The sequence below is a fragment of the Rutilus rutilus genome, assembly GCF_951802725.1.
Source record: "Rutilus rutilus genome assembly, chromosome: 12".
Taxonomy (NCBI): Eukaryota; Metazoa; Chordata; class Actinopteri; order Cypriniformes; family Leuciscidae; genus Rutilus; species Rutilus rutilus.
This window is the reverse complement of record NC_140217.1, coordinates 33,415,047-33,559,225: the sequence shown is the minus strand read 5'-3', so window position 1 is coordinate 33,559,225 and position 144,179 is coordinate 33,415,047. Positions and strand designations below refer to the sequence as shown.

At 37.0% G+C, this 144,179-nt stretch overlaps 1 protein-coding gene across 1 annotated transcript; it reads left to right on the top strand.

Annotated features, from left to right (window-relative positions):
* The first annotated feature begins 46,886 nt into the window (after nt 1–46,886).
* cntn3b (contactin 3b) lies at nt 46,887–113,597 on the top strand. The gene is made up of 23 exons (XM_084426318.1): nt 46,887–47,266; nt 60,109–60,246; nt 62,717–62,861; nt 70,931–71,106; nt 74,560–74,655; nt 80,958–81,161; nt 83,337–83,439; nt 84,994–85,178; nt 88,008–88,144; nt 89,415–89,544; nt 89,985–90,135; nt 90,236–90,363; nt 92,731–92,906; nt 96,878–96,995; nt 97,650–97,808; nt 98,353–98,502; nt 98,843–98,913; nt 100,160–100,394; nt 101,870–101,979; nt 104,173–104,359; nt 106,073–106,185; nt 107,130–107,295; nt 108,313–113,597. The coding sequence occupies exons 2-23, from the start codon at nt 60,192–60,194 to the stop codon at nt 108,405–108,407; spliced, it is 3,090 nt and encodes a 1,029-aa protein (XP_084282444.1). The 5' UTR covers nt 46,887–47,266; nt 60,109–60,191; the 3' UTR covers nt 108,408–113,597.
* The last annotated feature ends 30,582 nt before the right edge of the window (nt 113,598–144,179 follow it).

Genomic DNA, 144,179 nt, shown 5'->3' with positions numbered 1-144,179 from the left:
TAATATGCCAATCAGTGACTATGAATTACTCAGAGGTCTTATGGGTATTTGTAGGGTACTGAATCACTATGTAATGTTCCCCTTTCATCATTTTTGTTTATTTGGTTATAGGTCGAATAGATAATAAATATATATATATATATATATATATATTTTTTTTTTTTTTATTAAATCAAATGGCCATAAAACATGACTTTATGTTCCCTTAAAAAAAAGTCAAACAAACAAGGATGTTCAAAACAAGATGGTTTTGTGGTCTGAGCTGGTTGGCTGTTTTAGAGGGGTTTGGAGCACTTTTCAGAGTAGGAAACCTGCAGCTAGACCAGCTGGGAGACCAGCTTAAACCAGCTGAGTCAAAATAGTGTTATGTTAATGCTGAGGACTTGGGTAAAATATTTGGCCCCTGCTGTGTTTTCAGCACCTTAGACAGCAGCACAATTGGTGGCTTCTGGCTTATGTGTAGTGTGTCCTAACATTTACAGGCACTACATTGTCATGGAAATATAGACCAGTGTGCTATTATGGTTAGTAGTGACCATAGATTTGAGCTCGTATACAGTGAAGAAAGCACCAAAAAAGAACAATTAGAAAGCTAAATTGAATTTGCATTACATACAATATCAAACCAAATGCAATTATATCTATCTATATATATATATATATATATATATATATATATATATATATACACATCACTAGTGTGGACAGCTTTTGTCAGTTATACTCCTAGTTATCAATTTGAACCCATTTAGTTGAGTTTATTTATTATAGCCAACACATCAGAATTAACAGTGGAAATTCATACCTGCTAAACTGGTAAACGCATTCTAGTGGATCCCCTCAAAGACAGCAAATGACCAGCGAAAATCCAAACTAATCTAATTTGGGCCCATCTAATCTAATTGAGAGGCTTACAAGATCATAGATTCACCCAGCACAAAATGTAATTGGATCTTTTTATGAGGCCCACTGCATCTCAGTAGGTGCTCTCTTAAATCCAAATTGATTTATTGTCAGCCGGCGGACACCTGTCACATCTAAGTGTCTACTGCAGGGGCAGGAAAGTGCTTGCACTACACCAATCTATAGTGATGAGTATCAGACATGTGATGACTAAAAGGTTAGGGGAGTAGCACTGAGTTATGGGTAGTGTAGCAGAACATGTTGCTCAGCTGGATGCAGATTGGTAACACTATCTCAGTAGGATTTCTGTTAGCTAAGCTTGATTGCTGTGTGAAAATCACTGGGTGTGTAGATAACCTGCAATTTTTTTCAGATTAAAATACTTAATATCATATATACGTATACACTTGTACACACACACACACACACACACACACACACACACACATATTTCAGACTAAAATACTTAATGTCATATATACATATTTATATATAATGTTTTAATTTCGTAATTAATATAGTAGAATATTTTATAGTAAACTTTAAATGTTTGCTATATATATATATATATATATATATATATATATATATATATATATATATATATATATATATATATATATATATATATAGCAAACATTTAAAGTAAAAAATAAATGAAAAAATCTAATATTCTAATATTAATTGTTTTTCTTCAGAGACACTTGCACTTCTTCAGTTTACCAGAGACAAATGGAGGAATGAATAGCATAATTTGGTTAGCAACTAGTTACAACCTCTTTCAAAAGTGTCAGAGTTCACCAGTTCAACCTGAATACAATAATACCTTTTATCCTGACTCTCTCTCTTTCTCCCTCACTCTCTCACGCACTGGTGTATCAATGGAGCAGAAATGACTCCATTGACATCCCGAGGACTGTGTAATGAGAATAAATGATGTGGAAATAAATATGCAGCCTGTTTGCGGTCTGCTGACCGTATGTCTGAATATGAGTTTCCCTGTGAGGTAAAGAAAACGCTGGACTTTAAAGATGGTTATATATTTTTGCCCCTTGAGGTAGAAGGCATTAAATGCCTTCTTCCTCAAGGGGCAAAAATATATAACCATCTTTAAAGTCCAGCGGTTTAATTCTTTTCTTTTTTTTTTGTGGGAAGCAAGACCATTTACATTTAACAAGGGAGTAAATCCTAAATCCAACAAACAACAAACCAGAGATTCAGATTTAGCCTTGGCTAAACATATTTTTCCGGAAAGTTAGAATAATTTATACTAAATAAAAGCGAAATTCATTAGTCTTAATAAATACTTAAGCAATGATTTAAGTAATTAAGTTTTGCAATTAATTATTCATTTCACCTTATTCAAGATATAGTAGCCTACAGAGTTAATGTCATTACTGTTTGGTACTTATTACCTTTAACATGCACACATATACATACACACAGACAGATGGATCTCCAGTCTCTATAAATCCAATAATCCAAAAACACAGGACTGAATGTTATGTTTTTCCAAATATAATTAACATAATATCTTTGGCTGTTAATCGGCAGCACTTATTTGCGAAAGGGATTAGTCTGTTGTCTTCATCCGCTATTAGGAACCTTTGAAGGGTTTTAAGTAGACCTATGGTCTCTTTCTCTCATTCCCTCTGAGTATGTGGTACATCAAGGGTGGATTTTTGATTCATTAGGCTAAAAGCATGTTGGTTTCCAGAGTGGATGTAAAATCTTCTTATTACCTGTGGAGACACACACACACACAAAAAAAATCTTTTATCTTTAAAAAATACACATACTGTCAAACATTCTACCTCAAAGTACATTACCATGTTTACTGAAAATGAAAGTTTACACACCAATAAGACAATTTTTATTCCACATAATCATCTCACATTATCTTCCTGTTGAAACAGCATGTAATGTCCTTTTGCTCCAGCACAGGCTACTCATCTGATTATGAGATTATGAGATTCTCATGTGGCAAGCCATTGACTAGAGGTTTCCTTAATAACCACATAATACCTTTATCACGATTTCATATGTTGCTTCCTGTAATCCTCCCCCCTCCGAAACCCAAGCAAATGTCACTGGGAGATGTGGATTTTGTCAGCCCGAGTCCTATTGGGCGAGCTCATCATTGAGCTGAAGCAGAGGCCATAACTGGTGGTGAGCATGTAATTAAAATGTGCGGATAGCAACGTGGAAAGGCATTTTCCAATTCCATAGTGGACAAAGGATATGCAGACCCTGGAGAGATCCATGGTGTTGATGAAGAACTTAATTATATGCTTTCAAAGAATCATTAAATGGTAATGAAGCAATGAAGAGGATCAGGCGGGCAGCTTGAGAGATGGAAAATGTCTCAGAAAATATGACTTTGATAAGTCGTATAAAAGTACTCCTGTTGTATAATATAATGCAGGATTTTTCTTTACAGCTCATGCAAGCATAACATTTGAAGTTGTCTCCTGTGCTCTCCACCGCTGCTCTGCGAGAATTAAACGTGGCATAATTACATTTCTCAGTGGATGATTGCTGCACAATGACAGTGTGTTCATGCAAATAATGACTTTCATTTCTTACCCTGATGCGCCGAAGAGAGGCTTGCATCTCCATATCTGATGTCGGCGGAACACAAAAGAGGCTACATGCTTCGAAAAAGGAAAACCTCCCAGATTGATCTTGTACATCTGAACTTATTGTTGGGTGAATGTAACCACAGCAAATGAACACTGGGATGCTGTTGCTATTCTTCAAAAGAGGTCTCGCTTCATCAAAAATTCAACACGGCCCCTCAGGCATTTCATTGACATGTTTGCTCAATTCCCCTGATGAAATTCAGAGATGAGAAAACACAACAGTTTTGCTGTTTGGCCCCTAAATCCCACTGGTGACTCAAAACATGGTAATAGATTTTTTCTCCCGAGGGATGAGATTTTGCCACATCTCAGTCGAGAGCTCGCTCCACCTATCAGACAGAATCATAGCAGTTAGTAAGCCAAGGGCTTGGGAGAGGGAAAAGTTGTTTTAGGGGAAAGTACATGCAATCAATACGGTTAGACCACGGGGCAGATGAAATCACAATTTAATTGCACAGCTAATTAAAGAAAAGAGACAAAAATCAATAAGAATGGTCCCCAGTATATTGTCTCTACATGTTATGCCCACGCAGTGATTTGTAATTGGATATTAAAGGTGAGACCGATGGTTTACGGGTTTAGTTTGGGGGGTAGTGATGTAAAAGAAGTGAGGAAAGCACAAAAAAGGCTGATTTCTGAAGAAAATGTTAGCACTTGCCCATGTACAACACAGCACCATAACGTTAGGGTGTTAAGAATGGTTGCTAGGTTGTTACCATGCAATTCCTGTGGTGTTCTGAGTGTTTTTAGTATGTTGTTATGTGGTTACTTTGATGTAACTTGGCGTAAGTCTCTGATATATATCAACTCAGATCCAAAAGATTTTCCCTCTATTTTATTGTCTATCTGATTGCTAAGGTAGAAACTTATTTTCAACAAGTTACACAATAAAAAACATGGGCCAGAAAATCCCCTAAATTAACACTGAAGGAGTGGCTTGTGAAATATCAGCGCACCAGAATATTATAAAGAATTTTTATTTTATTTTTTTCAGTAAGCAACTCCCCAGAACATCTTAGCAACCACAACACCAATAGCCTAGCAACATTTTGCATCATTGTAGCACATGTAAACACCACAAATTTTTTTATTTTAAAGCATAAAAAGCAGTAAGCATCCATCTAGCAACCACCCAGAACACCCTAGCAACTGCATTGCAAATACCTGCAAAATGCTACTCACAACACCATTATGATGTGTAGTGAATGGGCAAGCAGTACTCAGTATTCACAGTTAGTGATTGTTACTACAAAGTTCTGTCATGAAACTCTAGATGGCACTGGCTGATAGGTCCTTAAAGGAGAACTCCGGTCAATTTTAACATTGAGCTCAATTTTTTGTACATTTGGAGTGCTGTCAGTACAGAGAACAACGACAAAAATCTGTGTTGCCTACACCGAGTTATCCTCTTTTTAAAATTTGCACCCTGTTGACTTCAATGGGGCATGTTTTAAACCTGCTTTTAGCCTCTTAACATCCTTGCACAGGTCATGTGAGTGATTCCTTCGGAGTGAACGCGGGTGAATCTGACAGCAGTAGATGTGAAAGATATTAATAAAAATGATGTTTATTCAGCCAGCGCACATACCTGTATTTACATCCTGTTTTCGGTCGAAGTCCACAGTAGTCGATTGTCGAGTTCACGCGCATAGGTTTAGTACCTATGATCACGCGTGTGAACTCGACAATCTTACACATCTACTGCAGTCAGATTCACCCGCGTTCACTCCGAAGGAATCACTCACATGACCTGTGCACTTGTAATGACACATCAAGGATGTTAAGAGCCTAAAAGCAGGTTTAAAACATGCCCCATTGAAGTCAACAGGGTGCAAATTTTAAAAAGAGGATAACTCGGTGTAGGCAACACCGATTTTTGTCGTTGTTCTCTGTACTGACAGCACTCCAAATGTACAAAAAAATGACCTCAATGTTAAAATTGACCGGAGTTCTCCTTTAATCTGTTTGTAATCAAATCATTCTTTGTAGGGCACAGCTGATTGGTCCTTAATTTGCTTGTAATCAAAGTCTTTTTGTTGGGCACAGCTGATTGGTTCCTGCTGTATCAGTAGCCAATGAGCTCGCTGCTCAACCTTTAAATACTGGTCAGTATTTTCTGTTAGCAGTTGCAGCACGCTTTCAGAAACCCTCCACCTTCCCCAGCTCCACCTGTATAGATCTGCTAAGGTTAATTCATGTATGCTATATTGTACAGCAGCAGCATGTCTGACTTGCTCACAGCAGTGTGTCGTGTGTGTTTCGGCAATACCAATTACCGTTTTACCTGCAGCAGTAGTGTAGCAGATCTCTTATTACCAGATATCCTTTACCATGCCAAACACTCAGAGAGTTGTCATGACAGAAATAAGTTTAAGTTGGAGTAGGTTACTAAAATTACTAAAACATAAAAATAAATCTAATAAATAAATACATAAATAACCTAACTTTTTTTTTTTTTAAAGCACATAACAAAATGACTAAACCTTGAACTAAATTTAAGATCTAAAAAATACAAAAATGAAAATTCAAAATATTAAGATGCACTAAAATAACACTGTTAGTGACAAACAAAACCAAGTAGTAGTGACAGTGAAATATGGATGGAAAAACAGAGAAGGTCCCCCTCTCCAATTATGTTCTGTCTTTTATAGTACACAGAAAATAACAAGAGTATTCAGCGTCTCAATTGAGTGACAAGCACTGAAGTCTGACCTGGTGTTTTCACCCAATTTTCTGTAGCCTGCAGTCACCGGTCGTCTCACTCTCTGTATTTTGCACCTGAGTCATTTACACTCGGTGACAGACAGCCATCAAATATAGCCTGTGGTGTACGCTGTAGCGTCTCATAAGAATTTCCTGACATTTATAAAGTGACATGCAAGTAGTTCTTTTAATGGGTTTTAAGTGATATCGGTCTTATCAGCAAGTGCTTGGACATGCAGTGCCAGAATGCTTTGCAACTCAAGCGGATGGGTGAGGCGTTAAAGAAATATCATGAAATATACTCTACATTTCTACATCAGCAAAAAAGGTTCATGAATGACTGGTTCATATAAAGACAAGACACAGATATATGTGAAGAATAGAACCCACAGATCAGTGTGTGAATCAGTGAACGGTCATCCTTATGGGAAATGAGATTGGTCAGACATGGCTAGATGGTGATATAATGACATTTGTTTCCGACGAGAACATACGACACCCACAGGTCAGAGTCAATGGACTTACGCATCCCCCCCCCTTTTCTCTCTCTCCCTTCCTGTTTTTTTTCTCTACACAATGGCTGCCACTGTTTCTGCATCCAGACAGAAGATCTGATAGGTCTCTCTTTGTGAGTGTCTATGGAAACCACAAAGCCCTCCCCCCCAAAAAAACCTAAGTGTGGGCTTGTTAAGATTTTAAGTTTTCAAAAGAAGTCTCACATGCTCACCAAGGATGCATTTATTTGATCAAAAATACAGTAACTTTTCACGTGAAGATCGAGAGATGATTGACAGGAATATGTCAGATTTTTTTTGTGTGCAACAGATCATGACCCAGATAGCATGTAATCAATGAAACAATGTTTTTTTTTTTTTTTTTTTTTTATATATAATTCAATTTTTTTTATTGTTCAACAGTCAAAACTTCAGAGTACATCGCCACATTATTCAGTAATCACCTTTGCAATTACACATTCAGCCACTAGTCACCATCAGTGAAATACAATCAAAACAAAAGCACATGGAATTAATTGTTAAGCAGTCCTATTCATTTACACCATTTTTCTATGCTGTCAAAAATGATCCCATGTTTTTTTCATTTCTTCCTCACTATGCAGTCTCCCCAACATGCTCTCATATGAAGCAATTTCAATCATCCCATCAACCCAGTCTTTCAAGTCCAATTGCGTAAAATCATCCTGGCAGCTGTAATACAACCACTCATAAGGGTAAATGTATTATTTGCTATGTTGGGTATCACTGATTTATCTCCAAGAAGGCATAGTCGTGGTTCCACAGGTAAATTAGACCCCATCCACTCTTCAAGTACTACCAGAATTTTACACCAGAATGGGTGAACTAAAGAACATTCCCAAATCATATGTAAATAAGTACCCTCTTCTCCATTACATTTCCAGCATAGATTATTTCCAGCTATCCCCATCCTGTAAAGCCTAGATGGTGTATAATAATATCTATGTACTATTTTGTACTGAATGAATTTCCCCCTAGCGTCCCGTATGTTCTTACCCACATTAGATAGGATGTACCGCCAGTCATTATCATGGATATTAATCCCCAAATCCTTCTGCCATATTGTTTTCAGGTTATTACAGGTATCTGCAGTTACACTAAGCATTGATTTGTAACACATAGAAGGAGTCTGAGCTTCTCGTGGCAACTGAAGATAGGCATAAACAGGGTTATCACTATCAAGATACTTCCAAAAATGTCCTTGGCCCCCAATATTATATTTTTTCACCAATACAGAGTATGATATAAAATTTCCGTTCTCAATGCGGATCCAACACACTTTAAACATTGAAATGTCAATCTCAACCAAAATGATTTCAAAATCTTTTCTTGTAAAATGTGAGGTCATACCGCCACTCCCTAAACACAGACTATACATGATCGCGAATTTGATAATCAAAATTGAGCGCACATTCAAAAACTATTTCAATTCCCTGCTTATTGATAGCGGCTCACTGATACCCTCAAATTACATACAATATAATTACCCAACTATATAATAGCGAGAAAACGCATAACCATTGTAATAAAGGACCAGAAACTTGCCGACCACCATGTCCCTTTAAGGGCTCTGTATGGAATGTATAATTTCCTTTCTAAACAATTTAATATAACTGTTTCCTGATTTAATATATTTGAAAAAGTAATTTATTCCTATGGTGACAAAGCTGAATTTTCAGCAACCAATACTCCAGTCTTCAGTGTCACATGACCCTTCAGAAATCATTCTAAAATGCTGATTTGGTGCTCAAATTTTTTTTTTTTTTTTAATCACAGTTGAAGACTGTGTTTACTTGACATAGAATTTTGGTATATTGAGTTATGCACCAAAGTTTAATACGTTAGGGTTAGGGGTCTTTGAAAACCCCTATGATCAAAAGTAATAGTGATCCTTGCATTAGCAACGACCACAAATAATAAGCATTACTGTTCCACTTTTGCCAGCTCTCAAGGCTAACGCTTAGCAGTAGCCTGTTGCCTGTGGATAAATGGGAGATTAGTACACAAGACTACATCAAGGTAAATTAAATTCAAAGTTGGGCTAAAAGAAAAACTTAATATTTTTATTATTATCACAGTTGAAGACTGTGTTTACTTGACATAGAATTTTGGTATATTGGTTGGGTCCCTCCTTCAAGTGATTTTTCACCCATTCTATTCACCCATCCACCAGGAGAAAAATATAAATCAAATCACTTAGTAATAGCAGAAGTAATAGCAGATCTGTCCTCAAACATTTACACAATTTGAGGTATACAACTGTGCGGAATGAGTTATGCACCAAAGTTTAATACGTTAGGGTTAGGGGTCTTTGAAAACTCCTATGATCAAAAGTAATAGTGATCCTTGCATTAGCAACGACCACAAATAATAAGCATTACTGTTCCACTTTTGCCAGCTCTCAAGGCTAACGCTTAGCAGTAGCCTGTTGCCTGTGGATAAATGGGAGATTAGTACACAAGACTACATCAAAGTAAATTAAATTCAAAGTTGGGCTAAAAGAAAAACTTAATTTTTGTTATTATTATCACAGTTGAAGACTGTGTTTACTTGACATAGAATTTTGGTATATTGGTTGGGTCCCTCCTTCAAGTGATTTTTCACCCATTCTATTCACCCATCCACCAGGAGAAAAATATAAATCAAATCACTTAGTAATAGCAGAAGTAATAGCAGATCTGTCCTCAAACATTTACACAATTTGAGGTATACAACTGTGCGGAATGAGTTATGCACCAAAGTTTAATACGTTAGGGTTAGGGGTCTTTGAAAACCCCTATGATCAAAAGTAATAGTGATCCTTGCATTAGCAACGACCACAAATAATAAGCATTACTGTTCCACTTTTGCCAGCTCTCAAGGCTAACGCTTAGCAGTAGCCTGTTGCCTGTGGATAAATGGGAGATTAGTACACAAGACTACATCAAAGTAAATTAAATTCAAAGTTGGGCTAAAAGAAAAACTTAATCTTCGTTTATAGGTCTTGAAGAGGGGATGTGAAGTTGTTCATCTTCTTCCACTTCCTCTTTTTTGTATCTTCCTCCCCCAGCTACTGCCACGGCTGCTTTAAAAGCACACAGCGGTTGCTATAGAAATGCAATCTAGGTGGCACGCAGGAAGTTCATTAGCTATCCAAGCGCATATCATTAGAGGCTGCGTACTATTCGGTTGAGAGGGTGATGAATATAGGATTTATTTTTCAGCAAAGCCCTTGCTTTTAACACATTCATCAACTGCTTTGTTTTTATGGTGCATTCCCTTTATAATCACATGCAAACCATATGCATCTGCACCATGCCACTCTGGAGGGGTCTTTAGATTCGGGGGGCCTTTCAAAGCTCTTATATATTGCTTTATGTGTTTATTTCAGGTTTAAGCGTAAGGATCCACAACGGAGTAAAACAAGCACACAAAAGGGCGACTGATAAATCTGTCAGGGTGGAGAAAGTGCCCTGCCCCTTGAGCTCAAAGATGTCTGCTCGCACACACAAAGCCAGGCAGTGTTGCGTGAAATTTGCATGTGCCTCTTCGCAAGAAGCCTGGCAGCGACACGGAAGCCAGACGCTTCGTCTCACAACTACTTTCAAATCAAAACAGCACAGCATGTGACACATTAAACAACATCCTAATCGTGGATCCATTATCCACAAACACTTCGTAAATAAACCGAAGATAAATGTTCACATGTAAATGTCGAATGCATTTTCGCAAGAAAGGTTCTGAAGAAGTCGATATCACGAACGGTTGCCATGGCTTTTACATTGTTATTTAACAAATCTATAATATATATTAAAAAATAACTTGAGCACCCAAATCAGCATAGAATGATTTCTGATGGATCATGTGACTTTAAACAGTGGAGTAAGTGGAGCTGCTGAAAATTCAGCTTTGCCATTATGCTTACAAGAATAAATGTCAATTGACATGTTTTGATTTGTGGAACAATTCATGCCTGTAGAACAAATGGTGCAGGATGAATTTCACACTACAGTTTATTTTCGATGTATTCTTAAGTATGCGCTATATGGATGCTTCACTTAGCAAGCACACTGATAAATGCTGTCCGTTTTGCTAGGAATGCATTTGTATAACATTTAATCTACGCAGCCATAAGCAAACACCTTATCGTAGGTTTAAATCATGGATAGGATAGAAAAGTAAGCGAGCATGGAGCAAATTCTACCTCTATATAATATGTTGGCCTGACAAACTGCATCATGATGAGATTTGAGCTAAGTGTGGCTTGTGGCAGCTGCAGAGATAGGCAGACGTCTGATGACATCAGCTTGCCCCCGAGAGCAGAGGAGACGTGGCATTTCCTCCTCATCAAGACAAATAAAGCAGCACTTTGATGGTATCATCCAGAGACGAGACCCTCGCTCTCTGACACTGTCAGTCACACCAAACAGTGGAATCACATTTCCCACTAATCAGGTTCCTGCCTGCGCAGTGTGTGTTATGTGTGTGTGTGTGTGTGTGTGTGTGTGAACGCATCTGTTTGTATGTGACAGACATGGAGGTCTAGACTATCTGATGAATAAACTATGCTCTAGAGGATCCTCATTCAAACAAAAAAATTGTGTTTTTGACTGCTTTCTGCATGTTCCGGATACTATGGACCGTGCAGAACTGTTATGTAAGTTCATGCTTGTTTCGTTTCAGTCTCTGCATTGTTTATTGCAACAGCAACAAGTCAGTAATGTGATGGAAGCACAACTGAACAGATGTTTTCAATTGAACAGATGTTACGGGAACGTCTGCATGGCGGTAAGTAATAGTAATGAGTTTTGTTTTGTAATACTACAATACATCAGTATGGATACTACTACTACTACTACTACTACTAATGTATTATTATTAATATTTGCAATAAAATAAATGTATTAATACTAGCCAACTACTACTGATATTATTGTTATTGTAGTTATATTAGCATGCCAGCGAAACAGAGGAGATATGACATTTCCCCGTTTAATAATTATATTGATTATAATATATATAAATAACTATTATTATTATTATTATATCCTTCATTGTGTGATGATTTTCCACAATCCCCTGTTTGTGGTTCGGCAGTTGGTTGAAAGAATATAAATTGTCTAATGGAGTGGTTGAAAGGAATAAATGAATAAATAAATGTGATAATTACATTGTTGTATTCAAATTACGATTCCCTTTTAGTGGGAAATGGTTTTTAGATCATTAGAAGCTTGTCTGAAACCTCCATTTAAATTAAATACATGTATATATGCCATTCTGAATTCAGCCTCCGTGTTAAAAGTAGGCATGTGCTGCCCTCCTCTGTCTAGCACTAATAAAGCTGGTCCTCACTGCATTTTCACAAACTTTAAAGCATTTTTAAATATATGACGCCCCCTATTGTTGGAAAAAGTAAAGTGCCATGAGCTTCCTGAATATTTTTTTTTCAGAAAGCATCATAGAGGCCATATGGGCTAATTATTTGCACGGTGAATCACTAGCCCAAAGCCCACTAGATATATTATCACACACCCGTACTATTAACACTTTCACTATGCACAAGGACCCTATAGTTAACGTGCACGTTTGATCAATTCAAAGCTTTAAATTTATACAAATGTATGATATACTTAAAAAGTACATTTAGAAACAATCGATCAAATAAATAATTAAACATGCCAATGATCAACCATTACTTCACTCAAACATTATACATCCATTGACTTTCAATGTCCCCTTGCTAGGGTGCCTCACCATGCTCACTACCCCTTTTTGTTCTTAAATTTATAATTAAGACCCATTTGTGTGTGTGTCAGCAAGGGGTTCTCTGGAGAAGCAATGGCCTGCTGCCTTAATGGTGCTGCATTTGGTCTCTAGAGGACTGTTTATTGTGCCCTTCAGCAAAGACCCTGTCCTTAATTACTTCAGCATGGGTTCTGTCACACCAATGTGACCCAGCATGGGTTTACACTGTAATACATTGCTTTGGCTGCAGTTGATTTTAAATAGAGCTCCTCACCAGCAACATAAAAAAAAAAAAAAAAAAAAAATTTAAATTACTTGTGGACTCTAGCCACAGCTCTTTAGCATTATCAAGGGCTGTTATACATATGAGCTTTTTCACATTTCAAATAATTAATTGAATGTGTACTTGCTTATGAATTACATTACAGACAATCTCTAAATGTAGCTGTTGCTCATAGAGGCACATGCTTACACAGATATTTAACAAGAAAATGTTCTGTTAAATAAACCTTGTTGTTAATCTTCTATCTTGGAATGACTTGCGCTGTTTATTTATCTATAAAATCAACTTTGGACCTCAGAATATGCAAAAACATGCTGCAGGTCACACTCATACATAAAATTAGCCATTTGGTGCACTGACCACTGAAGCACTTTTACACAGCATGTGGCCTAATTTTCGCCCTTCATGCATACAGCCTCCACAACCCCCCTTATTTGAACATTTATGCATCATAACGCATTTGATGTCACTGGTAATTTAGAAAAAGTAGGAAATATAGAGGAGGCCATCTCCCTATCAAATATCAATGATACCACCTGTCAACGTTTGGGTAGTCTCATGCCAAGCACCATCTGCTAGCAATTTGCCAAATTTAGAAGCCATTGTTCTTGAGGGAAAATATTTAATTATGTGGAGTTCATTAAGCACATACAGAATGGGTATTGTCTACATATACACTGCATAAAATCCTACTCTTAATGAGTATCTAATTTTAAAGTTCAAATTTACTTCAAGAAGAAAATGTACTTGTCAAGACTAATTAAATATGTATTGAGAAGGCTATCTGTTTTTTTTGTTTGTTTTTTTTTGAACATTTCTATTAGCTTTTTATTGGATTTTTACACCTAAAACACCACATATGTTGTTTTAGTGGAACCAATGTTGTTTCAACAGCTTTGCAATGTCACAAACTTTAAAAGGGACAGTCCACTCAAAAATGGCAATTCTGCCATCATCTACTGCCCGCCAAGTTGTTTAAAGTTCTTTATCTGTATTTGAGTGAAAATCTGCTAAGGTGTAATAATGGAACAACAGCTTTACAAAGGGATTTTTTGTACTATTATTTACAACAGGATCTGCATTTTCATGGGTTTAAATAAAAGATGTGTGTTATAAGAGACAAAAAACAAACAACAACAACAAAAAATACTTTGTGCATCAAAACCACTCCTTTTCTAGTAAAAAAAGAATATATGAACTTGTTTTTTAATTGGCAAAAGCTGAGTGTAACATTTTTAACAAGATAATCATGTCAGTCTCTGAATAACAAATCTTTTTTTAAGCCACGAAATAAACTTCAATAACACTTTACAGGTGATTGTTATAAAATATAGTTTGATTTTTATCCTTTAAAAGATTAAGGCAATTATCAAAGTTTGATAAAATGTTGTTTCATTTTCCAATAAAGGATGATAAACTTTTACATGATTTGTTACATTTAATTACCCCTAAGCAGATTTTGACTCATATTTCTTTCTTCTATGAAAGAGTTGAAAGATATAATTTGCCCACTAATCATTTTTGCCAACTTTGCCCCCACTAAATGTTGTTTTGGACCCCATTGACGTTTTATAGAGAAATATCAAAATGAGCCCAATGTAAATTCATACTCCATTTGATTTTTATACAGATTAACAAAGAAAATTTTCATTCAGGCTAATTTGCGGAGTGAATTTTAACCAGCAAAAGCTATTTAGTTCTGTTCTAAAGATCACCAATTATTAAATGTGTCAATATCATCTATAAAGTAGTTCAGCAGAAAACAGTGTCATCATCCAGCTCATTTCTACCAGAAAGACTCGGGAGGCAAATTGATGGCGTCAGCAGCATCTGCAAACTCAAACATGTGAAAGTACCGATCTTCTATACTGCAAGTATTAGAACACGATTGGTTAGATGTGAAGGTAATAAGTGACGTAACAATTGAGTCTTCCTGGCAGAACTTACGCTAAAGCTTTCATTTCAGTTCTCATCCAATAGTGTCAGTGCCATCAAATCAATAATTTTGTTGAATGTGACAAGGAACCCAAACTCCATCAGGTGACAGAATGGAGAGGCAATGAACAAACATGGTGTGAAAAGAGATGCTATACTTCCCTCTAAAACTTTATCCGTTGCTGTAAGACAGTTTTACTTTAGAAAAAGAAATGGTTTAAACGCTTTTTGATTTCTTATGTTGTAATATTCATTTGCCTCCTCATGGAAAATGGCCATGCTGAGAATGCATCTTGGCCCACTTTAGCAGTCCTTAAAGGACCATCCATGATGCCAGTGACAACAGTAATGGGTCCAAAATTGGTCTTGTTTTGAACAGGGTGAAAATGAGAGTGCATTTGAGGGTAGTTCAGAGGGCATTTGATTAATCTGTGAAGTCAGTGTGAATGGCAGGCAAGGCCTACGGGGAATTGGGATCCATTGGGGAGCGAGAAGGAGAAGGAAACAGAACGAATCAGGGAGTGAGGCTTGGCTAGGGAGCAAGAGAAGCGACTGTTGACAGTCCCTCTCCTCATTATAGGGGCAGTGGCAGGGCTTGGCGGTGCATTCTGCTGGAATATGTCTCTTCTGCAGCCCTTGAAGCTCTCTGAAGCCTGCTGGCGCACTGCGACCATGTCAGGCTCAAAATGAAGCCAATGGTGCCCCATACCACTGCACTGTTTTGACATTAATTATCAACACTGACAAAAGTTTGCGCAAAACTTTGGTATTTCCATTTTTATGCCGCATGACACTTTATCCTTCTCTTGCTACGACCCCCCTAGAGTTTTAGTTTATTGACTGCAGCGAGGACATAAAAATAAAAGTAGAAGCGAGTGTCGGGAGTTGACGACAGAAACTGTGGGATTAAGGGAGATGCATCAAAAGTCACAAAAAAACTAACCAAAACGAGTGGAAAAAATCTAAAAGTGTCCAAGTAAGAGGTTGCGAATGTCCAGGGGGGGTCTAACAAAAGAGGATGCAGTTATTTTGTGATCCTACAAGGCGAGGGTTTTCCCGATTCACTCTCCATGGGAGCTCAGCGGCGGGTTTGTGCAGGGAATCGTAGGATTGATGGTGGAGTATACAGCAAACAGTGAGAATGCCAAAAAGTTGAGAAACGCTGATTTTCATGCAGATGATAGGCATAAAATGCCAGAAGGCATCCAATCGCTTTGAGGTACAAGCCAAGGTCACCATAAGCGACCTTGTCAGTCATAAGCATTTCAGAATCTGTTGCTTTGAGCATGCCAAAGCATGGTGGTGGTTGAAGAGAGACTCCTGATATGATTGTAAAACGCTTTGGATGTAAAGTACTGTAGTACATAGTAAAGCGTGCTACAAATGCCTTATTTCATTTCAAAGAAACATTGCATTTTTGCTCTATAACTATGCATAAATGATGATTTTCATGGCCATGTAATGAAATTAATCATGGACCACGCTAAGCACAACTACTTCCTGTACATGTCACAAACACGCCACCATAGCAACAGACTCTGGCCTTTTTGGGTTAGTTTTAAAGGGATAGTTCAGCCAAAAAATAATATGCTATCATCATTTAGTCACCCTAATGTCATTCCAAATCTGTATACTGTATCTGACTTGAAAATAAGATATTGTGAGAAATGTCCTTTCTGTTTATACAATAAATGTTAATGGGGTCCAAGGTTTTTTTTTTTTTTTCACAGATGAAAGAAAGTCATAGAGGTTTGGATTGCCATGATGGTGAGTTTCATTTTTGGATGAACTATTCCTGGATCCGGATCTTGAGGACATATTGTATACGAATGTAAGGAACCTGGTTAGTTTGTGACGACGCTGATGCAACGAAGACCAGACCGATGCTGACTGAATGGAAAAGGGAAGGAAAGAAAGGATAGGATATATAGATGTGTAGAAGTAGGATGAGGGCATGTGAGAGAGACATAGCAAAAATAGATAAATAGTATACAGCATATAAGGATTAAAAACCAGCCTGCGGATACAAAAAAAAACAAAAAACTATTTGCTACTGCATATAAATGAATACATATCAGAATCGGGGGGTGTTTTTTTATTATTATTTTTTTATTTCACTGGAACGGAGAGCAGACGTGTTTGACCTCTCAAGACAATGGTTATGCTCAGAACAGCATATTACCATACTCTTATATTTGCTGCTGTATCCAATATGTATACTGTGCTGAGTATGAAAAAAATTAAAATTCAACAAGAACATGCTGAAATTTTACACTCCATCAGTAGGTTCAATTTCTATAAAATAAATATAAATGAATCTAAAACTACAAATATCCTACTAACTGTCACTAATTTAGCAGACTGTTTTAATGAAGCTTATAACATTTTTAAATAAAAACACACCGAATAAACGGCAATTTGTATCAATTTTGTGCGAGACATTATATTTGATTTATAGATCAGACTGCAGCTCAGATCTTATTTGTGATCAAAATGACAGTGCCCATTTGCTGCCCATGGGCACTGATTGCATCAACTGATTATTGATTAAAATAAAACCACAGCAATATTGCCCACAAGTCTGGTTTATTAAGACTTTATTAGGTACATTTATAGGGCCTGTAATCAGCTAAATAAATGCATACCCAAGCATATCCTGCCAATCTCTTGTGCACAAGCTTGTCAAGTGGTGCCACTTTCTGTGCCGCCTCCGTTCTGCCACCTGCAGCCTTCTGGTTCCTGGGAGCAGCTTTGAGACTGCTTCATTCACAGGCAGCACTGAAAAAAAAAAAAAAAAAAAAAAAAAACACACACATGGGATAGATTCACGGATTAATAACAAGCAGTTAAGAGAGAATGCACGTTTGGAGGAAAGGCACTCCAAACTGTAATGTAAATGTTAATGATAAAATGAAATGTACCTGTATAACCAGGAAAAAAGTTTTTAAAGCATCTAAAAACTGGACATTTTGAACATTCCAGAGAACTAGTAGAACTATTGATTCCACTTAACAGACGTTTTTCAGCCCTTTTCATTTGCTTCGATGCCAAGAGAACAGTATAGAAGGGTTTACATTGTTTCCTCACAAGGCCTCAATTTAGAACAAAAAAAGTTAGATTAGTGTAGTCTCATATTGAGAGCATTTAGACTACGTGATTGTGCTTCTTTGCAACAATACTCTACATATGCACTACGACAAGGTCCTCTAATGTTCTATATTGAGTTCTGGCAGATGTCAAGGGCCTCAGAATCAAATATGGCTATGGTTTGTTGTGATCATCCAGTAATTTTATCATTCGAACGTCTCTTGAAGCAGACTACCCTGTTAATTGGCTTTTCCAGTACAGTCATACTGCACCTGCGTCCTGTTACACAGGGAGCACTGCTGGTTTGAAGGGTGCTTCACTGGCTGGTTGAGAGCTTTAAATAGTCTGATGTTCCTTCTTAGAGCTGAGTGAAGAGACCGGTGCCGGCTCATAGATCTAGGATGCTATGCTGCCGAATCAGCCATTATTGAAAAGGAAAACAGCCACATAAGAGTCACTCATATGGCTCTATACAAGCTGCGCTCATAGCAGATGTGTCTCAAGTAGTCATCAATCATAATGCAGACGTATTACATTTGAATATTAGTGTTTAAAGACTTTTTCATTGAAAGGTTCAAAGCTTCTTGTATATGATTAATGGTGAACTAAGACTTTTACTTTCTTAATTTGCAAATGTGATTGATACATTTTGGCGGTCTGTTACATGGTGCATTCTCCTGCTGGATAGCCATCAGAAGCTGGGTACACTGTGGTCATAAATGGATGGACATGGTCAGCAACAATACTCAGGTAGGCTGTGGCATTTAAACAATGCTCTGTTTTTACCCAAAGTATACCAAGAAAATATCCCCCACACCATTACACCACCACCACCAGCCTGAACCATTGATACAAGGCAGGATGGATCATGCTTTAATGTTGTTTACGCCAAATTCCGACCCTACCATCTGAATGTCGCAGCAGAAATCAAGACTCCTCAGACGGGGCTATATGTTTTCCAATCTTCTATTGTCTAATTTTAATGAGCCTGTGCAAATTGTAGCCTCGGTTTCCTGTTCTTATCTGACAGGAGTGGCACCCGGCGTGATCTTCTGCTGCTGTAGCCCTTCTGCTTCTAGATTCTTCGACATGTTGTGCATTCAGAGATGCTCTTCTGCAGACCTCGGTTGTAACAAGTGCTTAGAGTAACTGTTGCATTTACATCAGCTTTAACCAATCGCCTCTGACCTATGGCATCAACAAGGAATATTTTACCCACAGAACTGCCGCTCACTGAATTTTTTCTTTTAACCATTCTCTGTAAACCCTAGTGATGGTTATGCATGAAACTCCCAGTAGATCAGCGGTTTCTGAAATACTCAGACAAGCCCGGCTGGCCGCAACAACCATGCCACATTCAAAGTAACTTAAATGACCTTTCTTCCTCATTATGATACTCAGTTTGAACTTCAGCAGATCGTCTTGATCATGTCTACATGCCTAAATGCATTTAGTGCTGCCATGTGATTTGCTGATTAGATGTTTGCATTGACCAGTAAGTGTATATTATGCCATACAGGGGATAGTAAAAAAGTCAAATAAATAAATAAATAAATAAATAAAAAGTCATACAGGTTTGGAATGGCATGAGGGGTGAATAAATGACATACTTTTTAGTTTTTGCCAAACTATTCCTTTAACTGCACTTTAAATCGCAACAAAAATTTCAAATGGGTCCTTATCTATTCTGTTCCAGTTTTAACACAAGACAGATACCTCAGCAGGTTCAGGCTTGCTTTGGATTTGGGCATCTCAGGTGAACCCACTGATGTCCATTTCCAGAGTCTCAAGCTACTGCAGCTGCAGTCTAAAACACAAAGAGAATATGGAAGCAGAAGCAAGGTCTTACATGTGAGCAGTATTGCTTACTGGTGCTGCGGATTGTTTGAAGATTTTGCTAGACTCAGGCAAGGTACAATGAGGTTAACTGTTAAACAAGTAATTTTCTGACTTTCCTGAACCTGGTATAATGTCGAAACTATTATTATATAAAAATGTCACATAATTAAAGTGAGTCATAATAAAGACAAGTGACATACATGACATGCTCCGCACATCATCAGTGGGGCTTTGAACTATTCAAAAAAACATCAAGAAAGTGTAGGGATTTCAACTTTGCCAGAGCTCCAAACCTGCAGACATGAAAGTTATCACTGACACCGTAGCCATGGCAACTATGAACAATACAATGCTGAGCATTGAAACCCACAGGAAAGCAGTGAGATCTCCTATTTTTTCTCCTAATAACAAAAGAGAAGAAGAAGATTTCAAATATCAAAAGCGTTTCTCAGAAATTGCTTACTGCACCTTTAATGAAACAAAACTTCATTAAAGGGGTGGTATAATGCCCTTTTCACAAGATGTAAAATAAGGCTTTGATGTCCCCAGAGTGTGTATGTGACGTTTTAGCTTAAAATACCCTACAGATATTTTTATATAGCATGTTTAAATTGTCCATTTTTGAGGGTGAGCAAAAACGCACAGTTTTGTGTCTGTCCCTTTAAATGCAAATGAGCTGCTGCTCCCGGCACAGAGGGCGGAGCTTCAACAGCTTGCACTCACACAGACATGCACTGAAAATTTAAAAAAAAATTAGCCTTTTATGTTCAAACCAGATTCAGACAATGATGGAGAGACTCAAGAAGAAGTGACAACATGTAGAATGCAACAGGGCATTTCTGAATGGTTAGTTGACGAATTTATGTAGCTTATGTGTAGTTATCTTCTAGTCATTGATTAGCATATTCTGTTTTGATCATCTATAAATCGTGTTCCAGGGGCGGGGTTTATGTAAATTCTAGGGTTGGTGATGTCCCGGGAGGAATGTCGTGTAGTCCCTACCATCCGTTTGTTGTAGTCCTTAAAAAACGATTTCTTTAAAAGCAAATATCTCCCTTTGCTTTGAACTTTGAGCAATGCAACTTTGCAGATGCTGTTTATGCTCAAACAGCAACATTACACACTTACTAAAGTTAGAAAAGTGAAATCATAATCACCCACCTCTTTAATATTCCTGAGCTACAAAGAAATTACTTCTGAGCGGTATTCTTCGCTGAAGACGAAAACAAAATGCATTTTCCTACACGGTTTGTGATGCCACATGCAGAAAATAAAATCTGTGAAATTGCAGTGTGTGTATCCGTCTAATCTGAAATGTAGGAGGCAGTCGCATCCCTTGATATTCTTTTATTAAGGGTTTCCTGTCACCTCATGTTATTTTATGACAATGTTTGGAGACCGGTGTAAGTTGCAGCCTCACTCAATCAAATCTGGCTTCTATCCACCCACAGTGCTGTGGAAATGATTTAGCAGCTGTTTCACCACTTCAGTAGAGAATAATAACAGTTTGCCATCAACCACCAAAGAATTATTTCACTTAAACAAGCCTAGACCTGTGTGAGAAGAAAAACATTACTGTGATTTAAAAAAAATAAAAAAATAAATGTGTGTCGCCTGGATAGATGGATTGCTTTTATGTAATGCTTTTGTATAATGATTGGTATGCCATCACTTTTCAGAGATGTGGAAATTTTTGGAGCTGTATAAATGAACTTGAGTGGCAATAATTGCCCCCGCAGGACCATTTTTTTTTTTCAACCACATCCTAACCTGTCAAGATATTTACCAACAAAATTCGTCATTCAAGACATCTACAAAAAGGGGAAACTTTATATAATGCTATTTGAATAGAAGTTGCTTGTGATGGGCTTCGGAAATAAGCAGGAAATTCTCATCTTTGGGTATTTTTAGTCCAATGAAAATTAATTTTCCAATTTAATTCGATGTGTACTCTGTTGCCATTCACCCAATAAATTAGAGTATATATACACTGATCCTGATTTGATTTAGTCTGGAAATAATTATATTGGTGGAGCAAAAATAGACAACGTAACTGGCAATATTGTGCATTAAATGCAAGTTGCTTTTGTTTAAAAGCAATATCACACTCGCAATCGTGCTATTCTGACAATCTATATAAATATTAATAATATTATACAATAAAGAAGGTGTAATAATAGTATGTTAATATGTATATGAACATACTGTTTATTAAAACCAAGTCACATGAATATCAAGGGTTTTTTTTATTTTATTTTTATTTAATCTATTATTATTATTAATAGTACCTCACTTTCTGATGAGATCATTAGTCAACAAATCCTCATGTGATAATCACAGGCATATGGAGGTGCAGATTTAATACTGGTGAGTGGTCACTAAAAAAAGCTCACACACAGTTCAGCATTTAAAAAAAAAATGTAACATTCATTTATATAACAAATGATACTGAATGTGATGGTTACTTTCATTTGAAGCTGCCTCCCTTGGTCCTTTTGAATAAACCATTGCATGCATCTACTCACACATATATGCACTCAGCCAGCTGGCTATTTCCCATGATGAATTGTAGGGTTATTTTCAGCCCTTTCTTTTGGCAGAAACACCTGGCACTGATTAAGGATCAGGTCACATTGGCACCCTAGATCAACTCATGAAGCAGGAGTCCGGGTGAGACTGGGTGCTCTGGCACTGGGCAGGCTGCTAAGGGTGCTTGTCTAGGACACCAGATGGAGAGATCTGCATATTTCTAGCACAAGTGACTGTTTGGAAACTGAGAATGGACCAATAGCTTGGCCAATAGCCAATGGACCGCTCAACTGATCATTGATGTGAAAGGGTTTTGTTTTTTTTATTATATATATTTTTATATTATATACATACCCACAAGCTCTTATCCTCACCAAGGCTACACTTATTTGATTAAAAATACAGTAAAAACAGCAATATTGAGAAATATGATATAAAATATATCAAATATACGTTTTAAATATATTTAAATAGTACTGTCAATCGATTAAAATCAACTAATTAATCGCACACTGATTTTTTTAAATAGATTTTTCTATAGTAATAATTTCACATTTAATTTCCAAATTAATGTAGAAGCAACAAAGACAGAAGCCTATATTTTAAATATTTGTTTAATGGCATCTTTTAATGAAAGAAGGCCAATATCACCATACTTACATATACCATACATAGATACCAATACTGCTGATGAGGCATCTATAAAATAGAAAAAAAAAATTCTCAATTTTAGACATTAATTATAGCCATTCAACATTACAGTATAACTGAAAGCTATAATATTTTAACATTTATAGGCTTTAATTTAAGTGAACTTAAAACAATCTTCACATAAGCCCTTTATAATAATGTCACATTTACCTGCTGTAATGATGCAGGATTGAATCAAAGGAGGAAGCAGGATCCACGTGCAGCAGCTTTATTAGATAAACTCAAAACTAGACAGACAGACTTAGATTAGATTAGATAACAGGGAACAGGACTCAGGAACAGAACAAACAACATTACAAAGTCTGAACCCACAAACACTGAAACAAGACACAGGGTTTAAATACAGAAAAACTACAAGGGACTACAAAACATGGTACAGGACAGGAAATGACAAAATTCCACACAAGACAAGGGGAACATAAGACAGGAATCATAACAGAGCCCCCCACTTATGGAACGGATTCCAGACGCTCCTCAGGAAACAGTCAAGGAGGGTGGTGGAGCGGAGGCGGACCCGGGGGCGGGATGGAGGGCCAGGCCCGTGGAGTGGAAGAGGGCCTGGAGACTGCAGCAGGACGGGAGGCCAGGGCGGAGCAGGCAGTTCAGGTGGCCAGGGCGGAGCAGGCAGTTCAGGTGGCCATGGCGGACCAGGCAGTGCAGGTGGCCAGGGCGGAGCAGGCTGTGCAGGCGGCCAGGGTGGAGCAGGCAGTTCAGGTGGCCAGGGCGGAGCTGGCAGTTGAGGTGGTCAGGGCAGACCAGACAGTGCAGGTGGCCAGGGCGGACCAAGCAGTTCGGGTGGCCAGGGCGGAGACGACAGTTCAGGGGACCCACTGCCCCCTCCCAAAATTTTCTTGAGGGCAGCTATGGGGTTATGCTCAGGAACAGACACCAGCTCAGAAACAGGAACAGACACCAGCTCAGGAACAAGAATCTTGTCCGGAGACACCGGCTTAGCGGCGGCCATCTTGTCCGGAGTCTCTGGATCGGCAGACGTGACGTGAACAGCCTCTGGATCGGCAGACGCGACGTGAACAGTCTCTGGATCGGCAGACATGACGTGAACAGTCTCCGGATCGGCAGGCATGACGTGAAGAAGCTCAGGTTCAGGAACAGGCTCAGACTCAGGAACAGACGCGGTCTCAGGAACAGGCTCAGACTCAGGAACAGACGCGGTCTCAGGAACAGGCTCAGACTCAGGAACAGACGCGGTCTCAGGAACAGAAAGAGGCTCAGGAAGCGTGGAGGTGGCCATCTCTGCTGAGGGCTCAAATTCAGGCATGGCAGCGGCCATCTTTGCCGTAGACGATCTCTCAGGCGTGGCGGCGGCCATCTTGGCCGGAGGCAAACTCTCAGGCGACATGGCGGCGGCCATCCTGGGAACCAGAATCAGGCGTGGCCGCCTTCTTGGCTGGAGACTTCCCAAAGCTGCTGCTAGATCCATTTGTGTTGGTGTGTTCTTCTGTAATGATGCAGGATTGAATCAAAGGAGGAAGCAGGATCCACGTGCAGCAGCTTTATTAGATAAACTCAAAACCAGACAGACAGACAGACAAACTTAGATTAGATAACAGGGAACAGGACTCAGGAACAGAACAAACATTACAAAGTCTAATTACAAAAAGGTTTAAATACAGAGACTAACAAGCTAAACAAGATAGGGGGCGTGGCTAATCACAAAACATGGTACAGGACAGGAAATGACAAAAGTCCACACAAGACAAGGGGAACATAAGACAGGAATCATAACACCTGCCCTTCAATATATCAGGGCTATTTTTTTCTGTTGGCCCAGTCAGAACAGTTCATTTTTTGCTTGCCCAGTCAAAATGCACACAAAATTATTGTTTTCATTGTTTTTTACCCACGTAACCTTGTAAACAGTGCTTTAAGATTTTCAGGTAGGTCTAACAGGTAGGACACGGAAATTTTATTAAGTTATCAAACACTTCACAGTCTTCACAGCATAAAAATATAGATTAATCCTTATTAAAGCTACAAATGTTTTTCAGTCAAGAGAAAGATTTTCTCTTTTTCTTTTGTTCTTTGATTATCTTTAAATGACAGACAGCAGCAGATTTATTAGTCTGCTGTCACTTTAAGACCTGCCACACATATTCTCAACTCTTTGGGCCCTATTTTAACGATCTGAGCGCATGATCTCAGGTCTTGCACTTAGGGCGTGTCCGAATCCACTTTTGCTAGTTTAAAGGGACACTTCACCCATTTGCATTAAGCTTTGTATTGTTAGAAACCCAGTCATATATTATAATAAATGTGGATTTTTCATCCATTTTTCCCTGAGATGGGAGAAATAAGGATTTAAGTGTTTTACTTCCTGCTTATTATGACGTAAAAATCATCATTTTGCGTCATAATAAGCAGGAAGTCACATTTCATTGAAAAGTGTAGAGACTACAGACACTCGTTCCTCATCTTTCCCAGGGGGCGGGAACCGCTCACGCTACAGGCCTATTACAGATCAGTGGGTGGGACTTGACTTTCTGAAAACTAAAAGCAATATCCTCCATCTTGTTTGGAAGCTAAGCTAACAGGCGCTGTGGAGACAGATGTAAAGTTATGACAATAGCGGAGGAGAGTGCTCAATATGATATAGAGGAAGAGGATTTCAGAAGTCTGATGCTTGAATCAGGTGTTTGTGGCTACCTTTACAAGCCGCATTATAGCGAATAGCAGCCGAGGCAGAAGACCTGCCTGCCGCGGACGAGGAGCCCGGACTGGCTCGGGTTAGGGCGGACTGGTGGCGCCGGTGATCTCACTATGCAACTACGAACCGCTACGAACACAGAGATAGAGTCCGACTGTGGCAAAGAATTTCAACAATGACAACTTCTCCTGGATGAAATCTCTGAATCAGACGAGGACACGGACGTTTGTGTTGTGAACTATCCTAGTTTCGCACCGCATCTGACTGAACATCCAGGTAACGTTACAATGCAATAATTCACCACTTCGAAAGAAATACAAATGAAGAGTAATTCACTAATGAGTTCGCCAACTAACTAGACATTTTGTGTGAAATTAATTTCAAGCTCTGGTGGTAGCTAGCCTTGTAGACGGAAGAGTTATTTCTCTTGGCAGATATGCGCTTTCTGGATTAGTGGGAGTGGCTTGCGCAGCTGTGCAATGTGGTGCATTGTGGGAGTTGGTGTCTTTCATACAAATGCGTCCTGAAGTTACTTTCTTTCTTTCCTCGGCCAAGAAGGCACCAAATTCAAAATTAATTTTACATTTCGACTACATATATGACCCACTTTCAATAAAGATCAATGTTCCCATGGGTGAAGTGTCCCTTTAACGACGGGAAAAATGGTCGTCGTGCCCAGCGCATGGTCTAAAAGGGTTGTCCCTATTCTCTTAATGAGTAATGGGCCCGTAATGAGTATGAGTAATGAGTGTTTTGGGCGTAACGTGAAATAAACCAGTCTCATCTCCCAATCTTTTACATTGTAATCCTTTTATTTTTAATATTTGGCATGTGTGTGTGCTGCTGCGCATCCCTGTGTGTGTAATAAGCAGAGTGTACGCGCGTTGTGGACCCACCTATAGGGTCTCTTTTGAGCCAGTAAGCAACTACCAAAACACCTAAGAAGCTACATAGCAAAACCCTGGCAACATGGCAGCGAGTTTGGGCATACAACACTCACATTTCCTTAAAAAAAGAAAAGTAAAATCTAGTTATAGGCTAATTACAAGACCAATCACAACCCTACACATTTTCAGCATTTTTCTGTGTAACAGGGTTATAGATTTTCAGACATTTTATACCCTAAGAATAGCAAAATCACACACAATCGTCTGGCAGCTTTAAATTCTGCTACCAGCTTATATAGTGTATAATTTAACACCCACCAAAGTGTGTGCTTGTATGTGTGTGTGGCCACACATGTGAGTGTGAAGTGTTCCTGACAGTGCGCCCACTTTTAATGAGAAACACCTGGCCCTCATTCATAATGGAGGGCGGATTTCAAATTAATTTGGTGGCACTTCTGTCTGTCCTGGGTGATGTTCAACAGCTGTACAACTCCACTCTCAACTGCATAATGAATCACGCTTCCCTCTCGTTTGAACCCAGAGACGGGCTTTTCATTGTTCATCTTCTCTGGGTATTGAGGGCCGCCACCTCTATAATGCTGCACATTATTGTCAGAAAAGTTGCTAAACTTGGAGTCTGATTTTAGCCATGATGTCTGGAATAAATTATGTATGTCTGTGGAAATCTGTCAATATAGAGTGAAAATTGCAAAAACCTGTCAAGGAATGAAGATGATGAAGAAGGAGAAGGAGAAGGAGAAGGAGAAGATCATCATAATTTGCTTTAACAAAATGTGTAACACTACAATATGTTTCAAAATCAGTTATTTATAATTAGTTAAAATTATATATAGGTATATATCTTTTTTTTTCTTTTTCTTTCTTTGGTCAGTGTTCCCAAAAACAAACAAAAGAAAAAGGTAATCTACTATTAGGACACTTTTTGTGTTATTTTAAGGACAAATTAGTAGCCAACATTTATGCAATCAGTTCTCAATATTTTTTTTCAATTATGATTTTCATTAATGTAATATAATTTTTTCTTTTTATCAATTAAAATATGATAAAAAGCAGTACACCAAATCTCTTTATGATGCAGAATTATTTCAAATGTATATATGAATAATTTTATTCTACTATAGTAGGAATAAGATTCCATATTTTGAATTACAGTAAAGATAATTGAGGGGAAAATGTCCTAAAAAAAATAAAATAAATAAATAAATTCTAATAGGACTTTTCCATTATGCAAAATGTATTTAAATATGTATATTTATACATAAAAATATTTCAATTTTTTAGGAGGTTAAATTGTGACCTGCACACCTGCACACCGCCTGGAATCAGTCTTTAACATCTAGAGCATGACATCTTATTCAGCAAGCTTCTGTTTTTTAACAAATGATAAATAAAAATAAAAAAATAAAAAAAATCTACTCCAATATACTGCAACACTTCCTTGCACTTGTCCTTTCCTTGTCCTAATAGAAATTCTTCACAGTCGATGTTCCCTGATTGTAAGGAACTACATGGGATGATTAATGAAACGCGAACGCTGCTGATGTTACATGGCGTTTCCATCAAACGCCTGTCACCTAAGACTTCACAACTGTCTTTCAGTATGTGCATGACAATTAAGTCAGAAATAAGTAAAACAGCTGCTGTGCCTCTGCCCTGGTGTGTCCTTGTTCTCTGAAATACAGTTTCATCAAGAACTCAAATCTTGTGTTTAATTTAAGACTGCACACATTCACAAATTCCTACCCAAATTCTCATCAAAGCAACTGAGAGTAAAACTTAAGTTAAAAAATAAATACGTGACTAATAGCATTCCACAGGGCACCATAATGTTTTATCCGACTGTGAAGATGATTCATAAGAACAAGGATTGTGTCAAAATCCTGTCCTTCATTTTAGTATCAGTACACCCACCTATCCACACTCAGTCACATACACATACATAGCTGCTTGTCAAGTGCTGGATTTTTCATATAGAAATATTTCTGTGGATATGGATTGCAATTCCACTTCAACTACCCGAATCGTATACCCTCTCTGATCTTCCTAAGCAGCTTGCTTTTAATTGTCACAATGGTTATAGGTTTAAGGAGCAGGATGTCACATCTCCTTTGAGGATTTTGATGTGCTCTTTTTATCTGCTCTGCATATGTGCATCCAATCTTTTACTGGTAATGGAAGATGTGTCATGTCCTGATGATGCATTCTGATCATGTGATCCAACAAGTGCGTATTTCTTTGAATTAGGAGGGGGTCAAGGTTTGGCTGGTTAGCATGGCTGAGTTAGTTGCTGGAAGATGTTGTAATTATTGTATAACATCTGACTGCTAAAGCATTTGCCCATAACCCATTGCCTGGACTTATTGTGTTTGATTACTTCCACCTGTGTCTCATTAACTTGTTAATGCCTACCTATTTAAGCCCCGTGTTTTCACTCATTCTTTGCGAAGTCTTGTATAATTATAAATATATTAATATAAGTCTATAATATATAATATTGGGGCAGTCGTGGCCTATTAGTTAGAGAGTCAGACTGGTAACCCGAAGATTGCGTGTGTGTGTGTGTGTGTGTGTGTGTGTGTGTGTGTGTGTGTTCACTGCTCACTACTCACTATTCCTAATGTGTGTGCACTAACTTAGATGGGTTAAATGCAGAGGACAATTTCTGAGTATGGGTTACCATACTTGGCCTTCACTTCACAATTAAAATGAAATAGCTTTACTTGTTTGTTTGTTTTAATGCCATGCCAGCTTTGTTGGCTATTTTTATTTTGGAAACCTTTTTTTTTTGGAGTTATTAATATTTAAAAAATAGATATTAAGATATTTAAGACCCATTTTCCTAAAACTTCTAAGACTAAACTTGATTAAAAACCTTTTTAATGTTATCAACATAAACAATTGTATCAAAGGAGTAGACATTTTACAATCCAATAAAATATTTAGACAATGAGCTCTGACATGATGTACATCATGATGGGTTTCCTTCTGTGTGTCTTATTGTGTTTCCTGTCTTACTGAAAATACTTTTAAAAATAGTATTTTGATGGAATAAAATGTATTGTAAGCACCATATTAATCACAAACATTTCATTACGAAATAGTAGATGTTTTGCCAGTGCTTGCTCTTTTGAAGTATAAAATAGATTTTTATCAATTAGGCTATGCGAAAAACTATGCTTTGGAAAAATGTTTTATGTCTAGGGACTATATTATCACAGAGACTTGGAGGTGGTTCTTTTGACTTAGGACAGTAAAGAAGAATAACCTAGCAACTACATAGAAACACCCTAGCAGCCACACAGAACACCCTGGCAACCACTTAGCAACACCCTGGGAGCCACTCGGAGCACCCTAGCAACACACTAGCCACTCAGAACAACTTCATACCAATGTGCTAAACCACTGAGAACACCTTATAGAAACCACATAGAAAAGCAAGAACATTTTCTTTACAAGTATTGTTATCTTCGTTTAATTATTTTTACTGGAAAAAAATCTTGTACAAATACATCAACAGAGTGTCACCGTCTCTGAAACGTATTATTGGCGGATAAATACTGGTCAACAAGAAACAAATGTTTTTATTTTTTAACACAATGGTCTATGTCAACCTTAGTCATTATGGAGACATTGGCCCTGTTTACACCTGTTATTAAGATGCATTAGCTTTCGTAGACCACGCCCCATCTGAACGCTGTGAGTGTGTGTTTAGCACTTATATTTAGCATTGTCTACTTGTGATCCGATTGACTAAAACGCATTTTTAAACAGTAAAATTACTTTTCATACCTTAATGTAACGTCCCTTCTGGCTTCATGTTTGAGAAATATCTCATATGATCTGCATATTTTTATACAACTTTATTAATTGTACAATTGTAAACAATTGTATCAAAGGAGTAGACATTTTACAATCTACAAACTGCTTTCCTGTAGCTCAAACAGTAGAGCGTTGGTGCTTGCAACGCCAAGGTCATGGGTTCAATTCCCAGGGAAAGCAAGAACTGATAAGAATATAAAATGTGTACCATGAAATGCAATGTAAGTCACTTTGGATAAAAGTGTCTGCCAAATGCGTAAATATAAATTAATGCAGGTGCATTGTGCCCCTCATGACCACTGTAGTTTAGATGTCTGAGTCACAGAGATTTGTAGACCAAAGCCTTGATGTCAGAAGTCTTATTCTGAATATCAATATTCTAGGATGTAAACAGGATATTATAAACATTTGCCAGAATTTTGAAACCAATGCAATCACAGATGGGCAAAGAACATACAGACTGAGTTAACAGATCTTTCTATGAAGCCAGATCCATCTGCACACTGCATTTCAGAATAGGCAAAACTGGCTATGGATTGAACAGTGTTTTACTTCATATGCCAAATTCTATGAGCCCCTTCCTTATCCTTTTATCTGCCTATAACTTATATGCCTATAATTTTTCACCGAAAAATAATAGCATTCTGTCATCAATTATTCACCCTCATGTCATTACAAAACCGAATGCATTTCCTTCATCTGTGGAATACAAAAGGAGACATTTTGAAGAATTGTACTGGTCGCTCTTGTACATGCATTTAAATAAAAGGGACTGAGGCTTTCAAGCTTAAAGCCTTAGACAATTTAAAAACAAATTCAACATATTTAAAGCTAAGACGTAAAATGATTGATACTACGATTGTACTAATGACAGTGTATTTGCTCACGGGTGATATTTTGTATATTGTAGACCTTTTAAAATTCCTATAAAGTGCAAATGGCTTTACCTTTCCTAAACATCCTACCTGGATTTCATTTAAATAAATTTGCTTGTGAAAGATACACAAGCTCAGGTGTCTTATTAAAGAGAGAGGAAGCTGATTGGTGTTTCATGGGGGTTTTATTTTGTGTTTGGCCACTTCTGAGGATTTTCTTTTCCCATAAATGCTAGTTGTAATTGTTATTGCACTTGCTGACTTTGTTCACACAGTGTCTAACTTCCCAGAAATCAGGCTTTTTTTCTCTACCACCTTCTTACACTTGTGGTGTTCCCAGTCAAAAAGGACTAGCCTACAACAACAACAAAAAAAAAAAACTTGTAAATCTCTCGTTTATTTCTGAAGTTTATTTCACGTTACGCCCAAAACACGTTATGCTGTTATTGCCAAACAGGCTATTGGATTTGATATATTTTTATTAACTTGTTTTCTTTCAACTAGCACAGGTTTTGTATTTCTTTTTGGAAATGATCGATCGTAGGACTCATCGATCTGATCTTACGCCTCACCTTTTTTAGGTGAATAAGCTTGAGTGAACTTTAGCATAGAGTAAAGGATTTTCAACACAGCACAAGGGTTAACACCAACTTCATGATAATAGCATTAATGCTAATTCAGTTCAAAAGAACACAAACCTGGGTAGCTGTCGATAAAGGGGTATTTAAGCCATACTGATGGAGTTCTGGGGGTAAACAAGACACAAGTATAATGAATATAATGTTGATTTTTCTCATGAAAGCTTATTAAAGCTTAAAGCTTTGATTTTCAGTGCCATAGCAGACATACTTTGCAATGCTTTCTGTGTAACTCTCTGTGATTAAATGGCCACATTGAAGGTTAACACAGCATTAACTGTTAACTGAAGTTATTGCACACAATCATTTCCAGGTCACATGTGCCTTTCTCAACAACCACCCACCCCACCCCACATTGCTCATAAAATAACAATTTCAAACCATTTCTTCATGTTCACAATGGTTATTTATCCAGTATGTCTTAGAAATGACCTCCCCAATTCAGCCGCTAGTACCTCCAAAACAAAATGTCCACCTGTTGGCCTGAGATACCAATCAGAGCTTTGTTCCTTTGTTGTTATTTCAGCTAGCAGAGTGCAGTAATCCCCAACACAACTCAAAAAGGCTGTAATGACAGCAAAAACGTCATTCCGTAAATTCCTCAAAATCCTGGTTTTGTGATGAAATGACTTTGTGAAAGTACTTACAAGAAGCTTACACCAAGCAAAGCATCAGTGAAGCACTAAACACAACTCCTTTGTCTCTATAAAGGATTACACAAGCCAGTGATCTCAGCCCAGAATGTTCCTGAGATGCCTGAAGAGGCTCTGGGTAACTGCTGCTTTCCTGAGTCTCTATATGGGAGCATCAATGTTCATGTTACACCCACTACAGATGTTTGAAGCCTGCTGTTTTACTGTCTGAAAATGTGCTAAAATGCCTATAGCCAAGTTCAGTGTTGCCTAGTGGTGTAATACTACAAAATATAGCCATTTTATTTAGTTTGATTTGACATTTCTCCTTTAATAAAACTACTGTGCATCTAAGATTTCTGAAATTGTGTGGGATGCAAACAGGTAAGGTGTTGAGCATAGCCACTTTTATACATTTAATTTTGGAATATTGATATTAATCAAAATAGAAAATCAAGAAATAAAAATAGATATTTATGGAACATATCTCTCAGTCCTTAAAGGGATAGTTCACCCAAAAATGAAAATTGTGTTATCATTTACCCACCCTCAAGTTGTTCCAAACCTGTATGACTTTCTTTCTTCTACTGAACACAGAAGAAGATACTTTGAAGAATGTTGGTAGCCAAACCATTTTGGTTACAGTTGACTTCCACTGTATGGGCAAAAACAGTGAGACGTTTCTTAAAATATCTTCTTTTTGAAAAGTCACTGTGAACATGGATGTCATGGAGACTATCTTTTAAATTCAAATTTAACGTCTGAATTTTAAATGAATTTGAACTGAGGTAGCAAAAAGCAAAATAATAACAATATGCATACAAAGTGCATGGCCTAAAAAGGTTTGAGAACCACTAGCCTAGTTAGAAAATAAACAGCATGTGCATTTTACCAAAGTCGTCGCTGAGTGTTCTGACTTTCCTAAAAGTACTTTGGTTTGTTTCATGGCTACACATGCAATATTTAAATGCTAATGGTTATACTTTTGAAAAAGTGTAACAACTGCCGTGACAAATATTTCAGTTACGGTCAGACCTTCGTTGCAGACTAAAATTCATTGCAAAGGTAATTAACTGTGTGAACAATCTAAGTGAATTAAGCATGATTTTTGCAACAAGAAACCTTTACGATGACTGAAATTGTGTGCACGAGATTTTTGAGTTTCCATACATACCACTATACACAGCCACACTAATTGAATTGCTCACACCTTTGTTGGATTACTCCATCAAGCAATACATTCTCCATCAGAGATAATCAATATCAGATTGAGAAATTATGTGATTAATTGCAACATGAAAGTAATTTACTTTACTTAATAATTTACAAGGATGGTGAGAGGGTTTATTCGGATTCCCACATGCAGCAAAGCAGATTAATACAGATGAAGGACAAGAACAATGTGTTTGTGCTTGTTATAGAGAGCAGACGTCATTTCTTAGCTTTTAGCAGCTCGTAAGAGCATGTATTGAAGAATTTGCACACTATCTTGATCAATCAGAGAAATGAAGAAATGACTGCAGCTAATTACAATCCTCCTATTCCTTTCATTTGCACAATGGCTTTACTTAAGGTAAATGCATTGCAGAATAGCACAAACATGAATGCAGAATACTAAACAACAACTTCACAGTACAAGTCAATACAGCATAGCAATTCTTCAGCAGCTTTAATGTATGCAGGGCTTGTCATAATGCAGTCCAAGGCATTAACCAACCTTTTAGTCATAGTCACGAGCACATTTTATGGATTCTGTGGGGAAGTGTTCACAGAACAACACATATGCATTTTTTTCTAAGCTTTTAAGCAAGTGTTGAACTTCATGATCAATTTTAAATGAGAGCTTTTGAAAAAGTTCGAAGCAGTGGAGTGCTGGCAGAAAAAACCTTTCTCATTTGCCTCTGGTATATATTGCATTATATTCTGTTTTTAAAGGTGAGTAGGTGTGTGATGCTGAGGATGCTTAACATGTTTTAGGAGAAACTTTCTGTCCCTCTGGTCGTATTCAACCCAGAAAGAAATTCAATTCTGCAAAGGCTATTCTGCATACATCTAAAACAAGACAACTGCTTTGGAGAGTCTGAACCAAATTTCATTTGAGAGAGAGGTGTGGAGAAATCTGCTTAAATTGACTGGCCTTGGTGATGCTAGCACTTCCTCAAACACAGAAATACAATTAAGAACTCTATAGACTCCACACAACTCTCAGGCTACAGAGAGCCTTGAAGGCATAAACACACAACACTGCTTCAATTTCATGTTTCATGGATTTTAGGTTTAAATCAATGTGCTACTGTAGATAAATACATAGTGACACACCATATCACAGAATGGAAAATAGTATAATATTAGTCACTATAGTCACCACTGCATTTAAATGGAAACAACAATAAAAATACACCAGATAGGTTTCCACTGTCAGACTTATGCTACCTAATTCACATGCCATCCATGGATATATAACTACATAATTGCACTAAAATAATCTCTTAAATTGACAACTCTAATAATATATTTAATAAAAGAAATAAAAAAACATTTTTAAATTGCACAAAAAATATTACAATTTAAAAAAAAAAGTTTTCTATTTCAATATACAAATATGATTTTTCAATAGCCATTACTCCAGTCTTCAGTGTCACGTGATCCTTCAGAAATCATTCTATTATGTTGTGCCCAAGAAATATTTCTTATTATAATCAGTTGAAAACAGTTGTGCTGCTTATTATTTTTGTGGAAGCCGTGATACATTTCTTTTCATGTCTTCACTGTCACTTTTGATCAATTTAATGCTTCTTTGCAGAATAAAAGTATACATTTATTTATTTATTTTAAACTTACTTACCACAAACCTTTGAAGAGTATAAATTTCACAGTAAATTATTGTAAATTAATGTGATTAAAACTAAAAGGAAAGGCCCATTTGATAGTGATTACAGTATCATCATTAAAGGGATAGTTCAGCCAAAAATGATATTTAACCCATGATTTACTCACCCTTGAGCCGTTCGAGATGCATAAGTCAATCTTTTTTCAGACGAACACATTTTCAGTTATTTTAGAAAATGTCTTAGATCTTTCAGTGGTTATAATGTGAAGCTATGGGGTCCACCTCCTCCAAGTCCCAAAATGTGCATGCATCCTTCACAAAAGTAATCCATCCGGCTCCACAATTTATATGTAAATGAATTCAAGTTAAGCCTCATGGGTGCAGATGTATTGCTGATTATACCTTACATCTTATGTTCATTTGGGAATGAGGGCTGACACACTGTTTAAGCATGAACGTCACAAGATTTATTTAAAGACTTGAAAAAAAAAAAAAAAAAAATAAATATGCGTACAACCTCTGGGTTACAAGTGACCCAGCAGCAACGCTTTACTAATCGGGATAATTTCCACAAGATTCCATTGAAAACTAACCAAACACACAGGACTTTCAAAGACTTCCTTTAAAAAAGATCAAAAACTTTATTTGGTATTAGGTATCTGGTATGTCTGGTATTAGTGCGGATGGCCACAGTTGCTAAGGAAGGACTGGCGATTAATGTTGCCAGGCGGCAGCAAAATGCATGCTAGGCAGAAAAGCACTAGTGACAGAGATTAAACAAATAATAGGCCAAGAGAGAAAAGAAACAAATCGACAACATTCTTTGCGATCATAGCTAACTTTTACAGTCAAGACTATAATGAAGTCCCCCCGCGCCGTGTTACCGCACTGCTGTGGGGACGGATTGTGCCTCGGTCCTGTAGCATCTTTTCCATTCAAAAGATGCATCATCTTTTGTAGGCAAAACACAATTCCTCTCTGTGGCGAGACTTTCTACTGTCTGTTCTTCGATCCCCATGTGCACTTGCAACCCTAGACCTCCGATTTTCTGCATTGCCTCCAGTCTTCATGCTAGCAGTTATCTCTGCACAGTTGTAGCTACGTTCTGTACCCTTTGTAAATTCAAAAGCCATCACCCGAACCCTGGCTAAGCTTTGCTATTCACAGCTGCGATGTGGATAAAGCCCTCCTCCGAGCTTCTCTCAGCAGCCTGTGGGCTGCATAATGAGCAAAATACAGTGACTGATTGCTGTTTGGATGCCAACGGCTATTTGGCTAACCACAAGGCTTTTTCTAGTGTGAAAACGATGTGTAGACGTTAACATCATCCACACAGTGAATTTGTGTAATGCAGTGCAAACTGCTTTCTTATCTACACTCATTTCAGGTTGTTACCATAGCATAAATCTTTCGCCAATCATCTATAGATGTGCAACAATATCTAGAGCAAAATAAAATATGCAGAGGAAGTTGCATCCATGTGCTCAGTAACTTGATGATGGTAACAAATGCCACCTTTCAGCCAGTAAATCTGGTATAAAAACGCAGCATGTGCCATATTATTCATTCTCAATAGCCTTTTACCATGATGCACAATGATGATGAGCCAGTCAGAAGATGCAGAGGGGATGTTGGGATCAGTCCTGGGTCTGAGTGTGAAGTGTATATGACCTGATTGATTGTGTTGTTATTGTTAAGGACTGGATTCTCCCTCGCTATTCATCCACTCGTCTGTTTGCTCTGGCTCACATAAATTTCACAGGCAGAGCCGAGCTCTGCTGGGAGCTTAAACAATTGCCTTATTGATGGATGCCCACGTATGAGTGGAGAGAGAATCTTTACAGGAGCTGCTCCTTGAGGTCTTGTGGATTTTCTAGTTTGCAGGCTATACACACCCTTGATATATGTTCATTTTGAATATATGTTTTAAAAAGGATGGAATGTTTTATAGTGAGACAGACCAACTCAAACACCACAGAAATTATAAAAACCATTGCTGATATTTATCGAGCTTTGATTAGCTGCTTTCCCTCCAAAACTATGTGTGAGTGAAAAGGTTGACTGTCATTGATTTTCAGTATATGCGAGCGTTTGAATGCACGCTTATAATTGTTTCAATAATGAAGCGATATCAGACCTAAATGCTCCTCTCCTGAATGTCTCACCTCAGCAATGCCCTGCTTGTTGTGTTCCTTTTTTCAAGAACAAATACTGCTATAACATGTTTAATTCTTGCATGCATCAGCTCGAGGCACACAGTGAGTCAGTGGGGGAGCTGGCGAAATGGAGTGCTGAAATATTTATCAAGGCGTTGCATATTCAGCCTGAGGTCCTTTGTGAGTGCTCTTGTGATCTTCCGCAACACGTTCGCAAATTAAATATTGATGGCGTTTAAATAAATAGGCGAATGGCGCGCCCCGGCTCGAAAGGATGCCATGCTGAATAAGTGAAGATATCGGTGGTGTCTGGGGTGCTTTTTTTCATGAGGCACATGAGTGATAAGGGGATATTTCGCCATGGCCTGTCCTCCCTCTTCACATTGAGTAAAAGTATCAGTTCGGAGATAATGTTCACAAGTGATTTGATCGAATATGGTCATGACAAATAAAAATGAAAAGGTCAACTGTCCGTAGGTTAGACTCGTGTTTAAATTTGGCGGAAGAAAATGAGGCTGTGCGGAATTGATGTCTGCTCAATAGGTTGTAATGTTGTGATCACAGCAAGGCCGTAACCATGGGTGCTTCTCGTTTCTTATTTGTGCATCCTCGTTTCCTTTCCTCGTGTCTTAGCTCCACCGCGTTAGGATACACCTGTGTATCCTTGCTCATGACTCCTCAGGAAGCTTCCTCGCTCCTTATTCCTCGCTGTGCAATTAGAGAACTGAGATGTCCTTCAAGATGGCTGAGTTCGATAGGTTTCAGGGCTACGGACTGGAGAACAGAGGAGTGAGGAAACGAGGAAGCATCAATTTGAATCTCATCTATCTTGAAGGACATCTCATGATGCTAGAGTGTTGTAGGTGGTTACCACCTTAAGTACATATGGTTATTAGGGTCGTTAGTGGTTGGTTGCTTATGGACAAAGTAAAAAAAAAATGTATTTGTGATATATTGTTGCTCTATGGTTGCTAGGGTGTCTCTATAATATCCTGCTCCCTGTATGATTTGGGTCCCTCATTTAATGTATGTCTATTAGAGTTTGTTTGCCTCTTTTACTGTCCAACAGGCAAAACTGCAAGTGGTCAAATGCATTTTATTGATCTGACATATGTAATTGAACATTTTAAATAAATAAATACGGCCATATGCATAAATGCTACAGAGCAACCAACTGTAATTTCACTAGAACGTATCACCTACATGGATGAGTAGCAAATTCAAAGTTATGTTAAATAAAAATGCTAATTAGAACTGCCATCAGAGATAGAAAGAAAGTGAGAAAAGAGAAATAAAATCCTGCATCCTTTTTCTTCCATGTTTGGAGGACAGCCAAAAGTTGCACACATACAATTGCGCATAAATTTGGTGGTTCCATATTGTATTCCCTTTCAAAGGCGTAAACAAAAGACATGCCACACTATAATATGTACTGGTTCAGACAATTCTCTGTGAATCACACACACCACCTGGGCCTCACACTTATTCTAACCTACATTGAGAAAGATAAGCAAGAAAACATCAGAAGCTCACTCAATTCCTGTTTTCCATAGAACAGCAGCACCATGGGAATACAGCATCATTTATAACACTTCATATTTACAAACAGAGCAGGATAAGGAGATGAATTCAAACTGCTAGTTTGCATTAAGGTCTTGCCTTTCTGGCTTCTATGTGCATATGATTTGTTGTTGAGCATATAAATGTAGTGATCTTTAGCTGTCAGATGCAGGCTAGCAGGGGTCTCCTGGGGTATGATCCAGTTTTAAAGATCCCCTTAGGAAACTCAGAATCCCTAGTGATGATACATGCTATAAATAAGCATGTGTCAAAATATGTAGAATACTGTACACTTATATTTGACAGTTATTTTTTACCAATCCAGAAAAAGAGACTGAAAAAGGCAAGCTGTTTATTTGCACAGTGTTTCAACAATATTTGAATAATGAAAAATGAATAGTGGTTATCCTCAGCTCTTAAGGAATAGGCCCATTACTCTCCAATAATCAGTTTAGTGAGGGATAAGCCAGCTAGTCAATATCACATATATCACAAAATAATAGCTCTACTCAAATAAATGAAATGAATCACACCCCTACTCATATGGAATATTAAAATAATCATATTCTCTTAAAACATGTAAAACAGATGTAAAACTTATCTCTGAATGCCACGAAGGACCAATTAGAATCAGAATTCCAAGTGTGTCCCAAGTGTTTTGATACACTTTTTTTGGTATTGTTATGGGATATATGGATATAAATCATCTTACCTGCAACAGTATCATTCACAAGATACACTTGGCACAAAATTGACAAGTTTTGTTTTCAGTTTGTTTTCAATAGACTGTAAATCCAGCATCATAAAAAGTAGGCTATCCGTCATTATTTCGGTGTGAGAAATCAGTGTCAGAATGAATCAAACTGAATCACAAACGATTTTAGACATTTTTGCAAACCTGTTTGACCATTTAAATCAGGGGTGGGCAACTCAGGCCCTCAAGCTCCATTTTTTCTGTTTAGTTCCGTTTAGTTAGGGATTACTAGACAGCCAGGTGAGTTTGATCAAGGTTGGAGATAAACTTCGAGGCCAGATCTCGAGGGACAGTGTTGGCCATCTACGAATGTGGTATCACAGCTGGTTAAACACACATGTATATTTCTGAAATATTACCAAGGACAATGATTCTCAGGTCAGTATAGGTTCATCTCCATCATCAGACAAGGATTGATTATCAGTAATATTTTACCAGGGTACAGCTGTATGGCACTAAATGACATATTGCTGAAGTATTTCAGTAAAAAAGGGTTTAGCAATTGTTTTATCTCAAGATGAAGTGAGAAGTGAGAAGTGGCACTGGGTTTTTGAATGTAGCAAACATGCTCAGTCAAGGGGAAAATTCTTCTATCTGCCAAAAGAACCAAACACAGACACTAAACAAGCTCAGACTGTGCAGAGATAAGATTGATATTGACAAATGCGACACTCAAAAAGGCACAATAGATATTTCATATCTAAAGAACTCAACAGACATTTTATGTGGCTTTGCTTATTGAGAGTCTGAGCCTATTTATTTAATTTGTTTGTATTTATGTAATAATCCACCCAAATTAATGTTCTGTCATCATTTACTCACCATTGTGTTTCAAGCCCGTATGGCTTTCTTTGTTCTGAGGAACATATTCACAGTTTTATTCTTGAGAATACACTGGAATAGTGTATTTTTATTATTTTAGCACTCGAGTCCATACTACGTGTTCTAGTCCGGGTCTGATGAGTCAGATGACGCTGTCGGAAGGTAAACAAATAATTTCGATGTTCCATACTGGCTTTCACGGGACTAATGAATGAAACAAGTACGAATTTTCTTTTTTCTGTTAATCTTTTTGCTGAAATATTGCACATGTATGGCTACTGTGAAATAAGTCACTCTTTAAAAAAAAAAAAAAGAGTCATATAAAACATTTGTTAATAAAAGAATCATTCATCAATGACCAATCAATCAGTAAAAGCTTGAAAGATTCAGTTCTTATTCATTTTAATTGCATGCAAAAGAGCGACAATCTTTAGAATTTCTCCTTTTGTCTTAAACAGAAAAAAAGTCAAGTATGGAAGCTTGTTTCTGCCGCAGAATAAACTCACATTTGAGAGTTATAAAGTCCAAATTCCGAGATATAAAGTCGCAATTGTGTGGGAATTTTTTTTTGCTTTTTTAATTGCAAGTTTATAACTCAAAATTCTTTTTCACAGAACTGAGATATAAAGTCGCAATTCAGAGAATAAAAGATGGAATTGTGAGATAAAAAGTCACAATTACTTTTTTTGTTTTATTCCATGGTGGAAATTTGGAACAAAATATTGAATATTAAACAACTCAGCAAGACTTTATTGGGGTAGAGTGTAAGACATTTCAAGAGAGTCCACAGCCCTGCATTGTGTTAGGAATAAAGTGGAGTCATGACCACAGCCGTGCTATAATTTACAACCTCAAATCATCATTCGGAAAACCATGTTGCCAAAAAGCCTTAGCGGGAGAGACTTAGGAGGGCACCTAATTGGGAGCAATGTCTGTCGTGGGTCAGAGCTGAGTGGTACAGATCTCCCTCTCTTTTTAATTAATACCAGTGGGCTGTCACAGCCTCTGAATGAGAAATCATAAAAATGAGTGTGCAGTCAACCATGCAGCCATTGAAAAAAAAAAAAAAAAGGCACTACGTGTGTTTGTATTGATGCCTCGTTCGTTTTCTGTTTTTCTTTCTCTGTTCACTGTTGTGGATCAAACAATTTAGTCAATAGGGCTTTTTGGTGAGCTGGACACGTTCAGAAATGTTCCAGCAGCCCGTAGTTATGACATATACAATAACACAAGCAACGTGGGTCAGTATTGAACCATAACCAAACATTGAAAAAATCATGTCACTTCTTCATCATACCTGCGTCATTAAAGATCAGTACATAACAGCAAAACACAAAGGGTTAACGTTTGATCACAATATGAAACCCCAGCTCGAATTTTGGTTCACATTGTGTCAATGAATGAATATTCATATATGTAAATATGCACTACTTTAACAACAAGGCAAGGCGAAGTAGCGGTTAAGGAAAAAAACTAATAAAGGATACCAGCCACAGCAGCAATCGTTCTCCCCTCCGCCATGCATGTTTAAGATTTGTGGCCCGCCCATCTCAGGAACTTGGGTATCAAAATTATCCCCGAACTTCCCAGTGGTAAATATGACTTGAGAGGGAGTTCATGTCCAATGTTTAACTAGGAAACTTGTATTTACGATAATTCTGATTACGTGAAGGCAGCATAAGAACCTGATTAGCTGGTTAAGCTGTTTAAACAGCTGATTGCCTGTTTATAGGGTTGAAGCTGAACAGGACAGTGGCCCTCCAGTCACAGGATTGGACACCCCTGACCCACAGTATGATATACACTGAACAAAATTATAAACGCAACACTTTTGTTTTTGCCCCTATTTTTCATGAGCTGAACTCAAAGATCTAAGACTTTTTCTATGTACACAAAAGGCCTATTTCTCTTAAATATTGTTCACAAATCTGTCTAAATCTGTGTTAGTGAGCACTTCTCCTTTGCCGAGATAACCCATCCACCTCACAGGTGTGGCATGCACAGGTGTGCCTTAGGCTGGCCACAATAAAAGGCCACTCTAAAATGTGCAGTTTTATCACACAGCACAATGCCACAGATGTTGCAAGTTTTGAGGGAGCGTGCAATTGGCATGCTGACTGCAGGAATGTCCACCAGAGCTGTTGCCCGTGAATTTAATGTTCATTTCTCTACCATAAGCCGTTTACAATGGCATTTCAGAGGATTTGGCAGTACATCCAACCTGCCTCACAACCACAGACCACGTGTAACCACACCAGCCCAGGACCTCCACATCCAGTATGGGGTTATGGTATGGGCAGGCGTATGTTATGGACAACGAACACAGGTGCATTTTATTGATGGCATTTTGAATGCACAGAGATACCGTGACGAGATCCTGAGGCCCATTGTTGTCATTCATCCTTGACCATTACCTCATGTTGCAGCATGATAATGCACGGCCCCGTGTTTCAAGGATCTGTGCACAATTCCTGGAAGCTGAAAACATCCCAGTTTTGTGCATGGCCAGCATACTCACCGGACATGTCACCCATTGAGCATGCATGAGATGCTCTGGATCGGTGTATACGTCAGCGTGTTCCAGGTCCTGCCAATATCCAGAAACTTCGCACAGCGATTGAAGAGGAGTGGACCAACATTCCACAGGCCACAATCAACAACCTGATCAACTCTATGCGAAGGAGATGTGTTGCACTGCGTGAAATGGTGGTCACACCAGATAATGACTGGTTTTCGGACTGGATTTTGTCTGGAGTAGAGTTTGTTCAGTGTAGTTTGATGGAAGCATGAATAGGTACACAGCACTCTGGAATTCAATGTCATTTACTTCAGTCGCCGCAGCCAACGTGTGACACACTAATGATTACGTTTTTTGCTGATATTTTCACTGTATTTCATCAAATTTACCCTGCAAGAAAATTTGTGGTTGATGATGAAGGTCGTAGGCGAAAATGTGAAAACCATATATGAAATGGTTAAGACAAAACGGCATTTTACAGCTTTTAAATAATTTTAGCAAATGCTAATTTTTACAATATATTTTTGAAAAATATATTTTTTAAACTAACCAAATAAATAAATAAATATATAGGTCAAGAATTCAGTTTAATTAAGTTTCCCTCAACAGTTTGATTATGATTGATGCTTATGAAATTCATGATTGATGACAAGTCATTAAAAGTTTCCCCAACTATTTGGTTATGATTAATGATGAGCCATGATTGACAGGTCATTCAGGAGTTCCATTACTAAATATATGTTAACATTTTTTTGAAATAACGATTTTCTTGGAATTCAGGGCATTGTAAAATGGCACTGCAAACAAATTAGCAGATGGAGATTAATGGATCCATCAATAAATAACACCAAACCTAGCACCCCTCTTCTGACAAGACTTGCTTTGATTTGGGACTTGATTTACCTCATTTAAACCCAATCCATTCATATGTGCTTTAAGAATATGCAATTTTAAAATCAACATCAACTGCGTTTGGAAACAATGTATTCTAACAGTATCCGTGTAGATTGAGCTGTGGATACCAGAAGAGAAATTAGAGAAAACATATCTCAAGATATAACAGCTCATCTGTGTCTCAAGAATGCCCAAGTAAGACATGCTGCACTGTCTAGAGAATACAATGAAAAAAACGTCATGCTGAATAAGCAGTGAGGTGCCCTTGATTTACTCAAAGCCTATAGGGGAACCAGATGGATCTGTGTCACCTGCCCAGCTTTGAAGTTCACAAACCCCTGCAGGATATCCACCAAATGAGGGATCAAATTCTGTTTGATGCCATTTTTCCCTCTGTATTGGAAGATGAAATAACGTGAGAAGACTTGTCTTTATTGCACATAGCTAGTGTCTTATCATCAAGCTTGGATAATGAAATATGAGGTTAGGGCTGCATTTCATAATACTGTTAGCTTAGACCTTTAGATTGCTGATTCATTTGAGCCAACCTGAAGTTACTATTAAAGACTAAATTGAATAAATAGTTCAGGGTGACAGTAATATTAATTCACTACATGTACTTATAGAGTTAAGGTTAGTGTTTGGTTTAGGGTTAGTTACTTATAATTATGCATAATCTTTGTTTACTTTTTACTTTGTTTAACTTTTTTACAGTGTAGAGCTCCAAAAAGGACAAAAAAGCATCATAAAAGTATGTGACCAGTAGACAATATTCCAAACCATTTGATAACTTTGTAAGGAATAGTCTTTGTTCAATGATAATAGCACCATTTGAAATGAGAAATGCTTACATAATCCATTGAAAATGACGTGACATGAGGTTGGGTGAGTTAAACAGAATTTTCATTATGGGTGAATTATTCCTTTAATGTTTATGTGCTGTAAAATATCAGCTCATGCTCACCTCAAGCTAAATGTCGCGAGTGACATGCTATAACACTAGCCGATGCAGTCGACCATTCGGCTTCACTGACTGTTTCACAAAGCAGCGGGTCATGCGGTTGTCAACTGAACATGTTTGGAGCTCCTCAGGGTCCAGTGCACATAATTAAATGAAAAACTGTGCTATTATTTACCAGACGTTTCTCAAAGACCTTTTGCTCCATCTCTCATCACGGTCTCCTCTATTTTTCTTTGATTCTTAGAAACTACACTGACCTTTGACAAAGGGTCAAAGAAAAACTACACCTTTGTGCCACAATACCATGCCATGAATTCAATCTTCAGATACCTCATGCTTTACTGATTGACACTGTTAAGTGTTTGGTTCACTCTGCAAAATTATATGGAGGTATTTTCAGTTAAATATTTTTTTTTGCAAATATAAGAGCAGTACTTGGTTGAATTATAACAGTAAATTGATTTGCTGAAAAATAACACCTTAAACCAGCCTTGGACCAAATTGCAGAAAAAAAAAAAAAAAAAAAAAAAATTCAAGTCTGGACAAGACCGGACTCGGACGCAAGTCCATCTCAAGTCCATATTTCAGGAGCGTTTAGACTCGAATAAACTGGTTTGATATTCACAAAAAAATAAGGCCTTGTACTCTGAACTTAATTCTATGTCTGGACTTGTTCAAACTCAAGTAATAACACTGTTTAGTTGGTTTTCAGTCTGGATTAAGTTTGGTTAGCTGGTCTCTCAGCCTGACAAGGTGGCCAAAACCTTCAAACCAGACTGGACAGCAGAAATTAGCCAGCTTGAACCAGATAACCACCTTAGGCTGGATTAAGCTATTTTTTTCCCAGTGGTGTACATCACTGAAGGACAAAGGTTGTGTAAGGTTCAGAAGAGGAAAAGTGACTGTGTTATGGTGGCATTCAGCAGTAGGGTGTGCTGTTTTGTAGCTGAATTCCAACTGACCCTGAATAGTAGGGTTTTCTGACATTCACTAGTTTCCTAGTCAGTTTAAATCATGGGAGACTGGGGCTAATTGTCACACATGGAGGGTCGCAAGGGCTATATGTCAGTAGCTATGAGGTTCTGAGGCAAAAGTCCAATTGCATATTTTCTCTATAGCTGTGGATTTTTATGTTGGTTACAAAACAATCTTACAGTAAATAATAATAATTAAAGAATTACGTCCTCCAAACAAAAATTTCAATATCATCTTATTTCAATAGTTGAACAGCTTAAAGTAGGTTTTAATTTTATTGAAGTTGTCACGTATGTTTTACATATGTAAATTATCTTTATTAATTAAAATACTTTAAATGTTTTCTTTTTCATAATTTTGCTGTTTCATGAATTTTGTTATAATGTGACAACATGCCCCATTGGGTTGATTGATGTGTGTTCAATGAACTGTTTAACTGCCTTTTTTTTTTTTTTTTTTGCAACCAAGACTTTAAGGTTTGTGCCTATAATTGATTTTCAAAAATAAACCTGCCCTGCGAAATATTCACAGGAGTAAAACGTGTGACAACTAGCACCCATCTCATTCGAGCTGTGAACTGAAAATGCTACAGGGAGGAAGCTTTCGTGGAACAAATGAATCTCCTTACATTTTAGGTTTATCCTGAGCTGCCCTTGCCATATCTGAGCATAGCACACATAGATAAGCTTTATGCAAATTCAAGTGGAATTAAAGCAGAGCCATTATGCTATTACAGTTCTAATATTGCAAATGAAATTCTTGAGGGTCTAGTCTATGACATTCCAATTTTGAATTACAATATCACAAACCACAAATGGCACTGAGAGGTCAGGCGTTAGACAAGTGATGCAAATGATCACTATCACATACAAATCTTCCCTTTGAGGCACTTTGCTCACTGAATTTGGGGCGTGCTTACAGAGACACTCTGTTGTATGTTAGGTACCACAACTGCGCATTTCATCCACTGAGAGACTGGAGGAGGGGATACGCATCATATATACCCAACCAACCGTCTTGTGGATCACTCTGCTGGTCGAAACCGATCTCGGGGCACGCGTGTGCGGTGAATACGCCAGAGCGCTGTGATTCGTGGACTAATTGCGGGGCGCTTGCGGGAATACGAGGAGCATCTCTGTGCGCGAGAGGGAATAAATCTCGTTCTCCTGACCGTCTCCACACAGTCTTCGATTTAGAGGGCATTTATTTTGTACTAAAAGTGAGAGAACGATATCAGGAAAGATGTTGCCGACGACATTATGGGGTTAGAGGTGCCAAGTTTCATCCCATCACTGAATATGGAGTAAATTCCCAGTCTTCTCTCATTTTGACTCGGAATACAGTGAACAGGAGCGCATCACGGTGACTCGGTGAGTTGATTCATTAGCTAGTATGCACTGCAAGATTATTCAAAGTTAAACTGTTAGCCCAAGTTTTATTCGAGATGCCAAATAATCTAAATGATACATTATCGATATAATGAATAATAAATGATTAAATACGAAAATCAAGAGCAGTTTTACACATGGAAACCTGGCAACGACCCCTATGATTTCTAGAATGCAATAAACTGATAATTAATGGGAAGGAATTCAACGTTTCTGAGTCTGACGAATCTTAACGATTCCACTTGCAATCTTTAAGTCTACTTTAAGGAAGGCATATGAGGAAATAACAAGAAATGCCATTCTTAATGAATTTAGCCTACTATACTCGGCAGTCGATGCGATCATTGATTTCAAAAGAACAGATCGTACTATTTAAACAGAATTCTTTCAAAAGGCGTTTAAACAGACTTTTTTTTAGAGTATCAATAGCAAATAAAAAAACACACAATGTTGCATTCCATTCATTCAGTCATTTGATACACAAGAACATAACTCATATCGTTCATGTGTAGCCTATCAACGCTGACATTTGAGTCTCAAGAGCTGTACAACATAGACTTTCCTGGTTTGTTTAGCGAACATAAAACGAATAACTTGCGATTCAGGGATAAGTTCAACTCACAACAAAAGAATCAGATCATTAGAGTCGTTCATCGTTGGGGAATCGGGCTATACCCTCCTGCATTTTATTCACTGAAAAGAATCGGATCACAAAAAATTAATCGTTTTTTTTTTTTTTTTTTTTTACTATAAAAAGAGAATCAGGAATCGTACTAAGATCATCGCAGGTTTTTGATTCGCTAATCATAAACGCATCGTTCGAGAATCAATCAGACTAAACTGATCTAAACAAACTGATTGTGCGTAGAAAAGCCGGGGAATAGTATGGAAAATCTATCTCCGAAACCTCGTAGGCCTACTTTCAAAGCACTGAATTTAAGTGAGGACTTACTTCTTGATCGATGATGGACGTTATTCAGGTATGCAGGTGTGTGGTAGCGATAGCCCGTGAGTACTAGCTACATCCGCCATCTTGACATGATGATGACCCTTAATTATGTTCTTTGACCTATGATATATCAAAAACAGTGCAAAACAATTTAATCAGCTGTTGTTAAACAAATTTAAACAGCTTTCTTTGGGGGAAAGTAAACAAAGCATATTTTGCGGCCATTTTTAATTTTTGAATTATCTGTGAATTCTGACAGCGCCTTATGCTTTTGTAGCAGCTGCACATGTGATTTATTAGGTGAACTGCATACTGATCTCAGTCATGTAGGGCAGAAGATCACATGGGGCACACACATCACTCTTACTGCAGATAACCTCACATTTCCTCAGACTCAAGAGACAATGTATATGGGATAAAAATAAAAACTGGCAGGTGCTGTTCTTCAGCATCTCCATTCTGATAGTCACCCGTAACACAATTCTCTTATAATGCATCCCACACAATAGAAGCTACATGTATATGGAATTCCATGAAGAGAAATGTCAAGGAATACTTCCATGCCCAGCCCATTTACTCTGTTCTAAATATGTAATTGGTTAGATATTGTTCTTTAAAAAAAAAAAAAAAATAGAATACCGGTATTACTTGTCTGCATGGAAAATCATTCTCTCTTTTGATGGTCCTGTTGGAGCCAATTGTACACTAGTTGTTTAATCTAATTCCATACAGTAACCAGGAATGTCTGGAAACACCATGGAAATGAATTTGTCAAAAAATCTGAGAACCCCACAATTGTCAGTGAGAGGGTAAAACACATACTTGTGTAATACTTTTATGATAGTGATCTGATCTGGGTTGGTTGCTTTTGAAGTAAACCCTCAAACAAGTGTTAGGTGGATCAATAAACTATCAGCCTCTCCTCAGATCAGCCAACACTCCTTCTATCGCCTGGTTTATAATCTCACAAAGGTGTGACTAAGCTTTGAGAACTTTAGTGCCATTATGTATTGCAGGAGTGAGACAGAGAGAGGAAGGACTCACAGGAGAAAATACATTCGGCTCTCTATCCGCACCACATCTGCTATTCAAATAGGAATGGGATCCTTCTCTCGTGTGTTCATGTTTATTTATGGATGCATCTGGGATGCATGTCTCATCTCATTTTGTTGCTAACAAGCACAGCCAAATTAGAGGTGAGAACACTGGGAAACAGCAATGTGCAGAATTCAGTCGAACCACTCCACAGCACAGCTTGGCTTCCTCCGAGACTATTTATTTATCTCATTGTGGCGTATAAAGTTTATTTAAAGACAGACTAAAGATAAATTTGAACATGTGGGAGGAATTCATTAGAGATGAAAGTAATGTTAGTTTATATAACAGAGTTTTTTTTTTCCCCCTCTTTCTTAATATCCATCTTTAGAATTCGCTTTTTGCAGTCTGGATCACAAACTTTTTTTCTCTCTTGTTATCTTTGTGCGTTTTCCCTATCTTTTTATTTTTTAAATCTTTCATTGAGGCCTAAAGGAAAAGTTCACCTCAAAATGAAAAATTTGTCATCATGTTCTCTAAACCCATTACTTCCATACACTTCTTTGGGAGAGAAACAGAGAAGAAAGTCCATGGAGGAATTTACTTGGTGACGCTGTATTTTAAGTCTTCTGAATTCAAGTTGGTCATTTTTCACCAATAATCTTCCCCTCCAGTCAACTGTTAACTGTTCAAATCATTGAGTTAGGTAGTTGATCTTGAGAACCGGATCAGTCTGATTCATAAATGAATCTTTCTGAGTGATTTAATGTAACAGATCAAGCAATTAACTGACCATTTGCCTCAAAAGAGCAATATGTTCACAATTTCACATGAATGCATATCGGTATACCAAATCAGCCAATATTAGATTTTTTTAAATTATAATTATCAGTATTGTTGGTGTTGTAATTGTTCATTTACAAACTCAGTTTTTACAATTAGATTACCTCTGCCATTATCTAATGCTCACCTAAGGTTAATCTTTAAAAACACTAATGATTTAATAACACTGTTAATCTTTTGCCAACACAGTAATCTGTAGCCAATCTCAAAATAAATGTTTCACACTGTACATTATAAGGTTGTGATGCTTAAATTCACATGATTTAAATTTTTAGTGTTTTATTTTTAATGTACTTTAACAAAATAGTAAATAATTGTAATATCAGCATTTGTATTCAGCCATAAAATAAAAATAATAATTTAGCATCCTTTTTGAAGCTTGAAAGTTTGAGTTACACAAAAAGAGAGGGATGGATCGCTGGCTGCCATCTTACTGTTAAGTGCACTTCCTCTCCTTGCCCCTCAACACTAGTGGTGGAAAGAGTAATGAAATTTTTTACTTAAGTAAAAGCATTGCTACTTAAGAAACAATTCACTTGTTTCATGACTCATGACTCAAGTAAGAGTAAATAAGTAGTATGTTAAATAGCTACTCAAGTTACTACATTATAGTACCTAATGTGATTTTAAAGTGAAAGAAGAATTGAAAGGGAATTCAATTTGGCACTTGTGCGCTTTTTTTTGTGCTGTGCACACATCCAAAGCGAGTACAGAGAGACGGCTCTCATATAGTGCACAAATGCTGAATTGATCATAAATATGCACAAAATTATGTCAAAATATCCTTGTATACACAGTCAGTTTTGTCTTAAGTGAAGGTGAACAGTTGGGAAAGAAAACACGTGTGTACCAGTATACTGGATCCGTGCATTTGGCTTGAAATTACAGCAGTCTAGTCTATTTATAAATGAAAACTATGCAGTTATTTGACATATTTTGATTACGTTTGATTTCAGTTTCTGTACCTGAACTTTGTTCAGTAGCATTTATTTGTGCTATTGATAATTTTTTATTTGTTCTTATTTTATTACTGTTTACTTGTCTTTATGTTTAGTGTAGTTGTATTTTTCTGGGTAGTTTTGGTAAAACCATAGGCAAAAGTTCCTCATGAAAGTGTTCTGAAGGCTGCTGTTTTGTGTTCATGGTATTCAGCTGCAACAAAATGTTTTACAAAAAAACACATGATAAAAATGTTTGATATCTAAACAGCATGCTGTGTTTTGGAATTGCCTGAAGTAAAATCTACAGAAAACAACCTTATCAATGAATCTCAAACTTATTTAATACAAATGTATCTTCAGGTTTAGTGAAAGAAAATATTGAGAATCTCAATGATGTACTGTACTGTAGACTGTTATAACAGAACCATGAAAAAGATCAGCATGGTACAGATAGCCCCACAAAATGTATTATACATAAAACATATTAGATACAATAGTAACTTGAACATATTTAAAAATTGGTTTTGTTAGTTATTCAAAGAATAAAGATTAAGACCGCCCCCACTTAGCCCGTCCCAACAAAAAACACCAAAGTGATACATTGAACAACTGTTTAGAGTGAATGTTAAAAGAAAATGTGAGCAACATGCATGATGATGGTACAAGCAGTACCTGAAGTGCTGTCGGGTTATCCTTCCTCTTTCAATGATTTGGGTGTCAGATGTCCACAAAGTCTTGAATCTTGACAAAAGGATGGGAGCTGCGATAAGCTCAGGGTCGTCCATCATTTTCCCAAAACTCTTTTGGAGTCATTCTTGTAATGCTTGCATCAGTGACAAACATAATTTACTGGAGGCCTCCATTCTCCTCAGTTTTGCCCTTAGTGGAACACAGCAAACATCCCATGTGGATGTTGCTCCCAGACTGTAAGACAGTGAGTGCTAATGTAACAGGCTTCATCACTGCTACATACTCAGCCAGAAATGCAATCTCAGCTGGATTCAACCTACAAGATATTATATATTTATATGCCAACCAAGCTTTAGTAATAACCTTGATTTACAAATGCAAAATATTCAGTTAAATAACTAAGAGAGCAGTTACATGTTTACTTTGAAGGCTCCACACACATTCCGCATCGCCTCCTCAACATGGTCTTTAATTATATGGACCACCCTTTCGACAGCCAGGTGTAGTGAACACCACCGAGTTTGGTTTGTCTTATAAACTGCAGGTGGCACTCAGCGTCTACTACCTCAGAAGCTGCTGAAGATCTTGCAGTTTTGTTCCACATAGCATTGCACTTAGAAAAAGCAGAGCATTATGCTTTCTGTAGATCACATTCTGAGTTTCAGCTGCAGAAGCATTGCTATTGCCACTAGGTTTAACAGTTGGCATGCACATTGCTGGTGTTTTGGAAGATGATATTCTAAAACAGAATCAGCTGCCAAAATGATACTCTACTTCCTCTTCATGTTCAGTGTCATCATCAGTGTCATCATCAACCTCAGTGTCAGCTACTGTCACGTCAGTCTCTTCAAAAAATTAGACCCACTGTCTGTAGTTGTTGTCACGTATGTGAGATTGGCTGTGGATATAATCAAAGGTAGATGCAAGTACATCGAATGTGTGGCTCCCTCTGAGACGTTTGCAAGCTAAAGCTGCAGATCTCCGGTCTACTGTCTCATCAATCCAGTGAGCAGTGACCCTGATGTAGCTTCTCTGCCTCACACTCCGACAGTCTGTTGTTGTTGACACAATCTCCTCGTTTCTAAGCTTAGCTGTTATGGCTTTTCTGACATGCAAGCTTCTTGAATTCTCAAACGCACCAGTTAACCAGGGTCTTGAAGGCAGGTTGTTCAACTACTGAGAATGACTGAAGGCCTTCACAAATAAAGCTGATGACCAGCTTATCTAGCGTGGTCCGATAATAAAACGATCTGGTCAATTCTGCATTGCTTGCTTGAAGATGTAGAAGATGGAGTCTCTTTTTTTTTCTTTTAATTCGCTGAGCAATGCAGTTTTGATAACCTTTCATTTTCTGTGGGTGCTTTCTCTGTAATGACACATTTAACTTCATTAAATATTATTATGTACATTTTATAGCATTTTTCTCAATGAAACTGAAAATTTACATTTAAAATCTAGCCTACTTGTTGAAAGTTTTATTCCTCTGATTGATTACTAATACAAGTGCAGGATAGGCAGTTGCTTAAACTATGCTAGCTATGTAGTTTTTTCAAGGCTTTTTTCATGATGATGAAATGTAATTAAAAAGCCCTATTTCAGCTTTCACAAAATTAGTACTTTAGAGTAATGCATGCCCTGTTTCATTTTGCCCTACAGGCTCTAGGTGAAGTGGCACATACTGTAAAGTAAGCGCGGCGAAGTCGCACTAAGTCATGTTGGATTTGTCAATGTCATGTTTCACTGCAGGACAACCCCTGACAAAAAGTGTTTATAAGCAATTAACAAATAAACGGGTTCGGATCTACCAATTTTACAAATATAATTTGCATATGATCAAATTAATTCAATTCATTTTGGCAGTTACTAACTTATTCGGCATATTTAACTTTAGCTTGCCCGTTTGCCTCAATGGTTTGCGCAATTTCAGAGAGGAGTTGTAAAAGGCTGATATTTCCACATGCTTCGGCAGACAGAGTTTGCAGCTCATGAGAAAGCTTTTATCCTTACTACCTCGGAAACTGAATAGCGGAGAAAGATGTGGCCAGGGATGCTTATCATCATCATAGGATCTGTTGGTCTCCTCTGCAGACATAGTCACTTCGCTGTATCTTTTTTCTCATTTTGTTTTTTTTTACCAAGCCATACCTTATCGTTGGCTAGTGCCATGATTGGCTCATGAATCTTACAAACTTTACTGTTTCACTGAGTAGGATTAGAACAATGAGGGATGTTTTTTTTGTTGTTTTTTTTTACTTTGTACTTTTGGTGAGAAATAAATGTGGCAAAGTTGAATACTTAGCTAGATTATTTCATGTTCATAGTCATGTTCATAGGTGTGCTAATTTAAAAAAAAAAAAAAATTATATTAATGGGAATATACTTCAGAGATATTTTACTCATAAACAATTCTAGGGGTGCCAATAATTGTGGCCAACGAGTTTTGGAGATCCCATTTTATTTCAAAGAAAGGTTCGATTTTTGCGAATTTTTTGAATGGAAGATTAAAAGGATAAACAATGCAAATTTATTCTTACAGCCATCTTTGATCATATTTATCAGGGGTGCCAATAATTGACCTATCAGTAAGCCCCTCCCCTCGAATGCAGATGAGCCAATGGCAGTTGAATATCAGTTGCACAGGGACCGAAACTCGGACATCTTTAGGTTTCAGCGCCATAGAGAAACATTGGAAGATCCGATGCTCTTATCATTTTGATGGTATTTATGCTACAAAAATGGTAAAACGATGTGCCTGGGACTTGTAACACTGATTCCAGGTATCCTGAGAGGATGGGCATGGGTATTCATGTTTTTAATCACCGTTCTGTGCGCGCGTTCACCAGCGCGTTTCAAAAGTCTAAAAGGCTACATCTCCGCAATGCTTTATTCAGACCAAAATTGGGGTGTGTTATGACAACTTGCCTATGCCCTGATGATACCTGCACAGTTTCGGCACGGTGCCTCTTAGCGGTGAGGAGAAAACCAGAAACTGGTCTCTTTAGATTCGGTGCAGCATGCCAAGTCAAACAATACCCAATTTTATTTCGAATTTTTTTTGTAAAATGCTATCTGTTACGAGCGCATGAACGTATCATTACTGAGTGTCTCAAAATGAACGTGCTTAAATGGTTTCGAGACCCCCATCTCGTCATCAAAAATTATAATGAAATTTAAATACAAATAGCTTTTCATTAATTTTGGCTTTTGTAATGAAACTGGTCTTAATAGATTCATTTGGTCATGCTGAGAACACAGATACCAAGGATTCCTGTCCACCATTTTGATTTTCTTTAAAAAAATATACTTTTACAAACTCTTCCTAGACCATTTGTCCAATTTTCACCAAATTCGAGTCAGATCATCTTCAAACCATGCTGGAAGCAGATGGTCTTTCTACCTTGAATTGCTATGGTTTGATGCATGGAACATGATTTATTACCATTGGCTAAAAGACAATACAGTCAACTTCAGCACATTGTTACAAAAGCTGATGATTTATAGCAGGAGTATGAAACCAGCTCCTACACCAAATGTTAATACCAAGCAGTTGATCTACAGTAATTATGATTAAAAGTAAACATAATGCTAAGGTTCAACTGACACTTTTTCCCAAAGCATCTTAAAGCACACTTATTAAAGAGAAAATCCCCCTGGAGTAACCTAGGGTTAAGTGGCTTGCTCAAGAGCATGGCGGGAATGGTTTAGGGGCTGTTCCCTCTAGAACTTCAGCTTGTCAAGAGATGACTGAGTTTGCCAAGTAGGACGTGTTCATTAATCAACATTAGTTTTTGGTTTTGGAACAACAATCCAGCCAAAAAACATTGTTTTTCAGGGCTGTCAGGATGGCAACTCAACAGATGAGAACCACTAGCCTACACCTAACCCTAAAATCTAATTGACTAAAAATAATTTAGTTTATAAAAAATATGATGTTGATCTAGGAACACATTAGGGCTTGCATAGACTAGTTGGGTAGTCGATTAGTTCAACCACTAGTCAGCGCTGTCGGAAGTCATTGAGTTCTTGAGCACGCAATGACCATTCTGCATCCTTGACATGTTGACAAGCTTGTTTTTCTTAATGCAAACCAATGAGCCATGACTACGACCTAAGAGAGTATGTGGCAGGAGGACGATGACAGCAATTAGACTACATGGATTTTGTCTTATTCTATTATGAACTATTTCGAACCGGTTGAGTGAAGATCTGATGAGAGTACAGATCCATTATTCTTTTTATACTGAAGACCTGTGAAATGTTATATGACGAGGCTAATGTTACATAATAGGCTAACTGTTAAAATTTTAATAAGGTATGCACATACTGTTCAACAAAAAAACGCGGATGTTAAGGTTATAATGTTGCACAATTTTACAAACCCGTTATGTTTTTACAATACATGAAAGAGAAATAATTGGGGCAAATATTGGGCTGACAATTAATAAACACTTGTTGACACAAACTATTACTTTTTATGTCTTTTTTAAACTCTAACATAAACCATTAGTACTGGGGTATTGTTTTGATAAGTAATCTACTAACTGAGGAATCAGTAGACGGGATTTATTGCATAACCAACCACAAAATCACCATCTATCATGGAATCTATTTCATAGCTTAAAGTGGGAGATTTACTCAATGATTGGCTCAATATATAATTTTCATCATCAACCAGTGGGCTGCTGGCCTATCATGCACCATAATGAGACCAACAGTGCTTGGCATGTTGATCATCTATGTAATACATTGTGTTAGTGGATTATAATTACATGTAGACCTCATGTTGCATGTTGGTCCAGTCCTCAGATCTTGACATGTATGTATGAAATCAGCATGAATTCAAAGGCAAAACATATGCCTTTAACCACTTCTTATATTAAATAGATATGCCAAAACAATGTTCATGCTAACCAAGTAGTGATCTCATTTACTGGTGCAATAGAAGGATGCAATGGTAGCACTGTTGCTGAGGTGATGCCGCATTGCCTCATTATATTTGCCAGTCAAATGCTCATAATTTTGCTTAATAAGTTGGTTGGAAGCTGGTGGAAAAATCACACCCCAGCTCAGTTTTTTTGGAGGATCATGAGAGATTAATTGTAATTGCAATTCATGCCCTGTCTCTCGTGTTGCTGGATGTGACATGCAAGCTATTTGAAAACTACATCTATTTTTGTTAACCCACATTTTTTCAACAGAAATCTGCCCTTGAAAACCTTGCTGTGGGGTGTGAGCTGTCCTTTATTTTGTTGATGTGCCTGTCAGTGTATTTTTTGGGGGTTGCATGCAGGCATAAGTGTAATTTGCGGTTTGGACACCCCACCACTTTTTTTGCCATGGGTTGACATTGTCCCAACCACATTTTTCAAACATCTCGCAGCACTGAAGTACATAATACAAAATAAACATCTCTAGTTGATTAGCAATTTGTTCGTTAGTGTTAAATAATAGGCGCTCTGGCGGTGGAATGTGTTGTTTTCGAAATCATGCTGAGTGCTTGTTGCCGCTGTTATCAGTGGCGGAAGGCAACAGTGTTCTCTTGGCACTCATGAAATGCGTGTCTTCACACAGACGAGCGCTTCAATATATCGCTTAACTCTCTATTCATTCCGGTGAAATCACAAAACAAAATGCACAAAACGTGATGAACATCTTTGGTTTTAATGTGAACAAATGTGACCCCAGAACCTCTGGCACTCTTAACAAAAATGCAACCACCAGTCCATTTGGACAAACAAATCTATAATCTACATATTCACTAATGTAAATACTCTCGAGACTAACAATATATTGTATTATAGTAGTAGATGTAAGGATGAAACTATGACATTAAACATGGGTTTTATGTCAATAAATTAAACTGACTGTACTACTGAAATTGAGTTTAATTTATTGACATGGAAAAAATCCCCCCCTCCGCACACACACACTCCTGTCCCACCGACTTTTTAAAACAAAGTTACGCCACTGCATTCAGGTTACATACAGAGGTCACAATGAAAAACAATGACAACTGAAATGCTTTTCATGGGAGGACTGTAACTACAGTTCCTCTTCCCTCTTGTGCTGTGTAAAAAGCCGAGCTGTGTAATCCAATCTGACAGAGTTTCCTGCGGCATAATGCTTCCCCAAACTTAAAAGACGCCAGGCAAATCCTCCCAGAGACCCCCTGTCCCTGCAATTATGACAGACACCCAGCAGTTATCCCCACTAGGATACATCGCTAAACAAGGGGCTCCTCTGAAGATTATGCAATTATAATGCAAAGATTGCAGATTACCCTTCCTCTAAGCCTTCATGCGTTTATTGATTTAAAGGGCCAGTATACCAGAAATGAGTAAGCTTTATGAATCTGAACTGAGAAAAGGGTGTATACAAATGGTTTTAAACCTCAGGGTGTTTAAAAAAGGCTGACTAACTGGCTCTGTAGACAGGGGAAAAAAAATCATATTGCCTCAGGCCATAGAGCTGGAACTGTGACAGTTAGGGATTTTCAAAGCAAAATACTAACAGGAGCGAGCTCCTCATGAAATGTTATAAAAAAAAATCCCAAAGTGCATTCCAGTCTGTCAAGAAAACATCTGAGTATTAATTAAATACAGTAGCTTTTTGATCCAGATGCCTATAAAAGAGCAACATATAAAGCATCGCTACTATATAGTGAATAATAAGTGAAATAGATGATCTATTATCAATATACATTCTTAAATATAAAGGTTCTTTAGGCATCTATGGTTCCATATAGAACCTTTAACATCCTGGAACCTTTCCATTTTACAGAGAGATCTTTATAGAGGAAAAAGGTTATTTTCTTTAGATATTAAAATGTTCTTCACACTAAGAAAAAATGGTTCTAAGAGCTGTTCACTGAAAGGTTATTTGGGGAACCAAAAATGGTTCTTCTATGGCATTGCTGTGAAAACTGATAATTCACTAAGGCTCTGTTATTAGGCCCTGGTATTAAGATGCGTTTTGGTCGATCAGATCACAAGTGTATGAAGCTAAATACAGGTGTAAATGGGGTCTAAAATGCTTTGAGCTTGTCCACTTTCGACCACTTTCAGAGGTAGTCGAAAACGCGGATTGCTTTCGTAGTGTAAAAGCTTGCGTGGTCAAAAGCGTTCGAATAGCCACAAAAGACTAATGCGAGGAACATTATGGGAAGCTCTCTAGCCAGATGGGATTTAAACTTGGGGCTCAAGCTGAAGACCCAAATTTGGTTTGACAAAAAACATACCAAGCACAATGTTCTCTCACCATTCCTGATTTCTAACACACACTCACAGCGTTCTTCATGGTCTTGAGGCTATCAGAGCAGAAACAAAACCTGATGCCCTCAATATGTTTTTCCATCGTCCCTGGGCTCGTTCATATGTAATTTGCACAAGCTTATTATGTCCATTAGATCGAAAGATCTGGGGGAAAAAACATAAATTTACCCACCCATAGACCCTCCTAGAAGAAATGAGGACAGATGAAAAGAGACGGATTAAAAAAACAGGTGAAAATGGGTATTTTGAGGATGTGTTAAGTTTAAAGTATTTCAAAACTTTAAGGCCCCATTTCGAATGCAAGAATATTTCCTGCAAGATGGCATCACTTTGTAATTGAAATATGCATAAACCTCATATGTAAATGGCTGCATTTCTGGTAATCAAAATGAAAGGTCCTCCGAGAAGTCATTGCGAATTATTGTGTCAGATTCAACCCTACGCAGGGCCTCCGAAGATGTCATTTTGTCTGTATATGTGGGTGGAATTCTATGTGCTAGTGAAAGCGACTAACAGTATTTAGGTTGGCTTCTAGCTCCTATTAATAGTCAAGAGAAAGTAGCTTTTGAGGTCAACAAATTCCAGCCCCCTGAATTCTCTGATGTTGCAGGTTTCTGTTTGTTTCTTTGGTATTGTGAATAATAATGCATAATTTAGACTGCATCAGGCTTCACAACAAAAGCAGAAATTCTCAAAAGCAGTTGTTACTTTCTTTTAAATGTGCAATGAATATTTTTAAGGAGTTAACAGTTGGGGGATTCTAGCTGTCTGCTTTCTTGTTTTATTCTTCCATCGAAGCGACACTTCCATCTGTCATTTACACTCAAAATATCATTGCATTGATTGCACATTTTTGACTCAGGGCTTTTGTTTGCAGTGCTTTAATATTTTAGTTGCCGTCACATTGAAAACAACTCATTTGTTAACTTTCTCTTTGATCCAACAACATTTCACCAGCATTTGTCCCTACAGTCAAGGGGATCACTTTTAAACAGGAGTGTAATCTTTCAGATATGTCAATAGAAGCAGCGTGTCTGTCATATATGATTCAAAATGTCTTATTTTAATTATTTCTGTAATTACTTTCCCCCACAGATTATACTTCTCACATTCAAGGGAGAAATCATTCCATTCACAAGCAATTGGATGAGAGTCGTACTTGCCCTTGGCAACTAAAGATGACGTTACTATGGAAACGACTTGTGGTGCTATCAATCATTGGCTGCCTCACAGGTAAATTATTGTCCTGCTGTTTTTTCTTTTCTTTTTCTTTTTTCTGAATGTGTTGCAATGGACTGTCATGCAAGAAACAATTTCATTATGATCTTAAGCCTTCGATTCATTCAGTCCTCGGTGGAGGTTTGAGACAAGGTGTGCTGAGTTTATACACGCATTCATCTTGAGAATATTGTTGTTTTGAATATCGTTGAATTGAAATATCATATTATATCCTGAAAATAAATATAAATATATTGAGGAAGTAATCCTTTATTTTCAAGTATACTAAACTTTAACAGGAAATCACCACTCACACACAATATAAATAAATAACACCTAACCCTAATTTTGAGCCTCAAGTTATTTTTCATTTATATATATATATATATATATATATATATATAAAATATATATATATATATATATAGAGAGAGAGAGAGAGAGAGAGAGAGAGAGAGAGAGAGAGAGAGAGAGAGACAGAAATTCAACGAGGAAGAAGACGAAATAAACTTGCGTTCTAAACTACTTAGAACACTATCTAAGGCTGCATCGAAAGGTAACTTCGTGTCTGCTGCCATGTTGGATCCATAGATATAAACAAACTGCTTCGGTGTGTCGCATAGACATCGTCATCGTCTTGCTGCTCCCTCCCCGTTCTGTGATTGGTTCCCTTTTTGAGGGGAAAATCTGGTCCATGGTGTCCAAGGCAGCATGGGGAAACCCAGGCTAAGTGATAACAGTAATATTGAGAAATTTTTTTACCACTTAAAGTCGCTGTTTTTTTTTTAATACTGTCGTTTTTTTTTTTTTTATACTGTAATGAGGAGTCAGAGGAGTGAGAATCCGTCTGCAGCTTTATTTTGGTCAGAGTCAAACAATACCGGGTCGAGACACAGCAGGGGCAATGCAGAAGGCAATACAGAATCGTAAACAGGGACAGGCTTAGGTCGAGGCAGGCAGAAAACATACATATTTCAAAAGGACAGGCAAGAGGTCTGGGCAGGAGGCTGACAATCACAATCCAAAAGACAGGCAATGATTGAGGCCGGACAGCAGAGAATCTAACACAGAATAACAGGACCCTTTTAATTTCTTTCAAAAAGCGAAAATCTTACTGAACCCAAACATGTGAACAGTAGGTTATATATAATATATATTTTTCTTTATCCAGTCCTTTTATACATCCATTTATGGTTGATCTCCACAAAGGCAGGTAGGCTGTGGCCCAATACCCGTGTTTGTCAAAGATGATTATGGGGTGGGATGGAGGCTTGTCTGTATCTTATTATAAACTACTGCCTCTTCCTGCCTCTCTGGATGCAATGGATTACAAATGGAACACAGAGGCCACTTATTTTTGTTCATTGTTGGCAGTATTTATAACAGAAGTAACATTTGATTAATGAGAGTGCAGATGCTATTGTGTGGAGAAATAAAGACTTAATCATTTTCTTTTCATCTTGTATTCATGAAACCAAAACACAGAACAATTATAACCAGTACATGCATCAAATAACGTATAGTAATGGTGTGTAATTTCAGAAATGAAACACACAACTTTTATCTGTTGATATTTCCACAACAGCAGCTGACACAGGAGTGTATTTTCCTGTAGTGTGGGGTTTCAGTATGTTTGCAGAATTCTCTGGCTGTCTCACAAATATGGCTGCAGGTGTATCCCTGTATAATGTTAATGAATACAGAGAAAATAATGGCTGCATGTGTTTGGAATTTATTTAGATAAAATTCTTACAAATGGAGCTGCAAAAGATGTGTAAATAATGGCATTTACTGTAGTTCTGGATATGTTCAACTTTCTCAAATGAAAGCAGCTGTCAAAGCATGCAAAATATAATCAAACAATATTGGCGTTTTGCATCAGTTACATTTTTTATACATCTATTATAGTACTATATTTTATAATACAAGCACCATACTCTTTTGTAATATATTATAATGCTTTGATCCTTGTTTTGCCTTTGTGGTTAAAGACTTATCGCAACAATCACCAGATTTGGATATTGAATGGATCTTTGAGATACATTTATGCATCCAATCCTTTGAGTTTCCTTAAAGGGATAGTTCACCCAAAAATGAAAGTCTGTCATAATTTACTCACCCTAATGTTGTTTCAAACCTGTACTAATGTCCTTCTTCTGTGGAACGCAAAAAGAAGATATTTTGAATAAAATGGGTAACCAAAATTTGATGGGCCCCATTGACTTCCATAGTATGGAAAAAATACTATGGAAGTCAATGGGGCCCATCAACTGTTTGGTTACCCATATTCTTGAAAATATCTTCTTTTGTGTTCAGCAGAATAAAGAAAGTCTTACAGGTTTGGAACAACTTGAAGGTGAGTAAATTATGACTATCCCTAACTATCCCTATAGATGTATAAATAATACAAAATAATAAACTTTGTAATAAACAATAAAGTTCGACAATGGGTTCTAAAAATAGTTTTTTACTTCCTCTGTCTCAGTCTCATCAGCACAAGCCGAAGACACAAAGTTTATTGGTCCAAGCTGGAAAACGGAACCGGAGGACCTGATACTGCCCATCCATTCCCCTGAGCAGGAGGCTGTTTTAACCTGTGAGGCATCTGGAGTCCCTTCCCCTCAGTACAGGTAGGAATGCTAGCAGTTTATGCATCCTTTCATTGCTATTACAAACCATTTAAGCAGTTGGTTTTGGCAAATTGGCAGCTTACTCCCATAAGGATCAACTTGAAGAGGATTGGCACTGATTGCTATTGATTTCCAGGTGAGAGGCAATTTATCTGTCCTTCGGGTTTGCCATTGCATAAATCCAGTAAACTACTGTATTCCTAGCAGCCTATATCCCAATGGTATTGACTGTGACCCATTTTCATTTGCTTTCCAGAGTTTCACCAGTGTCAACAATTTTAAATGTGCATCAGCTAGCTTCGCTAAAGACTGATCTAAAAAAATTACAAAAAGGCAATTTAGCCTACTTCCGAAGATATGTTCAACAATCCATTACTCTGTGTACACATCTCAGCAAGAGCTTTAGGGATTAGCATTCCAAATTTATCTTTCTGAGAGGGGTATGCATGCTACTGTAAGGACGGAAATTGGCTTTGAAATTGGGAGGGATCTAAATGACTAATTTGTGCTAGAGATTCTAAGATACTGTCCCGCATATTCCCCGGTGAGGCGTCTGCTCTGAAAATAGCAGTGTGCTCTAGCTCTGTGGTATATTGTGTTTCGTAGCTTGGGTCAGCATCATGTAAATGCTCAGGCAAGCACTAGGGAGGGAAATAATAACCTTGTGAGTGACATTCGATTTAAACGCTTACATTTCCTTTTAGTGCAATCTTTGTGGAAAACACCAATTTAACTGAACATTACGAGAGTATCAATGTTCAAAAAGAAGAAGAGCACACTGACAGTTTAAGTCATGATGCTACCTTTACTTTTGAACAAACAATACAGCTAGAGTCTCCAAGGTCGAATAAGTTCGACCCAGATCAGATTTTTTTTTTTTATGCAGATATGTAACCATAAATAAACTCTGGTGGAAAGGAAATGAAGAGGCTTATGCATATATTCAACAACATGCAAAATAGTCATTTCCAGCTTTGTCACACTGAAATACACTGCACTTCCTTAATTCTTTAATTCCCTTCTCACAGATATTAGGTATATTTGGTTTTGGACTGTCATAAAAATCATTTTCCTGAACCAGCTGAGTGTGTGATTGCTTTTAAACATTTTGTACATATAACTGTTTCATTTTTGTACAGTAAAAGAGAGGAAACTGTCTATCAAGCATGAAACAGCTAAAAGTAGTGGCACTGCTAACTACATTTGTCAGTAGCATGACAGTAGTTCAGTTGTCGAATGAGTAATAATGTTGCATGACCAAACAGCCCTTTCTGATGGAAAATTCGATTTATTTGAAAATTCAAAGTATTGGAAAGTTGTAATGAATTAGTTAGTACAGTTCTTGTAAATGAACAAAAAAATAATCACAGATTTTCTGTGCACAATTTTAATTCTTTAATTCTTCATTTAATTAATTATTTAAGATTTTTTTATAAAAATGTAAATGCATTTTCGTAATAAATCCTCAATATAATTATTTATAATTGTGTACATTGCTATATTTTTAACTCTCTCTTTTTAGTTGAATCTGTTCAAGTTTCACATTTAAAAAAAATCTGTACTTAGAGTAAATGTATCTGTTCAAGTTTAACGTGTCACCCTAATTGACATTTTTTGGTGCCATGTTTTGATAATATCATAAATTGTCGTTTGATAGTTATATATTTTTAGTAGTTTGTATAACTGATATATAAAATAAAAAAAACATGTTACTATACTTCAACTACTGTACTTATTATGAAAATGTACTCTATTAATAATTTGGTAAGCTACAGTTTCAAAGAAGTTTCCCCAACATGTATTCCCCAGCTGTGTATTGTCTTGCTTTCTGGGGACATTTTCTCTTTCTGTGTCTGATAAAAACCTACACCATTCATTCAATGAACTTTACAACAATACATCCAGACACTGATAAGATTGAAGACACTATAAAGATAATATCTTCGCAATGGTGGTGAGAAATTTTGCAAAAGAAATTTGCTGAGTTCTCTCTGACATTAAATTCTTCAAGGCTTGTCTTATAACATCCAATCTGGTCAAGAGGCACCCGAAAAGTTCAGTCCTCCCCAGCAGTCATTTCAAGTGTGTTAGCAAAGAACAGTTGAGCCAGCTAATGTTGTCTGAAGGTTGGCCAATTCTGCTTCAAAACAGTAAGAGGAAGAAGAGTCTCCAATGAGAATCCCGCTACTTTCTTTGTCAAAAGAAATAGTCAGTGTTCCAACAGAGACTGGTGGTATTTCAGTGTCTGCAGGGGCCGGTGTGAACTTTGAGAACACAACGCGCCAGGCTATTTTGCATCTCAGTTTCAGATTCCATAGAAAAGTAACTCAGAGCTGAGTCAGAGAAGTGCACTTGGCTGGCTTCGGCTCTTATCTCAAGAAAGCTTTTTAAAGAAAATTGAGTTGCTGTAGTCTTTTGCACTTATAGGATTATATAAAAACCAAGAAATTATATACCTTTTTTTTTTTTTTTTTTAAGAATGCCTTTATGCTCACTAAGGTTGCATTTATTTGATCAAAAATCCAGTAAAAAAATAAGTAATAATGTAAAATATTATTAAAAAAAAAAAAAAAAAAAATTCAGCATCTTGAATTTTCAGCATCATTACTCCAGTCTTCAGTGTCATACTAATCAGTAATCATTCTAATATGCTTAGATGCTCTAGAAACATTTATTATTATTATTATTATCAATATTTAATTGATAAAAAGCAGTTGTGCTGCTTAATATGTTTGTGTAAACCAATTTGGGATTCTTTGATGACTAGAAAGAACAGCATTTATTTGAAATAAAAAAGTTTGTAACAATGTAAAAGTCTTCACTGTCACTTTTGATAATTTTATAGCTTAATAAGTAAGTATTGATTTATTTAAAAAAAATCTTACCGAACCCAAAGTTTTGTACGGTAGTGTATATTAGTGTATGTTAATTAAGTTAAATCTAGTTCCGATTGACTGCACCCTTGACCACAACTGACTTTTCTTCTAATGAAAAGCCTTAATTTCTGTTGGTGTTTCTCTACTTTTTGTCAATGCTGTTTGCTAAGGCTGTCTAGCTGTTTATGGTGTTTAGCAGAGTTGTTTGACTTCCCCAGTAACGCTTTAAATATAAAAAGTTTAGTTTCCTGTGATGTGTTTCTAAAGCGATAATATTTTAGCATATCTACAGAACATGCTGCTGTGCTTTATGCGACCCTTGCATGCAACAAGGCTTCATTCGCCCCACTTAGATAATTGGTCCGCTCTATGAAGAACATTTAGCGCTTATCATATAAAAGCACAGAGCAAAAGCATGCCAACATTTAGCCGAAAATGTACAATGCAGTAAAAACCCTGACCTTTGTATCTCTCTAGTATTTTGTGGTTTGTTCTTTTTGGTCCAGCAAAAGTGAAGTTGCATTAATGTGGTAGTGTGGGTCCACAGGGAGGGATAACAGGGAGGGATAAGGCAAGCTGTGAGGCAAATTGAGGCCATAGGACAGCCATGACTCCATGACACAATCCTTTGTGTGCTCTTGTGGTTGACAAGCACTCATACAGAAAGTATTTACATATAAGTTTTACATTAGTTTTAACTACTTGCATTCAGGCTATATTCCTAGGGAATCAAACCCATGACCTTGGCGTTGTTAGTGAGGAAAAGTTCTGTTTTACTCACTTTAATCCTCCCTTCGGTGCTGTTTTAAATCCTTTGAAAAAGCCAAGAATCTGTTTTCCCAACCTACACTTAACCTGACAGCTTTTTCAACCTGCCTAGCATGCTTTTGAGATTGTAAGGATATGAAACCTGGTCCATGGAGCAGGCAGTCATCAGAGACGAGAATGTGAAGGAGAGCTGGTTAAAATGCAGAGATTACACTGAGCAAGTCAGAGGTGCTCCTGTGTCGGCCCTCATTAGCTCGGCTCTACCGTGATCTTTGTTGAATGCTGGTTGCTTTCCCGGTTGTAAGAAGAAGTGCGGAGCATTCTTTTGGAAAGATAATTGGAGCTGACTGTTTTTTTTTTTTGCACTTTTCACATCCATTTTTCGTGATACTTTTATGTATTTCTAATGACCAGGGGGCCTCATTTATAACCGTTGCGTACGCACAAAACAAGCCCTGAAAGAGGCGTAGCCTACGCCACTTCCGACGCATAAGTTGTGATTTATAACAATTTCTTGTGCACCTGCACGCAAACTCTGACCCATGCGTACGAACATTTTGGAGACGGAGCAGTTTGGCGACACCGATGGTGAACTGGAGTTAATGGCTTTTTGTTCACTTTTAGACAGAAAATGTAAAGAAAATTATACATATACAGTAAGATAATACAAATATAATTTCACTCACCAAGCCTATCACATGAAGCAAACATCCATCCCTTCTTAAATGTCCGCGCTAGCAAGCGCGTTGGGCCGTTTAGTGAAACTGACTGCATGTAGCATAGCCTATATATCTAACTGCAGATGAAGGAAAACCGTAAATCTTCATTATGAGTCCTAATCATAAATACAGTGCATGTTCACAATAAATAAAATAATGTTTAAACTATGTTTTACATCTGATATAAACATTTAAATTAAATATTCCATTCTCATTAATGGAGTTAACACTTAAATTACATGAAATCATTACTGAGAAGTTACAAAAAATATATATATTCTAATAAATATAAATATTTGTAGTAGATGCAATGCTTTCGAACACTTTTCCTGTGGCACGCTGTGTTTTAATGTTTAACTACAGAGAGAATTTCTTATCATGTTAATAGCAGATTGTCCGAGAAAATATTTTCGTGCAAACAATGCACAATAAGGCCTATCTAAAAATATAAAGCTATTAAAAATACTATTTGGCCAGTGGAAAAGATTGAGAAAAACTTTCTCTGAAATGTATTTTGGATTTATTTATTCAAAAACAAGGCAAGGATAGGCTACTAAATAATTTTTAGCAATGTAATGTGACAGCACATCCATATCTCATATTTTCCTAATGTTTTGTACCGTTAAACATGATATCACATGGATGAATATGCATATGCAAATGATATGCAGATGAGGATATGCATAGCAAGACCAGGCGTTGCAAGCTCCATATATGTTTTTTTCAGGGAGGAGACTCATGTGTGCACAATCTTCCGCTGACTGGGATTTATAAAGGGAATTCAGCACAGGTTCTGGCGTACGCACGGTTTTATAAATCTGAATATTTTTTATCGTATGCCATTTTTGGCTTTCGGGCGTACGTACGCTTTTAGTAAGGATCCTACGCACAGTTTTATAAATGAGACCCCAGGTGTAGGCTTTGTCTCTGGGCAGTTTGTTAATGTAGTCTGAAATAACAGAGATTATAATGATAATTATGATGAGGTGACGTTAATAGTGACAGTAATAATAGCTGTGAGGATCATAACGACAGTGATGCTGATGGAGGCTTGGACAGTCTGCTGTGCGGGGGCAGCATAATTGTCCATTAAACTTCTCAGATAACTTTTTTATACTCATTATCTGAAAATACTTTGGCTCCCTGTCACTACTAAGCCTTTTTGATTCTTGTTAAGGAGCTCCTTGGAGACTGGATTGTTTATAATTCTTTGTCTAGCCTTTAAAAACGATCATTCATGCACCAATTACCATCAGGCTGAATTCTGTTACTTTAACCTACCACTGTTAGATGGCCAGATTAAACAAAAAACAAAAACAAATATATATATATATACTGTATATATATATATATGTACCGGTAATGTTAACATGCAACTGTTAGTCTCCAAAAGTGTTCGAATCAGGTAAACAGCCAATAGGAGCATGGATGAAGCTATAGGTGTCATCGTGGAAACGGATATATGCACCATTAAAGTACTAATATGTACCCTTTATAGATAGATATGAGGGTACTGCCCCAGTAACAAGGTATTGCACCCTTAAAGTCTATTTTCTCAATGCATGTTATTGATTTTATTGGAACTTTTTATTATAACTATTCATCCATGATTTGGTTTTACCTTAATCTTCATTGAGAAATTTCTGGTAATGTAATGTTGGACTTACATTTTGTCTTCATAAACCTTTATTACAAATACATCTCTGCCTTCATCCAATCAACAACTATTGGATTGAAGTCCCGCCCTAATTTTTTTTTCTTTTTTATAAACCATTTCACTCGGATATACAGTACAGAAGAAAAGATCAGACTCTACTTGCATTGCATTGCGACTTTAAATAAACTATTTTTTACTAGTCATCCACCCCCTATCCCACCCCGCCACCCCCCCCCCCCCCCCCCCCCAATAGAAAATATATAGTTAATAAAATTTGTTGCACTTTTGGAAAAACTAGATTTATATGAACACTTGCATAAGACAAAGAGAAAGGGGTATGAAAGAAAGGTTGGAAGAGGTCTGTGAATGTTCTGGTTTGATTAAAGTTGCCTAAATTGTTTGAGAACCAAAGAAATAGATGACAACATTATTTTGTGCAGGCGAATATGTACCAACACAGATGATATTATATTCTTTCAGGATAATAGACCGGTTATTTCATTCATTTTATATACACAAGACCCCACCGTATGTTAGATGTAGGAGCTTTGTTGATTTATCACGCTATTGAAAGTGTAATGGAAAACTAGATTAGTTTGATGTTGTAATATAATATTTGACTACTTTGTGAGAACACAAATATTGTCTGTATTTACAGCAAGCAGCCTTGCAGTAATCAACTGTGTAACCCTGCAGGCCGAATGTCACAGTAAATGATATCAAATACAGTGGCTGGCTATGATATTAGACTCACAAATGATGACTAAAGGAGTCAGATTAACTCGACTGCCACACTGAGATCAATAAATAATGCAGTAGAAATGAGCTTCGAAGAGCTGCAGTAGATAAGCTTTGTTGTCTGTCAGATCTGGGAGAAACCACGTTGTCCACTCCACATTTTTTTTTTTTTTTTTCACACAAGTGGAATAATGTAGATCCTGCCAACACCTTTTTCCCCATTGTTTCTGTCAATTCTAAGGTCTTCTGCCAAGTTTTGACTGTCTCAAACAACAAATGCCTGATTTAGCATAACAATTTTTAAGGTCAATTCTGAATAGTAGAATTCGAGATATTGAATAACTTGAAAAGGTACACATTTAATCATTTTTCCATGATACCTAAGTTGGTATACATTTTAGGATTGCGCTCATTGATTATGTTGGTTTTCTGATGGAAAATGTGCCTCTTTGTAATATGATTTTCCTACTGTTTAAGTAGAAAACAATATAAACCCACAAATTACAGCCTTCTTAGATGTACAGTGGCCCAGAAAGTAGGAATGTTCATTGCATTAGATTACAAATTATTAAACCAAATGGCATTTATTTTAAAGAAAGAAAGTTCAATCACACTTTTTAAGCATACTATCTTACAAAAAGAAGTTAAATGTACATAAAATGTATTTGGACATTTTTGGACAATGTTGTATGTCCATAGTCCATCATGTCTGCTACAATTGAGGGTGAACTAACTTTATACTTAATTTAATAGTTGGGATCAGATGTTCTTTATATATATTTATATATATATATATATATATATAAAAAATCATTTAGCACCCAGCAATGATTACTGCATTCTGAATATTCTTAAGATATCACATTATTTTTTGTCAAGCAGTCCGATTTACTAATTTGCTCTTTTTCTTCACACTCCATGTTGGAAAGTTTGTATATTACACATGCAAGTGTAGCTACATAACTGAAATCACTCTGAAAAATAATGAACCTTTCATAGTTGAGTGTGAAAGCTTTATTTTATATTTAGAAAGTAAAACCAACTCACAACTACCCATTGCACATCTTCAGGGTCAATAAATAATTAGGCATTTCTGATTCTTGAGAGCTGTTTTGCTTGCTTTCATCAGTTGTTAGTCTGGCTGTACTGCAGAAGAACAAAGAAGGAAAACAAATGTCAGCAATGAGCTTTGTTTTATGCTGAATGTGGCTGTATAATGAAGCTGGCTTCATCAGATCGATGCATGTGATGAATATTGGTTAGTTAGCTTCTCTGGAGACCACACTCCTGATTGTGTTTGCGTCTCTCCAGATGGTCTCTAAACGGAACGTTCATTGATCTTCATGGTGACGAGAGGCGTCGCCTGTCTGGAGGTAACCTGATCATTACTGGCCTGGATCGAGACCAAGACAGTGGTGTCTACCAATGCACTGCCTCCAACGCCCGGGGAACCATTCTCAGCAAGAGAGCCACACTACAATTTGCATGTGAGTAATGCAAATGCATACATTTTTAAAGATGTCATTTTATGTATTCAACAATGCATTTTTCCAAAGCCACAATACATACATACATACACATACATAGACTACCATTCAAAAGATTGGGGGCCGTTTTTTTGTTGTTGTTTTTTTAAGAATTGAAACTTTTATATTGACCAAAAGTGAATAAATGCTGATAAATATATTCATCAAGGAATCCTGAGAAAAATGCATCACAGTTTCCAGAAAAAATGCACCACAACTGTTTTCAAATGTTTCTTCATAATTTCTGAAGGATCATGTGACTGAAGACTGGAGTAATGATGCTGAAAATGCAGCTTTGCCATCACAGGAATATATTAAAATACTTCACATTATTACTGTTTTTACTGTATTTTTGATCAAATAAATTCAGCCTTATTGGGCTTAGTGACTTTCAAAAACTTTTCAAACCCAAACTTTTGAATAGTAGTTTATGGCCCCTTTCACACAGCAATCCCAGTAATTACCATCAAATTACCAGAATGACTTTTCCGGAAAATACACAAGCTCACACAAGCTTTTTTTTTTTACCAGAGAGATACCATCCATGCCAACTGTACTTTACCAGTAATTTACCAGTAAAGACTGTATGTGTGAAAGGGGCTTATGTATGTATATACATTAGCTCAACCAATGCCATTGAGTTTGGGGCGGGATTCAAAATTTGCCCAATCAATGCATCTGGGAGGAGCGCTTGGATGTATATAAGCGACATTGTAAAAGCACCAGCTTTGGTATTTGGTATTCACATGGCATTGCTTAAGAAAGAGCAATCAAACGAGCTGTCAAATGTGACAATTTCACAGGGTGAAGCACCATTTCATCGACTTCAAACTCCATCACTCATTCTCATTACTCACCAGCTTCAACAGCATCTTTGTATGCTACGAATTGACTCACAATATTAATACCCGTACTGTCTGCTCCTCAAAGTAAACTATCAAGTATGAGAATAGCCATCTATCCACCCTGGCCTCTGTGCCTTTGATTTAAAATGCTGTCCTTGTGCATGCTTAAAGAAATCAGATGCTCAAATCATCTTTTCTCAAAGACGGGATTGTTTGAGAAGAGAACACACCTGGCCACGGACTTCTTTTGTCTGTCGCGAAGACTCCTCACTCTCTTGCCGTCTACCTATTGATCCACACAGAGCATCATACGTCCCCCCTAGGAGACAGATTATCATCTTTATGGGTGGGATAATGAATCTCACTTTAGGGGATTGGTTAACAGGACTTGCTTGACATTTATTTCCTATATTGATCATTGGTTAGTCAAAGGGGAATTATGATTTTAATAAGATGATAATGCCGCTGGCTTTGATAATATGTCATTGTGGCATTTCTTATCTTTCAGACAGCTGTTGAAAACTGCATCCCATTGCGTTTGCAAGCCAGTGTGAAATACATGCTGTAAAATTTGTCATTGGGAGATTTATTCCATGGTGGCTTTCTATTGGCTGTGTATTGGGGTAATCCTCTCCTGGGGCGAGTTTGAAATGAGTACCTTTCTCAAGGGTGCAATAGCAGCAGAGCAGATTTGTGACCTGACAAACCGTGGCTCACACAAACGCTCTAGAATTCAAAGCCTAGTTGTGACAACTGGGATTAGTCGGATCATTAACCAGTAGACTGTCATATATATTGTGATGGGGTGATCATATGCATGTTTAATTTGTGTTTTTGTATATTATCACCCCTCAATACCCCAGCATCCACCCAGAAAACCTAGCAATGCACTAGCCACTCCACTTAGCAATCGCATAATAATGATTAGTACAGCAACCACAATGCCCTAGCAACTATGGTTATTATTGGTTTAATCTATTTCAATTTAATTCATTTTTTATTTGTTTTACAATTTGCCATTTCAATTTATTTTTCGTTAGTTTTGTTTTCTCATAACATACATTGTACATCATGAGTCTGAAAACGGTTAGATCGAAGATTCAGTCTCTCTAAACTCCTCCTTTCCACGACTCTGCTCTGATTGGTCAGACGGCCCAGTCTGTTGTGATTGGCCTACCGTTTGCGGTTCACGTTGGAAACAAAACGTCCATTGCCATATGTAAATTTCAGCTCCGGAAGCTTCCCCAGGGCTTGATAACACTGATTTTTCTGTATCAATTCCAGCACGAGCATTTAACCTTTTGAAGTGCATGCAAAGTGGATTTGCAGCACTGAAAACAGCATGTTCTCGACATGTCGACAACACGAACCAAACTCTTCCAGGCCTTTAGCTACAACTACAGTGTTTGAGGGCTGGTCAGAGTAGACATCTTTCGTGGGCAGCCAATAAAGACCATAGGCTGGCATTATGCAAATTTGTTACATTGTTAAAACCGGAATTACTGATGACTCATTTAATTCCTTTTAGGAGATAACTTTATTTGCCGTGAACTTTGATCTTTAAAACTTTGCAGACTTTGTACATTCACAAACAGCTATATTACACACTGCATGAAAGGTAATATTCGAAAAAGCTTAATAGGGGCAATTTAACAGGATCTTGAAGTTGAATTTTCTGCAATCTCATTAGAAAGTATCAATAAAAGTTCTCAGAATGAATCCATTAACGCTCACATCTTGACCCTCACATATGAATGTTTTCCATTTATGAAGCAACGGCATTCACTGTGAAGATGTCTGACTTACCACCCAGTCTACAGCCTTCACATGAGTCCAGCCTTATAGATTTTAACACAAGAGACCATTAATCAGCATCTGTGGCTCTGCCGCTCAGGCTCTAAAGCCATTCATCCTGTTACTATGAGCCAAGCAAGTCCTGCTCTTTCCACTTCCACCACGGCTCCGTACTGTGTGGGACTTCTTTTCAGTCAGGACTCGGCAGGGAATCTCTCATTAATCTTTCCCACTGTTTTCCACCACCTCTCCCTAATCCTGATGTTTTCTTCTGCTTGTTTTGTACTCTGTAATTTGTCTTATCGGTCACATTGACTCTATATTCTTTGTGTTGAGGAGCCTGGCTCTTGGCTTGTTTGCTTAAGGGTGTGGAATTGGCACAGCAGGCCACAGTTACAGAAGGCCTTCTCTGTCACGATACAAGGACGAGGCTTTTATCATGCCAGGTATACGAGCAGGCTGCCAACTTCCTCTCCTCCTGTTAATTTGCGAGGATGAATCGTGTGGACATGTATTGACAGGGAAGCTGCTGGCTCAGTGGGTGAGATTTAGATATCTCTGGTAATGATGCTGGTAGGTGGAGGCAACGTTAGCATTCCTTTTTTCATACAGCCTCATATTGTTTCACTAGACTGCATGGTCAGACACCCACTGTATGCTTTGGACTTTTGATTCCGTTTCCTTCTTTGTACTTTCTCAAATATGAGCGCTACTAAACGATTGCAGTTAACATTGCTTTTTCATTCCTTACTGTTTTCACATTTTTCTGTTACAGACCTGGAAAACTTCAAAACGCAGACAAGAAGTGCTGTCAATGTCAGGAAAGGCCAAGGGGTTGTTTTGTTATGTGGCACACCTTTGCATTCTGGAGGTAAGTCTGTATATCTCGCCATTTAAAGCAATTTGAACAATTTGTCAAATAGTGAATAATTAATTGGTTAGTCAAGCAAAAGATCTGTTTTCATAATCTTTAATCAAAATGCTCTTCCTTTTGCAATCACATTGCTTTTCCTTTGATGCCACTTTTAGCATTATATACTGTAATAATATTTATCCATATTTTCAATTACTTTATAGTTTTGTTTTTTCAGTTTTGATTTTATGTACAATTTTAGTAATTTTGTTATCAGTTTCTGATAAAAAAAAAAAAGTATTATTACTTTGTTGCTTTGTCAAGGCAACTATTCTAGTTTTAAGGTTTAAGTTTTTCATTTTATTTTATTTTATTTCAGCTTCCTTTCAATCACTGAAAATTATTACAAAGTTTAGTTTGTTTTAGTTAATAATAACAACACTGGGTTGTTAAATAATGTTAACCAATAGCCAAATAGATATTTAGGTAATTTTTTTGGTGAATTCTTTTCATTCAGTCTGGCTACACTCTGGTATGGGGCACACAGTTCTCACCATCCAATCAGTTCCTTATGGATGAAATTTCTGCCCTATTTTTTATTTTATTTTTTCTTCTTGTTTAATATCCTGCTTTACTTGAAAATGTGAAATTATGGAAGTAAAATGGGTTTCAAATGGCGATTCATTTTTGACTTAAAAAAAGTAGTCAGAATCTGTGAAGTGCTGCATACATACATGTACTTGCTCTTAAAACCATAAAATGCTTCATTTTATCCCATTGCATAACATGAAGCATTTTTTTTCCTTGTTTCATCATCCCTGGGAAATTATCTGAAACTTGCATGTTGCATTTGTTCATGTTGCCATTGAAACTACTATTTGAGAAGTATAATAAAGAACAATCCAATGTTGTTTCCAGGGGCGGATCTACCGAGGGTGGCATAAGAAAAAGCATTGCCACCCCATCTGCTACCTCAGATTTATCCCAGTATAAAATATAAATGTAAATAGTGTTTTCTGTACTCCATCTTTAGCAGCTGCGCTTTAATGTGATGACATAAAAAAAGATGTACTCTGTAAAAATGGCATGAAAACACGTCTGCTCCACGGCTGCTTACGATGTGCGTAGTCAACTTCATTGACTCTTATGAACGGGTTATTTTTGTGAGTCAAAAACACACAGCACAACCAGTGTAGCTCAATTCACGAACAAATTTACTGTTTTTCCATTTGTTCGTGAATCCAATCCCGTTCGTATAGTCTGGTATTGCGGTATTATTTTGCGCAACGCTTCTCGCTATATTTTGACTTTGTTGTTACTGTTGAGTTGTTACTAGTTGAAAGTCTCAGAAGTCTCATATGCTTTGATATTTTTGCCGTTCTTTTTTTCTAGCAAATTTAAACGTTTTTGTAGCTCTTAAACTTGATGCACTAAAACTTGATTTTTATGTCATCCAAGTAGCCTACATAATATTAGTAAACTCTTCTTTATGTAGCAATGACAGACCTATACTCTAACAAGCTCAGAGACATTTAGAATATGAATTATTTTTTTATTTTTTTTAGGGGTCCAAACACTGAAAGTGAATTGGACCCCAAATGAATTTATATTGCTAACTGCAAATTCTAATCTATCAGCCATTTCAACTGAAAGATGAACAGGATAAGGAATCTTTTAAGCCACATTTTCTATCATTTTTCATCCCTTTGAATGGAAATAAATGCATTGATCTAGTTCATTTGTATAACTATTGTGTACTGGCAGTATAGTTTTATATAATTAGTGTTCATAAAAATATGTGAAATGCTTATAGATCATTAAATATTTTACTTGTATCGACAGACATGATTAAATATAACGCTGTCCATTTAAAATGAAGAGACCACTTTATTTGTATTTTTCAAGATAATATTATACATTTTCTATAAAGACACTTATTTTCTTTTGTGGAATAATAAAGCAAACACTTAAACTGCAAGCATACGGTTAGACTACACATATTATAGAAATAAATTAAATGTTAGTCTTAAAAAATGCTTCAAGATTTTGAGCTACAAATGGTATGAAATTGTGACATCCTATGACGTGATTAATCTAATTTTAAATGTTGATACACATACACCACATCTATTAAGATGACAGTAAGCATTTTTATACTGGGTTTGGGTTTCTTTTTTTACTTCTCTTTTAATCTAACAGTAAGAGGAAGTGATTTCTTTTGAAATTCAGTTGCCCCTTTAGACACCAGTATATATATGATATATATTTCTTTCTGTGAAGATTCGAGATGGACTTTTCCAACTTGAATCAAACCACATCATAAGATAAATTTCAATGGGATCATTAATCATTTACATGGGACATTGGTGCTTGCACCCCGATGATTGCCGCTCGCGGCTGAATTTTGTTTTTAATTATAGTATAGATGTAGCATATGATATAGATTGAGTATCGATGATTGAATGCTTGCTTGCTTTCGTGTTTCTCCCCCCACTCTCTCACAGTCCTCATGTCATCCCCCATAAATAATTTCCTAGATCCACCCCTGGTTGTTTCACAGGCTGGAACCAGGAGTGGCGGAAATGCATGTTCGCATGGTAATTGTGCTTCTCTTAGGCATATATGCGCCTATCCTTAGACAAGACTGAGGTTGTAATTCAACCAGCTGTAATTGGACAGAAGTCATTAGACCCCAAGTGCAAACAAGAACCAGGCAGTGAGAAACATCAATATCAATTAGAGGTCGTGACTATTACTGCGACAAATGAGATGTCAGAAATTAGAAGATGTGAATTTGTTTGATAGGCTGGCAATTATAGTTTGCTGAGATAAATCTGTAATTAGCCATTTGTTTAATTAGAGAACCCAGAAGAGGAGCATTTCATATGAGAATACTCTAATGTTTGGCTTTAATGTCACAAGCGATTGAAAACGTAGGCTAACTATGACTAAAAAGCCAGAAATAAATAATTCAAAAGAGCTCGAGAAGGCAGACATTTATTCAAAATGCTTTGTTGTGAAGCAGACCCGTTTCTGACCAACTGATGGTCATTTTACTTGGAGTAAGCATGCTGGTTAGCATTAGACTTTCTAAAGAAACTCATTTACTATGGATCGCAGATCCTGCCATCGTTTGTTTGGCTTCAATTTGTTTTCTCATTTGGATCACTTTCTTTTCAATCAGACCTGAATCTGGAGGCAAATGAAAATAAAGACCTGAAATTGAAATCTCAACCCAATTAGTAGGAAATATGTTTTTTTTAGACGAATGCTTTTTTTTTTTTTGTGCTGAGTAGGTAATCAATTGTTTATCACTGAAGAATGCAAACAAGAATGCTAAACTTTGCAAATTTCAAACTGATTCTATTATAAAAGTTTTTGCTGTGCATAAGTTGAAGAATTACAATATTGCTTTTTATCTGTTTAGATTTAGGCTGCATATTGAACTCAAAAGATAAATGGGTTATTATTACCAACCTGTTTTATTGTGGAAGAAGCTATATTGTTTTACACTAGTAATATTTAAAACATCTAAGCTATTTTCCCTAAGAGCAATGCTGAAGATTTTCATTGTTGTAAAACTGCATGTGATCAAACTTTTTAAAAGCAAGTTTTCTCTGCTCCACATTTGCAGTTTCCTGCTAGATCAAAATGTCTTATCAAAGTACCCATGATTGGTTATTATTACCAACCTGTTTTGTCATAGTGGAGGAAGCTATATTATTCTACACGAGTAATATTTAAATCACTCTTTCCCAGGGCAACTGTTTTATCTGTTGAAAATATAGTGGGTTATCAAACCATTTTCTCTGCTCTACATCTGCTAAATCAAATGGCACAGAATCAATCTGTCAGGTTCTGCAAGAGAGAGGACCCAGACGCAGAATGAACGTGAAGAAAGTTTCATTAACAATACTGTAGACAGGGCACAACAAGGAGAGTGAGGCGTGAAACAGTTCAAACAGTAGGGCAGGGCAGATGACACGACAGGCAGGAAGTATGATCACTGAAACCTGGTACTGGGGTGATGAAGAGCTTGAAGACTGCAGATGAAGATGCAGCACCAGGTGGGATGATGGTGTGGAACACAAACAGGAACACAAGGAAACAGAGGCTTGATGATCTCTTCAATGTGAAAGGTGTTACAGTCTAGCTGTCAGACAGTGGGGGTCAATGGCCAGTAAATCTCAGGATGCAAGACAGGGCAGGAACAAACACAAGACTCACAATGAACAAGAAAAGACAAGATAAACAGACAAGGCACAAGAGTATAATTAAATAGGCAAATAAAAACTAAAATAGAACAAAGACTAGAGAGGAAAAAGAAAAGAGCTAGGATAAAACGAATGGAACTTGCAATCAAAAAACAAATAAAACAAAAGACCAAACTTATAGGGAACTAGAAACTGGAGAAGAAATAAAACTAAAAGAGAAAAGACAAAAAACTAGAACAAGACTTGAAGGAAAAAGCAAAAGGATACGCTACTGCTAGAAACGATCAAATACTCGACTAGAACAGGCACTATGTTTAACCGTACAAAAGCAAGCAAACAAGACTACAAAACGAACCAGCAAAGACATGAGGGAAGGAGGCACAATATAAAGGGACCAGAGCACATGGGGATCAGGTGAGCACAATTAGTGAAATGAGGACTAGACGTGGACTAAGCATGGGGGCGTGATAACGGGAAACAAGGAGGCAGGACAAGAGGAGCACATGGCAAACATAAACAAAGACACAGCCATGTGCTCAGACACAAGACAAACAAGGAAACATTAAACAGTGACAAAACAGACAAGACTGTCAGGGCGGGACCCCGACACAATCCACATACATGTACACTACCGTTCAAATGCTCAAGATCAGTACGGTTTTTTTTCTTAAAGAAATTGATCATTTATTCAACAATGTTTAAATGGATCAAAAGTGGCAGTGTAAGATTTTTATTTCAAATAAATGCTGTTTTTAGAACCTTTTGGGGTGGAAAAATGATCATGGTTTCCACAGACAACTGTTGGAACTGTTAGAACTGTTTTCTACATGGATAATAATGATAATAATAATTTCTTGATCATCAAATCATGTTGGAATGATTTGTGAAGGATCGTGATCATGTGACACTGAAGACTGGAGTAATGATACTGAAAAGCTTGGCCATCACAGCCGTAAATTGCATTTTAAAATATATTCACATTGAAAACAGTTATTTTAAATTGTAAAAAATATTACTGGTCTTACTGTATATTTGATCAAATAAATTCAGCCTTCTTTCCAAAAGCATTCCTACCTACCCCAAACTTTTGAATGTAGCATTCGATTTAGCTATTTAAGACTTAGAGTAGTTAGGATTTTGTGGCTCTTTTTGTTGCTGAATATATTTTTTATGAATTACATGTATAGACATTCATATTTTGAATGAATTGTAGAGCATTCAGAGCATTTATCTCTTGACTTTGACCATGTCCGTCATTATTTTAAAACTGTAGGCTTTTCTCCAGGATTTTTTTTTTATGCATCACTTCCTTACATTGCTAGAATAGAGCATCAATGCAGCTATTATATTGTATATAACAATATCGAGGACATGTCATGTACTTTTCCAGTGGTGGGCTCTTTCATTGTAGTTCTGAACAGCAGGTTTGTTAGTGTTTTCAGGAACAATTCTCTCTTTTCGATTGTTCGACGATCAGCGCGTTTGACAAAGAGCTCTGATGCAAGGATTGCTGGGCCAACCTGATCATAAAGAATTGCTTTTAACTTCACGACATCCAGCCAGCCAGCGTGTTTCCCTGTCATTTGATAGGCGGCGCGGTCTCGGGGGACACTTTTTGAGTGGCAGCCATCCTGTACACCTTTCCAACAGTTGCATCATGTGCACGAGCCTCTCTTTCCCATTCCCTTCCCCCTCTTAGGCTCCTGTAGATGACACGCTAATGCACTGTGGCAGGGCCTTCGGTCTTCTCTGGTTCAGCCTTTTTCAGTAAGAGCCAGCCATGCATGAATGACGCCAGCAGAGAAGCCTTCGTCCCTAGCCACGGTGAAGCCGGACAGGGCATGTGTCATAAGAGTGCCAGTGAGGCGCTTTAATCTAGTTTGTTTCGCTCCCTTTCCTGCCGCCTCACAAAGGAAGAGTCACTCTGTTGACTGAATCTCACCTGCCCTAAGGAGGTCAGCCCGAGGCAAAGCGAGTGGTGTAATACAGACACTTTGTACGCTTTCTAGCCGAGATTATAGTTTACCAAACAAATGACTCTACACCTTTCTGAAAATATAAATGTCTATGTCAGAATATAACTCTCTGTTTCTGACATCTCTCTAGACCTCACATTCACCTGGGTCTTCAACGAGTATCCTCACTTCGTCCTGCAAGACAGCCGGCGCTTTGTGTCCCAGGAGACGGGGAATCTCTACATAGCTAAAGTGGAACCATCTGACGTAGGGAATTACACCTGCGTGGTTAATAACACTATTACCAAGGAGAGGGTCTTCAGTTCGCCGACACCTTTAGTGCTGAGAAACGATGGTAAGAGGGTTGTCTGTCAAATACTGTACAGTTTATGCACCATAAAGGAGCGTACACTGTAAAAAAAGATTATTGTAATTTTAAAGATAAAAGACTCTTTTTAATTTTACAAAAGATTTTAATTTTTTAAAAGATAAAATTATACGCAAAAAAACGGTTACTTGGTTAGCGGTAAAGGCTCCGATATACTTCAAACGATATCTACAAACTGAAGTCATTATGAACAAAATCAGGCAAAAACGAAGGACGTTTGGAGTTGCCAAAGCAACCTTTTTAATAAAAGTTTGCTTGTTTGTTTTGTACTACCATTGGTTCATGGCGATTACGTAATAGGTGTGCGATGAGGCTCAGCCCTTCTTTGACGTGGATATCTTCTGTGGTTCATTTGTTCTGTTTGAGGTTGGACATCCTGCTTTATACGAGAGCTGCTTTATGGTAAAAAATAAAGTCGTAATTCTAATTGAAAGCGACACTGTCACTGTTTTTCATGTTTAATACTGTAAAGCTGCTTGCTTTAAAGCAATATATTATATAAAGTGCTGTACAAGTAAATGTGACGTGATGCTAAATTGCAGAGCTGGTGCATATACTGTATATTCACATCGCTATGTTCAGATGTTTTCTGAACTCTTATTTTCTCACTGCTGTCATTTTTGTTGTCTGTTCATTTTGTTGTTGGGAGGAAAGCGCGCAGCACGTATTAACATATTCATCTAAATGGCGCTCTCAGCCGCTTGGGCAGGATCAGGATGTTCATTAACAGTATACCGCTGCTCATATATGTGACCCTGGATCACAAAACCAGTCACATGTCGCACGGGTATATTTGTGGCAATAGCCAACAACACATTGTATGGGTCAAAATTATCTATTTTTCTTTAATGCCGTTCCATGAAGATATTTTGTAAAATTTCTGCCGTTATTGTATAAAACATTTATTTTTCTGAGTGGATGCGGCACAATCGCGAACATAAATGGATAACTTTAAAGGCGATTTTCTCAATGTTTCGATTTTTTTTTGCATCCTCAGATTCCAGATTTTCAAATAGTTTTTTCAAATGTATCTCAGTTGTAAATATTGTCCTATCCTAAGAAACCATACATCTATGGAAAGCTTATTTATTCAGCTTTCAGATGATGTATGAATCAAACCAAACTGGTTTTGTGGTCCAGGCAAAAAACGAAGAAGACATATTCCCTATGTATCGGGGGCTTAAGCAACCTTACTCTATATTGTGAAAAACTGTAATAGATATAATGGGATATTTCATGCAATTTTACAGTAAAATACAGTTAAATTTACAGTTTTTGTGAAAAAACTGTGAAAAAGAGTGAAAAAGAGCAAGTCATCTTATAATTTTACAGTAAAAAAATCGTAAATAGTCCCAAAATTCTCGGTGTGACACCGAGTTTCAGTGAAACTCTTAGTTTCAGTTATGTACATTAAAACACAGGTGGTAAAGAGAAAGATTCAAGACAAGTAGCTTTTCGACAAGCTGAGGTAAATACTAATGTATAGAAAGTTCACACACTCTAAAGTCATACACTCTAAAACAAACCACCATCATGGTAACACACTAAAATAATGTAATAAACATTAATTTAACAGCATAAAATGCAACATAAAACCTTAAGGTGGTTGTCAGTATTTCATTAAGCTAAAAAAAAAAATTTAGTATTTGGTATATCAACATTATTTCAGTTAATGAAATTTACGATTTGTTTAGTCTGTAAAACTTAAAATGTTGCTACCATATTTTTTAATGGTAATTCTCTGGCAAGATTTCACAGATATTTTTCAGTTGGGTCAAAAGAGCAAGTGGCATTTTTTGAGAGATCTTCATTCGTAAATGTCAGAGATGTATTTATGCCGCTGTCTTGAAAGCTAAACTGCCTCTTTTAAGAACTCTAACCTGCACTCTTGACAATGTCTCAAAGGAGGCCACATTTCCATTTGAGATGGATCCTGTTTTTATTATGTGTGTTCCATAAATCTTTAATAACGTGTCTCTGTATTTCTGGCACAATCTTCTCGGTTCCCCAGCTCATTGACAGGTCTTTGTGGTTTGCCATTTGTTGTTGTTTTGCTTGTATTCTGGAGTACAAAGCTTGTATGTTGTAAATCATGAATGACAAAGCCGTTTGCATCTGTGGTGTATTGTCTGCCCATGGCAGGAGCGATGGGAGAGTACGAGCCCAAAATAGAGCTTCATTTCCCAGACACCATTCCAGCTGCTAAAGGATCCACACTGAAGCTAGAATGCTTCGCCCTGGGAAAGTAAGTCCGACATGCACACACCTGGGTCTGTCTGCGTCCTCTCTTTACAAACTGTTGCCCGAGTTCACACCCTTGCTTAGCTCTGTTTCATTTTATCCTGCGTTATAAAATACACCAAATTTGTGATCAGCACTTCAGGTTCTTTCTTAATGCGATTTGCAATCTGTCACGGAAGCTTTTTACAGACGCCTTTTCACTATAATGGCCTGCTTTGCAGAGACCAATGACCTGCAAGATTTCCTCCTTAAATAGTGTGGAAATAGAGCTGCAAGCTTCTTTTCAAAAGAAGAGCAGAAGGGTTGTCGTTTAGAAAGGGGGAAATGCAGGTTTTCAGAAAGCGGGAGATGGTGGCTTTTCAAACTATACAAGGAGTGCGTCACCCTAGATTCAATTCTGAATAAGATCCATTCACGCTCAGATTTTCTTAATGGGGTATATATTCGAAGAAATAAGGGGGAAATGGATTTTCTTTTGCCAAACATTATGGTATTTCAGATCCTCAGTCAACGTTCCTGTAGATAGTTCTAGCAACTCCGCTGTCATGGATTTGATTCCTGAAATACATGAACTGATCAAACTATAAAAGCATCAACCAAATGCATATATGTACACTACCACAAAAGTTTGGGTTCTGTAAGATCTGTTAACACTTTTTGAAAGAAGTCTCTAAAAAAACACAATATTGTGCAAGTTTATTACCATTTAAATTCATTGCTTTCTATTTTAATATATTTTAAAATGTAGTTTATTCCTGTGATGGCAAAGCTGAAAATTCCTTCAGAAATCATTCTAATATGCTGATTTGGTGCTTAAGAGATTTTGTGCTGCTTAATCATTTTGTGGAAACCATGATACATTTTTTTTTAGGATTATTTGATGATAGTTCAAAATAACAGAATTTATTCAAAACAGAAATATTTTATAACAATACAAAAGTAGTTACTGTTACCGTTGATCAATTGAATGCATCCTTGCTGAATAAAAGTATACATTTAAAAAATAATAATAATCTTACTGACCCTGAACTTATAAATTGATAATAATTATTAACAATAATTAAAAACGATCAATGCATAGCTAGAATTAATTGTATGACACTTTAGATAAAAGCTTCTCCTAAATGGATTTCCACTCACCAAACATTACATGTAACCACAATTCATGACCTAGACCATGTAATTCCTCAAATGGATTTGTGTGAATGAAAAAAAGTTCCTTTAGCTGGTAGAAAATGAAGCTCGCAATGCCAAGGTTGTAAATTTGATTCTTACAGAATACATTAATGATTAAAAACCTTGAATGCTTTGAATAAAAGTGTTTTCCAAATGCATAAATGTAAATGCAAAATGTACAAATGCGTAGCTTGGATATGCAATGTATGTCGCTTTGGATAAAAGCGCTTGTCAAACATTTCTACCGTAGCAATGCCAAGGTCATGGATTTGTTTTCCAGGCAATTAACATACTAATTAAACAATTATATTTGCTGTAGGTATAGGTGAAAGTTTTTACCATATGAATTTGTCTAACTGGTGGCTTTGCTTCGGTTTCACAGTCCAGTTCCTAAGATCAGCTGGAGAAGAACCAGTGACGTTTCATTCCCAAGCAAGGTCAAACTGAAAAATTCTAACGCCATTCTGGAGATTCCGAGTTTTCAACAAGAGGACACAGGGACGTATGAGTGCATAGCGGAAAACAGTCGTGGAAAGAATGCTGCAAGGGGTCGCGTGTCTTTCCATGGTGAGTTGTTTTAACACTAACCCTCGATTTCTAGGTTATTTTCTTATATGTATTTGTCATTTAATACCTCTTTCTCTTTCCATCTTATATCATAAACACCCTTATCAACATCATTTTCCCGAAATTTATTGTTATACATTTTTTTGTGTATTTTTTCAACCTTTTGAATTTGTTATTTGATAAGTATAAATAGATGCTTCTTTTGAGAGATCAACTTTGTCTCATCAAGATTTACAGTAATTTGAAAAAATATGTCTGTTGCCATATGGCAGTTCTGTCCCGCCTTGAAACTGGAGTAATAAATCAGTAGACAGTGGCATCAGTTATACTGCAGATATGTATTCATTTGGAGGTGTTTTATAGAAATATAATTATATTTTTGCAGTATGAACATTATGATTTATGTTTCATCTTTTGTGAAAAATGAACACAGGATAAATTATTATGGTTGACTTAATTTGAGTTTGTAGGAGATCCAACTGCCTCCATATAAATTAATTAAAAAGACATGAATTTAATCAATAAAAACATTTTATATTAAGACAGCACAGAATGCCACTTTATATTGTTAACTTTATTTATTTATTTATTTAAATTTATTTGTAATCTTTTTGTTACTGAAGCAATTTTAGAGCAAAAAATAAATCATAATGTTTACCAGAAAGAAAGCAAAGCTATTGTAAGTTTGACATGATTCATTAACAGTTTTGTAAGGTTCTATACTACCTGGAATGGCATAATTATGACATTGTCTACTGTCATTATGTTTAAGCTGCACACAACCTCGCTATGCCATATATGTCATATCTCACAGTGAGGACGTCATAACAAGTGTCTCATTTGACTTGTGTCCTTGAGAGACATGACATTTCATGATTCATGTGATTGTGACCTTCTGCAATGAGCACCTCATTGTAGAAGGTCACAGTGGCATTCCATGAAAAGTCAAGCTTAATTTGAAAATGTATGGCATTGTTGTATTAATAACCTTTACCTTTACCTTACCTTTTTTTAGTTTTTAAAAATTGAGTGTTTATCAGAGTGGCACAAAACATTGTCAGTTTTGAAATAGAAATTGGAACACACACAAAAACATTTAATGGATTTAAGGAGTTTTGACCCTCATAGGAATGAATGGGAAATTAAGAAAGAAAAAAATGTATTAGCCTATTTGCACTTTCCAGAACACAGACACACACCACACACACAAATGAAAAGATACGACCATAGAACATCCCAAATGCAGAACACACTTACATACACACACAAACACACACCTAGAAATTCCCTTTTTTTCTCAGAATTGGTAAATATAAACTTGTAATTGCGAGTTATCAGGTCCAATTCGGGGGAGAAAGTCAGCTCACAATCCCACATTTTTATTGAGATTTTAAATCTTGAAATTACCACAAAAAAGTTACAATTGGCTGTTATAAACTCACAATTGTGAGGAAAAAAGTTATTTCTCAGAATTGTGAGTTTATATCTTGCAATTCAGACTTTATAATTGCAATTGAGAGTCTGCGAGTCTTGCAATTCTGAGCAAAAAGTCATAATTGTGAGATAAAAAGTCGCAATTACCTTTTGTAATTTTTTAGTCTGTGGCGGAAACAAGCTTCCATAGAAATCTAACACACACTCTGAAGTCTTTTTGGATTTTCTGTCTTTGCAATGACTGTGTGAATAAATGTGCATTTGTATGCTGTGAAACTCAAATACAATTCTGTAGGATAAAGGAAAACGGGAGTTTGCCTTGCCAAAGTAGATAGTGTCTGTTCCACTATTTGACTTTGTGCAGAAAACAAGCAGTTTGAAAAGCACTGGATTGGTGTCGGTCTTAAAGGATTCATAGGTCTTATCCTAGGTTTATTCAAATTAACATTTGTGAAGAGAAATGCAATCATACGAATGTGTTAATTGATCTCAAGACTCTGTACGTGGCACTGGAGTGTTTGCCAGCCAAAAGGATAATAAAGCTTCCAGAAGGAGGTCAAAGGATTTGTAGCTCGGAACGGAGCATGTGAATTGTGAGCATGTGATTGAATTGATGTATTCACTGAACATCTTACTTCAGTAGTTAGATACATATTCACATGGCTCTTGTGAAATGGGTCGTCTATTGTTTGTTGTTATAGGAGTGTCAAGCATGCAGTCAATATTATACAGACTAGCGAATGAGTGTATGGTGAGCCTTTTTGGAGGTGGTGAAGCGGATTATGCGATTCTCATATTGCAGCCTTTTCTGATAATGATAATTAATAATTCAGGGGTCACACTGTGTGATTAGAGCAATTTAATTAAATGTGGGATTTGCTGTCTGTAAGTCAACTAACTTTGAAGGAATAGAAAAATGTTGTCATCATTTGCTCAACCTCGTGAATCTGATTTATGGCACACAAAAGGGGTTATATCCTTGTATACATTGATAAATTACATACATTACCATTTAAAAGTTTAAGGAGAAGTAAGATTTTATTTTTTTTAAGTAAAATGTATGGGGGGATGTATTTAAATGTACTTAAATGTATGGGGAAAAAGCAACCAGGAGAAGCCTATAGCATCTCCTTTAGTTTTGCATAGATGAAAGAAAGTCATATAAGTTTGAAATGACTTGTAGGGTGAACATACAATGATGGATTTTTCATTATTGGGTGAACTTTTACTTTAATTGTTTCTGTCATCAAGGCAGCCTTGGGAATCTATTAGCCTTGGGTAATGTGGGTGGTTTTAATATGCAAGTGTAACATTTCATTTATGTGTATTATTTAATATGTCCATAATCTACCCTTTATCCATTGTTTGATTGATCAATGTGCTTTCTTTCCACAGCCACACCTCACTGGCTGCAAACAACGACAGACACGGCATTGTCCATTGAGGAGAATCTGTTTTGGGAGTGCAAAGCCAATGGGAAACCAAAGCCCTCTTATAGCTGGCTGAAGAACGGAGAAACTCTTATATCTGAGGTACTTTAGGGCTTTATCTGCTCTTACTGTACTGTAGTTCAAGGTCAATGCAAACATATTCTCATTGCTGACATAAGCGAGGGGAAAAAAAGTTGAAGTAAAATCTGTTTAAGTAGGAGAGACTCCCATCAACCAACAAAAGCAGTTATAAGGCAGCTGAAAGACTCCATTAGATGTGACCTGCATTCAAGCCGAGAGTGACCCGCGCCTCCTCCCCTCCCTTCCATCACACATCACGTCAATCTCTCCTTGTGACTCTTTGTGCTGAGGTCAGCCCTTAAAAACAGCCGATAGGCTTAAATGTCTGCTATGCCATTAGCAGAGCCATCAACTCAACACCTCCCTTCCTGTCTCATATACTTTTCCGACTGGGCGCCCATGCCAAATGAATTGGCCATTAGTATTTTACTGTTATGTTCAACGTTTCTTTTCTGTTCATCGGAGCAGAGGGTCAGCATTTTTTTTTCCTCTTTCTGCTTTGTAACCTCCTCCACCCTCTCCAAACCCATCTGTAGATGTTCAACCCGACAGACTTTCAGTGTTATAAAAGTGTTTTTATTGATTGATATTGGATATACATTGGCTGATATTGGATATAAAAATGTTCAGTTCCCATATTTTTACATTTAAATCATTTAATAATTCTGTCAGATGTATAATTTGTGACAAATCTTAAAATGAATATCCATTTTCATAGTTTTAATGTTCAAGTTGAAATGGATGATTTCACTTGTAGACTTTTAAATTATTAATTTTAGTTTTACATTTTTTATTTCGACAAAATCCCATAGACTTACAGGAAAGCAGTGTTATTTTAGTATCTTTGAGATTTTATCATTTCTGTTTTCATTTTCATTTTTAAGTTTTAGTAATTTTGTTGTGTTTTTGTCATATTAATTAGGCTGCTTTTATTAATCATTATTTTATTAGTTTTTAAGCATATATAGTTTTTTCTTAGTTTTTATTTTAGTTTGAGTTATTTTAGTACATCAAGAGGTTTCATGTTCAACTAGCTGACATAAAATAGGTTTTAAGTTTTTTTAAAATGTATAAAGTTTTTTTTTAATGATTTTAGTTAACTATAATAACCCTGCTTTGAAGGAGGGACCCAAACCATATCTAGTGACCAGATAGCAATTTAATCTTCAAATTTGATTTTCAAATCAAAATAATATTTTGACTTTTGACCAGTAAGCAACCATGAAATCAAGCAACCCAGCAACCGCATAGCAACCATTTTCCTGTGATTTGTTTGTGTATGTGTCTACAGGGCCGAGTGCAAATAGAGAACGGCGCTCTCTCCATCTCCTCGCTAAACCTCTCAGATGGCGGGATGTATCAGTGTGTGGCGGAGAACAAGCACGGCATCATTTATTCCAGCGCCGAACTGATGGTGCTTGGTACGACCTCTGCGTTTCCACTGCCTGCTCTCCATCCTTCATTTGAATGATAAAACTTTGAGTAGTCACAGCCCAAGCTCAAATTACAAAGCAGCACTGAAAACATCCATGTGATTAAGTGCTCCATTGTAACACTCATATTTCCCCTATATTGATTCTGAAATGTATTCATTTTAATCAGAACACTTTGGTCAATACTGTTCGTGCGAGGCCAGTGTCAAATAAATGGCGTCTTTTTAAGATGTAGGTTTAGTTAAAGACAAATGGCCTGGAAGCAGCCAGTGGAAGCGGACAGCTTTATTTGTTAAGTCCTTTAGACTTTTCTAAAAGGCTTTCTTCCCTTTTTTTTTTTTGCCAGAGGCTGTTTGAACGTCAATTGCTGTTCATCACAGATTCCATTGAGTGTGAGTCTGAGGACTAAATCTCTCTGTCTCCTACAGCCTCTGCTCCCAGCTTCTCCCAGAATCCTTTGAGCCGAGTGCTTAAGGCTCGCTCGGGTAGTGACGTTAGCCTAGATTGCAGACCACATGCTTCGCCCAGAGCCATTAGCCTGTGGAAAAAAGGGACTGAGATACTGCAAAGAACCGAAAGGTATTTAGCTTTTGAGTTTATATTTTATCGCATTGAAGACTTTGGCCATGTGATTTATTGATTTTTTTGTGATGTTTATCAATTATCTATTACTCTCAAGGATTTCCCTCTTCCCCAATGGAACACTTAAGATCGCCAACGTAACGAAGCGAGATGGAGGTAGTTACACGTGCATCGCTAAAAATCAGTTTGGCACAGCTAGCACAACAGGAAGGCTGATAATCACAGGTGAGTCATTCTGTTTTATATTCTCGATCAAAGTGTTTTAGTGCATATTGAGATTCGAACTCTGCTTGCAATATTTTCCAGATCCGGTTTCTCCACTGTTTCTCTCACCCCACTATTTACTGTGCCCCTTTTCTATTTTCCATTACAAATGAAAAAAAAAAAAGTATTACAAATATTATTCTCCTAGCAAAGACATAATATAATGTATTTGTTGTAAAAAAAAAGAAAAAAAGCTGATTCATTTCTCTCAAAAATGTTTTGGGATTCTTTTGACAATCAGACATTTAGCTTTAGACTTTAAAGTAGCTTTGGATGAATAACAGCTTTATTTTTGCTGTGCAGAAAATACACAGCCCAGTTCACTCTTATTGTTGACTCAGATACTGTACTCTTGATGGCTTAACTATGATTAGCTTTGAATGAAATGCCACATCTGGCACGTATCAAAATGCATTGCTTCAGCTGTTTCAAGAAATGTATTAGCCAACTGACATCTTCATTCTTCTAAGTTTCTGTTGTCATCACTGTCAGCCTTTCAAGTCAAAAAATCACAAAGCATAAGATTTGTTTTATATAATCAAGCAGACTGAGAAGTCTCACACAATGCCTCTGCTCTGTTTCAAGACAAATAGCTTTTGTTGTCAAGTCTCTATGTCTAAAAGTTTTAAGAGATCTTTTCAAACTCTAATTTAAGTAATGGTTCACCCAAAAATGTTAATTCTGTCATCATTTACTCATCATCATGTTGTTCAGAACTCGTAGGATTGAAACACAAAAGGAGAAAATATGAAGAATGGACTCACTGTAATTGCATGAAAAACATTTCTCAATAATTTCTTAAATTCTCATTTTGTGATTTTCACTGAAGAAATACAGGTTTGGACAGATGTGGAACTACATGAAATATTCTCTTTGGGTGAACTGGCCCTTTAAGTTAGCCGCCTATATTGTGGACGTATAACATTCTTTCTCTAGTTTAGTTCGTATGCCCTCTTGCTTCAATCTTCCACACAGTTCAGTCCATGTTACACTAATTACTCACTGTTAAGGTCATCCTTAATTGCTGTGGCCATTATCCATGTGGATTGTTATATCCTCGTTAAGCTATGGATGTTATTCCTCACTTTTGTTCTTCATCACATAGTTTACGGGTTTAATCAGCAGTATTTTCATGGCAAATCAGAAGAAACTCATTAGCTATGGACCATCGAGACCTCTATGTGAGCCCATACGTCTTTTGCAGGGTTTCTCTTTCTTCTCTTCCTTGTATTTTTCTCTCATTATGTTTTTGTCATGCACCGGCAGTTGACCTCCTTAATGTAATTTAATTAAAATGACCTTTCCCTCACAAAGTGCCTTCACCCAACTGTATTCTGCTCACAGTAGACATGCTGCCAATTCATTTGGCTCTTATTAAAATCTACTTTATGTTCTTCTCAAATTAATAGTCCCCATATGGAAAGACAGCAGCCAAAAATCTAAGTATAGCACCTAGAAATTATGATTATTTATTACAGCAATAAACCACCGCAGGCTGTGGTAAAATTGCTAACCCACAGCCTCGAGCGCATGGCCTATTGCTCATCAGGACCATAGCAGTGTATACACTGATGTTCAATACATATATTAATAATGATAATCACAATCTTACCATGCAAATTATTTTTATACAGTATTTGAATTAATATATTATATAGGTAAAATAGTTTTTGTTTTATCACAAAATCACAACATATTTTAATGAATTTATAAATAATGTTTAAATAACATTGGTGTCTATTTTTTAAAATTCTAAATTGTAAAAATGAAATGAAAGCAAATTTTTCCTCTGGAATATGTTTTTTATTATTATTGCTGATTATTTTATATATTTTTTCCTCATGTCCTCAATATAATCATTTTAGTCTTTTGTGTACTTTTTAACAGTTTAAATGTGGCTCATCCAATCAAGCCTTGTATTATAAATAAATTAATTTATTAGTGTATTATTTGCATGCAATTTTGGGTTAAAATGTGACTTTTAACTATTTAAAAATATTTTTATTGATGCATTTAATTATTCAGTGAAATATAAATCATTATGAAAATAGAAATAAATCATATAAATATATTTATATTTAAATATAAACACATCAATAATGTATTTATAATTGACATTTGTCTCAATTGTTGCGGTGGATTTTAGTATTATAATGCAGAATAATTATGCAGCCTACCCTTCTGGAACAGCCTTTGGGTCGGGAGCTCGCTAGGTTTTTGGAACAGAGTGATTGTCTTGTTATTTGCCTGGTCACAGAAGAAGTTCTCTCGCTTTAGTTTGTGTCCCAGAGCTAAACTGACAGACTGTGTTGGCACTGTAACTAACAGAGCCCACGAGGATCAGCCAGGGCCCCAGCAGCACTGAAATCACTGTGGGGGAGAGCATCGTGCTTCTCTGCCAGGTGACTGCCGATCCAGCCTTGGACGTGGCCTTCTCGTGGGCCTTCAACGGTCAGCCCATCGATTTCCATCAAGACGTGAACCACTTCGAGCGAGTGGGAGGGGTGAGTATTGTGGTTTTAGGGCAATATGGCAACCTCAGCACCCTCATCCCACACCACCCCCTCCAAACATGAAACATTTATAGGGAGCTATCTTGGAAAACAGGATTTTCCTTGCTGTTTTGAAAAAAAAGGGTTTGATGTACTGTGTAGACATAATCTAACATTCACAAATCATTTATGAAGACTTGACTGCAACAGTAGCAAACAGGTCTGAAATGAATGACTAAATTGCAGTGCAGAGCAACACAAGTGTATTTCATAAAAAAATAAATATGCTCTGAATTTGTAGAAAATTACGCCCATAAGGGGACATGGTGGTGAAAAGGAAAAATAATAAATCTATGCAAAAAGTTTTGCGTTCCCCTGAGACACTTCGCGTTCGCGTTTCTCGGGGGAACCCGAAACATTTGCGATTGAACGCAAAAGCATTGCCAGGTAAGTGTTCCTCCCATCTCATTTTTTTCTTCTTCGCCATGTCCTTTTAGGGGCTCCGTAGAATATGGTCCTTTTAATGAAGTACAAGAAATGTGTCAGGAGAAATCTGTACAATAAATTGCGTGTTGTAATTTCTTAACAAATTCAAAGTAAGGTGAGTTTATTTGAGCCGGAGGAGATAGAAAAAATATATTTGTTTTGTTTTGTTTAGTTTTTTTGTGCTCATCAGTCGAATCAAACCAAGGAACCCAGCTTGTAATGCAATTCATTTTATTGAATAAATCTCAAACACGAGCACTTGGACTACGGTAACTGGGTTTTAATCTAACCATTGTACTGGACAGGAACAAGCTATTTGGACTTTGAATGCTCTCCCTCAAAGAGATTTGCCAGCTGTTATGTCTGTCGTTTGATATTCATCCCATTCTTGGGATGAATTTTGGTTTCTTGTTCTGGGTCATTCTATTGCTGAACTACATTGAATGTGAATGATTCAACATGTTTACCAAACAGCTGTTCTTTACAAACTGAACCAGGGAAAGAGGCCAGATCAATTAAGAGTCTTGTTCCCATTTTACCCCTCCAGTTTCACAGGACGTTTTACATCTCAGGGTAGACAATTCCATATTGCAGCAAGATGCCAATGAATTAAAATCCTGCCTTATAAGAAATGCATTGTGTTGTCACATTCCATTTTGCTGTTTTAGTTTAGATTTTTCCTTGGTTGGCTTGGGGGTTTGAACAGAATAATAAACAGCTCTTGATCATTTAGAATCAAGGATTTGAAACCTGGATGCAGTCTAAGGTTCTTGAAAGCCTGTCTGAGAGGGTTCTATAACTTATTTATTAACAAAATATTTGTAGAATATTATAAAATAAATGATTAAATATGAATATTATTTATTATAAAATAAATACAAATAAAATATTGGATTTTCCCCCCACACGCCTTGGGCCCATTATCGTGATCTTGATTCGGGCCACTCAAACCCACGGCCAGGCCCTGCCTTTTATTGTCATGTGATGGTGGCTGCGTAAAGTTCATACGTGGGCTTCTCTCAAGGGCAATTACACATGACATTGACATATGCAGATGGGGGTTATAATGAGATATGGCTTTCACGGATTCACACTTTCTCTGCCCCCAAAGATTACGCCTTCCGTCTTAGCAGCCTCTGATGAGTGCATTACCATAATTAAACATCTCCCGCTCCACAGTCTTCCCTGTCCAACCCTGAAATTTTGGAGTCCACTGAACCATTGAATGGGCTCTCTTATTGATATTGATTGAGTTTAAGGCATTTTTTTTAATAGGAATTGAACTTGATTGAGAGGAAACCACAGTCAAACATAAGTGCTGGTCGTGTTTTGAGAGCATGGAGAGCATCAGACAATTGTATGTACTATTACAGTAGAGTAGTGGTCTGTGGTTTGGGGATGGTAGACCACTAGAGACATCAATGTGATATGATTTAGCTTCTATGAACTTCTGGGCATACTTTATTTAAAAGCCAGGGCGAAACACAGAGATAAATTGTGTCTGCAGTCTTGGAGTTTTAAGAAAAAAAAAATTTGTTTTATTTTATTTTCAATATTTTGTTATCATCTTATTAATATGAAAAATAGCATAAATAAAATGTTTATTTATTTTTTAATTGTATTATTTATTTTTAGAATGTCAATATCGGTTCATCAAAACACCAGCATTTAATCAGAAAACCCTGTCAATTAAAGTCTTTCGCACGCTGTGCTGTCTTATGCTTAGCTGTGTCTTCATTCAAAATGAAGTCTGTAGTCTACCAGAAATACAGAGTCTTTATGACTTATCTGCTTATGCTTATCTGGAACAATATTCACTCTCACTCTGCATGTTCTTTGTTCATTTACCTGGTCCTGGCTTATGTAATTGTGGAATAATTAGTATCGTCTTACCAATTAGCCACAGCGTGTGTGTTTTACTGAGCTCCTGTGTGTCTGAGAGAGCTGGATCTGAGTGAATCCCTGAGGCTAGTCACCGAGGCTGTTTATGAAGGTCCACACATATCTCAAGTGCACAGCAGCCATTTTAAAGGGATGGATGAGTATGCAGAAATCTGCAGATAGCATGACAGGGAACATTATTACACCTGCCTTTATTTTGGTGATAATTACATAGCACATATTGGTTTTGAAAACAGGTACTTTGTTACTCAAGCTATAATAGAGAATTCAAAAACAAAATGAATACAGCTACAAAGGAACAAAAGAAATTCCTGGAGCGAGATGACAACAGTCGACCATCCACAGGAAAAAGAGAGACAATTACCAGAAAGAAAAGCAAAATAACTCTGCAGTTGCAAGTGTCCCAAATATGTGTGTGACACAGATCTGGTTTGTTGGATGACCGTGTAAACAGTAAAAATCACTGGATGTGACATTTACAAATCTGATCTGGGCCACCTACGTATGTGGGAATAAAAAGTTTTTTTTTTTTTTTTTGACTTTAGTGTGAACACTTGGCTCATGCATTTTATTTGTTGTCAATCTAATGGCAATTTCAACTTGATTTTATGCTTGATTTACCTTTGGTGTGAATCATAAAATAATGTATATTGAATCCTGTTTAATTTCTAGTACCTGAAGACTAAAAAAATACTGTTTAATGTTATTTTTTAGTATTATTTTTCTTTATTAATTTTCATAATAATTCCATAATGTATTTTGTGAAGTCAGAGTATGTTTGTACAGGTATAGGATGGGCTATATTTTGCATATACAGTAATGTGTGCAATGCATTGTTCACTGAGCAGAGATGTTCCAATGATGATGATACTTCAAATGTGTACAGTTGGCATTTTCTTTACAAGTAAAGGAATGTTTTCAACTGATGCAAATGTACCAAGAATGTATACACCGAGGGATAGTTTCTTAATATGGAAAGTGGATTGTACCATGTGTAAGCATGAGGTATACGTTCAATTTTTAAACATAAGCAACATGTTTTTCTACCTTACAAGGAAGTTGAAAGTCGCTCAGTGGTGTATATAAGCTCAATCTTACTGTACTGCGGCAGAGAAACACCGGGAACACATAGACCTAGCACGAATACAACATTCTCTCCTATGCTGACATGTATGAAGAATAAAGATTTTTCTTGGCAAGATGACTGGTGTCCGGTTCCGTGAATCAAATAATAACAGGGAAAAAGGCTTAATTCCAAGTCTACAGTACCTGTTTGCGTCTCCCTTTCTCTTATTTTTGGAAATAGTACCAGAATTTAATGACACGAGCCAAAAGTTACAGTGCTTGAGGTTATGCGTTGATTCATGAAATATGCCCAGACAGCAACATAGTTGCTATATCTGGCCCACATCTGGTACGTGTGGATTCCATGACCGACTCTATGTTGCTGCCTAGGTGTTATGAATGATAATGCATCACACTTATTATAAAACTAGTGTTTATCATTAGAGATAGGGTTTGGTGTCCTGTGCTGTAACAACATGATAAATTATTAAAGCAGTAATCTTTATATTGTGTTTCCACTTTTCCAACAGAGCTTTTCCGGTGATCTTATGATTCGAAACATCCAGCTTAATCATGGTGGGAAATACGTTTGCCTTGTTGATACAGACGTCGAGAGTTTGTCTGCTGATGCAATATTAGTTGTTAAAGGTAGGAACAAATTGTCTTCGGTTTATGTCTACATGCACAATATTTGCTTTCTTCCGCAATGAAGAGCTTCCTGCGAGGTGTGTATTTCAATAAAAGGGCACTGCTAATGTAGCAAGAGTTCAGAGAGTGCTAAATGTGTCACTTGGGATGTTTTATGGGGCCTCGTCTTTGCTGCTGCGTTTTTGTGAGTCACATTGTTATTCATGGTCATTACACATCACGGTTCTGTCCCAGGTGTTTGGAGAGGAGCTGTTTATCATAGAGGATGTCTTTAATTGGCTCATTTACACATCGGCTAAGCAGCACAACAGGCCCTAGAATGCAGTGCAAATGAAGAGAAAACATTTAATGGCAGAGAGTTATTTGGAGCAGAAATGTGAATCATTTAGTTGCGCATATACAAGCGTACACACATACACACAACTTGTTGCCCTTGCTAAAACTGATGAAAACATACACAAGCACAAGCTTGCCATGTCTAACACCTTAGAACACACACTCCTAAACAATAGTCTTCTTCTAATCAGAGTGAGGCAGTTTCCAAGTCATCAATATGCACAGTGCATGGACCAAATGTAACATTTGAGCAGGTGTGAAGTATAATCAAATGCTCCTAATTAATTCAATTCCTTATGGGCTATGTGATTGAGTCAGGTCCCCCCAGCCCCCCAGACTTGGTCGTGGTGGAGGAGGTCACAGACAGCACGGCCCAGCTGTCCTGGAGCCCAGGCCAGGACAACGGAAGTCCCATAACAGGATATGTCATCCAGGGCAGGACTCCCTTTACTGTCGGCTGGCAAGCTGTCGACACAGGTACATCACCCAACTCTTTGTCTGTACATGGAAATAATATCCATGCGATCAGCACAAGGAAATAATAAATAAAATAAAAAATACAATCTCAATGAAAAAGCTGAATTATGATTTTATTTTATAAAGTTATATATATTTATAAACATATACAGCCTACAGTGTATGTAATATTAGTTTTTAGTATATTGGTTTTCTATGGAAGCTTGTTTCTGCCACAGAATAAAAAATAAAAAGGTAATTGCAAATCTTTATCTTGCAATTCTGACTTTTGTCTCAGAATTGCATGATATAAACTTGCAATTGTGAGTTATAAAGTCAGAATTGTGAGATATAAATCGATAGGATTCAATATACATTTTTATGAAATCCGATTTGTGAGATAAGTGAGAATTGAAAGTTTATATCTCGCAGTTCTGACTTAATAACATGCAATTGAGAGTTTATATCACGCAATTCATTTATTTGTATTTCTGTTTTAATTTTAGTGCTTAAACTTGAACTTAAGTTAGTTGCTATTGTATTTGACTGTTCTTCTTATCCTCAGTTCCTGAGGTGATCAATGGGAATACTTTGACTGCAACCGTAGTGGGTTTAAACGCCTGGGTGGAATATGAGTTCAGAGTTCTGGCCAGTAACAGTGTCGGCATGGGAGAGCCCAGTCCCCCGTCTACCAAGATCAGAACAGAAGATGCTGGTGAGTATGCTAGTGTGAGACTCCACTGGATCTCTTTCTATTTCAGACAGGCACTAAAATTGAAAGCACTGGAGCAAACCATACATCCTCAATTCTCCCGTCATCTGTCACATCCATCACTTTTACTCCACATGCAACACTCAAATCTATGCATTCTTTTATTCACAAATTTCTAAAGGGGGTGGTTTAAAGAAGGTAGAACCTCTGTGAGAGTGATGTTTTAGAGTCTTAATGTGATGAAAATTTGAAAACACTTTTAATGCTCAAACTTGCAATGAAAAATCCCAATCAGAGCTCTGCCGGCAGCTTTTTAATCTCTTCTTTGGGTTTTTGCCCGCAGTACCTGACACGGCTCCCACTGATGTTGGAGGCGGAGGAGGTACCAAATCGGAATTAGTGATAACATGGGAGGTAAGTCATTTGTCAGATTTTACTGCTATCTCGGCCAGCCTGGGCTAAATGCCGGTGCTTAATTGTGTAGAATGAAATGTAGCCATTTTATGATCGTTGTAGCTCTCCCTCCTGCCCTCTGGACTCCAGACTTTACTACTTCTCCAAATGGAAGTCAGCTCAAGACCAGAGAGTTTCTTAGAAGTTTATTTCACTCACAAATAGGCTTGATTCTGTTCAGATACAAAATGGAAGAAGTGAGGGTTTAGCAAGGGAAAATTCTGACATTCTTTTGCTGTTGGGCACAAGAAATTCTGCAGAAATGTGCTGCTATATTTGACTTTCAAAGCCTTTTGTGAACTGTAGCAGTGATTTAGTGCATTTAAGCTAACCTAAATACTATCACATGTCGGAGGGCCATTTTTGCATACTATTCTGTTACTGTCCTGGTTCAACAGTGAGTGGAGTGGCACAATAGCAATTTCAGCAAAAGTGGAGTAATAAAAACAGTAAAAGACATTTGAAATGCTGCTTATTCAACAACAATTCGATGTCTTACTTGATTTGATTAAGTACCTTTCAAAAGTTCCGTTTTTTTTTTTTTTTAAATAAATAAATAAATAATACTTTTATTCAGCAAGGATGCATTAAATTGATCAAAAGTGACTAATAAATTCATAATGTTAAAAAATTATGTTTCAAATAAATGCTGTTTTTTTTTTGCTTTCTATTTAACAAATAATCCTAAACAAAAGCATCACAGTTTCCACAAAAATATTAACCAGCACAACTGTTTTCAACATTGTTTGTAATAATAAATGTTATCTTGAGCAGCAAATCAGCATAATATAATTATTTTTAAAGGATCATGTGACACTGAAGACTCGCGTAATGATGCTGAGAATTCAAAGGAATAAATTACATTTTAATGTATTGAACTAAAACAGATATTTTAATTAACAAAATGTAGCCTTGGTGAAAATAAAAGACTTTTGAACAGCAGTGTATGTACAAAGTATTGTGTTTTTTTTAAACCATATTTATTACCATATCGCTTTTGTTTTAGGTGAGTAAATTCCTTTAAATGTTCCATATAGTCTATCTTTGAGGTTATGAAATTTGCATGCATAACAATAAAAAATAAAAAAGACAAAGAGAAAGTGGTCTTTAAACTAAGTGCTAATAAAGCCCTGTTGTCATGTGGGTCATTTGGTGTGTTGACCTCAATTTGTTTTAATATCACTATAGTTTTGTGTTCCACTTTAAGCCTGTTCCAGAGGAGTTGCAGAACGGAGAGGGCTTTGGTTATATCATTGCTTTCCGGCCAGTGGGCATGGTGACTTGGACCCGCGCTGTGATCTCGGCACCCAGCGTCACCCGCTACGTTTTCCGCAATGACACCATTCCACCATTCTCGCCATTCAATGTCAAAGTGGGAGCGTTCAACAACCGCGGAGAAGGACCTTTCAGCACTATTGCAACAGTGTTCTCCGCAGAAGAAGGTAGAGCTGGATTTATGTACATCAACACTCACAAACACATGTGTATATAATAACTTTCTTAACCTTATTATTTTACAGATTTGAAGTGATAACTGGTAATTACTTATCAGTCATAATTAATATATAATTAAATGTCCATATAACAATGTGATGGCCATTATTATAAAGGGTCCTATAATACCCTTTTCACAAGATGTAAAATAAGTCTCTGATGTCCTCAAAGTATGTATGTGAAGTTTTAGCTCAAAATGCTCCACAGATATGTTTTATAGCATGTTAAGATTTGTACTTTTTGGGAGTGAGCAAAAACATGTTGTTTTGTGTGTGTCCCTTTAAATGCAAATGAGCTGCTGCTCCCGGCACAGAGGGCGGAGCTTTAAGAGCTTGGGTGTTAGCAGCTCCGATTACCTCACACAGACACGCACTGAAAATTTCAAAAACTTTTAGCCTTCTATGTTCAAACCAGAGTCAGACAAAGATGGAGAGACTCATCAAAAAGTGACATGTAGAATGCAACAGGACATTTCTGAATGGTTAGTTGATGAATTTATGTAGCTGATGTGGAGTTAACTATCTTCTAGTCATTGCTTAGCATATTCTGTCATGATAATCTATAAATCCTGTTGATTTCACTAACCCATAAAGCTCATTGTAGTCCCTACCAGCCGTTTGTTGTAGTCCTTAAAAAGCGATTTCTGTAAAAGAAAATATCTCCCTTTGCTTTGAACTTTCAGCGCTGTAACTTTGCAGATGTTGCAAACAGCAATATTACACACTTACTAAAGTTAAAAAGTGAAATCATAATCAACCACCCCTTTAAGGTAAAATCAAATTAAAACATTTACAAAAAGCAGTAAGTTAAGAGAGGAAGTGTGGTACATTAATAGTAATATTTACTATAGAAAATAATAGTACAATTAGCCCAAATCTCTAGTCCTACATATAAGCTTCATAGTCTAATCCCTGATGTTAGCTGCTTTCAATACTGGCCTAATCAACAGGAAATATTAATATAGGCCAGTCAACGATACATTGTGTGGGCCTGTGGAGCTAAAATATTAGGAACGCATTCCGACTCAGCAATAGTCCCTTCACGTTCTCAAACACTCTCGGTTCCCTCCCTTCACGCATACAGGTGTGACCTTGAATGAGAATAATGGAATAAGTTGATTGAGACAGCTTTCGTCCCTCCTCCCTCGTTCAAGCTGCGAATGACAACCTCATATTAGTTATTGCTGCTATAGGTTACAACAAATCCTGCTAGACACTTACAGGCCTATTCATGTGCTAGAGTGTTAATTGAATTTTCCCAGCAGATTGTCTCCTTCTCTGTCAGTCACAGTTCCCATTAAAATGAAGTAGGGCCTCTCTCAGGTGAGACCGGGGCTTCATTCTCTGACTTAATCCAATTTTACCTCGTTGGCTTTGGAAAGCTTTTTGAATAAGAGCCTCAACGTTTCTCTGTTCCTTCGCAGTGCCGAGCGTACCGCCAGAGAGGGTGTCAGCAAAAAGTCTGTCGGCGGCCGACATCGAAGTTACCTGGGAGCCGATTCCGGTCACCCCTGAAAGGGTTCTTGGATATGAGGTTTGATTCAATTGTCTTGCCGTTCGCGGTAACGTTAAATGTCATGTTTTTCCTGTAATAATGCAATCCCGGATCTCAAGCAATTATTAAAAGTGCTTCTCACCTCTCCCATGCCACCTCAAACATCGAGAATGCCAGTGTTTAGACAGTGCTTTGTTAAATGTCTGCGTCTCTCAGAAGCTGGATGAAAGCTCTGCGCTGGCCTTTCAAGAAAGCAAAGAGAGCCTTGCTTTCTCACAAGCTACTCTCTCCATCTTTGTCACCCCTGCCCTGAGGCACAAAACAGCCACGTTGCCATGGTAGCTGCCATATTGTCTGGAAAGAATAGAACTATCATGTCACTAGATTCTAGATGAGGGGGAAAAAAGAAACTTTCTAGATTTTATTTTTGTCTCGTCTTTGGTTAGCAAGGACTGAAAGACCAAATCAAAGCAGCATGGATCAAGGAACTGCGCCGTATGCCGTATATACCATTTATTTGTGCTCAAGGTCCTTTGAAGCACCTGCAATATTTGAAATGGAAAATAAACCATCACTGCATTTCCTCTTTCACAAAACCAAAATGTGAGCTCCAAAAGTCTGAGACCACTAATTCAAATGCATCTATTTTGCATTTTTCTAATTTAATGCTTCTTTTCAATTCATGACTTCATTCTTTTCAGTCACACCCACGGGAAGCTGAATTTTAATTAAATTTGGAATAATTGAAATAAGAATTTACTTTGCAAACTTTGATTTACTTTGAATTGCAAATCAAAGTAATTCAACACAGGTAATGCATTCTGGGAAAGTGTTCATCTTCCCTGATCTGCAAAAGTTTATGAAATATGATAAAATACTCCACCGTTCCAAAGTTTCAGTTTTTTAAAAGAAATTAATCATTTTTTTTAAGCTAGGGTGCATTGAATTGATCCAAAGTAACAGTCAAGACTTTTACTTTGTTACAAAACAATATATAATGCTGTTCTTTTAAACGGTTTTCACAAAAAGATTAAGTGATTTCAACATTGATAATAATAAGAAATATTTCTTAAGCACCAAATCATCATATCAGAATCATACAGAATACATACATAATATAATACCTATTCTGAAGGATCATGTGACACTGAAGACTGGAGTAATGATGCTGAAAATTCTTAAATACATTTTTAAATAGAACACAGTTATTTTAAATTGTAATAATATTTAACAATATTACTTTTTTCTGTATTCTTAATCAAATAAATTGGAGGGACACTTCTTTCTAAAATATTTTAAAATATTACTGACTCCCAACTTTTGAACAGTAAGGTAAACAAAATGTCTATACTGTAGGTAGCATTTCAAAAGTCTGTCTGTCTAACAGTCACATGACTTTCTTTGAATTTGTTGATTGCTTTGAAATTTTGAATTAAAATTCTGCAACCTGTTTGCTGTCTCAGTTAAGATGTAGGAACTGAATTGGAATGAATAACTGAATTCTCAATTCAAGTCCGAATGACGCACAACCCTGCTGTACGGACAACATTTCTAAAAGTAGAAAAGAAATAATTTAGAAATATTCCTCCCTTGGCTGGATCTCATTATTATCTAACCAAATACTCAATGCCTCAATATTGATATTACTTAGGACTCAGGGTTAATAATTGATTATTTCATTTCCGCTCTCTAATTGTTTTTCACCTAGCACACACAGCTAAAAGTTAATTGAAATTTCATATCCTTAAGGGAATCTCCATACAATTTTACAAAAATATCATATTACCAGACAGTCAGAGATATGTTCTCAAGCTTGCAAGCTGCAGAAAAAGCACAAATGATAAGCTGATTGAAGTGAATGGTGAAGTCAAATATCATGAAATGTCATGTTGAAAGACTCATCAGAAATCTCATGCCAAGTGTAATGACTGTAATGCAATTTGTGCATATCATGTCTCACCTTCTTTGGCAGCAGATTAAAAAATTGTTGCATTTACTTTGTATATTATCCTGATATTTAACACTGTAAACCCAGGTAACATATTTCAGTTTTGAGTTAAATGAACATGCCAAAAACTCTTATCTGCGTAGTAGCACTTTGTGAAAAATCTGCAATGTTTAGGTTCACAGTGGGTTGCAAGAGTGAGTAATTATATTGGCAGAGAGCTATTTACATGTAAAAACATAGTCAAGGATATATAAAATGCCCTTGTTGTGTGTCCTGGCGAACAGGTGGTGTACTGGGAAGATGACACCAAGCCGGATACAGTGGGTAAAGTGCGGATCACTGGAAACTACACAGCAGTAAATGTCAGCGGCCTGCAGGGGAACACTCAGTACTATTTAGCGGTGTGTGCCTTCAATACTGCAGGAACTGGCCCCCAGTCTGTACCTGTCAATGTTACCACCAAAAAACCACGTGAGTCCATTTTTAGACATTTATTCAATGAATGGGTTTTGACTTGGAAGATATTGGTAAAATATTCTTTGTTGGATGTAAGAAGAAGGTTCAATGGAAGCCTGTTTCGATCTGAGAATAAAAAGAATAGTCACACTTCAGTTCAGGGTGCAATTCACACTATTAACTAACTATTATCTACAACTTTTACTTCAATAATATCCTAATAACTGCTTATCAATAGTTAGTAAGGTAGTTGTTAAGTTTAGGTAGTGGGTAGGATTAAGTGATGTAGAATCTGGTCATGCAGAATAAGGCATTAATATGTACTTTATTAGTACTAATAAAAGAGCCAATATCATAGTAGCATGCATGCTAATAAGCAGCTAGTTAATAATGAGAATTTGACCCTAAACTAAAGTGTTACCAAAATTATAAATAATCTGCGACTTTATATCTCACAGGTGTGAATGTATTTCTTTTTTAAAGGTGTCCTATTTTGCCTTATGCCTACATTTTTTTTTTTTACACTTTCTCTAGTGTGTAATGTTGCTGTTTGAGTGTGAGTGTGAGTGTGAAAAAGGTCTGCAAAGTTACAGAGTTCACTCCAAAGGGAGTAATTCTCTATATCAGTGCGCACTGATTCTGAACTCCCTGAAACGCCTCGATTGTAGTCTTGCATTTTCTTCCAGAAACATGTCACACTATTCTTATATAATTATAAAGTATATAGGTAAATATATAAATAATTCCCACCAAGGGCATACAGTAAGGGGCGTGACATTTCCGAAACGCGCTCGAAGCGGTTGACCAATCACAACACACTGGTCCAGCCAACCAATCAGAGTACATTGCGCTTTTCTGAAGGAGGGGCTTCATAGATACAGGAACTAAATGGAGTGTTACTGACTGAAGGGGAAGAAAGGTGCAGCAACAATATAAAAATGTGAAAAATAAGGTGTTTTTTGAACATTCAAGCATGAAAACTTATTCTAGTAGACTCCAAAAACAAAATCAAGACTTTGAAAAGGAGAATAATTTGTCCCCTTTTTTAATCTTCTCTCAATTAACTTTTTTGTTTATTTACTCTGCTGCAGGAATAAACTCCCATAACATTCAGCAGAGTTTTTTTTAAGGATCATCAAATCTTTTAAAGTTGTCAAAGACATTTTTGCTTGAGGCACCGAGTAGTAGATAAACTAGCAGAATTCTGCTGTGAGTTATGTCTGTGAAATATTCATAACTTATAACTTTTGGACAGATCTACATATTGCTTGTAAATTTCTTTTGTGGTGTTGTTGAAACCGTTCACAGAAACTGCTGAGACATGACTTGAAGGTGTGTTTTTTCCCTACTGAAGGAGTTTTCAACCATCTATTTTTGTAGTAGTCAAATTAAGTCAAGTCATGTTTATTTATAAATCATTTAAAAGCAGCAGAAATTGACCCAAAGGGCTGAACAGCATATATATATATATATCAGACAGTATCAAACTGTATAGGCTTAAAATCAATTCTATCTAATTAGTATGGTATGAATCACAGTTTCCAAGTCTGTCTATGAGAGAAACTGTTTTAGCAATGGATTTGGGCTGAAATAACTATCCCTGCTGATGGTACTAATGTGCTTGTCAAACATTTGTGTATCATTGAATGCAATAACACAATTGATTGCACATTGTGAACCTTTTCTGTCTTCTTTTGTTCATATCTTTCCCACACACGCAAACCTCAGCGCCTGGACAGCCCCCTCAGAATGTAGAGTGGAATCTGATTGACTCTCAGCTTTTGCTTCAGTGGGATCCCGTCATTGCTCTCGAAACTGAATCTGAGGTCACCGGATACATAGTGAGTGACATTATCTCTTTTGCACCTGGAAAAAATGCATTAGGATGTTTTATGAGAGTTTTACTGGAGGTAATTCATTGTTTTCCCTTTAGCATGCAGGCATATCCATTGCTACATTGTGAGCCAAACAATGATGGCAGGAGCTACAATGCATTATTGCGTCTGATACTATTGATATACATAATAAGGGTTGTCGGGTGCAGTAATTTAGCTACAAAGATATGGCAGTTACATGCCCGAAACCCATTCATTTGTGTGTTTTTATAGATAAGGGCACAGCATATGCTATTTCATGTCTCGTTCCACCTCTCTCTTAATTACACATGCATGCAATTAACAGCTCTCACAGTACTAATTTCCCCACAAGGGAAAACAGTCATGAAGCTCAGGGGGGAAAGTACTAGCCATTAGCATCAGTAAACATTATCTAGAATAGCAGGGCATCACCTATATGTTTAACTCCTTTCATGGCAAACATCACTGCTATTGCTTATACTTGGGAATAGAGATTTTAATGAACCACTTTCTCTAAATCTTAAACTGCTACAGACACGAATGATACCTCAAATCATGCAGCTTTTTGAGAAGAGGTATGTTATTATTTTTCAAAGCGATCTGACTTGGGTTAGTTCATAAAATAGGCTTGTATTGAAGGAGGAACGTGATTCATTTAAGTTTTTATTAGAGCTGTCAATTGAATGCATTCATTCAGTGTAATTAATAAAAAAAGAATAATAATAAGCACTTTTACAAGTCTGGTATGTCTATTATAATGCCACAATAATGTCTTAAAATTATATACATTTTAAGGGCTTTTCTCAGCAAATATGTGACGAATTACAATAGATCTAATTGATGAACTTATAACGTAATTAATGATTAACAGCCCTAGTTTTAGTTCTTTTGAATGAAACTTTGATTGATTGGGGTGCCTTCATCCGCAGGTGCTGTACAGAAGACACCGGAATAACGGCATGTACTCTGTCATCACCAACAAAACCTCGGTGGAGTTGACCCTCAATCCAAATGACAACTACGTCATTCAGATCAAGACCCTCAGTGAAGGGGGTTTGGGGGAAGGAAGTGAGCCTATCCACATCCACCAACTCAGTAAGTCTCTCATTTCCTGTTGCCGTCTTTTATTTCATCTTCCGCTGGCATTGATAGGCTCTTAATGGGGATTCAGTCGGTTTGGGCGCCTAAATATTTTGCTCTGTTCGTTTCAGTCTTTCAGCGAGTCATAGAATCCGACCTTTTAAGAAATGCACACTCCTCTGCTATCTATCTCTGTCACTGCGAAGCCCGAGTGGCATATAAATGAGTGAGAATCACCCCCAATTCCTTCATTCCCTCAAATAGGCGGCAATCAAAACATGCTCTACTTCCCTTCCCCTTCTTAAAGAGATCTGCTTACAGATTCAACCCGAGCATTATCATCACGGGATACTTTCCTCAATAATGGCCCTTTCCAAGAACAGGGTACGAATTGGTATGATGAGCATTAGAGGCACAAATCTCGTTTTTTTTTTTTTTATTATTGTTGTGGTTAGAACCATTAGATATGCTAGATAAACTATCATCTATCTATAAAGTATCATGTTTCATTTCATTCGTCAAGCTCTACCATTCTATCCAGCTATATATATATACTGTATATATATATTTCCAATTATTTAAAATAATGTAAATAAATCCTGCAACAAAATATATATAGTTTTTCAAATAAAATACGTAAACAAAAATGTGCATTGTATTGTCAATGTAAGTTAATAATAAATATAATGTATATGTGTGTGTGTGCGTTTAGATATATTTTGAAAATATATGATTATATATATTTATAAATTCTAATATATTAATTGACATTGGCTTTGACTCCCTGAACCTGACAATTTTCTGACCATTTATTTGGAAAAGAAAAAAAGTAATTTTTTAAGACTTTCAGAGTATATTTTGTTCTTGGAAACAGCCTAATAATTTAGGTTGTGGAGCTGACCTTATATACAATTGCTCTTTGATTCAGGAAAGAGCTGTCTGCGAATTGAAACCACAAAGCTCTGTCTGTCTTTCTCTCCTTTGGGAGGTTAAATAGTGTTTCTTAATGGTTGTGTTTGCATTTGCTTACAGGCATGGGTGCACGTGGATCCAGAGCGGGAAGGCTGTGCACACTTTCTCTCTCTCCGCTCCTCGTCTGCGCTCTGTCGACGCTCAGTGCCTCCTGATGTTCACCTCCCATGAGCACCAGACCAGGCCTCACCAAGAAAAACATACTTTCTGCTCTTTGCTTATATAATGCTTATGTTTCTCATTACAGTCTGACTTGATGGGATTCCCCAGCTCTGGCAACATGTTTGAAAGAGCCGGATACTGAAATGTCATGGGAATCTTGGGAAATTCATCTTTAGTAAACATGGCAAAGGCCTGCACAAGAGTAATTAGGGGTTTTGGGATGAACTAGAACAAACTGCAAAAAAATATTTTCTTAATGAGAATTTTTTTGGGTGTTTTTTTTTTTTCCTGTAAAAATATCTAAACATCCTTAAAAAAAAGATTATAATTAGCTCAAATTAAAGTAACTTAACCATAAAATAAGACTTCTTTACAGAGAATACAGCTCTTTGTTTATATAGCTTTTATTATTTTCTTACCCCAATTTTTTTTTTTTTTTTTTTTTTTTTTGCTATCATCATTTTTTGTGCTTAAAACAAGGAAAATTAATTTTTCAGTGGGGTAAGTATATTATATTATATTATATTATATTATATTATATTATAGGTAATTAGGTTATATAATAACTATATAACTAATATTATAATATAGGTATTGTTTTACACAGCTAAAATGACCTTGTTTTTGGAGTGTTTAGATATTTTTATAATTGGAAAACAAGACAAACACATAGTTTAAGAAAATATTTTTTTTGCATGTAATATGATATGTTTCTTTGGCACTCTAAAACCAGGGGGAAAAAAAGCTTTTGTTTTTTGTATAATACGCTTCTTTATGCAGTGTGCCAATGTGTGCAACATCTTTTCCTCTGATCTTTGAGAACAATCAATGCCTTAAATTCATGTTCACACCAAAGTAGATATAGAAAATAGTTTTGCAGTTGAGGACAAGGGCTAAGAAACCAGTGTTGGTGGGAAGTTGCTCTAATATAATGCAGATTTTTGGATCTGTTTGTGGCTTCTTTTGTGCTGAACTAAGTTCTGGGTCTGGGTTAACAAAGCTGAGCATTGATTTGTCTAAATGGAAATCTTCCATTAGTTAAGAAATGAGCGTCGCTATCCCGTCCTGATTACAGTGCCATCGACTCCAAAGGCTCCCTCAGTCTCTTTGATGGGTATTAGCATTTTGTTCGACACTTCATGACAGTTAAATTATTGATGCATTAAGCATTAGACACTCTGCACAATTAAGGCTTACTTTTCCTGTGAGAATTTGCTCCTTATACGTCATCCAGCTGAACCAGTTTCACACTTTAATTTCCTTTTGTTAGTCCCGCCACACTATATTGCTATTCACAATCCATTCATGCTTTTTGAAGTGCCCCTATTATACTATTTTAAGGTTCCTAATTTAGTTTTGGAGGTCTCCTACAATAGGTTTACATGTACGGAGCCCCTAAAGAGACCTTTGCAAAAATAAAAATATACAGACTTTTACGTGCTCACGAGATACGTTTCTCATGCGCATGCGATAGTTTCTCATGTGCAAGCGAAAGTTTCTCGTGAGCACGCGAAAGTTTCTTGTGAGCATGTGAAATTCTGTATATTTTTATTTTTGCAAAGGTTACTTTTGGGCTCCGTATACATGCATCCAAGGTATATAAAAATTATATTATTAAATTATAATTTTTACATAATATACATTAGCTTAGAAATCTAGACGAAATCTAGATTTTATTTTGCAGCCAGGATCGTCTAGCAACTCTCTGTTGGCTTGCGAACTGGAAAAACCAAACTCTTGTCAGGCCAATCACATCGTGTATGAAGTCGGTGGGTGGTCTTAACATAATGACGGCAGAGTTGTGACGATTCCGCTGGAATTCCCTGCTACTTGAAAACAAAGAAAGACGGCTGCTGCTGCTGGCGAACAGCGGTCTTTCAGATCGGCTTTGGCCGCGACTCTGGAAGACTTGGAGTTAAGCTTTTCTTTGAGAAAAGAACAAAGAACGGCACTGAAGTCATTTGTCGACCGGCTACGGCAAAAGTTTAATCTATCAACTAGCTCCGCTGGTGGGAAAACGCTCTGGTTGGTTGTAGCGCTATCCTATTGCGTGCAGAGGGAATTTGAAAGACAACAGTTTATCCCGCCCCTCGGATTGAGCCCTGCCAATGGTGTGTTCCGAGACCCAACATCTTGATGTCTGGCTTGTCAGGCTAAATATACATTGCAGCATCAACTCTTTTATCACAGTGTCTGAAACGGTTCGATAAGGATTCAGTCTCTCGCTCCTTTCCGTGAGCCTACTATGCTCTGATTGGTCGGACGGCCTAGTCTGTTGTGATTGATCTACAGCTTACAGCGTGAGTCAGAAATGAAACAACAATTACCATATCTGAATTTCTGATCCAGAGGCTTTCTCAGCACTTGTATACACAGTGATAGGAACTGTAATGATGGCGTCGGTTTTACCGTATCAATTGAAGCCTGAGTCGTCATTCTTTGAAGTGGATTTGCTTTCACAAAAAAACTTTTCCAGGCCTCATCTACAAACTATAGTGTTTGAGGGCCGGTCAAAGTAGATGTTGTTCACGGGCAGCCAATGAAGACCGTAGGCTGGGATTATGCAAATGTATACAAACCTATAGAGGTTTGTGCAGGAAGTGAGACTGGAATTACTGACGACTTGTTTCAGGCAGTTCAAGCACTCATACATGTCTACCTGTACTTGTCTCTGTGCATGTTAGTAAACTGGCATAAACTGCAAAACAAGTTGTCAAAAACTAAGTGGCAAGATGTGGAACACTGCTGGAAGTGGGACTCGTATCAAATTTGTATAGCTCTAATGGCCTTGCGGATGTGAAAAGATTTGAAAGCCTTGCAAACAAGTACAATGTGTGATAGCCCCCAGAGGTCCCTACCAAGGTGGTTCTCCTTCCTGATCCTGTATTACTGTGCAAATGTCACATTATGATATTGCATTACCAAAATATGGAGATCATATCTCATGTTGATGCCCATATAATGCGCCTTGAATTCAGAATTTCTCACTTGTACCTTCACGAGACAAGAGGCCGGGACGCTTCGGGGGTGACCTTTTAATGCTGAGGTTCGCTGCCAAGGAATAGTGCCTTCACTGGACAATATGTTCCTGGCTCTGTTGTGGCAGTATCAGGCTGTAGAGTCCATAATTTGCACTTGTTCTTCTCAAAGTCATAAGAAAGCACAAGGTAGTGAACCACGGTGACACAGCCTTTCTGTCCAAGACTCCAGAACAGGTGCAGAACAGCCCATGAAGACATGTTTAAAAAGTTAGTGAGGGAGATTAAAAAAGAGAGGCTGCAGAGTCCAAATCAGGACAGCCTATCTGTTCTCCTTCAAGCTTTCATAAAGGTCTGGGTACCTTGATTAGGCTGCAGTGGCCCAGTCAATGGGATATTGATTTTTCTGCTCTGTCACAGTGCAGACTCTTGATTGACTGATGTCGGTGTTTCTGTCAGCCGTCTTGTGTTGAGTTTGTGCTTTGAGTGTCTGAGATGTCCTTGCCCTCTTCTCCCATTCAGTTTTCGGATGGACTTGAATTCGGCAAAAAGATACTGAGAACAAAGAAGAATTAGATACATATAACAAGTCAGTGCGAGGGAAAAATAAGTACATTTCAGGATTTGCAGACATACACTACCATTCAAAAGTTTGGGGTTGGTGAGATTTTTGAACGTTTTTGAAAGAAGGCTTGTATGCTCACCAAGGCTGCATTTATTTGACCAGACTAGACAGTAAAAACAGTAATATTGTGAAATGTTATTACAATTTAAAAGAACTGTTTATTATTGTAGACTTATTCCTGTGACAGCTGAATTTTCAGCATCATTACTCCAGTATTCACTGTCACGATTCTTCAGAAATCATTCTAATATACTGATTTGGTGTTCAAGATACATGTCTTATCTATGTTGAAAACAGTAGTCCTGCTTAACATTTTTGTTGAAACCTTGATAATTTTTTTCTGGATTTTTTGATGAATTAGGAAGTTCAAAAGAACAGAATTTATTTGAAATAGCGATGTTTTGTAACTTTTGATCAATGTAATTAATCCTTTCTGAATAGTATTTCTTTCAAAAGAAAACCTTACTGACACCAAAAGTTTGAATGGCAGTATGCATTTAAGCATCATTGAAGTCATTTAATCATTTCTTAATACACATACCTGGTTTCATTGTGACTCATTTCAAATAGGCTCCGCCCCTTAAACAACTTTCCATTTCGACTGATGTCACCAAGGTCTCTAATTCTTCCTTTAATATGAGATGGCTTTTGGTCTAAGTTATCCCTGATGGATAAATTACATACAATTCTGCCCTATGTTAGAAGTAAAGTGGGTTGCAAACACTTTTCATTTTAAAGCCAGTATCATGAATAGTTTTACATTTATTTTATGGTCAAGTGTTCTTTATAGTTCTGTAGTTGAGTTTATCTCTTTGGAATTACAGTTGTCTATTATTTCAGATAACATTCATTGTTGTTTTTTATTTTTATTTATTTTTATAATTTTTTCAGCATAGGAAAGTGAAAATAGATATTTGATATGTACTATAAGTATTTCATATTACAGTAATTTAAAAATAGTGCTGCTTATGACGCCCTCTTTACAAATAACATGTTAGTTTTTCCATTTGCTGTTTCTCTCCAACTAATGTGCCCCATCAACTCTCAGTTACAGTCTCTGCTTAATGATGCATATAAACACTGAAACAATAATTGTTGTTTAATAGCAATGATTTCTTTGATACTCTTAAAATTGTAAAGTCTAATTTGCCTAATTTTGTGTATGCTGTATAATCAGTGACTTTCATTTATTCACATTATGGTTTCCCTTTGGCAAAACTTTGATATAATATGAAAATCTGAGCTGTTAATGACAGATCTTATCGCTACAATCCAATTATGTTTCTAAGTAATCTAAAATGAAAAATGACGAGACCTTGGCCTGATGTAAATAGTGACTATATATTTTTAGAGTCGGCCAGCATTGATAACCTAACGTTTTCTACTGCACACGGCCCTAGGAATTTAATACTGATGTATTAGTGAATAATCTCTGTGAGATGACTTGCATATAACATGAAATTTTCACATTGAAAAGTAACTGTTTTGTCTTGTATACTAAAACTGTGCATGTGGATAAATGTTTGGTGCATATGTGTTGAATTTTATAACTCTGTTAAAAACTTAATAAAAATGTAAAAAGCCTGGCTCGCTGCTTGCCGCATCTCATTGGGGCTGTAAACGGCTAGCGTTACATTACAATAATTGGTCTAATACAAAGTTCTGTCTTGAAACTCTAGATGGCGCAGGCTGATAGGTCAATCTGCTTACAATCACAGCTGATTGGTTCCTGCTGTATCAGTAGCCAATGAGCTCGCTGCTCAACCTTTAAATTCTTGGTCAGCATTTGCTGTAGCAGTGCAGCGCACTTCCAGAAACCCTCCACCTTCCCCAGCTCCACCTGTATTGATCTGATACAGGTAATTCATGTACACTATATTGTGCAGCAGCATGTCTTACTTGCTCACAGCAGCGTTCTGTGTATACATTGCAGTAGAAAGTCCCGTACTTGCTCTGCAGCAGCAATAACAGCAGCAGCAGCAGCGTATATTCTGCCAAGATCAAACATTGACATTGTCCTCTTTTTAAAAAGAGGATATAATTGAATTAATTATATCCATTATTTTGCAATCAGAACAGTATTCATCTTGTATAAAAACAATGAGGATCTCAGGTGATGCCAATTAAACAGAAACGAATAGACCTGAAACAGTAACTACAGGCATCATTCGATTTAATATTCTGCAATAAAAAAAAAAAAAACTTTTAAATAATGTTAATAATAAATTATAAAGACAAGAAATATTTAAAAATAATATTAATTTATATAATTAATCATTTTGATACAGTTTTATTTTTTAATTATTTTGTATATTACTACAAAAAAGACTTAAAATGTTGAGCATGCATTAAAATAATAAAATTATTATTAATTGGGGAAAAGTACCACTACTTTTAAAACACTGTATTGTAAACAAATTTGATCAAGGGAAAATCCATTTAAGCGCTGATGTCATGTCTGTATTCGCCACATTTCCTGTGCAGGACAGAGAAATCAATGTCTAATTAGCTCATATGTAGCTTCTTAGATGTAATCTAATGCAAGATTGTTTAATTCAGAGCATCTTTCCTGGGCCAGCCTCAAACTGTACATGAATAATACACTGGCCTTTTTTAATCTGCAGGATTTAAACTGGATTAAGCTTTGCCGTGGCTGCTTGTACAACAAAGTAGAACAAAGAGTAATGTGATCGCTTATATTCATTTTAAATGTCAAGAGTAGTTAAAGAGTTTAATAGCTCCTTTGAGAAGCGATATTATCCTGATAATAGTATAGCCTACTAATGGTAATTTAATTAGCTGGACTTGCTAATCAATATTTGAAGCAGCTTGGGAGCTGATGTCTGGACTCTAACCTTCGCTGCAGATAAAGCTGAGTCACACCGACTTATTTTTGGCCAGTTATCGCCGCTTTGTTTGATATGCAGTGATGTATCACTCCCCAAACAAGCCTAATTTCAGATGAGTGTGAAAAGGGTTGGTCTGGGTCATCTCCAGCAGCTGGATGAATGGTGTGTAATTAAAGGTTCAGCAGACCAGAGTGTTTTCCTAATTAAGTATAAATGCCAAGCTCGTCAGGAAGACGCCCAGGCTCCATCTTAATGCCAGCGAGAGATTTTATTACTGAACGGCATGTCTGGAGGAAGTCTGCATCTCTTCCCTAATTGCAAATACACACTGACGAAACACATACACACCACTGCAGTTGGTCAAGACTGGCATTGAAAATAAATAGTGGTGGTGGTGGTAACTCCTTCCCTTCAAACTGTTTGTTTCAGTGAACCAGTTATTATATGTCATGCTCCTTTATATCCTTAATATTCAATTAATGAAATTATGTTTAAATTCAATTTCATTATAACAATAACTTTTCCTTGCTCATTTCAAGTCAAACATGATGGTCAGATCATTGACTATGAACTGGAACACTACAATGTCTGAACAAAACATTGGTCTAATTTGCGAACCAGTTCAACTGATTCACAGAGCAGAATCTGAACAACAGAATGATTCATTCACAAATCAGACATCACTAATCAGATATGGATGGCAAAATCTATATTTTTCTCATCACATATACAAAAAGATGATAACAAAATGGTGGTAACCAAAGGTGTGTGAACTGCATGTCTAAAGAATAGAAGGACATTTACAAGTTTCCTGTTTTACATATAAAAGTTTCCTGAATATAATAAAAACCATAAAATGATAACTGCATTTGTGTAATTCCGCTAGGTGCCACAGAAACTACATACTGAACTTCACCATAAAAAAAATAAGAAAATGCATTTAAAATGTGCAGTCTCTCAAGATGGACCAAAAATATGAATGACTCATCTTGCACAACAAAATCTTTTGTCCAATAATGATCTCTACATCCCCTCCCCCTAAATTATAAATAGCCTATCAGCAAATCATAGTTTGTCGATGTGTCATCATTGGGTACATTAACACTTGGACTTTATTTCCCACCCACTGATCAGTTGCATAGGAAGTGGCTGGATTTTATTTAAACTGAAAGTTTATTTTAAATTCAGTTTAAATTGATTTAGACAGAACAAGCTGTCAAGTCCAGTTTTAACATAAACTAATACGAGCCCTTCAGTGTGTCCCGTTCCAGCCCCCCGTTCAAGCAAAAATGTCAACAAAGAAAATGGTGATTGTTAGCTAATTGAATAGGGTTTTTATGACTATAAATTTTAAAATGAACTGCATATGATATTGGATGTTTCACTCCATGCTGATCTTACAATTACTCTACATGATATGTACACTTAATTTATTAATCTCAAAACTATAACAAGTTTGTGTTACGGAGAGAAAGCACACTGAGAGGTTCATCACGCTGCTGTCAAAGTGAGTTGCCCAAATGTCCTTATTATAGATAAAATCTCTCTTGTAAGTCTTTCGCTGTCTGTCTCAATGGACAGATATATTCACTCATTAGCCTTAAGGTCTTCAGGCATGCACTCTGCTTGCAGTTTAAATTCAGCATATGATTCATGACAGATTCTATCATATGCTGGCACCAGTTTCTCTTGGAAAAAGCCTGACATGTTGGCGTTTTGAGAGCTGCTTTAGGGCTCTGCTAGGGTGAGGGCTAACATTCTTAATCAACATGGTCTGCTGGCACAGACGTAGATCCTTTGAAGTAGTCGTATGAGTGAGGACGTGGGGCGATGCTCCTCGTTATCATGGCTTGTTACTGGTTCGTATCTGGCGCGAGAGACTCTTTAGTGTGGGTTTTAAGAGGACTACAGTACATCTTTAGTCAGTTTGACTCTGCAAGACAAGATCTGCTTGCGTTCCTGATGTGCATTGAGACAATCGGTAGTCATTTGCTCAGACGACCCATCACTCAAATTAATGACTTTAAATTCTTGTCATGTTTGATTTAATTTCATGGCAAAAAGTATGGGTACTGCTGTGAAAGGTTAATTGGGATTTTGGACGTGGGAACCCTTCAAGCACTTTTTGTAGGTCTTCAATGTTCTGGTATTTTATGTATTTATAAACATCTTGATTATGTAAAAAAATATTGTACAAAAAAATATAACACAGTAAATTAATAGATAAAAAAAGGGTTAGGGTTAAAAAGAGATACTGCTTTACATGAACAATATGAATGGAATCTTTTTTCTCAATAAAAATCTTGTAATTTACTGTACTCTATTGTAGAACTAACAACTGCTCAAGTATGGTTATATATATATATAAATTTTTTTTTTCACTTTAGTACTTCCAACTCTGTCTCCCCTTTGGCCAAATAGGAAAACTTCCAAGGCCCAAGGTTTCCAAAGAAACTGTTCAGTCAGAAGCAAAATGTTGTCGCGGACAGGTAAGAAAACTATTGCTATAGCGTTACAATATAGCATAATGCTGTTTAAAGAGTAGATATTTTACGATACAGTTTTCAGTTTTCAAACCTACTCTTACAATAACTGTTCTATTAATAACCCTCTGTTGATCCGACTGTCCGTGGGCACTTGGGCCGGGATACAAAAATGCAGAAATACTGTATAATCTGTAGCTTTCATGAAAGTCCTGGAGCTGTCAAAGGCTAGATTTTGCTGACAAATAAACGTCAATTTCTCAGTCCAGGTAACAGAGAACAAGTAAATATAGTTCACTTATGTATACTACCGTAACTGTAACAATACAAAGAAAATCGTCAAAGTCGCACTTTAAATTCTAAATAAACATTCCTCCTCTATTATAAATTAGCCTACATTATGAGTCAAAGCACATGAGAGTGTTGCATGAGGGTGTTAGAACATACAGAATCCCAAAGAGATCATTCAAATCCCTTTTCATATTCAATATATTTTCTTTTCAAAGTGTCTTTTTGGGCATAGATTAAATCTTAATTAAGAAGAACTTTCCAAGTTAGAGCTACTCTGATGAATCATTTACATGTGCCTTGGTTTGTGTGAATTCATCACAATTGTCTTTCTCCTTATTTACTGTCAAGCCTATTATTACTGGGTTTTCATTACGATTTACTGTCCTCTCTGATGCGACTTGTATATAACAACAGCAAAGGCTTAATACAGATCATAGGTTTTTGTTTGAAGCATCAATAAATATACTGATTTAGCATTGTGCATGTTATGCTGGCTGACATGAAGGAGGCAGTTTACCATATTGAGTGTTGAAAGACTCCCCACCAGGGTAATTATCTTGCAGATTGCTTCTTGCTAGACATCCTGATACCCTTTCTTGACAACATGCTGGCACCATTAAATCAAGAGAGAGAACAATTCTCACACAATGAACTCATACTGACAAGGATGAAAACTTGATATTGCTTAAGGTCGATACATGCTATGCATACATCTAAACGGGACCAGAACCAATTTTAGCCATTCAGATGCTGAACGTCTCTTTGAGTTAATTTTATCCCCTATGAAATCGCTCAGGGTCTGTTACAATCTGCTTAAGGGCAAATGTTATTTGAGGATGAAGGTCGTACGTGTGCACCACCTTAAAGAAGCGTACAAAATAGCAACACTCAAATAAATAAATAAATAATGCACAATGCACAATGCACACACAAAAAAAATTGTTTCCCAGGAAATAATTATGTCTGGGCAGCACAGAACAGAAACACATTGAACAAGGGCAAACCTAGACTGCCTTGAACTTTCCGTCCTTAGCTATGACATGCTACGTAACTCAATAAAACAATCCAAGGACATTTCCCAAGTGAAAAAATGTACTTGGTACAAGTCATGGCATGTCTTCTTGTTCTCAGGGCATAAAGAGCTGCCTTGTTTTAAAAATGGTCGTGCCTGTTATCCCATTGAGTATTCTGTGATGTTAACCGCGGGGCGAAGTAAGCCACACACGGCACACAGGTGTAAGTACTGAGGTTAATAGGCTGTGAGCACCTCTCATCTCTTCTTTTTGTATATGATTTAAGTGCACACTTAAGTTGCTATAGTCATTTTATTCTGATGTTCATGGATAATGCTAACTGAATTATACGGATAAACTAGATGTTTTAATGAAGTGAATATTTAGTGAATATTTTCATAGTGAAAACAATAAACTCTTGAGTCATTTATTAGCAGTTTTTTAAATGAATATTTCAAAAAGACCATGCCAGTTTGAATCAGTCCAAAGTCTCTTTAAGGGAAGTCATTTCGCAAGTTGGCGGCCATCAATGAAACGCATCTATTTCAGTCATGCAAGTACAGCTCCTATCTCTTTGAATGGGGAAACATCCATTTCTCCAAATCTGTCCACCAACCTTACAAATAAATTGAATCTAAATCACCAACGATATCTGACAACAACTGTCTAATAAATGTTGTTTTTTATGCTCAAATAGAATTTAAAAAACCTATAATCCTGCCAATGCACATGTGCAGTCCTAAGCGTGCGTCTCAGGACATTGATGGTTTCTATAGCAAGCCTAGCTTCTAAAGGCAGCTGCAGTGAAGCAATGACTTTACCAATTAGCGATTGGCTCTTTTATTTAGAAAGCAGGACTATTCCGCCATATTGCGCATTGCACTTTCTCCTATTCATGGTAATATGAGTGCACCATCTTTGTATATCTAAAATCTTTGATCAGTCTAAGGCCCTGTTCACACCTATTATTAAGATGCCTTCTTGGTCAAACACAAGTGAAAGACACTAAATTAAACGGGATCAAAACCATTTTGTGCTTGTCCGATTTCGACCACTTCCAGAGGGTGTCAAAAACACATTTGACCAGAATGCTTTCATAGTGTAGACGTCTTGGTTATGACTGTAACTCTGGTTCCCTGAGAAGGGAACAAGATGCTGAGTCTGATGACGATGCTATGGGAATGCCTCTGCGTGATTGCGTCTGAACACTTAAAGTTCTGTAATGAAACTCTAGATGCCGCAGGCTAAAAGATCCTTAACTCAATCTGCTTACAATCATGTCATTCTCTATAGGGCACAGCTGATTGATTCCTGCTGTATCAGTAGCCAATGAATTTGCTGCTCAACCTTTCAATACTCGGTCAGCATTTGCTACAGCAGTGCAGCGCACTTCCAGAAACCCTTCACCTTCCCCAGCTCCACCTGTATAGATCTGCTAGGAGTAATTCATGAATGTTATTTTGGATAGCAGCAGCATATCTTACTTGATCACAGCAGCAGTGTAGCAGATCTATTCTGCCAAGACCAAACAAATCAACATTGTCATATCCATTACCAAGCCAAACACCCAGAGAGTTGTCATGACAGAAGTGTAATCTCTCATTGGTTGAACGCCATCCCATAGGGCATGACATCTTAACCAGGAAGCTTTAAAGGATACCTGGACCTTATTTTGTTATGGTCATTGTCATGTTAGTTTTGTCTGTATGAAATCTACCAGATAAAAAAGGCATGTCCAATTGCTAAGTAGAAAAATAAAATCGGATATTTTTTAAACATTACATATTTTTGTTCTGTGTACCTTTAACTGATGTGGTAGAACATGGCACAAGTACACAAGCTTATGGGTTAAGCTGAACTTAATGTTTACCTTCAATTCACTGCAATTTGCTTTGCATAAAATAGTCAGCCAAATGAATAAATGTAAGCAGTTAAATCTGTTGAACGATATTCATTCTGAGCCAGGGGTAAAAATGACCACTACACAGCAAGTCTGGTTTGGGCATGCATAGGACATTTTCCATTCAATTTGCAAGGTCAGTGCTGCTTGTCTCCTGTCATTTGTGTTAAACAAGACACAAAAGAAGTGATGACATTGGATTTTCAGCAAAGGGTCACAGACTACCAATATCTTTCAAAATTCTGTGACCCCAAAGGGACATAAACAAACACTGGATCGATAAAAAGGAAGGATTCTTGCTGGGGGGAACGCAAGTGTCAATAAGAAACAAATTGAATCACCTTCATAAATTTGGTCCCCATGGTGCTGATCATATTTAAAATTCTTTATTCAGCCACTGTGGGAAAAGTACAACCTACAAACACATATTCCTCCCCTGCTGCTTAGCTGTACCAATAAAGACTGGATGGCACAGGTCAAAGAACAAAGGACAGTGTAATAAATTGAGGTGAAGCATAGCAAGATTATACATTAAAACAGTATAGTGTTGGTGTTTTGATCAATAGACAAATACTCCAGTAGGAAAGATGAATGCATAACTGATATGTGGTGTGATGAAGGGCTGTGGTATATAGCCAAGACTAGACTACAACAATTTAAGTTATTTTACACAACAGTTTGTTTCGGTCTTGGAATTTGACAGGCTATCAGTCAGTGCATTAGTAATGGAGACATCCAAATACGTCCTATAGCAGTAGTGAGGCCTCAAGTTTAAAGCAACAATTTTTGTGATTTTGATATTTAACGATAACTTTACTGCAAGCTATGAGGTTGTTAATTGATAGTATTTGCTTCTGTTGAAGCCGTTAACCCACCTCATTTCAACTTAGTTTTAAAATAATCGTGTTTAACAGCAGAATTTGTGGTGAAAAACTACATTACCCTTGATGCTGAAAATACTTTATTTGAATATATATGCATATTTTGCAATAAACTTAAACTATGTTGTTTCTATATAGATAATTAACATTTTTTATATAGATTATAGATATAGATTTATATATTTCTCCTCTTATATCTGTTGTTTGTAATCTGAGTATGCTGTTCGCAATGCTTCGTGGGATTGTAGTTCTTTCTATCACTAAAGCCATTAACTACAGAGTCTTGTACCTTATAAATATTTTTGTCCGATTTTCAAATACTTTTTTTCTTCAAATCAAAGTTTGTAATGTCATGATTCACCTCGTAGTATGTTGGCTTGGTTCATGGCTTATAATGCTTTAGACTTGAAATCCACATGGGAGAAATGAATGGATAAAGTGAAAAAGTATGCCCTCTATTTGCACTGGTATAGCAAGACAAAGTAACCAACAAAATATAATGTCTAAAATGTAAATGACTCATATTGAATAAAGCATTCTAAACCTCAAACGTATGTGGACTTGTTTCTACCATAGAAAAAAAAAAGTTAATTGTGACTTTTTATCTAGTTTAAATTGAATAATTCAGAGAGAAAAAAAAATCACACTCTTGTGATGCTACTTAAATATACTAAACAATAGCTAACACCGTGTCCTAACTACACGCAACGCGACGCCGCGATACGCGATAAAAGGTATCTTTTCCATGTTAATCAGATGCTGAGTCCCAATTCGCATACTATCCGTCCTAAATAGTATGCGAAACAAGAATTAGTACGTCCCAAATCGTAGTATGTTGAAAAGAGTATTCCAAAGATACCCGGATGGTCTACTATTTCCGGTTAGAATTCGAAGTGTAGATCAATGCACACTCTAACGGCTAATATTGCCCACAACCCATTGCGTGCGGGAGGGAGAAGCTTTGTGGTGATGGTGGTATCTATGGTGATGTAAACATGGCAGCCGGATGCAGCCGCGGAGATTCGCCCTCAGTTTTTAAGTGTAAGAATTCAAATGTTTAACCCTTATTAAAGTTATATTTTATTGTCTCGTAATATTAATGGGGTTATGTTGTGCCAAAAAGTACCGTGTTTATCTTGTAGGGACCGATGAAATAAAAAGTAATGTCATGCAAGTGTCTTTTTTTAATGTATTTCTTCTGATGTTTCTGTCTTAGATTTACTATAAACCCTTATGAAAATAAACACCTTTTACTACACTAACCATAGTTTAACCACACTGACTTATTTGTAGTAATACTGTGGCTGTACAAATGTTAACTTTATCAATCCAACCAAAGAAACATACTACAGTTTTACTATAGTAAAAGCATGGTTCATTTTCATCGGGGTATTTTTGAGTATTATACATAAGTATAAAATACATTAAACAATAGTTATACTATAAACTTTAAATATTTTAGCTTTCGTTACACACATTGCACATGAACGTCAGAACCAGCCGCCTCACAAACGACCTGCGTTTGGTTGATCTACGACGACATCCTGCTTCACTCCTCAATTTGGTAGGACACATTGTAAATGTATTTTGGAAAAAAAGATGGGAATAGTAAATACATTTATATATGACATATAAGAATTAATGAAATGTAAAATGTTTTGTTAACAGTCATGGTGTGCGTAACTAAGCAACCACGTTCTCTTTCACGTTGCATGACGTCATCGAAGTATGTCCCAGAACGTGCATACTTTTTTGCTACACACTCAAAAGTATGTACTTTTTCCTCACAAAAAAAGTACATACTTTTAGGTCGTAGTATAAGTAGGCGAATTGGGACTCAGCCAGAGTTTTTGTCCTAACCAGCCGCGATGGCGACACGCGACACACGACACGCGACGATTCTATTTTAAACGGTTTCTATTTTTCTGCAACGTCGTGGCTGGAACAACAAACGCAATGTGTGGCAATGATAATCTCAGGTACTGTTTATGTGCTTTATTTAATGTTAAAAGCATGCAATGTGACTTTGAATATCATTTAGTGCTCCCAGCTTTGTAGCTGTAAAAGCAACAATGGATAATTCACCTCAGATTTTGAAATTATACAAATGAAACAAGAACGTTCAAACTGTGAACAAACAAGTGTATTATTTGACAAAGATTGTTTTAGTAACTCTAAACTCTTTAGTAGCCTATGTATTTTTAATAATGTTTAAATGGTGTAATTTTTTTTAAATTTGCGATTGCACTTGCCGCCAGACTACGCCCACATGTAGTTCTGATTGGCTGTGGGTTTTGATTGATTTCGACACATCTCGCAGTCACGTCACATTTAGTGTGGACAGACAAATTATTTGTCGCTGGAATCTTATCGCGTCGCGTCTGGTTAGTACACGGTGTAATAGTGATTAGTCTTTATTATTTAATACTATAGTGTTACAACAATAAAAAGCTTTGTTTTGTTTGTTTCTTTGTGTGTGTATTTTCCCTATACTGTTTCCACATAGGCTACTTCTTTAAGGGAGGTATTTCTAAGCTCATCTCTGTTTGAGTTTTTCCTCTTTCACAGCAGGTGGGCAACATCTACACCACTGAAGTCTCAACAGTAGGTAAGCTACCAACATATTTAAAGTAATGACATATTTTCAAAAAACCTAACAGCATGTAAAAATAAATCATACTGAGGTCCAGCAAAGATCAAAGCACACTGTAACTGTGTTGTACCCTTGTTCTGTTTAACAAAGCACCCGTAACCCAGCTGCTGACTGAGAAGCGGCTGGTTTTCTGATGCGTAGGAACATGTGGGTGGACAAAGAAGTTTACAGGGAGAGTGTTGTGCATATTTATTGTTTTTTATTCATTGTGTTCGAGCTTTTATTGAAAACTGAGGATGATGATGGTGATGATAATATTATATATTAATGAGCACGACACTAGTGGAGCTTCCCAAATCTTTTGATGTGGCCGTACAAGTCTGAACGTAGCCTACATCCAGTCAAACTCTTAACAATAGTTAGCCTAATTTGGCAGATGCGCAGCACATCTGCATATTCCATCACCTGCGCTCATCCAAGACCATGAACAAAACTACAAACCAGGAAAAACTAATATATAAATACCAAGGGATATTTAAATGGTTCAGGTTCACTTGCAGTGAGGATAAACTGATAATCTGTACAGAATGGTATAGGTCATTGAAATCCTAAGAAAATCCTAATAAATTTTGGGGGATTTTTTTATGAAACACATCCTGTGTTTATTGAAAGTCCAACCTCTGAGATATAGGCTATCCTTAAAGTTCCTCTGGTATGCTAGAAGACTGTTAATTAACTTAACCTGGTCAGACAGATCAATACAGACTTCTGCTCTTGTTTATTTGGTCCACATCTTTTGGCACATGTCCACCATACATGTTAATGTTTCTGGGCATGATTTCAGAGTGTGAAGAAACACCAGCTGTTCATGCTAATAAAGACTGAGAGGGAAGAAAGACGTGATGCAGAGAGAGAGTGTTTGGGAGAGGGGGTAAAAGAAATAGCTGCCATTTTACAGAAGCTATTTTAAGATTTTGTAACAAGGGATGTATTTTAATACTGCATGGCATTTCAGCAAATCATTCTGATTAATATTTCCACAACCTTTCTCATTGTGACAGTCCCTCGGGCACAGATGAGACATATTTATGAAGTCTTGTCAGAGGTCAGTGTTTTTATACAATGCAATTATTTTCTCTTTAACTGGTCAGACAAGGGCACTACTTAGGGATCAAATGAGTCTGACAAAATGATGTACTTATTATACTTCATGCACATTTTAATCATGAATCATTTTCATGTATCCCCACAACATTTGCATTGTCACCAAGAATAACCTACAATGTTGTTCACTCACCTTTAGACATATGAAGTTCTCTGACTCTATCAGATATTTACTCTCTTCCAAAACCTAGTGAGCTTCTTACAGCATTTTATGCATCTCAGGCACATGGAAATGGCAGCCCATATAAAACATTTTAGACTTTTATACAGTATATTTTGTATAGAAAATGTTAGTGTAACGACTGAGACAAGTATTTGTTATAGTTTAACAACTGATATTTAGAACTCACTCAGGGAATATGTGACCCCATCCCCCCAAAACAGGGCAAGAAGATCTTAGTCACCCCGGCAACGATCAGATAAGGAGTTTTATGACTTTTAGCAATGTGGACAGAGCCTCTGCTGCAATACTAGAACAGACTCTCCTGCATTAATTTATTGATGAACTGACTAACATGAAATTAACATGCATTCCAGAACATTTTGTGAACGATTTACTGTCGTGTGTTGTGTCTTTTAATACTATTATCTGTTGATACTATGATCTTTTGATACTATGTATTTGAAGCAACGGTCAATGTACCCCACTTATACCATGTTTGGTCTCTATAAATTGGTACTTTGAAGATCGAAATGATTGTGTACATGATATTCCGATAGCTGTGCAACATATTAGTATTACAAGAATCTTTCTTAGTTTCGCCTTCAGAAACCAATTCAGCGTGCCATTGCAAATGAGCATGCTTAGAACATAGCGTCATAAATCTTCTCCACAGAGGAAACTCCTGCCAGAAGGTCCACCCTTCTCATTGGTCAAGCAAACCCAGAGAGGTGTGGCCGTTCTCAGGCTTTATTAGAGACGGTCCACAGTGACCGCCCTCTTTCTTAGCTCGTCTCATCCGGCTACAACACTGCTTCTGCTGATACTGGGGGGAACCCCTCCCCCCACTGGGGCCCAGGGCCCTGGGCCCAGCAGGCCGGAGCACCGCCTGCCATGCTTTACTACCAAAGGGAGACAGAAGGCCGTGTCTCCAATCCAGAAAACTGCAACTTTACCATCACTGAATGGACAACGATCAATTCCGGGCCTTCTCGGCACTTCAGGATGCCGTGCCGTCCAGCGTGCCCTCAGCAGGCCAGGGCCGCAGGCTTCGACTCACAACAGCCATGTGCTCGTCGAAACCACCATGCAAGCTCATCATCATCTTCTCCATCAAGCAGAGAAGAAAACGATGGCAACTTGCACCATGACTTTTGACACTCATCAACAAACTCAATTTTCAACCACTTCAAGAATTGTCCGCGCACACAAACTATGCAAGTATCAATTTAACGAGGTGCTCTGAAAATAAGCTGATGGTTCTTTTCATAGTTAAATAGATCTTTTCCATAGTTCTATTACCTGCTTCCGGTTCCATAACACTCACCACTTTACCTATGCATGTACAGTGCTTTGCATAAGTGAATACACCCATGCTAAAGTTGACTAAAAAGAGGAATAAAAAATCATATTTTGGAAATTGAACTTAATGCCTTAATTTAAAAAATTAGGAAAAATCCAACCTTTAAGGACACCAATTTTCTTTGTGAATGAATAATGTATCGTAAATAAATAAATGTTCTTCCTTAAAATACATGGTGCATAAGTGTGTACACCCCTATGTTAAATTCCCATAGAGGCAGGCAGATTTTTATTTTTAAGTATTTTTTTTTATTATTTTTTTAGGATACTATGCATCCTGATAAAGTTCCCTTGGCCTTTGGAATTAAAATAGCCCCACATCATCACATAGCCTTCACCATACCTAGAGATTGGCATGGTTTTATTTCAGTTAGCCTAAAAGCTAGTTTGATTTGCATTGAGAGATGATCTTATGGAAAGTACCCCATGCCAATCTCTAGGTATGGTGAAGGCTATGTGATGATGTGGGGCTATTTTAATTCCAAAGGCCAAGGGAACTTTATCAGGATGCATAGTATCCCAAATTTTTTTTTTTTTAAATACTTAAAAATAAAAATCTGCCTGCCTCTATGGGAATTTAACATAGGGGTGTACTCACTTATGCACCATGTATTTTAAGGAAGAACATTTATTTATTTACGATACATTATTCATCCACAAAGAAAATTGGTGTCCTTAAAGGTTGGATTTTTCCTAATTTTTTTAATTAAGGCATTAAGTTCAATTTCCAAAATATGATTTTTTATTCCTCTTTTTAGTCAACTTTAGCATGGGTGTATTCACTTATGCATTGCACTGTATGTATGGATGAATGTATGTATGTTTGTTTGTTTAGTTTAGTTTAGTTATGTTTGTGAGTTAGTTAATAAAACTTGTGCACAATTATGTATTTGGTTTCTGATTCTCTGCTTGCATACAAAGTCCCTTTTACGATCTTGATCTTGTTACATGCTCTAAGTGCTGTACATGCTAAGGAATAATAATTTTTCAGTGACCATGAAAAGATACACTTTTCTTAGAATAAATGAATAATCAAAGAGTTCGTTGGAACTGATTAATTGATTGTAATGTTAATTTAGCTTACCCCAAAGTTAATCTAATTAACTGACCCAAATATGAATAATTAATCATAATTGGTAATTATGGATTATTATTAATATTTCCCCTTTGAGCTAATATTGTTACATTAGACATATTTCAAATGCATATACTCCTCTTTAAATTACACAATACATTTTATATGAATAGTTTATAATTAGTTTGAATTAATATATTCAAGTTTGCATAGTTTTTTTGTTTAGTGTCCATCATCAAATGTTGTGGACACAAATGGCACTCCTTGTTGTTAGTTTAGATTAGTTAGGACTGCTAGTTGTATGACACAGACCCTGCGTCCCAATGTCCTACTGTCCATCCTAAATAGTATGAGATTAGAATAAGTAAGTCCCAAAGTATAGTATTTTGAAAAGAGTGTCAAAATTCCCTGGATGGTCTACTATTTCCAGTATTTTCGAAGTGTGGATCCGTGCACACTATAAAGGCGAATATTGCCCACAACCCATTGAGCTTTGGAGGAGGATTCGGTTCTGAACTACAAACACAAGTAAAAAGTGTTAAAAACATGGCGGATATGCACAACCGACGGTGAGAGGTTTAGATACAGGGTTTGAGTGACTAATAATCAAAGTTTAACCTGAAATATTTATTTAATAGTATCTGTGTTATATTTCATCTGCAATAACAATGTGGACCTTTATAAAGATCAATTTGGCCATTACCTTTTAAATGCATTATGCATTAATATGAAGAGAATTCTCCGCATGAAATACCTGCGACTGTAGATCAAAGTGTTACTGCATTTCTCTCCAATTTGGTAGGAAATGAAATGTGGAGGATTTTAACAGTGACAATATGATTGACAGGCAAGTTTACAGTGACAGAATGCAACAGAGAGTGACTGTTAAAGACGAAATTGTATGATGTGATAATATGTCCCAAAGCTTGTCTACTCTTTTGCTACATACTCAAAAGTATGTACTTTTTCTTCACAAAAAGAGTACATACTTTTAGGGCATAGTATAGGCGAATTGGGAGGCAGCATGAGAGTTACTACCATAGTGTTCCAAATCAGCGACCATTTCAGCTAAGATGATGCCGTAGGGGCTGTTCATGCACACGACGCACTCTTGCATTGAAAAACAGCTTGACAGAGCACAACAGTGTGGAACAGAATGCAGGTGTCACAAGAAAGTTTCTAAAAACATGGTGTGCTTAAAAACAACCAAACGTGTAAAAACAGTTAGCAAACTTCATGTAACAGTGGTTTGCTCAACCAGTAAACTTCCAAGGGGTCCAGAGTAAGATGTTTTAAAAATCACAATCGATTCACAAATTAAAAAAATTGATTTTATTAGAGTTATAACTAAAATATCTTAACCAATATTTGGCCTGTAAACATTGTCAAGTAAAAAAAGTTTGAGAACCACTGATCAAGTCCCAGACAGCAACATAGTGTCGGCCCAGATTCGGCCCACATCTGGTATGTGTTGAATCCACTTGTACCAGATGTGGCCCGGATCTGGGCCGACACTATGTTTCTGTCTGGGGTGCATGTTTGCATAGTGTAGAAAAAGCAGTACACAAGCACGGATGTTCTGTAGGCAGTACACAAAAAGGGGTAACACTTTACAATAATAGTACATGAATAGTCATGTACTAATACCTGAATTAATAATTACTTTACTATGAACTAATGATGAGTTAAGACATGTATTAATGAGGTACTAACCTTAATTACGACATGAGTATCATGAATTCCTACATGAATATACCATCTTAACTACGCATTAGTACATGCTTGTTAATTAATGTATTAATTAACATTTCGAGGTAAAGTAAATCAAACATGCTCTAGATCAGAAGAAAGATGTACTAAAAGGGCACAATGTTAAATTGTTCATAAATTTAACACCATCAATTGTCACATACATCAGTGAATGACACAAGATGTCTTGAAATATTTATATTAAACCTACTCATTGAACACACATTCCGTTTTAAGTGATTCCACTGCTGCCTTCAAGTGTAAAATACCTACTACACTAGCATATTCATTAAACAGATGCAATTTTCAAAATTAAAATCAGTGATAGCACAGATGATGGTTATTTTCTGGATTTGTTTACTGTCTTTATATCATAATGCAGTCGGATGTTAGTCTTGTTTGCTGGCTCTTCTTTGGGGCCACTATTGCCCCTTCAAAATTTGTCCACTTTTTTCCTACCGTTCAGTTCCTTCTCCATCTAAATTCAGGCACAGCACCTCTGCTCTTCCACTTCTTTACAAACCACCGACAAGCACCAAATGATATCTGATTTAGAAGAGCTGAATATGTATAAAACATGTGTAATTGATACATTTTTGAAGATTTACTCTTGGATTTTCCAAGTAATTAATGATGAGTTAGTAATGATGTGCCCCCCCAAGTAAAGTCATGACATTATGATACATTAACAAGTCATGAATTCATGTTACTTTCCAAGTAATTAATGATGAGTTAGTAATGATGTGCCCCTCCATGAAGTAAAAGTAACATGAATTCATGACTTGTTAATGTATCATAATGTCATGACTTTACTTGGGGGGGCACATCATTACTAACTCATCATTAATTACTTGGAAAGTAACATGAATTCATGATTTGTTAATGTATCATGTAATTTCTTGTGTTGGCCCTCCAAGAGTAAATAGACATAGTAAAGTAATTATTAATTCAGGTATTAGTACATGATTATTCATGTACTATTATTGTAAAGTGTTACCGAAAAAGGTTTTAGGACCAAGCTTCTGTGTGTGCTGAGATTCTTTTAATCGGGAGCCAGGACACTTTAATACAGGGAGGACAGCTGGCTGTAAAGTTTGGTGGACACACCGATGGCTAGCAGTGTGATTAGTTCCATTGTGTTAATCATGGCTCACAGAGCATCTGTCTGATGACCGTCAAAGCAGAGAAAAAAAAGGAAAGCCGTTCAGTGAGTCGCAACAACAACACAGAAAATAACAGGACCAGGCCAAGCAGTCTTTGAGTGTTTCTTTTTTCAATCATTCTCAGAGCAAAGCCTCGAGTAGTGATCAGATATCCTTGTCCCAGTTTTAATTTTATTTTGAACAGTATTGACCACAAACACACACTGAGACATGAGAACTGATTTACATTAAATGTACTTTACAAACCCTTTATACACATTTGAATAGGCCTGCATAATGTCACATGTGAAATGCATAAAACATGTTTAATGTGATGCATATGTAATTTTATGAAGCTTTGAGTTATGATCATTGATCATTAGGTCTATTAAATAAATGCACGTTCACTAAGCAAACTGACGGGTAAATATATCAGCCATGAACATTACACTGAATACAAATCTATTAAACGCTGTGGTTGTATTCACAGGCAACATAATTATATTGTTTGCGCATAAATTAAAAATGGCTTTTAACATTTAAGAGGGGCACTGGCAGGGGTTTGCATTGAAATGAATGGCACAAACCCAGAACACATGGGTTGACATATATGTTAATATGTTCTTTGGCTACACTCTAATTCGCTGTTCTGCACATAAGCCTCAAGCAAACAAAACTCAAGACGTGAATTATACATGAATTATACATATTCAACACACACACACACACACACACAAAAAAGCAAAGTCATTGGCATTCAAGTCACAGACACTAAAATGCTGGATTTTATGAATCTGTTTGAATTCAGAGACAAAAATGTTAGAGTGTACACAGAGCATGTTTTATTGGAGTGATCGCAAAAGGTCACACGTGTCCACTACAAAATACCATCCTGCCAGCATGCCATGAATTTAATCAAATTCAGTTAGAAAGAAATACTTAGCTGCCACGGTGGATGGTGCAAAAAAAAAAAAAAATATGTGAGTGAATCACTGAATCATTCATTCATCGATTTATTCAAACATAGGCTACTATCGTGTTTCATTAAGGAATGAAGCTTGACAGAATTTTAGTGACTCTTTGCATAATTTATTAATATAAATAAATATATATATATATATATATATATATATATATATATATATATATATATATATATATATAAATTTAAACATCTCATTGAAATTAGACGACAGAAGATTGGAAAAGCATTGCCTGGTCTGAGGAGTCTCAATTTCTGCTGCGACATTCATATGATAGGGTCAGAATTTGACGCAAACAACATTAAAGCATGATCCATCCTGCCTTGTATCAACGGTTCAGGCTCGCGGTGGTGGTGTAATGGTGTGGGGGATATTTTCTTGGTACACTTTGGGCCCCTTAGTACCAATTGAGCACTGTTTTAACGCCACAGCCTACCTGAGTATTGTTGCTGACCATGTCCATCTCTTTTATAACCACTGTCTCTGATGGCTACTTCCAGCAGGATAATACGACATGTCACAAAGCTCAAAACTTCTTAAACGTGACATTGAGCTCACTTTACTCAAATGACCTCCACAGTCACCAGATCTCAATCCAATAGAGCATCTTTGGGATGTGGTGGAACGGGAGATCTGCATCATGGATGCGCAGCTGACAAATCTGCAGGAACCAAAATCTCTGAGGAATGTTTCCAGATTTTTTTCTGTTTTCTATTTTAATATATGTTAAAGTTTTATTTGTTCCTGTGATGGCAAAGCTGAATTTTCACCAGCCATTACTCTTACCCTTCAGAAATGATTCTAATATGCAGATTTGATGCTCACAAAACATTTATTATCATCAATGTTAAAAACAGTTGTGCTGCTTAATATACTCAAAAAAAAAAAAAAAAAAAGAGCAATGTCCTCCCACTTTCAAACATAAGCTGTTCAAACATAAGCTTCAACAACTTAGAAAAGACATTTGATGAACAGAAATGGAATAATGAGTCTGTGATCAGAGCGGGGGTCAGTAGTGGCCACTATAGACTTAATGGACTGAGACAAATTTGCCAGTTCTTGCTATGAGATGTTACTCTTTTCTGAATAAAAGTGTGTGTATACACACTATACAGTGTGTATACACACATATACCGTATAGACCGCCCTATACATCAGGCGGTCAGTGAAAGTGTGTGGGTGGTCCGTGTGCATGCCTTTTTATGATCTGACAAAGGTCTCAGATACAAAACAAGATATTTAACAAGTGAACGGCCATGAAAGCATGAGACTGGGTAGCTTTTGAAGGTATGCACGGGTAGCTATAGCAACAGAATATTCCTTGTGCAGTGGCTGAGACCTCTTGTGACAGGCCCACTGCTTATTGAGTGACTGGATAACCTGTGATGCTTGTTTGTTTGGAAAGCAGCAAGGCAGCAAAACTCCTGAGCAAAAAGAATGTAAACCTTGTACTAAAAAAACAAAAAAACAAAAAAAAAAACACTTGTAATTTAAATCCCTTTGTCCACATCATTGCATGTGCATTTTGCTCCATTTTGAGCAGGCATTTCAGTCATTTAGACTTGAATTTTGTAGCAGGTTAATGATGAAAGCTGACAGACAAGAAGAAAATTCACGGCAAGCGGTGTAGGCAACCTATTACCGAACAGCATAACTGACAAGCAAAAAAACGTAAAGCTATCCGTTCAAAACACCATTATAACATCTCACAGATTGAATGCAGTCATTGTTAGCTGTAAGTGGCATCATTACCCGGTGTAAGGCATGAGAGAGCTTGGGATCAGAAGTGTCTATCATGATCCAGAGCTCCAGGGCACCAAGCGCACTGTGACTCAGAAAAGATCAGTACTCTAAGCTGACTTTAGCACTGCGGCCTGCTCATAACACTAAATAACCCACTCCGAGCGGCTGCGTATGCATGCGTTGATAATGAGGATGCACATGCCTTCCCCTTTCGGGCCCATGGGATTGATATTTTTCCCAGGCAACAGGCGAGACATCATTAGAGTCAATGTGCATGGTTACACATGCCGAGGTCATGATGAATCTTTAATGGAGCAACGTTTACAGCATAAGACGCGCAGCACAAGACATTTAATGCTCATGACATGCAGCAGGTGAAGGTTTCATTGTAATTTCATAAGGAAATGCATTCCTCTTCACCCAAGATGTTTTATACTCCACACACTTCAGCTGCACTGCAATCGCAAGCTGTCCGCAGTTTATCGCGAAGCCTGATTTCCTAGTTTCTGATTGGCATGAGTACTGATCTGTTCTAATGAGATTCATATATGGTAGTTTCAATGATGAACACTTCTGACCAGATCACAAAACGCTTTGGACCCCGTTTACGCCTCTAATTAGAGCTGTTGGCTTGTGATCTGATGTTAAAACCAGGTCCATAAGGGGCCGAAGGTAATGGAGCACCACAAAATCTTTGTTGTTTGACAAATGGTTAGCGGTTCAATAGATTGCAGTGTGCAAGGGAAACTAAATTCTCTGAGCCTTGTAAACTCTCACAATGCCTCTTAATTTCAGAGCATCTTATCTTTAAATGGTTTTCTTTATCTCACCACAGTGTCAGAGCTAAGATTTCATACTCCACCTGAACATTGTTTTGGCTGCAGTTCTTGGCTCTTAAAGTCATCATGGATGCGGTTGGGTTTAGCTGTGCAGACAGTGCAGGGCTGTGATGGTGGATTCATCCCCAGTGACAGGTGTTTGATTGCAGGCCATGATTAGAAGCAGCTCTGCCTTGGAGAGAGCTCTCCCTTCTCAGCTGACAATATGAATTAGGAAGTCCAGCACATCCGAGCCCCTGAACGCACACACATAAACCTGAGCTTTAGTGGGATCACACCTGCATGCAGATCCATACGTGTCCGCATACTCAGAGACTCTTCACTGCCACTGTCAAAGCTTTCAACATCATAATCACGAGCTAAACTCATGAAACTAAGAGGAGGGGCTGGAGCTTCACTGTGTATGAGTGAAAAAGTTAATTAATTCATGACTTTTTTCTTTTGAATTGATGTTATGTACTAGTGAGCATTTTTTTTTATATATATAAAAAGGTTACACACACACACACACACACATATATATACATACATTAATACATATATATATATAAAAAAAATCTTAGTTCTCATAACAAAAATGTATTTGCTATTGCTATACAGAACAGTAACCAGGGAAAGAATATTCTCATTCTAGAGAGTATTTTATTAGTATATGCCCCTTTGATACTAGATGAGTCATCAATATATTTGGTACATTTTGGAAAAGAAAGACTGTAAGTCTTAATTACAGATCTGCAATGCTTGAATGCATTGACTGAAGACCACTGCATTCCAAGGTTGGAATGGGGTATCAAAATCACTGTACAATACAGTTCAGTTCAAAATTATTTGAATTATTTGAATCAAAGTGAGCGAAGCCAAAGTCAGCTATAGCAAGAACAAACTCCCTTAGATTTAAGTTAATTAAAGTTGAGTTTAATTAAAGAAGAAAACTTGTAATGAACCACTGTAGAATCTCTCTCACCTTAATTTAAATGTTATATTATAGAGGATTTCATATTTCTAATATCACTTACAGATTTTGTATATAATATGACTCCCAGTAGGTTGGGACTTTTTCTCTCAAATTCTGGTCATTAGTTTGGGCACAGCAGCGTCCTCCTGCAACCTCCTGCAGTTATATTTTCTGCTTTCAAGGCATCCTCAATTTGCCTCAGAAGACACTGATGAATTCTGACATGTTTATGTTTGTGGTTCAGTGTCAGGGAGGCAGCATTTTACCTCCACCTGACAGTGTTGCATCACTTGTCTTCCAAAAACACATCTGAGAATATTCCTTTGGGAGACACCGCTCCATCAAAAGATGGAACAACATTTCAGATGTTTGGAGGAAGTGAGTAATGCTCCCCTGCATCTCTGATACAGTACTGCTGATGCTCTGCTAAAAGAAATTGGCAAGAAAAATGAACGACTTTCTGTTTACACTGACACTCCCAGTAGAGTTTTGGCAACATTTGAGGGGAACCTGACGCTCACATCATGAACAGGAAATCTTCATTTCATGCACTGATTGAGAGATGACTGCTGACACCATGTTGCGGTCTGTGGCAGTACCGTGGTACAGTGATGTTATCAGATGGTGGTAGAACATCTTTGGTACTTTGGCATCTATGGTTCCATGAAGAACTTTTAACATCCATGAAACCTTTCCCTTGCACAAAAGGTTCTTTAGATTTTTTAAATATTCTTTACACAAATGGTTCTTTTAAGAACTGATCACTGAACGGTTCTTTGCAGAACCAAATATGGTTCTTCTGTTGCATTACTGCAAAAAACCCTTTTAAAAACTTGTTTTAAGAGTGTATAGCTACTGATTACCATGCTAATGATTATCATATTAAAGCTATAGTAGGTAATCCTGTTCAGAAACACTTTTTTTTTATATACTGGGTGAAATGGTCCTTCCATCCTGAGAGTAGTCAATACATTATGTGTTCAGAAAAAGGAATGAAAACAATCAGACCTCTGTAGCAGCTGTAGGACAGTAAAAACTCTGACCAATCACTGCCATTCGGTGCGAATGTAAAGAACCAATCAGATGCCTTCAGAGCCAGGAGGAGTGTCTTAGCAGTGTCAATCAAGTTCGCGTACGCGCTGATCGCCCCTCTCTTGCACAGCGCGTACCGTCATTCAAAATCAAGATTGCCGGTGTGCCGAGCAGCTGTGCTAATGGCGGACAAACAACCAAAACTGCCAATTTCTCGAGTTGACTCTTCTGTAGTTACATCGTGTGCTAAGACCGACGGAAATATCAATACGGTCATATCATTACGCCTGCTTCACCCATGGTACGGCAGCAAAGTTTCTTGATTATTACGCAGGAATGAGAGTATAGTTCCTAGCCATATCAGCCTAGAAAATCGCAACTTTTCCTTTTCCGTCGGTCTTAGTACACGATGTAACTACAGAAGAGTCAAGTTTTAAATAGGAAAAATATCGAAACTCTTTGTTCATTTTTTTGAGAGAGATGCTAATGGTCTTGTCCGGTTCAATTCATTATGCTAAGCTATGCTAAAAGTGGGACCCCCAGACCCGGAGATCGGCTGAATGGATTCGAAAACGGTAAAACTCAACTGTTTAACTCTGGGGGATTTGTAAAATGAGCCTATTTCCAAAAAAAGTGCAGTATCCCTTTAAAGGTGCAGTCTGTAAGAATGGTCTAAATCGTTGTTTCCCCCGCCCTATCCTCCTCTGACTCGATGCTCACGCGGGTTGCCAATTTGAGGACACGCAACATGAATGAGCGCAATTGACAATGAAAGCCGAGGAGACTTACTCATCGTAAGTTGATGAGTGAATTTAACCGCGTTTTAATATGCTCTCGTTCACAGAGATTTTTAGATGGATACCGGGGCTTTTTAGGTTGGGTAGAATCTGCAATCTCTGACCCAGTTTGTTTGCTGGCTGCAATGGCTGCAATATGCTGTGTTTCCTGCCAACTGGCATCCTGGGGTGTCGAAATACTATTGGGTGAACTGGCAGTGGGCGAGATCACACAGACCAAAACAAAAACAGACATTCCAACATGGAACGCACATTTCAAAGTAAAATAACTGGCTGTAGAAGTGTTTTTCAGAGAAACGATGTGAACTCAGCATGTTTCCTAAATATCTGCAAACATGTTATGGTATTTTTATACTTTAGTAGATGCATTAACTGGCATGACATATGATCAATATATTCTTGCAACATTTATTATCCCTTGTTGATGGTAGTAAATGGTAATACAAAATAAATAAAAAGCCAGCAGCCATATCACCCTGTAGCCCAAGACTGGTTACCCACTGAAGCTAGGGTTGAGCCTGGTTAGTACCTGGATGGGAGACCTCCTGAGAAAACCAGGTTGCTGCTAGAAGAGGTGTTAGTGAGGCCAGTAGGTCTGTGTGGGTCCTAACACCCCAGTATAGTGATGTGGACACTATACTGTCAAAGAGCACCGTCCTTCGGGTGAGACATTAAACCAAGGTCCTGATTCTCTGTGGTCATTAAAAATCCCAGGATGTCCTTCGAAAAAGAGTAGGGATATAACCCCGGCATCCTGGCCAAATTTGCCCCTTGGCCTCCTAATCATCGTCATAAATACTGATTGGCTTCATCACTGTCTCCTCTCCACCAATAAGCTGGTGTGTGGTGGGCGTTCTGGCTCAATATGGCTGCCGTCGCATCATCCAGGTGGATGCTGCACATTGGTGGTGGTTGAGGAGATTCCCCCTTCCATGTAAAAGCGCTTTGAGTACTCAGAAAAGCGCTATATAAATGTAACAAATTATTATTATTAGTAGTAGTAGTAAATAAAAATTTTCATGTTAGTTTACAGTGAGTTAAGTTAACAGATACAACTTTTGATCTTAAATCAATGTATTGGTAAATGTTGAGATTAACATGAGTTTAGAATAATAAATGCTGTGGAAATATGTTTCATTGTTAGTTCATGTTAACCAATGTAGTTAACTAATGTTAACAAATAAATCCTTATTGCAAAGTGTTAATTATGGTAATTCTATGATACTTTTAAAAATACCATAGTACTAAAATTCCATCAAAGTACAATGGTACTTCCAGGAATACTATGGTAAACCTGATATCATTTCTGTATCATGGTACAACCACATTACTTTTTATATATTCATGTCCAAACAAACATGAAAAGGTCTAAAACAAAACCTCCAAAAACATGAACCATGCAGGTCTGAAAAAAAAAATAGATACATTTTTGTTAGCAATTTTATTTGGTAGGGGGTTGGAGGATGAAAGGGCTGATTTCTCTCCCATCCTTGCTGCTTACTCTGTTGTTTAATTGCCCTTTGATCATGATGTCTTGAGATTTAAAATACCACAAAGATCCATCATGCAATGAGCCATGTGAGCGATACTTAATATTTCCATTGATGTGAGAGATTTAGATGAGTTAGATTATAAGCTTCATGTCACTTGAGAGCCTGTGATCACACAGCTATTAATAAACAATAAACTACAACTATTTTAGAGGATTGTGCTTCAAAGTAGACAACGTTGAAATCTACACCCCAAAAGCTCATTTATCTCTTTTTGAGTTTTTTTTTTTTTTTTTCACAAAACCATGCCTTGAATATTAATGTTTTTTTTTATTTTTTTTTATTTTTTTTTTATTGCAAACATTCACAACCAAATAATCCAAACAATAGGCTCACCATCACAAAAAAAAAAAAAAAAAAAATTATAGTCAAAGGCTGTGTACCAATTTGCATACTGTCTGTCCTAAATGTGTGTTTGAGCAAGGCAGTTTGTTTTTAGACATTGCAGTGTTGTGCATATATGCAGATTAGGACACAGCCAGTGTCTAACTGAGGTTAGATACCGGTTCAAACCGTTATACACTTGAGTAAATGTTTTGTAACATCTTCCAGTCACATCAGGAGGTAATAGACCTCTGAGTATCAACCTAACCACTAAATGTGAATGAGGACATGACCCTGTGTTACAGTATATCATAAGCTTTGCGATTGATTACCTGCCATACTGACTCTGACTGAGAGATATTTTCCAATTCAGAGATGTTGCTGCTTGTTTTCACATAATCCTTGCTTTTTGAAAGACTCCAAATTCATTTAGAGTCAAACCTCCCTCTCCTTTTTCACAGCACACTATCTTTCTCTCACTCAGTGTTTCTGGGACACAGCAGACAGCTCAGATGAATGACCTCGGCCATGGCATTGATTCACGCATGGTGCATGCCAGTATAAACACAGACTTGTCATGCCAGCAAGTCAAGAATTTGATAGAAAATGGTCCTAATAGCTTCAGATGCTAATCCTGAATCCATATAGAAAACAATATAAAAAAAAAATAATAATAAAAAAAAAGAGACATAAGCCCAAAACTACTTACTTCTCCCACATAACAGCAAGAAACATCAGTGAATGTGATTTTACTAAGTACAACAAGTTCCTGGATCAGCATCTTTGTTTCAATCAACCAATCAGATTTGAGGGACAAGTTTACAGTTTAGGCTATGTCAAGTTTTGGCTTACAACCAGGATTAGGTGCTTCTCTCAGTGTTGCCACCTATCATTTCCCTCTGATTTTAGGGAAAAGTTATGGGTAGGGATAGGACAAAATGTTCAGACAGGAATTTTGTTCCAGGATCAACAAAATATGTTGATCCAGGAACGTATCTTACTTGGCAAAACCACAGTGGCCAAGAAGGATCATTTTTAAAAGTAGAAGAAATAAATCAGACCACTGCAATTCAATCATTTCAGATTTTGTATTATCATCTTATTTTATATTATCAGCATAACTGATTCATATTTTGCCTGTCGAAACAGTTTGGTGTTAATGATCGATATATATTGATATGGATTCAATTCATTGTCATAGTTACAATCAGCAACCTGTCATACATTGGGGCTTTGGTTTACTGTGGTGGAAAAACAATTCCATTAGACTGAACTTAGCCGTTTTATTTTTAGCTGTACTTTGTACTTTTTGTTATAAAATCTGCAAAATAATGAAACACACATATAAATACAAATATTGTTCAGAATTGTGGGGTCGGTAAGATTTTTTTAATGTTTTTGAACAGTCTTTCATGCTTACAGAGGCTGCTATTTTAATATATTTCCCCTGTGATGGTAAAGCTTAATTTTCAGCAGCTATTACAGTGTCAAACGATCATTCAGAAATGGATGTCAAAAGAACAACATTTGTTTGAAATAGAAATCTTTTGTAACATTATAACTGTCTTAACTGTCACTTTTAATTGATTTAATACGTCCTTGCTGAAAAAAAAAAAAAAAATCATACTTAGATGTGTGATTCCATAGTTGTCTTATTTCTGAATTGCTGATGTCCACTGCAGTCTTCTTGGAGCTTATTGTTTCAGATTTTAACTGTAAAGGAATACCACAAAATTAAGCATGATTTCCATTCTTAAAATACCCAAATCTATTGGAAATTTCTCTTCATATCTCCTATAGAATTTATGGTTAACTATGATAACCGTGATATGATGCATTGCCAACTAGATCTGTAACAGAGACCATTGTGTGTTTGTTGATTATAATATCTCCATTACATGCTGTTTATGTAGATCACTACCCACGTAGGCATTAGGCAGCAGTGACACTGAAAAACTTGGGTAGTTGCAATTCAAATGATGTTTGATAAATAGAAAAGAACTGCAAGAATGTATAGTGCATGACATGTGCCTCACGGGCTGATATGCCTTAATCTCATTAGCTAAAAAATGAAGTCTTGATTATTTTCATGTTGTCAAGCATATCCACCTCCATTACTGGTGGCAGGCAGCCTGTTCATCTGTGCCTTTGACAGATTTAGTGTGCAGATAAGAAGGCAGCACTAGCTAATAAACGTCAACATGAATACCCGATATATCTTATTCACATCACAGTTAGAAAAGAGTAAAAGAGTGTGTTTGTAATACATAAACAAGCTGCTATATTTGTGCATATCACATCTCAGGTAATTAACCACCTAATGGCAGAATCACACAGCGAAAGAAAACAGTTGCTCAGTTTGTTGTGATAGGCAATGGCACAACCCTTGTGAAAATATTTCTGATGCTATGTTCGAGACTGAATACTTCCCTACCATAGGACATGCGATATCATAATATTACAAACATTATGTTAGATGTGACAGCACTAGTCCAAATACATAGTATTCGAAAAACAATCTACTTCTGCAGAGATTCTGAAGTGTGCATTCGATGGACACTTTATTATCCCATGGGAACACACAGGAGTTGTGAATGGCAGTGAACCAACTCAACTGATGCAATAGATCACATGACAGTGACAACATGGTGGATAGTATTTCTGATTTTCATCTATACAACACGCATTCATAGAACATACCAAATGTAGTACCTACTACAGTATGTGATTTTGGATGCAGCGTGAGAGCGTGGTAGAACGTTCTTTACTAGCGCAAGTCCTAATACAGGGAAGAGATTATCTCTTCAATATAAATGTATAATTGTATCACAATTCATCGCAAATCTAAACTTGTTTTTCCGTGCGCAAGGGGAAAGTTGTAAATCCAATCACTCTGAAAAGTAATTACACACCTCTTTGCAACAAGCCACATTATTTGAGGTATCTGTAGCATGACGCCAAAGTTTAATTTTTAGGACTAGAGGTTCGTTCAATACATTCACATAGATTCAAAATGGAAACGGGTATGCTTTTTGACCCTCTCTAGGGATTCCTTCAAGGATTTCTCATGATTTTAAACGCACGTTTCATGTTTGATCATTTTCTCACTCATGTCATCTCTTGTGTGGCTGTCAGTAGAAACACTGCTGTGAAGCTCCCACCTGGGAAAATTCAGAATGGCGAGACACTGAATTGCCTCCACTTACATCAGTCTTTCTATCCTTGAATGAGAGCACCTGTGAGAAAACGGTTAATTATCATCTAGACTAACAGTTCATTCAAAATATTAGTCCTACTAATTATTTTTATAAATGTAATTCTGGCCTGAGAGTGGTGGTTATTCACGGAAAGAAGTCTTGAAAGAGGATTATTCATGAGTGTAATGCATTCCTGTAGATTACAGGCCAAGCAGACGCCTCAATCTCAGCCACACCATTCTTTGAGAATGTGTTCGTCTACCACCAGCTGCAATCTAACATACCGCACTTCTGCATTATTAACCACTCCTATGGGGAAAGAAAGACTTATTGTCAAGAACGAGGAATCCATAGTCGCAAAGTGAAGCTGAACCCTGTCAAATATCGAATTTACAGTCTTGTTTTTGGAAGACAGCGGGCAATCATTTACATCTTTAAGCACCATTTTTATTGTGGCTGTAATTTAACACCCAAAGAAAATTCTCCAAGTGTTTCAAAATCTGAAGGCACCATGAAGCAGCACATATCTGGTGAACGCTAGATGAGCCAGTCTTAAATTATTAATTCTACACACTCTCTTCCATCAAAGCCTTCGAATAGATACACGCAACAAATAAGAATGGAAAGGGCCTGGAATTGTCTCCCTTATAATAGTTCTGATGTGTGGCTCTTAATTGTTTGGGATTTTGAGCGGAGGATGATCTAGATTTTAAATGTTCATGGCACATTTCCCAGGTGCTCCGTTGATTTTTGTTCAGCCCATTGATTTGTTCGTCTCTTCTTCAAATTATTAAAATTCCAAACAGCTTCCACAGTCCTGCATCTGTTAGTACCAGTGAGAAATTCATATCAGGAATCACACAGCTCACATTCTTTAAATTTATTTGTAATATATATAAAAAAAAATTAAAATAAACAAAATGCATACGAAAAAGAAGTTTAAGTGTTCTATTAGTATACTTCTTTTAAACTGAAAATAAGAAAGTATACTTTCAGTCTACATTTTATATACTTCTCAGAACTTAAAATTACACTTAAGTGTACTTGACTTACTGAGAGAAAAGTCCAAGTATATTTGGCCTGTACTTGTACTCAATCTTTTGATCGAGATATACTTAATAGTATAATTAAGTATTCAAAGTATACTTGGCTTGTAGTTGTGTTAACTCTTTTGATCAAGTAGCCTATTAAATATACTTTTTTTACATAGTTTTTCATTATGAAACTTACATTGTTTGAAAATATTGATTAGAATATTGATATAAAACATATGCTTCTAATTCTGCGTATCTGAATTTTTGTGTAGGCTAGTCCACTGGTAGTGTACATAGGAATTTACTTTAATTCTACTTTACTCTTTCCCCACCATTGACTGAATTTTCCAGCTATCCATGTTTTCACTGTTATACGGTAGGGGCGCTATGACATCTTCTAGTACAGAATCTCCGGATCAAAACACAGGAGAAGAAGCCGAAACAAGTGATAGAAGATTGCATGTAAATCAAAACCAGGGGGGCAGTGTTTCGGAAAACATTGAAGCTTCCCCGGGTGCCGCCATTGATTAGCGGACCCCCACCTGCTGTTAGCATTCCATTGACTCCCATTCATTTTGGCGTCACTTTGACAGCGAATAACTTTACATCTGAGGCGTTTAAAGACTCCATGTATCTTTGTTTTTGTAAAAAATAGGCTAACGATTGCGTCATATCCACCCGACTCTCTGTCGCACAAATTACCGTATGGACAGGAGGAGAAGCTCACGCGCAATCGGGGGGACGTGGAGGCAAAATGACAAAGTAATTAATCAAAATACTTAGCAAAAGATTCTCCTGCTCCTAGCTCATGGACACCTCCACACTCTCCGTCTCTGCAAGTTTCGGAAGAGAATGATTCAGATTTCTCTTGGCACAGCTACTAGAAGACAGACGGGTTGCTCACGTCACATCTACGTCGTCAAGCTCAGTTTGAGTCTGCGCGGTACGGTCAGCCATCAGGAAGTGAGAGCTTCTAATTGACTTCACTTTTCTCCGTTGAAACCTATGGGGTCGCTGTGTCCAGTTTATATACTGTCTACGATCAA

Excerpts from the sequence above, each read along its gene's own strand:
- cntn3b (XM_084426318.1), top strand. The coding sequence starts at position 60,192 with ATGACGTTACTATGGAAACGACTTGTGGTGCTATCAATCATTGGCTGC. Across the intron at positions 74,656-80,957 it reads CACACCTTTGCATTCTGGAG|ACCTCACATTCACCTGGGTC; the intron begins GTAAGTCTGTAT and ends ACATCTCTCTAG. Across the intron at positions 97,809-98,352 it reads CTGGCAAGCTGTCGACACAG|TTCCTGAGGTGATCAATGGG; the intron begins GTACATCACCCA and ends TCTTATCCTCAG.